This window comes from Suncus etruscus, chromosome 4 (assembly GCF_024139225.1).
Source record: "Suncus etruscus isolate mSunEtr1 chromosome 4, mSunEtr1.pri.cur, whole genome shotgun sequence".
NCBI lineage: Eukaryota > Metazoa > Chordata > Mammalia > Eulipotyphla > Soricidae > Suncus > Suncus etruscus.
In genome coordinates, this window is record NC_064851.1 from 3,365,010 (window position 1) to 3,466,132 (window position 101,123).

Sequence of the window (101,123 nt, forward strand, 5' to 3'; positions counted from 1 at the left end):
CACTACATATGGGTAGATCGGAATAATATCATACTCAGTGCCAGGAGGAGAGGGGCAGATGCAGAGTGAATATGTGGGATATAAAACACATACTGGCATCACTGGATGTGACCCCTCAACCCAAATAAATATGTAAATACATAAATAAGTAGAGTGCTGTAGACAATCAGTGTCAAGCTTATCCTGAATAGGATGGAAAGTAACATCTATGTAGCTGCAAACTGCATGATTTTTGTCTATTTTCACCATCTTTGTTTTTGGACCCTAACTTGGGCAGTGCGCAGGGGTTACTCCTGGTTCTGCATCTCTGAAGTCATTCCTGAAGGACTCTGGGGACCATTTAGGATGCCAAACAATAAACGGTCCAAACCAACAGAGCCTGAGGACTGTTCTACAGAACTGAGCTTGGGGGGAAAAAGAGGGAAAAAGGGGTGTCTAGGTTCGACATGTGGTATTGGAAGTCAGATGCATGAATCCTGTGACTCAGGTACTAAAATCAAATGGGGTTTTTTGTTTGTTTTTTGTTTTCAGCCACACCGGTGACACTCAGGGGTTACTCCTGGCAATGTACTCATAGCTCGCTCCTGGCTTGGGGGACCATATGGGATGCCAGGGGGTGGAACCTCGGTCCATTCTAGGCTAGCTTGCACAAGGAGGTCGCCCTGCGCTACTGCTCCAGCCCCAAATCAAATAGTTTTGAAAGTTTTCTTTTCATTGTACTTTATAACATATATGCTGCATGTGTTATTTTCATTTAAAACTCAAATGCATGGGCCTTGCACATGGTCAACCCAACCTACTTACCTCATGGGGAATGCGGAGAAGCAAGCGCCCAGAAAGAAGTCCCCCTCCAAAAAAAAATAAAATGCGGAGAGATGGCATGGAGTTAGGGCCTTTGCCTTGCATGCAGAAGGACGGTGGTTCGAATCCCAGATGGCATCCCTTAGGGTCCCTCCATGAAGCCTGCCAGGAGCGATTTCTGAGCGCAGAGCCAGGAGAACCCCTTGAGCGTTGCTGGGTGTCACTCAAAAACCAAAAAAATAAAAAATAAAAAAGTAAAAAAAAATACAACAGATATAATCTTGGGGGCCAGAGGGATTGCACAGTGGGGAGAGTGTTTGCTTTGCACCAACCAGCTAACCCAGGTTTGATCCTTGGCACCCATGTGTCCCCTAAGCACAGTCAGAAGTAACTCCTGAATGCAGAGCCAGAAGAAAGCCCTGAACAACATCATTGGGTATGGTCCCAAAACAATCAAAACAATAATAATAATAATAATAATAATAATAAATTACTGGGCCTAAGAGATAGCATGGAAGTAGGGCGTTTGCCTTGCATGCAGAAGGACGGGGGTTCGATCCCCGGCCTCCCATAGTGTCCCCCAAGCCTGCCAGGAGCGATTTCTGAGCGCAGAGCCAGGAGGAAGGAACCCCCTGAGCCCCCCAGGCCAACCACCCTGCGAGGGCCGCGGGAGGAGCCTGACGGGCGCGCGCCCCCTGGCGGCACCTTCCGGAGAGCGCTGGAGGTCCCTAGAGGGAGCGAGCTCGTCGCGAAGGAGCATGCGCAGCTCTCGCGAGCCGGTTGGCCGACCCCCCGCCAATCAGAGAGCGGCAAGCGGTCCTGCTCCCGCCCACCTCCGGATGTCGGGGTGTGGCTTTCCGCGTCAGCCAATAAGAAGAGAGCGGGCCCGGAAGGGGCGGGACCGGCCGGGAGGTGGCTTCGCGCAAGATGGCGGCGAGCGGCCTCCGGCGGGCTGCTGCGGGGACCGGCGCCGCGGTGAAGCCCATCTTTAGCCGGGACCTGAACGAGGCCAAGCGGAGGGTGCGCGAGCTCTACAGGGCCTGGTACCGGGAGGTGCCGAACACTGGTGAGAGACCGCGATCGGGGTCCCCCCACCCCAAGGTCGCAGCCGTCCGTTCGTCCGTCCCCGGCCGGGAGGTCATGACCTCCCCGCGCTGGGTCCTGATCGCTGCGATGGCGACCTTCGGGGTCGTTTGACAGCTCGCCCAACTATCCCGCGACCTCTTACTCGGATCCCTGGGGTTGGGGAGAACCGGGCTGGGCTGCGACGTGCCCGATTCACCGGCGAGACGGCGGAGGCACGTCCGAGGGGGAAACTGAGGCTCTCCCGAGACACACACACCCCCAGAACCAGCCCGTGGGGGATCTGGACCCCAAAGGCCACGCAGGGAACGTGCCTGAAGATAGTTGATTACCGACCCGGAGGGCCCGCCTAGGAGCTCGGTGGAGGCTTTGAGCCATCCTCGGGGTGTCTGTCCCCCATTCTCCAGAAAGGAACCAAAGGGAAGGAAGAAGGAAAGGCCTTTTCCAAGGCCATCCAGCCTGCATGCCAGGGGTGCTTTCTCCCAGCCTCTTCCGACTTCTCCTAGCCTTGTCACCTAAGCTGTCTGCTGCTTGTCCCCCCCACCCAGCCTTTGGGGGAGTGGATGGGTGACTTCAGCTGAAGGTTTCAATAGATGTTCATATTGTTTCCTTATCTTGGCATATACTTGGTGGAAAGGTTAGAGGACACACACACACACACACACACACACACACACACACAATTGTCACGGGCTGTACAGATGTCAGAGGTTTTGGGTATCAGCCAGCTGGGTGTTCTCAAGCTGAATCTGCATCGCTGTTCCTCTGAGCGTAGAACTTGTTTCTATAGCACCCTGCCCAAGTGAGAGGCAGGATTTGGAGCTGGTTGCATGGATTGGATTCCAGACCTTGCCCCACATAAGCTGTGTGTCCTTGAGCAAGTTATTTGGTCACATTGTGTCTCAGTTTCCTCATCTGTAAAATGAGATGGGTAATAATGGGACCTTCTTCAGAGACATTTAGTTAATATAACCCAAGTACTTGGGATCAGACCTGGCCCTGGGGCAGTTATTAAATGGTTGTTCATTCCTAGGACTTATAAGGTTTTTTCTGTCGGAGGCCTCTTCTGGGCCTAACCAGTTCATTAATGCCTAGAACTTAAATCCACAAGATATTGGAGGGGAGAAACCTAAGTGACTTAGCTCAGGGACTGCAAATTCAAGTGCCTTCAGGGAAATGGTGAATACTAAGTGTAGGGGAGTAAGTACAGAAAGGATAGGTGCAACATGTTTTGGGAGGGGAGGTATGCAGGTGACTTCCTGTGTATGCATATTCAGATGTTTGAAAGTAGGGTGTTGGCTTCATGCTTCTGGGTGTACCCTTTTTTTTGGGGGGGGGGGGGCTACACCAGGCCAGGGGTTAATTTTGGCTGTGTGTAAGGCAAGCACCCTCCCTGCTATGCTGTTGTTTCAGTCCTACAACTTTTGTGTGTGGGGGGGGGGGGGGGTTTGGGCCACATCCAGTGGTGCTCAGGCATTACTCCTGGCTCTGCACTCAGAAATCGCTCCTGGCAGAACTTGGGGGACATTATGGGATGCCGGGCAGGGATTGAACCTGGGTCCATTCTGGGTTGGCAGCTTGCAAGGCAAACCTCTACCGCTGTGCTATCACTTCAGTCCTGGTCCCACAACTCTTAATGGTTGCAGGAAGGAGCACAGGTGAGGAACAAGAGAAGAAAGTCCTGATGCAAGGGCTGGAGCAATGTAGTACAGTAGGTGGGGCATTTGCCTTGTATGTGGCTGACCCTCACACCACATATGGACCCCTGAGCACTTTCTAGTGTGGCCCCCAAACAAAAAATAGATACCTTAGGTTTGGGGTCTCATATTGGAAGGGATTTCAAGCAAGATTCATAACACTTCCTCTGTCCTGGGCAGTGGCAAGATGCTCCCTCTAGGATCCTTGTATTTTCACAGTGCTTCTCTACACCTCCTTTGGTTTGGTCTCTTCTGAAATTCCTAGTTTGTATGGGGTGGTAGGGAGGGGGAGCTGCCAGATCTTTAGAAGGAAACCCGACGTACTCAGCATTGCCATGGTGTGAACGGTCCCACTACCACTCATGTTCAGCTATCAAAGTCAGTGGTGAAGGCAGAGTAGGAAGCGTGGCTCTCTGCCTCTGGAGCACCTACACCAGCAAGCCACACAGGCTGGGGCCAAGCCCTGTGAGAGTGAGGACCCCTGATCCTGTGAGCACTTCCATCCTGAGCTGCAAAGCCAGTCTAGTTAGTAGTCTGCTTTCACTTTGTAGATAGATGTCACAACAATTAGCACTTTGGTCTCAAGCCCTATCCTCATCCAGCTGGAGACTGGTTTCCATGACCCCCTCAGGCAATGGGGTCCCCCTCTCTTCTTCTGTTCTATTCACCCCTCTAGCCCAATACCCAGCAAATCTACAAGATTGCCAGGGAATGGGAATACGAATGACTAAAACTTGATTTCCCAGGATGTCTGTGTGCCTGCCCTTAAGTCCTGGGCCTGAGTCAAGGCCCAGCTGTGGTTTGGTTTCACATTGGCGTTCAGAGATGGCTCCTGTCTCGTGAAAATCAACAGCAGAGGCTCCGTTGAAACATCTTTCCATCCCCTGAGTTAGGTTACTAACTTAACGGGGAATAAGTCTAGGAAGTCCTTAAGTTCATAGTCTGTGTGGCACACAAACCTAGACATCATTTTTCATGAGCTTCAACCCTGTCTTCTTTTGTTAATTGTTACATATACTACTATTAATAGGGCTAATATTTTAGAGCTTCACACCAGCTTGTCCTACCTCAGGATTGACACCAACAGTTCTGGCATTCAGGATGCGGTTCTATTCAGATCTCTCATTAATACGTGGGCAAAGATAAGGCTGGAGAGACTGTACAGTGGGTGGGTTCAATCCCTGGCATCCCATATAAATATTTTGGCACAAAGAGGTTAACATTCTCAGAGTCACAGAGCAGGGACTTAAACCAAGTGGTTTACATTCTCCAACTATCCTCTCCTTGTAGAAATGTATTGGTCTGGTTTCCCCAAAGACCCAAAGATCTGGGGCTGGAATGATAGAATAGCAGGTAGGGTGCTTGCCTTGCATCCAGCCGACCCAGGTTTGACCCCCCTCCCCCCCAGCATCCCATATGGTCCCCTGAGCCCGCCAAGAGCAACTCTTGCAGAGCCAGAAGTAACCCCTGAGCACCACCAGGTGTGGCCCCAAAACCAAAAAAAAAAGACCTAAAGCTCCTTGGGAGCACCTGTTGTGTCTTGTGCTTTACAAGCTCAAGCATCTGGCTTAGGTCCCGCTTGTATTGTGAATGAGAGGAATGACCTCCTGTCTCTTGAACAGAGAGGCGTTGATTGACTCTGCTTTCTAAATACCTGTCTACATCATGTTTCCTCTTAGTGCACTTATTCCAGCTGGACATCACGGTGAAACAGGGACGGGACAAAGTCCGAGAGATGTTTAAGAAGAACGCCCACGTCACAGACCCCAGGGTGGTTGACTTGCTAGTCATTAAGGTAACTGACCCACGGCAGCTGTCTCTCTTTCCTGATGAACAAATTGTCACCCAGGGTTTTCAAGAAAAAAAAATCCACCTGGGGCTTGCATTTTTTTTTTTTTTTTTTTTTTTTTTTGGTTTTTGGGCCACACCCGGTAACGCTCAGGGGTTACTCCTGGCTATGTGCTCAGAAGTTGCTCCTGGCTTGGGGGACCATATGGGACACGGGGGGGGGGGGGGGGGGGGGGGGGATCGAACCGCGGTCTGGTCAGTCCAAGGCTAGCGCAGGCAAGGCAGGCACCTTACCTTTAGCGCCACCGCCCGGCCCCTGGGGCTTGCATTTTAAAATTAAAACACAATAGGGGCCGGGGAGATAGCATGGAGGTAAGGCGTTGTTTGCCTTTCATGCAGAAGGTCTTTGGTTTGAATCCCAGCGTCCCATATGGTCCCCCGAGCCTGCCAGGATTGATATCAGAGCATGGAGCCAGGAGTAACCCCTGAGCGCTGCTGGGTATGACCCAAAAAAAAAAAAAATTAAAACACAATAGAACCAGAGAGATAATACAGCAGGTAAGGTGTTTGCTATGCATGCTACTGACCCTAGTTCAATCTCTGGCATCCCATATGGCTCTGCAAGCCCACTAAGCAAGTGATCCTTAAGCACAAAGTCAGGAGTAAATGCTGAGCTCTTCTGGGTGTGGCACAACAACTAAACCAAGAGAGCAGGACGCTTGGAATAACGTCCTGAGAGGTTACTGCTGCTAGTAGACAATTTAAGAGTTGCATGATGCAGGCGTATAGGCTGAATCCCACGGAATCAGGATCAAGTCCTAGACCTTTATGAGCCACATTAGCATCCACAGGTGTTTCTGCATGAACCAGTCAATAACAAGGAAGAACTGGTAAGCAGAAACATAAATGAATCAGTCAGGTGAGGCATTCTGGGGTTTGCCACTGGTTCAGAAGTCTCTCCTCTTAAGGCCAGTAACCTTAGGGAGTAATTGAAAGGCAGCAGATTATCATATAGTCCATCCCCCCCATATTTTATAGATATGGAAACTGATCTAATGACGAACGAGTATGTTCCTTGCCCGAGTGCCAGTGCAGATCCCAGACCGCTGACCTTGTTTTGTGTCCCTAACATTGACCTGCTCTGACTGAAGACCTGTTCCCTCCCTTGTGCAGGGCAAGATGGAACTGGAGGAAACAATTCAAGTGTGGAAGCAGAGGACACACATTATGCGGTTCTTCCATGAAACAGAAACGCCAAGGCCAAAGGATTTTCTGTCCAAGTTCTATATTGGCCACGACCCGTGAAGTCTCCTGGAAAGGTGCATGTTGCTATTTAAGTATTTTAGAAGACAAATAAACCCAGTTTGTTCTGGTCACTCTGGTAGTGGTGGATTGGTGACTCAAATGGGAAGCTCCCCTTCTGCACATTCTGGCATTTTTGCCAGAACAAGTGGGGTCTTCATATACACACCACCTGTTCTTCCCTGTAAATTAGATCCTCTCTTCTCAGAGCCTTACATGTGGGTAAACAGGAAGGATGAGGCCATCTGCTCAGAAACTGTCACGCTGGGTTGGAGCGAGGCTGACTTTGACTTTGCTAACTTCGCCGGCTTCCTGCAGCCTCCAGGATTGGATGGCTTGGTGTCACAGCACAGATCGTCAAAATTATCCAGCTCTTCTGTTGGGGAGGGCTCCGAGCAGTGCTGAGACCCGGAGCTGAGCTGACAAGCTGGTCCATTCCTTCCTGCTGGGAGGCCTTGCCCTTTATCTTGCAGCACACACCTGTCCTCCAAATGAACTCAAAGTCAGGCACCCTGCAGTGGAGACAGCTGTGTGCTGCACACACTGAGAATGCACACTCCTGATGTTTTTACAAACTGGGGGTAGCTGTAGTGACAGAATAAATCTTGAGCAAGGTTAAAGAACTTTTTAAATGGTGGTCTTTGCTTTCCTTCCGAGGATAATCTAGATGTTTTAGAAAGGTATTCAGAATCATCAGGTACCACATCCTGACAAATTCCAAATGCTTCAGTGCAATAACCCTTTTATACTGCCATCTTATTGAAGGGTCCCAGTTTGTGGGTTCTTTGATTTAGGGCACAGCCAGCAATTCCCAGGAGACCGTATTCAGTACTAGGGCCATCTTCATGAAGGCCTTAACTCTACTAATTCTCAGTCCGGAAGGGACCCTGTTTTAGAGTCATTCAAATAATGACCTTCTCGAGATTTAGTTATCAAAACTTATGAGTGGCCTGTAGTAACAAGTTGTTATTGCCACACTGTAAGGCTTATCGAGGGGAAAATGTTAAAAGTAATTTCCAAGGGCTGGAGAGATAGCAGTGTGGTAGGGAATTTGCATTGCACAACGACCCAGGACAACCCTGGGTTTGATTCCTGGCATCCCATATGGTCCCCTGTGGCTGCTAGGATCGATTCCTGAGTACAGAGCCAGGAGTAACCCCTGAGCACTGTCAGGTGTGGCCCCAAAACAAAAATGTAATTCCCAGGCCCCCATAATTATGGGTGTGGCTCCTTAGAGGCCTGGAGATCATAGAATAGAAATAAAAGTCCTCTTATGTTCCAATCACAAAAGGCAGCAGAACAAGGAGCTGGAACAAGAGAGAAATGGCAGTCATCACTCATCTCATCTCCCAGGGCGGGGATTTATTACATTTATTGATCATTTGAATGTGTTCAGTAGACAGCACAGCTCAGGGAACCCCATGGGCCCTGTGAATCTGGGGGGTGGTCACAGACCATGCTGTAGGCCTGTCACGCGATCTGAAAGCTGAGAGTGTCCAGCCTTTCTGCGATGGGGAAGGAGAGGCTGTGGGTGTGCATCAAGGTTCCTTCAGGACCTTAGGGCGTCTCGAGTCTCTTCCAGTGCCTGGTTCCATTCCCTGTCAGGAAAGCAGCAGTGAACTGGGTGACTAATCAGCTTCTGCAGCCTACAGCCATTCCAGAGAAATTCTACCACACACTCAGGAGAAAGGGTGTACTGAATACATTTCTTAATCATTTTCCAGAGACTTCCCTTTGCACCCTTTGCACCCTGTGCAAAGGCATAAAACCAATCCCAGTCAGTAGTAAGTTCATGGTCTAGTGGTGTCTGGGGTGGTTATATGCCCAAGCATTTAAGAATTAGGTATTAAGGGGCCGGCGAGGTGGCGCTAGAGGTAAGGTGTCTGCCTTGCAAGCGCTAGCCAAGGAAAGGACCACGGTTTGATCCCCCGGCGTCCCATATGGTCCCCCCAAGCCAGGGGCAATTTCTGAGCGCGTAGCCCCTGAGCATCAAATGGGTGTGGCCCAAAAAACAAAACAAAACAAAAAATTAGGTATTAAAAGAGAAGCAGATTGGTCAGTGCACAGAACTTAATGGTAAATGAGAGGAAACCATTAAAGAAAATGAAATATTAGTGAAAATAAGAGCAGTTAGAAATCGCTTTTCTGGCCAGATAGTGTGTTAAGGCTCATGCCTTGCATGTGAATGACCCAGATTTGATCCCCAGCTCAGAGTCTGCCCACAAATACCAATGGCACAGCCAGGGTGGACCCAGGGTAATAGCTGGCACCAAAGGGCTGAGCAGCAATACATCCTTGGGCCTTCTCACTCATCTGCCAGGAGGGACTTTTGGGCCTCCTGACCACTACTTATGAGGCCCATTAAAGTGTCTTTAAAACTTTAGGAGCCAGAGAGATAGCATAGTGGTAGGGTGTTTGCCTTACACACGGCTGACCTATTACAGACCCAGGTTTGATTCCCGGCATCCCCTATGGTCCCGAGCACTGCCAGATGTGATTCCAGAGTGCAGAACCAGGAGTAACCTCTGAGCATTACTGGTATGGTACCTCCCCCAAAAACACCAATTTAAAAAAAAAAGAGAGGGGGGGAGGCAAACAAAAAAAAAAAAAAAGAGAGAGACACACACGTGTTCTCTGAGTACATGTTGCCTTCATCTCCCCTGTTGAGTCGCGGACTTTCATACATTATGGTTGGGATGTGTAGTAGGGCTTTCTCTGCCTTTGGAGAAGCCCACACTCTTGAACCTGTTACTCTCTCCCTCTTTCTCACATCCTCAGAAACCCCAAATCTGTTTTTACTTAAAAAGGGGGTGAGGGGACTAGGAACAAGCGATCCAGTGCTTGAAGTTGGATAAGAGTGAGATCTGGGCATGTGTTGCCCCGGTACATGGTGACCGAAAACATGTCACCCACATCTTCCCTAGAAGTGCAGCTTTCATACTGGGCTGTGTACTACTCTCTCTGCCTTTGGAGAAGCCAACATTCTCTCTTGAGCATGCTCTCTTTCTTATTATCTCTGTCCCCTTCCTCAGTACCTCCAATTAAAATCTGTTTTTACTTTTAAAAAAAAGTGTCATCTGGAACTGGAGACAATCTATAGGAAAAGAAAACACTTGCTTTGCACATGGCCAACCTGGCTTCAATCTCTGGCATTGCACAGGGCCCTTCTGAGCCTCAACCGAAGTGATCTCTGAGTAGAGTCAGAGTAAACCTTGACCACTGCCAGGTGTGGCCCAAAAACAAAGCCATAAGGGAGGTCTATGTGAGTAATTCAAGAAAGAGGGGTTCGGGTTTCTTTTATTTATTTATTTATTTATTTATTTATTTATTTATTTATTTATTTGGTGTTTTGGGGCCACACTTGGCAGCACTCAGATTATTGCTGGCTCTATGCTCAGAAATCGCTCCTGATAGGCTCAGGGGACCATATTGGGATGCTGGGGATTGAGCCAGGGACAGTCCTGGCTTGGCTTTGTGCAAGGCAAATACTCTACTGCTGAGCTATAGATCTGGCTCTGGCCCCATGAGATTTGTCAGTGGGAGTGTCGTGTAGACAGTGGGTGTGACCAGATAGGTGGTGGCCACCTTGGAATGCCAGATTAATCAGAAGTGTCTTGTTGACTATATAAATGCATCAAGCAGCACTTATCAAGAGTACCGGAAGTCAGCACAAGGAAACTGAATAGACTGGCCCTGGGCAAAGAATTTGTGAGTCACTTCGAGTGAGGTTGTGGTCTGTGTACAGAGAACTTGTGCAGCGCTTAGAAATCAGAGCTGACTGCTGAGGACCGGCCACTTCCACATTTCAGTGTAAGTCTGCTGAAATGGGGCCCGGAGAGATAGCACGTCGGCATTTGCCTTGCAAGCAGCCGATCCAGGACCTAAGGTGGTTGGTTCGAATCCCGGTGTCCCATATGGTCCCCCATGACTGCCAGGAGCTATTTCTGAGCAGACAGCCAGGAGTAACCCCTGAGCGCTGGGTGTGGCCCAAAAACCAAAAAAAAAAAACAAACCAAAGTCTGCTGAAATGAAGTTGTTTGGGGTGTAAAGATGGGGGACATAAGGCTTAGTGAACTATCAATGAAAATTTGAGGGTGGAAAGAATGAGCATATGAATGAGCAAAATGGCATATGAAAAGGCCGGTATGTTTGTAAGTTGGTAAGATACTTTCCCTCCTCCAAGACAGAAAAGAAGCAAAAGAGAACATACTGGGGAGGTGATGGCACAAGGGCTGGAGCACATGCTTTGCATGTCAGAGCCCCAGTTTTGATCCCCATACACTGTAACCCACAACATCCTCTTCCCAAACAACATTATTTTTCAGGCAGTCAGTGAAACAGTTAAATCAAGGCTGCACTTCTGTTTCCTAAGCAAGTCGAACTGTGTCTTAGTTGATGGTGCCAAAGCAACAGTCCAGTTGGTAGGGCACTTGCCTTACACGCAGCCAAACTGAGTTAGATCCCAAATACCCCACATGGTCCCCTGAGCCTGCCAAGAGTGGTCCCTGTGCACAGAGCCAAGAGAAAGCCCTGAGTACCTCCAGATGTACTTCCTCCACCCCCAAATCAAAAAACTGCACCATAGGGGCCAGAGAGATAGCATGGAGGTAGAGCATTTGCCTTGCATGCAGAAAGATGGTGGTTCAAATCCCGGCACCCCATATGGTCCTCCGAGCCTGCCAGAAGCAATTTCAAAGTGAAGAGCCAGGAGTGCTGCTGGGTATGACCCCCCCCAAAAAAAGCAAATAAACAAAAAAAAAAACTGCACCACAGTTTTCAATGCCTCACTCCCCTCCATTCCACAGGGAAAAGGCAAAACATACCTGTTAATCATCGTCGTCATCATCCTCTGGAACAAAAATGTCGTGTTCCTCAAGTAGAGCAGCAAAGTTCTTACTAATGAGTGTCCCGACATAGAGAAAGGGGATCACGATGGAGAAAACACGGAGCAGGCCAAAGGACATCTGCAGAGGGCCAGAGAATGGCTGAGTCCACAGAACAAGTGTCAGGCTGACAAGAAGGCCTGGTGCTCTCACGGCCAGCCAGCTGTCAAGCCACATCATAAGGAATGATTTAAAACGTCTTGGAAATAAATTAGAAGAGGAAAAATGGTTTAAATGTCCTAATTAAGGTGGAAACTGGAAATTAAAATATAACGCTCTCTAGACCTCTCAAAATTGGGGTTAATTACTTGCAGGTACAAGATCTTCATTATAAACAGCTGGACTATGAAGGAATGAATGTTTTAGTGTTTTAATTAATAGCTTTCCTGATGCCCAAGAAATGTTAATGTATCACATTAAATTGTACATATAGGGGGCCGAAGCGATAGGGGCAGGATGCTTGTTTTGCATGAGGCCAATGTGGGATCAACCCAGATTCGATTCCCGGCATCCCATAGGTCCCCTGAGCATGCCAGGAGTGAGCGCAGAGCCCAGAGTAACCCCTGAGCACAGCAGGATGTGGCCCTAACCCCCTCTCCCCAAATTGTACAGATAGCTGTCTGTATGTACCAAAAAATAAAAATAAAAATGATGTCCTTAACACTGCCTATTTAGATGGACTGGAGAAGTTCTGTTAAATATCTCAATATTTTCTTTTTTGTTGGGGGGTTTGGGGCCACACCCAGCAGCGCTCACAGGTTCAGTGCTCAGAAATAGCTCCTGGCAGGCTCAGGGATGGGATGCCGGGTTTGTGCAAGGCAAACTCCCTACCGCGGTGCTATGGCTCCGGCCCCTCAATATTTTCTTGTACTTTCCAAGTTTTAGAAACTTTTCCAGCTGTACCTTTTATAAAACAGCATTTCCTTAACATAGACCCCTGCCTCTCTTGAAACCCTGAACTCACCTGCTCAGGGAAGCAGGACAGAATAGTTGGGAGTACAAAGGCTGTTTGCATTTTGCTGGGATTTACTCAAGCAAAGGATTCTGAGGGCACATGTTGACAGCATCCCAGGGTGGGCGGCTGTGCCAGCGGGAATGCAGGATTCTAGGACCCAACAGAGCCGCCAGGCAGACACAGGCTTCCTGTCTCTCCGCACACCCCACCCCATCCCATCCCTTCTGTAAAAGCAGTGATCACGTTAATTCTCTGCAAATCTCGCAGCAGTGAGAATCACATGAATTGAGCTGGTCAAAACGCATGGGGGTTGGAGAGCTGGTACAGCGGGGAAGAGCGCTTGCCGGCCGGGTTCGATCCGGACATACCATCGGGACATCCCTTAGGGTCCCCTACACCACCAGAAGTAATCCTTGAGCTTCTCCGGATGTGGCAATAAATAAATAAATAAATAAATAAATAAATAAAAGTGGGGAAGATAATAAAGTGCGTAAAGGTCGGGCCCTGCACGCGGCCGGCCAGGGTTCGATCCCTCGATTCCGACACCAGGGCTGAACCCCGAGCACCGCGCCAGGACTAGCCCCTGAGCTCCGATGTACCCCAAACAACAACAAAATGAAATGTCCCACAAATTCTGTTTACAAAGTCCTCCCCTGCCCTCCCATCCCTTCAACCTTCAACTAGGGGAGACTACGTGGTTGCATGTCTCGTCTCTACTGGACGCATAAAGCGTACATCAGAAGGTAAATATTTGCAGTTTAAATTGAATAAAACTGAATAAAAAAATTCTCTTATGTAAAAAAATAAACTGCCATTCTCCTCGGCTCTGCCCTTCATTCTGCCTCGAATGTCTGCGCCCAGCCAGCGCCGAGCTGGCAACGCGACTTTTCCTCCCACCTGTCAAAAGTGCGAGCATTAGCGCCAACATTCTGCCCAGGATTCCGGCTTCCGGTCGAAGGCAGACGTACGATTGGTCTTTGCTCCTGTCAATCAAAAGCCGCCAACACACTCCCCCCACGTGATTGGCTCTAACCCCCTTCGCCCCGCCCCCAGACAGACACTCACTTTCACCGGTTTGGGCAAAATGGCGCCGCTGCGAGTAACGATGACTGACCTCGACGGTACCAGGTTCCGACCCGAGCCGTCCAGGCCGGCGGGGGCATCGCCACCTTTTCTTAGGTTCTGCCCGCGCCGGAAAACGCCCCCGCAACGGATGGATGCCGACGCCAGCCACCGAGCCGCTCCGGACGCCATCTCGCAGCCCCGCCCCTAGCCCCGCGCCCCGGACCTTCCGCCCTGCCTCGGAGACGCCCTCGAAAGGAAGGCCACTCCAAGTCTCGCGAGACTTCAGGGAGGGATCCCACGAGATCTCCGGAGAGGCCCAGCCCTCGCACATGCGCCGTGCGACGTGACGTCACAAGAGCCCGCAGAGGCTGTGGGCCCCGCCTCCTCTCCTCGGGCCTGGTGGGCGGGGCAGCTCGCTGGAGCTTAGTGCTGTTGCTGTTTCTCAACCTTTTTGTGCAAAGGCATATTTTGCATGAAAAAATAAAATCACGAGGCACACCACCATAAGAAAATGTTAAAAAAAATAATTTGGGGCCGGAGAGATAGCATGGAGGCAAGGCGTTTGCCTTGCATGTGGGTCGAATCCCGGCATCCCATATGGTGCCCAGAGCCTGCCAAGAGCAATTTCTGAGCTTAGAGCCAGGAGGAACCCCTGAGCCCTGCTGGGTGTGACCCAAAAACCAAAAAAAAAAAAAAAAAAAAAATTAACTCTGTGCCTAGATTGACTATATATAAAGTTATTCTCTTGAGTAGGAATCCAATAAACATAAAGAAATTATTTTATAATTACTTTATTTTGAAATAATAAAAGTATTGGGAGCCGGAAAGATAGCATGGAAGTAGGACGTTTGCCTTGCATGTAGAAGGAAGGTGGTTCGAATTCTGGCATCCCATAGGGTCCCCCGCGCCTGCCAGGAGTGATTTTGAGTGTAGAACCAAGAGTAATGCCTGAGTGTTGCCCGGTGTGACCCAAAAAGAACCAAAATAATAATAATAAAGTATTTTATCATTGTTCATATTTCAGTTTACTCTACTCAGTACAACACCTGGGCCTGTTTGGCTGAACACAAAGCTGATATTCTGGCAGGAATCAAAGACACTTCTATAGCTCTTCATCAACAGCTCTCAGCCTCTCTCTGTCTTTAGTTTTTATAGTCCATAACATGCACTTCTGCTTACAAATAGACCAATCATGCCGAAGCCACATGTAATGGATGAAATTGGAATTTTTTTTCCCACGGCACAGGGGTTGAAAAACGCTGGCCTAGTGCTTAGCATTGTTTCCGCTCTGCAAAGGGCAGGTGGTTGAAATAAAAATTCACATTCATCGAACCTCAGACAGCTATATTATGCTATATTTTGTTTTGTTTTTTTCCCACCAGCTGTATTGTTTTTAAGCTTCTTAAGGTAGAACCCAAATTCATTCTGAACTTCCCCTTCTCCAACTTCAAATACTTAAGTTGAAATTTCGTATCAGGACAATGTCTGTGTATGTATATAAATAGAAAATGAGTCTAAAAAGAGAGGGTTGGGGAGTGTACTTTTTTTTTTTTGACTGAAACCCAGCTACAAAAATGTTTGTAACCATGGTGCTTAAAGGTGTTAATAAACAAATATAATAAAGAGATGGTTGGGACCATTATATTGTTTGTTGTTTTGGGGTCACACCCAGCTGTACTCAATGGTTTACTCCAGCTCTGTATTCATGGGTCACACACTCCTGGTGGGCTTAAGGGACCATCTGAGATGCCAGGGATTGAATCTGGGTCAGCTGCAGGGAAAGCAAAGGGACTTCCTTTCAAAGCCACTGTCTCAGTGACTGCTGGAATAAACTTCAAACAAGATGAATAATAAAGGTACTTTTTAATCGTATAAAAAATAACATTGTAAACAAGGTAACAAAAGCCTGTAGTGTCATACTATACGATGAGGTGCTGTGGGGTTGAAGACATCCCTCTTCCTGGGGAACAGGCAGCAAGAAACAACCCTGGACCAGGGCAGCATCTTAGCTTCCTGGACTTTAGGCTCCTAGTTACAGTCTTTGGAACTGGTTGAGCCTAGGTCAGATCATATAAGGCTCTCCACAAGACAGGGTAGATTATGAACATGGAGGGTGGGAAGGTCTATACCAGACAGAATCTTCATTCATCTGCTTCCACCATAACCCAGCTACTTTGCCTCCCAAAACATTCTGGAAAGAAAAAATTGTCCTTTTGCTGATAAGTAGGTAGCTAAGTGAGTTTTGGCACATACACAGCATGTGGCCTCATGGCTGGACTTTCCCCTGGGGTGATCAGGACCAGAAATACCTCTTTGGGGTACAGTGAGAAGTATGTATTACAGGGGATTCTGGGAATCCTGTGCCCAGAGTACCTACAAATGTCCAGGACTGGGAAGAAACCAAGTAATAAAGCTCATCTTGGGTTTTCTCCTTGGCAGCTCCAGCAGTTGGCTGCAGAGGGCAGAGTACAGGAAGATTTCAGCTGACAGATGCTACCAACCCCCTGGGTGATGGGGAGCGCTATGGGTTGATGGGAGCCAGGGAAGAGGGTGGAGGGCTCCCTGGCACTTTTGAGAGCAGAATAGCTGACTCCTCTGTCAGCTGAGGAGTCTCCTTCAAAGGGCCTCATCTCAAGAGCAAAATGGGTGGGCCCTACCACCCCATCTTCTCACTATTCAGGGATCTAGAGCCTCAGAAAATCTCATCTCTTAAGCCAAGGCTGTAGACAACCTCTGAGTATTTGAGTGCACCCATGTGGCTCCACACCTGGCAGATAGGAAAGAGTGCATAGTGGGCCCTGGACCCTACCAGCTTGCCCCATGGCAGGACCCACCCAGCAGCAACTGCTGAGCATCTGCTCTGGGCCTTAGGGAAGAAGGGACGGGACTTGGAAATAATGATTCTTCAGGCTTCTCCAGACTGGGCACCTAGAGAAAGTGGAAAAGCAATGGGGAAACACCCCCTTTCAAAACAGCAACTTGGGGACTGACTAAACATTAATCTGTAAAACCATGAGGCGGATGTGGGTACAGGATGTGGCAAGCAGGACAAACCTGGAGGGCTGGGCTCAGGTCCAGGTTCAGGACTTGTCCAGCTCCTTGCATTTAGCCTGCCTCTGCAGCCACTCACGCCTGAGCTCCAGGATCTCCTGGCCGTACCAATCATGCAGGGTAGAGAAGCAGGAGGTCTCAGGGGACACAGGGCTCTGCCCCTTGCTGAGGAGAAGGCTGGTAGGGCTCTGTTGCTCCCACTCAGCCGTGGACCGACCTACTGACCGGCTGCCCTCGTCCCCCACCAAACCCATAGTGCTGCAATCCCTGGAGAAGGAGTGGCCATTCTCTATGGCCACAGACCACCCCTCAGGAGTCTGGGGCCTGCAGCGGGAGCCAGCAGTCTTCCAAGGGGTGCGCTGGTGGCAGGCCAGTCTCTGGCGGGCATCTCGAAGTTGGTTCTCCAGCTCCCGGACCACCAGGCGCATGTAGCTAAAGCTGGCCCTGGACAGCACCTTCACCCAGGCTTCCTGGGCTGCCGGCCCATCTGCTGCCAGCACGTGTGGGCGTACCCCAGGAGCACTGAAGTGAATGGCAAAGGCAAACTCCTCGGGTACTGGTGCCTCAGCCAGCTCCACCGTGCAGCCCTCCAGCACCACCAGGCCCAGTGGGGTGCGACTCTCTCGACTCTCGAAGGAAAATAGCAGGTTGCCCTTGAGGACGAACCAGCACCTCCGGCCAGTGCTGTTGGAGGTGGAAGATGCCCCCGGTGCCCCCCAAGTGCGCAAGAAGCCCGTGTGGTCCGCTGGAGAGTCGCTGAGTGCATAGTGGATCACAGATCTCTCGTTCAGCTTCATGGCTCCCCTAAGAGCTGGGAGGCAGGAGAGGAGGTGAGGAGGGAGGAGGACCACTGGCACTGTCCAGTGCCCTCTAGTCTGTATCTCCCCCTTATAATGGGCTTTCCCAGAGGGGGCTGTTGAGAGAACCTGCCTTAAGGATGCAGAGAAAGGTCATAACTGTCAAGAGTAGGGATGTGGGGTTTGAAACCACTCCTCCCCCACCCCCCGCCCCAGAATGAGGGGTTGTTTGGGACACACTCAGTGGTACTCAGGGGCTACTCCTGGCTCTCTCTCTGTGCTCAGGAGTCACTCCTGACAGTGCTTGGGAGGACCATATACAGTGCTGGGGACTAAATCTAAGCCAGTCACATACAAGGCAAGTGCCTTAACCCTGTACTATGCCTTGGGCCTTGAGTTTCTTCTTGTTTGTTTTTGTTTTGGGGCCACACCCAGCACTGCTTAGAGGTTACTCCTGGCTTTGAGCTCAGAAATCACTCCTGGAAGGCTTGGGGTACCATATGGGATCCAGGGGATTGAATGTGGGTCCATCCCGAATTGACAGCATGCAAGGCACACCATTGTGCTATTACTCCAGCCACTTGAGTTTCTTTTTTTCTTTTTTTTTATTTTTACCCCCACCCCTCCAAGTTTCTTTTTTTAAATTCAAAGAGGTCCCAGGTTATTAGAGAGATAATACAGTAGGGTAATGAGTTTGCCTTGCAAGCAGCCAACTTGGATTTGATCACCAGAATCCTATAGGGTTCCCCAAGGCTGACAATCCCTGAGTGCAGAGCCAGAATTAACCCCTGAGCATCAGGTGTGAGAAAGAAAGAGAAAGAAAAGAAAAAAAAAAAAAAAGAAGGAAGTAAGGAAGGAAGGAAGGAAGGAAGGAAGGAAGGAAGGGAGGGAGGGAGGGAGGGAGGGAGAGAAAGAGGCCCCAGTGGGACTGAAATAGACCCAATCCCATACAAAAAAATCATGTGGGTTTAATTGGTGAACCCCTGTCCTGAGACCAAACCTCCTAGAGTTTGAGTGGCCCTTCAGGGCCACAGCTGGCCTGTCATCCACAGCTGACCTTTCATTTGTTAGTGACACAATTAATAACTAGTGAGAACCTGTAGCTTTCAGGGCAGATTGGGGGTGACGGCGGCAGTCCTGTCACCCCCCTCCATCTGTGAAGCTCCAAGGACAGAGAAAACTCCAAGAACTACCCCAGGTCACACAGCCAGGAAAAAGCAGAGATTGGTCTCCTGATTCCCTCAACCCTCAGGGACAAGTGTGAACAGAGACCTTCTTACCTGCAAAGCCCACTGGATCAGGGCTCGGAGACTTGGTCTGAATGTGCTGCTCAGCCTGGTGACAAACGCTTGGGCCACCTGCAAAATGATTCTCAGGCTCAGTCAAGCCCTCCCCAGCAATGAGGCCTCCTCAGCCCAAGGCCTATGAAAGGCCCTAGAGCTTTGGGGGCCCCCAGGATCTACTCAGGAGGCATTTAGGAGCCACTAGAGGCAGGGGCCTGGACTGTCACCTCAGCTCCCGGCTTCCCGCCTTTGCCTTTTGCTTCTACCACTCACACCGTTTTGTTTTGTTTTGTTTTGTTTTGTTTTGTTTTGTTTTGTTTTGGGGCCACACCTGGCAGTGCTCAGAAGTTACTCCTGGCATTGGAAGGGCAAACTCAGCTTGGTTTCTCTTGTGACCTGCCCCACCTCCACCACCACCCCAATATTCTGCAGGCGCAGGAGGTGTTAGTTTGGGGCCATCTGCTCAGGGGTTACTCCTGGCTCTGCACTCAAACCCGGGGGAAGCGACATCCTCATTGCAATCTCATCATTAGCCCAGGGAGTGTTTGTTTTAATAACACCAGGAGCTTCCAGCTGTGTAGACCCATGGGCTTAATGTAGATATGGAGACACACTGAACGAATTTGATCATAAATATAGGGGCCTGCGTTTTACGGGGGGTGTCCAGGAAGGAGTGGACAGTGGTGGAGAGAATGGGGGAAAATCACTGAGGCTTACACCAAGGGGCCTCAGTTCTGCTCAAAGGGGGAATTTGGAGCCCGTGGAGGGGACCCCATGCTCGCATTCCCTCCTGTCTCCCCATCTCCCAGGGGTACAAGCTTCTGCTCCAGATCTTCCCCCGATTCTTTAGCAGAAGGGCCTGCGGTCGGACCCGGGCGCGAAGCCCCCCGAGGTAGACCCCCGCTTCCAGCAGCCCTGAAGCCAGGGCCAACTGCGCCTCGGTTTCCCCAAGAACGCGACGAGGCTGCCACGTCCCCGTCAGCGGCCACGCCTTCAAGGACAGCCTCCTCCCTCTTGGAGCCGCCGGGTGCCTCTCACCTCCGCCTGGCCTGCGGGGTGGTCCGGGCCCCCCGCGATTACACTGCTGCCCAGGACCCCGAACCGAGAGCCCCCCGACCCTTCCCTTTCCGGACTCACCAGGCCTGGGGATCCACTGATCGTCCCCCTGGGATCCTCACGGATGGGAAACTGAGGCCGAAGAAAGCAGCCCACGTGGGCCCAGAGCTGGACGGGCAGCCTCAAACCCAGGGCCACCGGCTGAAGAACCCCTGCTTTCCTGATCACCCCCTCCTGTCCCCCGCTCCCCGCCCGGCCGCCCCGCCAGCCCACTTTTCCCGCAGAGCCAAATCCAGGGCGGCTCCGGGCGCCTCCTCTGGGCGGGCTCCTCGCCTGCCTGTGAGACCATCCGAGTTCCCAGCCATCCCCCAAAAAATCCCTATCCCCATCTCTGCCAGTATCTGTTTCTGCAGCTGCTCCTGCCAGGGCCTCCAAGTGATCCTTGGCCCCCCGGGTTCCTCCTGGTTTGGCTCCTGGAAGGAAGGTCCCATACTCTGCAGGGAACCCCAAATGCAACCGACCAGGAAACCCAGGAGCTCAGAATCAAATCTGGCTCGTCCTCTCCCACAAAACTTGCAGATTCTGCTCCCTAGAAAGCCCTTCAGTGGATCCCACTCCTCAACTTCAAGACCCCCAGGGCTCCTTTCTGGCCTCAAATGCCTCAAGCCAAGAGGAGGAACTTGATTCATCCTAGAGATCTATTTTCTCCAGGGCACAAACCATTAGTGAATATGTCCCTCAACTCCTGTTTCCTGCTTAAGCATCTGTTTTAAGTTTATTCAGTTTCTTCTGGAGGCTTCTCCAGGTGTTGAAGGCTGGAAGTAATAAATCAGGGGTTAGGGGACGGGGGTTTGCTTGATGGGAAGGGTCGGGTAGGTCTGGCTAAGAAGAGCACATGTGCAAAAACAACTGGAAGGAATTGGGCAAGAAAGTACAGGCAGACCTGGGTGGATTCCAGCACCATATACTAGGAGTGACCCCTCAACTAAGAGCCAGGAGTAAGCCCTGAGTACAGTTGGTTTTGGGTATGAGCCCCAAACCAACAGGATAACCAACCGAAGAAGACACAGGCCTGCCAAAACCTGGAGGAAGTGTTCATGCAGGGAGAAGAGGTGCAAAGGCCCTAAGGCCTGTAGAGTAGATAGAAAGTTGTTTAGCCTTGGGGGAATTTTGGACACAGAACAGGAAGCGATTGGGCCATGCAGTGATGGGGTGGCATTTATAAGCCCATTAAGAGCTCTGACTGCAGGAAGAACAGCATGGCAGACATCCATGGGGATGCCGCCTGGGCTAGGATTTCTCTATTTGCTGCAATTTCCCCAGTGAATGTATGTACGCCGTGTGTGTGTGTGTGTGTGTGTGTGTGTGTGTGTGTGTGTGTGTGTGTGTGTGTAGGGGGCACCGACAAGAAGTTTGAAAGCACTGTCATGTACTATGCAAACGGCAGCCCCTCCCCCCCTACAGATTGCTGTGGAATCCTGAATGACTAAATGGGGGTGCCAGAGTGAGGAGTCCATTCACCCTCCGAAGGGATCAGGTGACATTCCTTTGTACTGAGGAGCAAAGTCTACCCTTGGGACTCCTAGAGGTGGGGAGACCTGGCAGTTTCTATACTCTGGGGCATGAGAGGTGGCAGGGCTCAATTGGGGCCACGTATATGTTGAGGATCCCTAAAGGCCCATTGCACTGAAGGTTCAAAAACTTAGTTCTTAGAAGCTCCGTCAACATTTCCCAAAGGAAGACCTAAGCACAGAGGGAGGGTGTTTGCCTAGCAATAGGCTGACCCAGTTTTGATCTCCTGCATCCCATAGGGACCCCCCCACCAAACTTAGCATCACCAGGCGTGATCCCTGAGCTCAGAGCCAGAAATAACCCCTAAGCACGGCCGGGTGTGGGTCCCCCCCAAAAAAAAATCAAGGAAAGAATGGAGAGCAGAGAGGCAGCGGGAATGGGGAGACTGTTTGCTCCCCGTTTCCATCTCGGGGCACCCCATCACGCGCTCCAACGGTGGTGGTTCCAGGCTTACAACTATGGGGCCTGATGGCATCTGGGTTTTGGCTCATTTCTCCAAAATCCAAGGCCTCCGCCGAAGTTCACGTAGCGTTGGGGACCGAGCTTCCGCAGGGTGCCGGGCGTGGCCCCCCATCCTTAGGCAGGGAGCCCCGCAGAGAGGCCTGGCCACGGTGCCCCATCAGGGAGCAAAGAAAGCGCTTCGGTTACTTGCAGCTCACTCCCGTTGGGCGCGCGCCTGGGCCGAGCTGGGGTGGGCGGGGCTTAAAGGAGGCGTGGCGTGCTTTTGACAGGAGGATCCTGATAGGCCCGCGGGGTGGGAGGGGCGGGACTTTGCACAACCACGCCCCCGGAATGCAACTGTCCAACCGGGCCATTGCAGCGCACGGCGGCTGCCGGGCCTGGAACCAGTGGCGGGTCTGAGCGCGTCTGCGGGGTGAGTGTCGCGGTGGGGGTGGGGGGCCCTAGGGGACCCACGGCAAGGGGGTCCCCCGCGCATTGCAAAGCCAGGCCCGCTTGGCTGTCGGGAACCTGGCACCGGCCCCCTGCCTGGGCTCTCCCAGCTGCTCTCTCACTGCCTTTTTCAAGCCCTGGGGTGCTCGGTGAGTGGAGATCACCCTTGGGTGCTCAGGGTTCGCCATCGTGCAGAGAAAAGCGACCAAGAAGGATCTAGACTCCCTGCTGAACTAATATCATGCGGAAGTCTGGCCCTGGAAGCGATGACTGGGGCCAGAGGGGAGGCCCATGAGCTTCCTCGTGGGCTCCAGGCCCAGCCAAGAGCAGCAACAGGAGACTGGCAGGAGTGACACCCCCTACCACCCTACTTTTCTAACTGTTGTAGCTTCCAAAGGCCAGCATAGAAACGTGATCAAAGCCGAGAAGATCTGGTCAGGAGGCTCTGAGAGGCCCAGCCCAGAGCAATGCTGCTGAAGACAGGTACCTAAGGCGAGGCCGGGCGTGGGGCTCCTACAGGAAGCTGGTTCTCACTTCTCTCTCTCTCTCAATTTTTGGAGCTGGACACAAGGAGAAGTAGATGTTCCCTACCTAGAAATCAGTTCCTCTCCAAAAAAGGCCTCTCCCTTTCTTCCCGCTTACCCCACACCACCTCAAAGTGCAGGCACCCCATCTTAGGAGACACATAAAAACCCGCAGGAATTTCATCTCACAGGGAAGGAAACTGAGGTCCAAAGGGAAAGGACTCTCCCAGGAAAACTCTTCCGAGGTCTCCTGGGATGGGGTTGGGGGTCTGAGTCCCAGCAGGGACCCCCTGATGGAGACCCAAAGGCCTGTTACTGTGCAGGACTATGTTTTGTTCTGTGTGAATAGGATGGAGATGGGAATGCCATCCAGGCATTTGAACAATTCCATCCTAGATACGGTTTTGGTTTGTTTTTGTTTTTGTTTTTTGTTTTTTTTTTTGGCCACACACAGGTGATGTTCAAGGTTAACTGCTGGCTCTGTGGTGAGGGGTCATTTCTGGTGGTGCCTGGGAGACCATGTGGTGGTATGCTGGGGACGGAACCCCGGTCTGCTGCTTGCAAGGAAGTTATCCTCTCTTCCGTGCTATAGCTCTGCTGGTTTTTTGCAAGTTCTCACACTGCTGTGGCCACACCAACTGGAAACCCAGGCCCCTCACTTCCCTGTCCTAGGTTCCCCTAGTCCCCACCCTTACCCTCTACAGATATAGGAAGTAATTGGAAGACCAGACTCTTCCTCTAGGCCAGGAATCTGGTTCCTCATTATGGAAGACCTGTGAATGGGGGTGTGAGAGTCATAGAAACCCCTAATGGTCCTCCCTCACCCCATTCACAGTGCTCCTGCTGGTCCTGGGGGCCCAGGTGCAAATGCTGGAGAATGGGCTCTTGAGGGTGCCCCCCATGGGCTGGCTTTCCTGGGAGCGCTTCCGCTGCAACACAGACTGCAAAAACGACCCCAAGAACTGCATCAGGTGAGAACAGCCCTCACGGGCTTGCATTGGGGGTGGCAGGAAGTGGAGGGTCAAGCCAGAGCTTAATACATCAGGAAGGTTCTTGCACGTGGCAGACCCAGATTCCATCCCTAGTATAAAAAGAAAGAAGGAAGGAAAGAAGAAAGGAGGGAGGGAGGGAGGGAAGAAGGAAGGAAACTAAAAGGGGTCTGAGAGCACAGTGGTAAGGTGTTTGCTTTGCACGCAGCCGAACCAGGACGGATGGTGGTTCGAATCCCAGCATCCCATATGGTTCCCCAGGCCTGCCAGAAGGGACTTCTGATCACAGAGCCAGGAGTAACCCCTAAGCCCCACTGGGTGTGGCAAAAAAAAAAAAAAAAAAGAAAGAAAGAAAAAATTCAAGGTCCAAGGGTGACTTCCATGGGGTGGGCCTCCCAACCTGAAAAACATGCAGCCCCAAGGGACTTTGATACCTCATGAGTTATCTGCTTGGGGCCTACTAACCCTAAGGCACAGACTTTGTGCTGTAGATCTGTAAAGTAAAATTTAGGGAATTTGTGAGATCCCCAAGGCAACTTATTTCTACTTCACATAGTGATGGGTCTGAAGAAGCAGGTAGGGGGGAGGAGGATTAATAAATCAAGCCAGTCAGTAGAGAATCAAGGAGTAAATCTGCTTTTCATTTTGCGGTCTCTGCCTGAGCTCTCCAAGCCAAAATTACTCTTTATTAAACCTAGTACAAAATCCAGCCAGGAGGGCAGGGTGGAGTAAGAGCCCAGTGGACATTTGCATATCATTCAAAGGAAGAGGTTTACAAGAATGAGGAAAATAGGGGACCAATTGTTTCAGGCTAAATTCTGAGTTTCTTACCTTGGCCCAGTTCCTGAGTCATCTAAAGGTGGTCCTAGGCCTCCAGGCTAACCCCACACCCTCCTGCCTCTTAGTCAGCTTCTGGCCCATAATGAATCCATAAGGGCACCTTTTTTTCTGGGCTTTGCCTTCAGCTGACAGCCAGGCCTCAGATCATTATCATAATTTGGATTTACATTTGATCATCTAAGTTGTAGTAGAGCTTGCGGCCCAGGAAGTTGGGGATGGGGAAAGGGAGACAGGGTGAGGGCCTTGTCACCGACCTGAAGCCTCACTTCCCATGGCCAGTGAGCGGCTCTTCATGGAGATGGCTGACCGGCTGGCCCAGGATGGATGGCGGGATCTGGGCTACTTATACCTCAACATCGATGACTGCTGGATTGGAGGGCGAGATTCCAAGGGCCGCCTCATACCTGACAAAGAGCGTTTCCCTAATGGCATTGCTTTCCTGGCTGACTATGTGAGTCCTGCCTGAGCCCACTTCCATCCTTCTATCCCACTTGGGGGCCATTCACCCAGCCTGATGGATCACAGGGAAGGGTATCCGGAATGATTTTTGTTTGTTTCGGCCACATCCAGCAGTGCTCAGGTGATGCTCTTGGCTCTGTGCTCAGAAATCACTCCTGGGGCCAAAGTGGTAGCACAGCAATAGGGTGTTTGTCTTAAATGCGACTGACCCAGGACTGACGCGGGTTTGACCCTTGGTATCCCATATGGTTCCCTGAGCCAGGAGCGATAACCTCTGAGCACTGCTGGGGGAGACCTAAAACTAAAAAAAAAAAAAATCACTCATGGTGGGCTTGGGAACACTATGGGATGCTAGGTATTGAATCCTGGGCAAGCCATGTATCACTCCAGGCCCTGAACTTTTTTTTTTATCTTTTTGGGCCTAAGTACTTGGGTTAACTCTGGACACTGCATTCAAGAATCACTCTTGTCAGTGCTCAGGGTACATATGGGATAACAAGGATCAAACCCAGGTTGGCCACGTGCAAGACTCTGGATGAATTCATTAGCTTGGGTCCATGGAGGACCTGTGCTTTTGGGGTAAGGGACGCCTTCAAGGTATGCTTTTCTGTCCTTGTTTTTCTGACTTCCAAGTAGAGCTCAAGGGCCCCCAGGCCACTACTGACAATACTCTGCTCTGACTTGGTCCAGCAGTGCTAGTGCCATAGCAGTGTTCAGGTGACACTGGGCAGAAGTTGAACTGAGAACCTTTGCATACCAGCATAGCCAACCTCTGATCCATCTCCTTGCCTCATCAGGCAGCTCTTGAGCTGAAGCCAAGCTCTGGCCTCTTAATCTACCCAAGGTGGCAAAGGCTTTGGACGTAGGGCTGATGTTTGTGTTGAAGGAAGGGCAGGGCCATAGCCAAGGACCCTTTAGCTACTTGGGGGCCTTGGAGGGTCCTAATGGGGCCTAGTCACATGGGCCCTGCCTGTGCCTTCCACCTGTACAGGCTCACTCCCTGGGGCTGAAGCTGGGTATCTACGAGGACCTTGGGAATTTTACCTGCATGGGTTACCCAGGCACCACACTCGACAAGGTGGTCCTGGATGCTCAGACCTTCGCCGAGTGGAAGGTGGACATGCTGAAGCTGGACGGCTGCTACTCGACCTCCAGTGAACGGGACCAAGGTGCGTTCCAGAGCCTCTGGAGCTAGTGGGAAGCAGGGTGGTCATGGACCGCAGACCAGTGCCAGGAGGCAGGGCTGTGTGTACACCTTGAGTGGGTCATTTCCCAGCAGCTCCTCTCACCCAGGGGCCATAGGGGTCTCCAAGGCCCCCGTGAACATGGGTTGGAACACAGGAAATGCTTGCTGCAACCCTCTAGGGGTTTTTTATGGGGGGTATGACCCACATCTGGTGATCTTCAGAGGATAGTTCAGGGTATATGCTCAAGAGCAGGGGTGGCGAACAAGTTCGACACAAAGAGCCAAAATTTAAACTGTGAGTCAGAGAGCCACACCACGAAGTGACCTGCCAAAACAGACAAACACTCACACAATAGCATCTAATTTTAACAATACTATATTAAACACATATTGCATTTTGCCATTTTGAGTGAGGGTCAAAATCCTGCAGTGATGGTGAGGGTATGCTGCGTCCTCCACACTAAGAACTAACAGCCAGATGTGCCACAACACGTGACACATGGTGTCGTCCCCCCCACCCCACCCCCACTCACTGGCCGGTGCAGTTGTTTCCGAGGGATGGGAGACGGGACTACACACTTGGAGATCTCTCCTCAGAGGTCCCTCCTCAGAAGCAGCAGAACAAAATCCAAACTTGGCAAAGAGCCACAGTATACAAAATAATGATAAGAGGCAAAGAGCCACATTCATTTTGGCCGGGAGCCACATGCGGCTCGAAAGCTGCGTGATCGCCACCCCTGCTCAAGAGTCATTCCTGGTGGGACTCAAGTGGGGTTCCCGGAATCAATCCCAGGTCGTCCAAGTGCAAGAAAGACAAAGGACCTCCCTACTTGTGTTATCACTCCAGCCCCTGCAACTCTCCTTAGTGAGCTCCATTTTCTCATGTTTGAAGAAAGTTTGAACTGAGACCCCAGACTCCCTCCAGTCCCTCCTTGACTCTGAAATATGGAGATGGGTTGTACTTCTCTAGGATACCCCATGATGGCAGCTGCACTGAATGCCACAGGCCGCCCCATCGCCTTCTCCTGCAGTTGGCCAGCCTATGAGGGGGGCCTTCCCCCAAAGGTAAGCCTTGTGGTTTCCTTCCAGTGACACCCCATCTCTGGGGTAGTCTCCTTGCATCTTCTGCCTTCAGTGCTTTGTTATTTGGGGTCAGAGATGGGGGTGTTCAGCATCCCACACATAGCTAGCCCAGGGTTTGAGGTAACAGGTACCACATATATGCCTAGTGAACCCCATTATGCAGACCAGAGAGCCATGAGCAGAGAGTAGGGCTCCCAGAGATCATGGGGAGGAGTATAGTGGGAAGTGTAGTGGTGAGCCATTTGGGGAGACCTGGAGTAGAAAGAACCTCTTGGAGACCTTGTTCCTCCTGAGCACCCCTTATCCCTAAGCACCTGTGTGGGCCTGGGACCTGAGTGTGACCAGCCGACTCTGACTCTGACCCACAGGTGAACTACAAACAGGTAGCAGAAAACTGTAACCTCTGGCGCAACTACAACGACATCCAGGACTCATGGGCCAGCGTGTTGTCCATCCTGGACTGGTTTGTGGCCCACCAAGACATCCTGCAGCCTGTAGCAGGCCCTGGGCACTGGAACGACCCAGACATGGTAGGAGCAAGGGGACACTTTGTGTCATGTCACAGAGCTGTCCACTATTACCTGTGCTCCAGGGTGCTTAGTGCAGGGTCTGATATCAACTCAGTTAGGGCTGGCTTAGGCCCATGTTTCCAATTCAGTTTCCAGAGCTTCGTTGCCATCGAGATGTTGGGTGGCCTAAGTAGTAGCCCTATGGTTATCAGTCTATTCCCTAGCAGTACTACTGGGTTTCCACCACACTATCTCTCCAGCCCCTACCTCCGGTTCTCCCAAGGGCCAGGAGATGGCTTCGTTGCAGAGCGCATGCCTCTATGTGAGGTCTCAGGTTCTTTCTGTATCCCTGAGACATTGAGACAGTAGACTCCAACGGAAAGGGACTTGAGGTGGGCACAGGACAGTGTTGGCAGGACCAACCCATATATGGGCATGGCCTATCCCCCATTTCTTTTTCTTTTCCTTTTTTTTTTTTTTTTTTTTGGATTTTGGGTCACATCCGGCAGCACTTGGGTTACTCCTGGCTCTATGCTCAGAAATTGCTCTGGCAGGCTTGGGGGACCACATGGGATGCTGGGATTTGAACCATCGTCCTTCTGCATGCAAGGCAAACGCCTTACCTTCATGCTGTCTCTCTGGCCCAAAAGGGAGAGTGTTTATTTTTTTTGTCTTTTGTTTGTTTGTTTCTTTAGGGGTCACACCGGGCAGTGCTCAGGGGTTCCTCCTGGTTCTGCACTCAGAAGTGGCTCCTGGCAAGCTCGGGGGACCATAGGGGACGTGGGGATTCGAAACACAGTCTGTTTGGGTCCACTGCATACAAGACAGGTGCCTTACCCTTTAGACCATTTCCACTCTGTTTTCCCCCCATTTCCATCATTTCTCACTTGGCAACAAGTCAGTTCCCCTGCCCCAGCATAGGGTTCAAGGTCTCACCAACCTCTCCTCTGCTTGCAGCTGATCATTGGGAACTACGGCCTGAGCTTTGAGCAAGCACGCTCCCAGATGGCCTTGTGGACCATCCTGGCAGCCCCCCTCTTTATGTCCACGGACCTGCGCTCCATAAGCCCCCGGAACATTGACATTCTGCAGAATTCGCTCATGATAAAAATCAACCAGGACCCCTTAGGCATCCAGGGACGCAGGGTTATCAAGGTACCAGGGTGTGGGGTGGTTGGGAAGGGGTTGAGGGATCAAGCTTCTCTGAGGACAAGAGTGGAGGTGCAGGGGTGCAGAACTGCTGTTCTTCTCAGCTCCCTCTCGTTTGCATGTAGTCATCTGTCTCTGCTGGCTCCCTGGCTCTCCAGGGCCAAAACAGGCCAGCTCTTAGGGTTCAGGACTTGAGGAAGGGAGGCCACACAGAGACAGATCCTGTTGGGGACAGTATAGCTTACTGTGTGCTATCAGCCATTGGGGCCCCTTCTCTGCAGGGAGAGGCACCTTCCGTTTTGCCAGTGAGCACACTGTGTCTTGTACAATTTAAGGCGCTGTCATCCCCAGCCATGTAATGGTGAAAAAGATACAAACAAGACTTAGAGTCCTGCATGTTGCCACCAAAGCTGGCACTCTGGCAAACATATCCTTGCCCTCTAGAACTGGTGAGACCATCTGCCCCAGGGAATAATAGCCAGGCCCTGCAAAGGAGGAAAGAGAACCAAAACTCCCCTTTGGCCTATGCTGGCAGCTGCCCACAGCATTTCCCGCCCTGGTCCTGCACAGCCAGCCTGCACACTTCACCAAATGATCAGCCATTTTGTTTGTCGCTCATATTTGGAGGCACTCCTTGTGGAGTCAGGTTTGGGGCACATCGGCTGGGACAGACAAAGGAAGTAGAGCTAGAGAAGTAAGTTGGGGTGCACCAGCATGGCGGTAATCCCCACTCCAGGCTCCTGTGCGCTCTGAGCTAGGAAAGGGGGAATTCCCAGCACTCCAAACACTTGGGAAGGGGGAGGGCAGGACCTCAGCCCACGGCTGCCTTCCCATGCAGGACCGAAACCACATAGAAGTATACCTGCGGCCCCTGTCCAACCAAGCCTCGGCCATTGTGTTCTTCAGCCGCCGCACAGACCAGCCCTATAAGTACAGAAGCAACCTGGCACAGCTCAACCTTACTAGTGCCACCATGTATGAGGTGAGTGCGAGGGTCAGGGGGCCACTTGAGGCTGAAGGGCAGAAGGAGGCCCAGACTGCCCTGGCTGGCACCTTTCTCAGACCTTCCCATCCCGCCTCCCTGGGGCAGTGGCAGGAAGTAAAGGCCGGGCTTCTCCTCCTCTGAGTGGCCTCTTCTTGAACCACCTCACTCCCTCCACTGCAGGCCCAGGATGTCTACACCGGCGACACCATCAGCAATCTCAAGCAAACCACCAATTTCACGGTCACCATCAACCCTTCCGGGGTGGTCATGTGGTACCTGTACCCCCTCAGGAAGCGGCAACTATTCCAGCATTGAGGAGCTGGGAGTGTGACAAGACAGGCTGCAGAAGCACAACGGGCCCAGACCAGGCCACCACTTTGAGCACTGAGGGTCCAGTTGGTGGGGCGCTGTGCCACCCAGCCACCCAGGTCCAGCTCGGCGACGTGTAACCTCTGACCTTGGAACCAGTTGTTACACACACACACACACCCAAGTGTGGTGGAAATGCACCGTTTCCCATGGCCTCTTCCCTGTCTCGGTGACCCCAAAGATCCTGTGGCACCCCTGGTACAGTCTCCAGAGTCACTCCAGCACAGTGACAGAACCATGGGGACTCCAGAAGCCAATTCTCCGGCCATGATGATTAAGAAATGTCCTCACCACAGGGGAGATCAAGCCTGGGGGAGTCTGGGATCTGGGGCTGGCCTTAACCAGGTCACCAATAAAGACATACTTGGTCCTGTTGGGCAGCAGCTCTGGCTGCTAGTTTCCAGCCTCCCTGCCCTGAGAGATGGGGAAATTTCTCCACGGGCATTCCACTTGGCTGCCTACCCTGCTCTGCCAACAAAGCAGAAGGGGAGAGTTGAGTGGATGAGAGGAAAGGGGTAAGCAGGGAGAGGGAGAGAGGAAAGCCTGGAGCTCAGACCATTGTCCTTGCAAGCATCAGGCCTTCATCCAGGATGCTCTGGGCCTGTGTGGTTCAGGGCTGAACTGGGCTGCATCCCCGGGCACTGAGACCCATCTTGCCTTCACCTGTCATCCCTGCAGTGGGGTTCCTGCTCTCCCAGGCCAAGGGATGTTTGTTCAGGATCATGGCTTGACAGTTGGCCTGTTGGCAGGCCATAAAATGATCAAAACAGTGAGGAAGGGAAGGGAAGAAGACAGGGAAAAGCTTCCTGTTCTTACCAACTTAGGCCTGGTTTCTATGGACTATTTCACTTCAAGATGTCTATGGGGAATGCTGGACAGATAGTCCAGTGCGTAAGCCTCTTCTTGTGTCCGTAGAGCTAAACCAGGCTCACTCTTTAACATTACTTGTGATCCTCAGAGCTCCAAGAATGATCCCTGAATGTAAAGCCAGGAGTCAGCCCTGAGAAATGCTGGGTTTGGTACCCCCCAAAAAATACTTTACTTGGGGGGGGGGAGTGATTATGCCTGCATTGTGTATGCAGAGAGCCTCTCCCATCCAGCTACACACTCCCCAAATGATCAGACATTTTATTTATCTCTTATTGTTGGGGGCGCTCCTGGTGGTGCTCTGAGGCCTGGCTCACCCCTGGCAGTGCCTGTGGAGGGACTGAACCCAAGGCTGAGCATGTTTTGCATTTACTCTGTCGCTTATGCCACATCCCACCTCAAATGAGCTATATCATAAACACAAGGTGCTCCTGGGTTAAATTTCTCAGGGATCTGATTTGCAAAAGTATGGGGAAGGGCTGTGAATTCATGTCCAGAGCAACTGCCACAGGATGTGGGGCAATGAAAAAAAGTGAGAGGAAGGAGGGGGGGGGGGGAAGAAGGGAAAAATTATTGCTAGTGAATGGCCTCAATGTAAACTTTATATGCCTTAGTGGCAGGCGAAGAACTATAAAAGCTTCCTAGCCATGAAAAACTCCCTGGTTTGTTAAATCATACTCTGAGCCATAAGAGATGGCAGGGGCTTATTGGCGCCAGGTATATATTGGGGATGCCTAAAGGCCCATTGCAAGAACTTAGTTCCTAGAGTCTCCATGAATACTAACTAAATAAAGGAAGGCCCAAGCAGGGTGACAGCATAGAGGGAGAGTGCTTGCCATGCAAGAGGCAGACCCAGCTTTGATCTCCCGCATCCCCCAGCACCACCAGACGTGATCCTTGAGCGCAGTGCCTGGAGTAACCCCTGAGGACTGCCGGGTGTGGGCCCCCCAAAAAAAAATTTAACTTAGAAAAGAAGGCAGAGAGATGATGGGAGTGGGGAGGCTATTTGCTTCCTGCTTTCATCTCGGGGCGTCCCATCACGCGTTCCCACAGTTTGCAGCGCTTACGACTACGGGGACGACTAGCAAACCCTTCCTTAGGCAGGGAGCCCCTCAGAGGGGAAGGAAGGAGCCCCCATCTGGGAGCCCGGAGCTCGCTCCCGTCGGGCGCCAAAGCAGCCAGGGCTCGGAGTGGGCGTGGCTTATAGGGCGTGGCTAGGTTTTGCCAGGAGGGTTCTGATAGGTCGCGGTGGGGGCGGGGCATCTCTAGGCCACGCCCCGGGATCGCAAATGTCAAACTTGTCAACTCTGGCTCCCAGAGGCTGCCCTGGCTGGAAAGGTGGAGGTCTGTCTGGTGAGTGTCGAAAGGGTGTCGCTGAGTTTTGCAAAGCTAGGCCCGCTTGGCAGTCGGGAACCTGGCACGGGCCCACTGCCTGGGCTCTCCCAGCTGCTCGCTCGCTGCCTTTTTCAAGCCCTTGGGTGCTCCATGGGTTGGTCCACCCTTGGGTGCTCAGGGCTCGCCTCCTTGCAGAGAGAAGCAACCAAGAAGGGTCTAGACTCCCTGTTGAATTAATATCATGAAGAAGTCTGGCCCTGGAAGCGATGACTGGGCCAGATGGGAGGCCCCAGAGCGGCCTCATGGGCTCCAGGCCCAGCCAAGAGCCGCAGCAGACTGGCAGGAGTGACATTCCCTACTACCCTACTTTTCTAACTGTTGTAGCTTCCAAAGGCCAACAGAGAAACTTGATAAAAAGCCGAGAAGATCTGGTCAGGAGGTGCTGAGAGGCCAAGCCCAGAGCAATGCTGCTGAAGACAGGTACCTACAGCGAGGCCAAGTGGTGGGCTCTCTCTGTCTCTCTGTCTCTGTCTCTGTCTCTGTCTCTGTCTCTCTCTCTCTCTCTCTCTCTCTCTCTCTCTCTCTCTCTCTCTCTTTCTCTGTTTCTCTCTCTCAGCTAGACACAAGGAGAAATAGATGTTCCCTACCTAGGAATCATTTCCCCTCCAAAAGAGGCCTCTCCCTTTCTTCCGCCTTACCCTACACCCCCTCAAAGTGCTGACACCCCATCTTAGGAGATAAACACATAAAAACCCCGCAAGAATTTCATCTCGCAGAGAAGAAAACCGAGGCCCAAAGGGAAAGGACTCTCCCAGGAAAATCCTGCTGACCGCTGAAAACCTTCTGAGGTCTCCTGGAATGGGGATGGGGGTGGGTCTGAGTCCTAGCAGGGACCCCTGGATGGAGACCCAGAGGCCTGTTACTGTGCAGGACTATGTTTTGTTCTGTGTGAATAGGATGGGGACTGCAGTCCAGTAATTTGAAGAATTACTTCTTAGACGTGGGTTTGTTTGGGTTTTTTGTTTGTTTTTGGTTTGTATTTTTGCTTGTTTTCTTTGGCCACATCAAGTGATATTCAGGGTTAAGTTGGCTCTGTGCTCAGGGATCATTCCTGGCAGTGCTTGGGGAACCATGGAGGTAGGATTTGAGGGATCAAACCCAGGTGAGCCACTTGCAAGGCAAATGCCCTTCCTGCTGTTTTGTTGTTCAGCTGTGTTTTTCAAGTTCTCAAACTGCTGTGACCACACCACTAAGAACCAGCTCACTGCCCTCTTCCCACCCACACACTCCACTGAAACTAAAAGTACCTGGAAGAACCAGATTCTTTTTTTCTAGACCAAGAATCTGATTCCCAGTGTGGAAGTCAATGTCTGTGAATGGGGGTGGGAGAGCCATAGAAACCCCTCATGGTCCTCCCTCCACCCCCTTCACAGTGCTCTTGCTGGTCCTGGGAACCCAGGTGCAGATGCTGGAGAACGGGCTCCTGAGGGTGCCCCCCATGGGCTGGCTTTCCTGGGAGCGCTTCCGCTGCAACACAAACTGCAAAAACGACCCCAAGAACTGCATCAGGTGAGAACAGCCCTCACTCGGCCTGCATTGGGGGCTGCAAGAAGTGGAGGGTCAGAAAAGAGGGCAGCAGGCCACAGCCATAAGGAAGGTGCTTATGTTGCATATGGCAGACCTAGGTTTGATCCCAAGCATCCAAGGTTCTCTGACCTACCAGGAGTGATCCTTGAGTGCAGAGCCAGGAGTAAGACCTCAGCACTGCTGGGTGTGATTAAAAAAAAAAAAAGAAAAAGAAAAAAGTCAGGGTCCAAGGGTGACTTCTATTAGGGGATTGGCCCTCCATCCTGGAGAAAAATGCAGCCCCAAGAGACTTTGATACCCCTAGGACTTGCCTCCGGAGCTGCCTGCTTGGGACCTACAAACCCGAAGGCATGGGTTTTGTGTGGTAGACCTGAAAAATAAAATTTACGGGGTTTGGGAGATCACCCAGGCACCTTATTTCTTACCCACATGCAGTTGGGTCTGAAGAAGCAAGGGAACAGGGGAAAAATTAATAAACCAAGCTAGTCAGCAAGGAATCAGTCCCTCTTTTACCCCATGGTCTCTCTGCCTGAGCCCCCCAAACCAAAATCTATCTTTTATTTCTTTTTTTTTTTTTTTTTTTTTTTTTGTCCATACTCAGTGGTTCTCAGGGATTACTTCTGATTCTGAGCTCAGAAACTGCTCTTGGCAGGCTCAGGGGTCCATATAGGATGCCAGGGATTCAACTGGAGTTGCCTGCAAGGCAAACCCCCTACTGCTATGCTATTACTTTGACCCCAAACTCCTATTTATTTATTTATTTATTTATTTATTTATTTATTTTTGGTTCTTGGGCCATACTCGGTGATGCTCAGAAATGGCTCCTGGCTTGGGGGACCATATAGGTCCATCCTGGGTCAGCAGCTTGCATTGCAAGGCAAACTCCCTACCTCTGCACTATCCATCCAGCCCCTCCTCTTTATTTATTAAACCAAGTACAAAAACCTGGGGGAGGGCAAGGTGGATTAAGATATTAATATCCAGGGCCCGGAGAGATAGCACAGCGGCCTTTGTCTTGCAAGCAGCCGATCCAGGACCAAAGGTGGTTGGTTCGAATCCTGGTGTCCCATATGGTCGTCCCGTCCTGTCCGTCCCCCCCCTCCCCCCCCCTGTGCCTGCCAGGAGCTATTTCTGAGCAGACAGCCAGGAGTAACCCCTGAGCACCGCCGGGTGTGACCCAGAAAACCAAAAAAAAAAAAAAAAGATATTAAGATCCAGATGGGCTTTTGCATATCATTCAAAGGAAGAGGTTTACAGGAAAGAGGAAGAAGGGGAACGCCTTTGTTTCAGGTAAATAGCTAGGTTAATAGCTAGGGAAGTTAGTTTCTGAGTCATCTAAAGGTGGCCCCTAGGCCCTCCCAGGTTAACCCCACACCACTCCTGCCTCTTTGTCAGCTTCTGGCCCATAATGAATCCATAAGGACACCTTTTTTCGGGGCTTTGCCTTCAGCTGACAGCCAGGCCTCAGATCATTATCATAATTTGGATTTACATTTGATCATCTAAGATGTAGTAGAGCTTGAGACCCAGGAAATTGGGGATAGGGACAGGGAGACAGGGTGAGGACCTTGTCACTGACCTGAAGCCTCACTTCCCATGGCTAGCGAGCGGCTCTTCATGGAGATGGCTGACCGGCTGGCCCAGGATGGATGGCGGGACCTAGGCTACGTGTACCTCAACATCGATGACTGCTGGATCGGAGGGCGCGATTCCAAGGGCCGCCTCATACCTGACAAAGAGCGTTTCCCTAATGGCATTGCTTTCCTGGCTGACTATGTGAGCCCTGAGCCCACCTCCATCCTTCTATCCCACTAGAGAGATCCATCACCCAACCTGATGGATCACATTCTCAAGAGCTGGGGTGGGGATGTTTTTTGTTTGTTTCGGGCACACCCAGCAGTGCTCAGATGATACTACAGGCACTGTGCTCAGAAATCACACCTGGTGAGCTGGGGTGGGGTGGGGTGGGGTGGAGGTGGGACCTATAGGATGCCAGGTATCAAACCCAGGTCAGCTGTGTGCAAGGCAATTGCCCTCCCCGCTGTGCTATTACTCCAGCCCCTGAAGTTGTTTATCCTTTTGGGCCATACCCAGTGGTGCTTAGGGGTTAACTCCTGACTCTGCACTCAAAATCATTCTTGTTCGATCCCAAGGATCGAACCCAGATTGGCCACATGCAAGCTCTGGATGAATTCATTCACTTGGGTCCATGAAGGGCCTGTGCTTTTGGGGTAGGGGTCCCTTCAAGGTACACTTTTCTGTCCTTGTTTTTCTGGCTCCCAAGTAGAGCTCAGCAGTCCCCAGCCACTATTGACAATACTTAACTCTGACTTGGCCTAGTAGTGCTGGGGCCATGGCACCATCCTAATGGCAATGGGCAGAGTTGAACCAAGAGTCTTTGCATGCCAGGCATGCCCAACGTCTGATTCATCTTGAGCTGATAGCCGAGCCCTGGCCTTTCATTCTACCTAAGGTGGCAAAGGCATTGGACCTAGGGCTGATGTTTGTGTTAAAGGAAGGGTAAGGCCCTGGTTGGCAGAGGCAAGCAAGAACCTTTTAGGTACTGAGGGCTGTGGACGGTCTTAATGGAACCTAGTCACATGGGCCCTGCCTGTGCCTTCCACCCATACAGGCTCACTCCTTGGGCCTGAAGCTGGGTATCTACGAGGACCTGGGCAAGTTTACCTGCAGTGGTTACCCAGGCACAACGCTTGACAAGGTGGTTCTGGACGCTCAGACCTTCGCTGAGTGGAAGGTGGACATGCTGAAGCTGGATGGCTGCTACTCGACCTCCAAGCAACGGGTCCAGGGTGAGTCCCAGAGCCACCATGGCTGGTGGGCAACAGGGTGGCCATGGACTACATTCCAGAGCCAGTAGGCAGGACTGTTTGTATGCCCTGAGTGGGTCACTTTCCAGAAGCTCCTCTCATCCAGTGTCCATCGGGATCTCCAGGCCCCTATAAACAGGGGTTGGTACCCAGGAAATGCTAGCTGCAACCTTCTAGGGGTTTCTTTTTTTGGGTGTGACCCACATCTGGTGATTTTCAGAGTATACTCCTGGGTCTGTACTCAGGAATCACTCATGGTGGGCTCAAGAAAACATGGGGTTCCTGGAATCAATACCAGGTCGTCCATGTACAAGACAAAGGACCTCCCTGTGTAGTACTATTGCTCCAGCCCTGCAACCTTTCTTTTTGGGTTGAGACTTCAAACTTCCTCCAGTCCCTCTTTGACCTTGAAGTATTGGGGGGGTTGTACTTCTCTAGGATACCCCAAGATGGCAGCTGCACTGAATGCCACAGGCCGCCCCATCGCCTTCTCCTGTGTTTGGCCACTCTATGACCACGGCCTCCCCCCAAGGGTAAGCCTTGTGGTTTCCTTCTGATGCCACCCCAACCCTGGGGTGGCCTCCTTGCATCTTCTGCTGTCAATTCTTTTTTATTTGGGGTCAGAGATGGGGTGGTCAGCGCCCCAGACAGCTCAAGGTCCAAGGGTAACAGGTGCCACATATACACAATCTAGTGAAACCCATTCTGCAGCCCAGAGAGCCGAGAGCAGAGAGTGAGGCTCCTAGAGAGCATGGGGATGAGTGCAGTGGTAAGTGTGGTGGTGAGCCACTTGGGGAGACCCAGAGCCGAACCCCTTGGAGACCTTGTTCCTCCTGAGCACCCCTTATCCCCAAGCACCTGTTTGGTCCTGGGGCATGAGTGTGACTGACTCACTCCAAGTGGGCCTGCTCTGAACCACAGGTGGACTACAAACTTGTAGCAGACACCTGTAACCTCTGGCGCAACTACAAAGACATCCAGGACTCGTGGACCAGTGTGTTGTCCATCCTAGACTGGTTCGTGACCCACCAGGACATTCTGCAGCCTGTGGCAGGCCCTGGCCACTGGAATGACCCGGACATGGTAGGAGCGGGGACCACTGTGTGTCCTGTCACCCAGCTGTCTGCTATCACCTGTGTTCCGGGGAACTCAGCCCTGGGTCTGATATCAACTCAGTTAGGCCCGACTTGGGCCTGTATTTCCATTCAGTTTACAGAGCATCTTTGCCATCAACATGTTCGATGGCCTATTCAGCCCCATAGTTATCAGTCTATCCTCTAGCAGTATTACTGGGATTATTCATTTGTGTTTTGAGGGCCTGGGATGGTCTTCATAGCCTCATTCCATGGGGCTCCATCCATGCATGATCTCTGAACCTGAGAACTATGTTTTTCCTGGTACTGCACTCTGGGATCACTCCTGGTGGACTTGGCATCACATCGGATGCCCGGGATCAAACCCAGTCAGCCTCATGTAAGGCAGGCAGCCTACCCACCATACTGTCTCTCCAGCCCCCACCTCAGAGTCTCTTAAGGCCATGAGGTGGCTTAGCTGCAGAGCATGTGCCTGTGTGTGAGGTTCTTTCTGTATTCCTGAAACATCAGAGACTCCAATGGAAAGGGATCTGAGGTGGGCATGATGCTGGCAGGACCAGGCTCCATATTTGGACATAGCCCCTTGCCCCCATTTTCATCATTTCTCACTTGACAAGTCAGCCCGCCTGCCCCATAGAGGGCCCAAGCATCTCACAGACCTCTTCTCTGCCCACAGCTGATCATTGGGAACAAGGGCCTGAACTTTGAGCAAGCACGCTCCCAGATGGCCTTGTGGACCATCCTGGCAGCTCCCCTCCTAATGTCCACGGACCTACGTTCCATAAGCCCCCAGAATGTTGACATTCTGCAGAATTCGCTCATGATCAAAATCAACCAGGACCCCCTAGGCATCCAGGGACGCAGGGTTATCAAGGTACCAGGGTATGGGGTGGTTGGGAAGGGGTTGAGGGGTCAGGCTACTCTGAGGACAAGAGTGGAGGTGCAGGAGTGCAGAACTGTGGTTTTTCTCAGCTCTCTCCTGGTTGCAGGCTTTGCTGGTTCCCTAGCTCCCCAAAGCTGGAACAGGCCAGCCTTTAGAGTTCAGGACTTGAGGAAGGGAGGCCACAGAGAAGATACCTGTTGGGGACAGGTTAACCTACTGTGTGCTAGTGGCTTTTCTGGCCCCTTCTCTGGAGGGTTCCATTTTGCCAGTGAGCAAACTGTGACTTGTATAATCTAAGGCATTGTCACCCCCCCCACCATGTAATTGGTGGAAAGGTGCAAACAGGTCTTGGAGTTCAAAGCTGGCAGTCTGGCACACAGGTCCTTGCCCCTCTAGAACTGGTGAGACCTGCCCCAGAGGGTAGACTGGCCCTACAGAGGAGCTAAGAGAACCAACTTTCCTCTTTGATGCGTGCTGGCAGCTGACCCCAGCATTTCCCACCCTGATCCTGTGAGTTCAGCCAGCCTGCACACTCAATCAAATAATCAGCAACTTTATTATTACTTATTGTGGGGAGCACTCCTGGTGGAGTCAGGGTGGGGCACATCGACCAGTCATACAAGGGAGGTAGATTTAGAAAAGTAAGATGGGATGCACCAGGATGGCGGTAATCCCCACTCCAGGCAGCTGTGTTTTGGTGAACTAGGGAAGGGGGGTTCCTAGCATTCCAGGGAGAGCTGGAAAGGAGGAAGGTAGGACCCCAGCCCATGGCTGCCTCCCATGCAGGACCAAAACCACATTGAAGTGTTCTTGCGGCCCCTGGCCAATCAAGCTTTCGCCATTGTGTTCTTCAGCCGCCACACAATCAAGCCCTATCAGTACAGCAGTTCCCTGGCACAGCTGAACCTAACTGATGCCACCATGTATGAGGTGAGGGCCAGGAGGGCACTCAACCGAAGGTGAGAAGAAGGCCTGGGGCTGCCCTTGCTGTCACCTTCCTCAGGCCCTCCCAGCCCACCTCCCTGGGGCAGTGGTGGGAAGTCAGGCAACACTGAAGCCAGGCCATACAGGCTGGGACCAGGCTTCAGGCTTCTCCTCCTCTGAGGGGCTCTGTCACGACACTCCACTCCCTCAACTGCAGGCCCAGGATGTCTACACTGGCGACACCATCAGCAATCTCAAGCAGACCACCAACTTCACGGTCACCATCAATCCTTCTGGGGTGGTCATGTGGTACCTTTACCCCCTCAGGAAGCAGCAACTATTCCAGCATTGAGGAGCTGGGAGTGTGATAAGACAAGCTGCAGAAGCACAACGGGCCCAGACCAGGCCACCACTTTGAGCACTAAGGGTCCAGTTGATGGGACGCTCTGCTACCCAGCCTCCCAGGCCCAGCCCAGTGATCCACTGTAATCTTTTCCTTGGGACCAGATGTTGCCCACACACACACACACACACACACACACACACACACACACACACACACACACACACACACACACAGGTGTGGTGGAAATACACCATTTCCCATGGCCTCTTCCCTGTCTTGGTGACCCCACAGACCCTGTGGCACTCCTGGCACAGTTTCCTGATTCACTCAGCAATGTGACAAAGCCCTGCGAACTCCAGTAGCCAGTCCTTTGGTCATAGTGATTAAGCAATGTCCTCACTATAGGGGAGAAGCAGCCTGAGACAGTCTGGGACCTGGGGCTGGCCTCAACCAGGTCACCAATAAAGACATACTTGGGGGCCCGGAGAGATAGCACAGCAGCGTTTGCCTTGCAAACAGCCGATCCAGGACCAAAAGTGGTTGGTTCGAATCCCAGTGTCCCATATGGTCCCCCGTGCCTGCCAGAAGCTATTTCTGAGCAGACAGCCAGGAGTAACCCCTGAGCATCGCCCGGTGTGGCCCAAAAACCAAAAAAAAAAAGACATACTTGGTCAGTCTTCGTCTAACAGGGTAGTAGCTCTGGCTACTAGTTTTGTCCCAGAGAGACATCCACTGGGATGTCAACCCTGCTCAGCCAACAAAGCAGAAGGGGAGAGTTGAGTGGATAAGGGTTCGGGGGTAAGCAGGGAGAGAGAGAGCGGGAAGCCTGGAGCTTAGGCCATTGTCCTCGCAAGCTTCAGGCCTTCATCCAGGATGCTCTGAGCCTGTGTGGTTCAGGGCTGAGCTGGGCTGTGTCCCTGAACTCTGAGACCCATTTTCCCCTCACCTGTCATCCCTGGGCCTCTGCAGTGGGTTCCTTCTCTCCCAGGTCAAGGGGTATTTGGGCAGGATCATGGCTTGACTACCTGTGGGCAGGCCTTGTGGAATAAACCAGTAAAGCGACCAAAAGGTTGCAGGAAGGGGAGACAGAATGTTTCACATTCTTACCTACCTAGGCAGTTTCTATCGACTACTTCAAGATGTCTTTGGGGGATGCTGGACAGGTATCCGGTGGGTAAGTCTTTTTCCTGTGTCCGTACAGCTAAGGCAGGCTCACTCTTCAACATCACTTGTGGTCCCCAGAGCCCCTCCAAGAATGACCCCTAAATGCAGAGCCAGGAGTCAGTCCCAAGAACTGCTGGGTGTGGCACCCAGAAATTACTTTATTTGGAGGGAGTGCTTAGGCTCCCTTTGTGTATGCGGAGTGCCTCTCCCACCCAGCTGCACATTCCCCAAGTGACAGCCCCTTTATTTATATTTATCTTTTATTGTTGAGAGTGCTCCTGGTGGTGCTATGGACCCTGGGTCACCCCTGGCAGTGCCTGTGGAGATCATGTGGTACCAAGGACTGAACCCAAAAAAGGCTGAGCACATGCTTTGCATTTACTCTGTAGCGTATGCCACATCCCACCCCAAATGCGCTACATCATAAACACAAGGGGCTTCTGGGTTCAATTTCCCAGATGAAAGGGCATTTGAGTGGCAAAAGTTTGGGAAGGGCTTTTTGAAACCATGTCCAGAGTAAATGTCACAGGGTGTGGGGCAAGGAAAGAGGAAGGAGGGGGAAAGAGGAAACAAAAGAGAGGGAAAGGATTAAGGGAGGATTGTTGCCAGTGATCAGCCTACACACCTAGGAATGGCTTCAATATCAATTTTTTTAACAGCTTCCGAGCCATGGAAGACTGTCCTTGGGCTGTTAAACCATACTCTGAGGCTTAGAGGTGGCAGGGACTGGGTTGGGGCCGGGTATATGTTGGGGATGCCTAAAGGTCCATTCAATGAAGGTACAAGAACTTAGTTCCTAGAGGCTCCGTGAATACTTAATGAAAGAGGGCCTAAGAAGAGTGATAGCACAGAGGGAGGGTGTTTACCTAGCAATAGGCCGACCCAGCTTTGATCTGCATCCCATAGGGACCCCCCAAACCCAGCACCAACAGGCGTGATCCCTGAGCTCAGAGCTAGGAGTAACCCCTAAGCACCGCAGGGTGTGGGTCCCCCCAAAAAATTAAGGAAAGAATTAAGGCAGAGAGGTGACAGGACTGGGGAGGCTGTTTGCTCCCCGCTTCCATCTCGGGGCACCCCATCACGCGGTTCTAGGCTTACAATTATGGGGCCTGATGGCTTCGGGGCTTTGGCTCATTTCTCCTAATCAAAGGCCTCCGTCGGAATCCACGTCGCCGGTGTGCATCGAGCGTCCTCAGGGTGCCCCGTCCTTAGGCAGGGAGCCCCGCAATGGGGAAGGAAGGAGCCCCCACCTGGGACCCAGAGCTCGCTGCTGTCGGGCGCCAGCACAGGTAGGGCTCGGGTGGGCGTGGCTTAGAGGGCGTGGGTAGATCTGGGGGCGTGGTTTGATTTTGCCAGGAGGATTCTGATAGGTTCGTGGGTGGGCGTGGCGTTTCTAAGCCACGCCCCCAAACCACAAATGTCAAACTTGCCTATCCCAGCGCGTAGCAGGTGCCCAGGCTGGAACCAGTGGCGGGTCTGAGCGCGTCTACCCGGGTGAGTGTCGAGGTAGGGCGGGGGTCCCCGGGGACACACGGAAAGGGTTTCCCCGCGCTTGGCAAAGCCAGGCCTGCTTGGCAGTCGGGAACCTGGCACCGGCTCACTGCCTGGGCTGTCCCAGATGCTCGCTCTCTGCCTTTTTCAAGCCCTTGGGTGCTCGGTGGGTGGAGGATCACCCTTGGGTCCACTCGGGGTTCGCCATCGTGCAGAGAGAAGTGATCTAGACTCCTTGTTGAATTAATATCATGAAGAAGTCTGGCCCTGGAAGAGATGACTGGGCCAGAGGGGAGGCCCTGGAGGTGCCTCATGGGCTCCAGGACCAGCCAAGAGCAGCAACAGGAGACTGGCAGGAGTGACACCCCCCTACCACCCTACTTTTCTAACTGTTGTAGCTTCCAAAGGCCAACAGAGAAACTTGATAAAAAGCCGAGATGATCTGATCAAGAGGTGCTGAGAAGCCGAGCCCAGAGCAATGCTGCTGAAGACAGGTACCTACAGTGAGGCCTGGCCTGAGGCTCCTGCAGGAAGCTGGTTCTCATTTCTCTCTCTTATTTTTGGAGCTGGACACAACCTAGGAATCATTTTCCCTCTAAAAGAGGCCTCTCCCTTTCTCTTACCCACACCCCCTCAAAGTGTAGACACCCCATCTTAGGAGAGAGACATATAAAAAACCCACAGGGATTTTATCTCACAGGGAAGGAAACTGAGGCCCAAAGGGTAAGGACTGTCCCAGGAAAACCCTGCTGACCGCTGAAATCCTTCTGAGACCTCCTGGGAGGAGGGTGGGGGTGGGTCTGAGTACCAGCAGTGATCCCCAAATGGAGACCCAGAGGCCTAAATCTGTGCAGGACTATGTTTTGTTCCGTATGAATAGGATGGGAAGTGCTGTCCGGCCATTTGAAGAGTTCCTTTTTAGATGTGTGTGTGTGTGTGTGTGTGTGTGTGTGTGTGTTTTAGAACTCTTTATTTCTTTCTTTCTTTTATATTTATTTATTTTGGTTATGGGGCCACACCAGTGACAACCTGGGGTTACTCCTAGCTATGTGCTCAGAAGATGCTCCTGGCTTGGGGGATCATATGGGATGCCAGGGGATCAAACGGCGGTCAGTCCTAGGTCAGCCACATGTAAGGCAATGCCCTACCTCTGTGCCACCACTTTGGGCCCACCCCCCCCTTTTTTTTTTGGTTTGTTTTCTTTGGCCACACCAAAGATCCCTGGCTCTGTGCTCTGGGATCATTCCTGGTGGTGCTCGGGGGATCATGTGGAATGCCAGGGATCAAACCTGCTTGCAAAACAAATACCTTTTCTGTTGTTTTATCACTCTGCTATGTTTGCAAGTTCTCACACCACTGGGAACCCAGGCCCCCAGCTCACTGTCCTGTTCTCACCCACATACTCCACAGATACTAGAAGTAAGTGAAAGAGCCAGGAAATGGCTCTGGGCCATTTCTCTAGGCCAAGAAATGGTTCCCCACTGTGGACTGTGGAAGGCCATGATTCTGAATGGAGGTAGGAGAGCCATAGAAACCCCTCATGGTCCTCCCTCCACCCCCTTCACAGTGCTCTTGCTGGTCCTGGGGACCCAGGTACAGATGCTGAAGAATAGGCTTCTGAGAGTGCCCCCCCCCCATGGGCTGGCTGTCCTGGGAGCACTTCCGCTGCAAGATAGACTACAATATCAACTCCAAGAACTGCATCGGGTGAGAACAGCCCTCACTCGGCCTGCACTGGGGGCTGCAAGAAGTGGAGGGTCAGAAAAGAGGGCAGCAGGCCAGAGCCATAATACAGTGGGGAAGGCGCTTACATTGCACATGGCAGACCCAGATTTGATCCCCAGCATCCCATATGCTTCTCTGACCTGCCAGGAGTGATCCCTGAGTGCAGAGCCAGGAGTATTACCTGAGCACTGCTGAGAGTGATTAAAAAAGAAGAAGAAGAAAAGAAGTCAGGGTCCAAGGCTGACTTCCAAGGGGTGGAGTGGAGAACATGCAGCTCAGGGGACTTTGATAACTCAGGAGCTGCCTGTTTGGAGACTAGTAACCCTGAGGCAGAGGCTTTGTCTGATGTACCTGTAAAATAAAGTTTACAGATTTGTGAGATCTTCCCAGGCACCATATTTCTAACCCACATGCAGCTGTGTCTGAAGAGGCAGCGGAGGAAGGATTAATATACCAAGCTAGTCAGGAGAAAGCCAAAGAGTCAGTCCACTTTACATCATCTCATGGTCTCTCTTCCTGAGCACCCCCTATACCAAAATCTCCCTTTTTGGGCAGGGGATGCATCCCAGGTGGTGGTGCTCAGAGGTTACTTCTGCTGTGTGCTCAGAAATTGCACCTACCAGGCACAGGGGATCATATAGGATGCCAGGATAGAACAGGAGCCCTGTGCTAGGCAAACCCCCTACAGCTGTGCTATCACTCTGGCCCCCAAAGGCTGCTTTTTTTTTTTTTATCAAACCCAGTACTAAAGACAACCAGGCGGGGCAGAGTGGATTAAGATCCAGGTGGGCTTTTGCATATCATTCAAAGGAAGAGGTTTACAGGAAAAAGGAAGATAGGGGAACACCTTGTTCTAATTTCTGAGTGTCATCTTATAGTGGACCCAGTTCCTGAGTCATTTAAAGGTGGCCCCTAGGCCCTCCCAGGCTTACCCTACACCACTCCTGCCTCTTTGTCAGCTTCTGGCCCATAATAAATCTATAAGGTCACCTTTTTTTCTGGGCTTTGCCTTCAGCAGACAGCCAGGCCTCAGATCATTATAATTTGGATTCACTTTTGAACATCTGAGATGTCTCAGAGCTTGAGGCCCAGAAAGTTGGGGATGGGGAAAGGGAGACAGGGTGAGGGCCTTGTCACCAACCTGAAGCCTCACTTCCCATGGCCATCGAGTGGCTCTTCATGGAGATGGCTGACCGGCTGGCCCAGGATGGATGGCGGGATCTGGGCTACTCATACCTCAACATCGATGACTGCTGGATTGGAGGGCGAGATTCCAAGGGCCGCCTCATACCTGACAAAGAGCGTTTCCCTAATGGCATTGCTTTCCTGGCTGACTATGTGAGTCCTGCCTGAGCCCACTTCCATCCTTTTATCCCACTTGGGGGCCATTCACCCAGCCTGATGGATCACAGCCTCATGGGCATGAGGGGGAAATGATTTTTTGTTTTGTTTTGCTTTGGTTTAGGCACACCCAGCAGTGCTCAGGTAATACTCCTGGCTCTATGCTCAGAAATTAATCCTGGTGGGCCCGGGGGACCTGATGGGATGTGGATATTGAACATGGGTCAGCCATGTGCAAGGCAATTGCCCTCCCCACTGTGCTATCACTCCAGCTCCTGAACTTTTTTTTTTTTTTTTTATCTTTTTGGGCCATACCAGTGGTACTTAGGAGTTAACTCCTGATGCTGCACACAAGAACCACTCTTGTCAGTGCTCAGGGGACATATGAGATGCCAAAGATTGAACCCAGGTTGGCCACGTGCCATACTCTGGATGAATTCATTAGCTTGGGTCCATGGAGGGCCTGTGCTTTTGGGGTAGGGGACCCCTTCAAGGTACACTTTTCTGTCCTTGATTTTCTGGCTCCCAAGTAGAGCTCAGTGGGCCCATGGCTGCTACTGACAATACTCAGCTCTGACTTAGCCCAGCAGTGCTGGGGCCATGGCATCGTCCAGGTGGCAATGGGCAGAGTTGAACAGAAAGCCTCTGCATGCCAGGTATGCCCAACCTCTGATCCATCTCCCTGCCTCAGGAGGCAGCTCCTGAGCTGATAGCCAAATGCTGGCCTTTCCACTCAAGGTGGCAAAAGCACTGGACATAGGGATGATGTTTCTGTTGAAGGAAGGATATGGCCCTGGTTGGCAGAGGCAGCACTGCTATAGTCAAGGACCCTTGAGGTACTGGGGGCTGTGGAGGGTCTTAATGGAACCTAGTCACATGGGCCCTACCTGTGCCTTCCACCCATACAGGCTCACTCCTTGGGCCTGAAGCTGGGTATCTACGAGAACCTGAGCCTAATAGACTGCAGTGGTTACGCAGGCACCACGCTTGACACGGTGGTTCTGGACACTCAGACCTTCGCTGAGTGGAAGGTGGACATGCTAAAAATGGATGGCTGCTTCTCGACCTACAAGCAATGGGCCAAGGGTGGGTCCCAGAGCCACTGTGGCTGGTGGGCAGCAGGGTGGCCATGGACTGAAGACTAGTGCCAACTGGCAGGGATGTGTGTACACCCTGAGTGGGTCATCTCCCAGAAGTTTCACCCAGTGGCCATTGGGGGGGTGACCCATATCTGGTGATCTTCAGAGCATACTCCTGGGCCAGTGCTCAGGAATCACTTCTGGTGGTGCTCAAGTGGAGTTCCTGGAATCAATTCCAGGTCAGCCAAGTGCAAGGCAAGAGACCTCCCACTTTTGCTATAGCTTGGGCCCATGCAACCCTCATTTTGAGCCTCCTTTTCTTTTTTTTTTTTTTTTTTTGCATTTTGGGCCATACCTGGTAAAGCTCAGGGGTTACTCCTGGCTATGCACTCAGAAATCACTCCTGGCTTGGAGAACCATATGGGACACCGGGGATAGAACCCAGGTCCATCCTGGGTCAGCTGCGTGCAAGGCAAACGCCCTACCACTGCCCTATCACTTTGGCTCTGAGCCTCCATTTTCACATGTTTCAGGGAAGTGTGGACTGAAACCCCAGACTCCTTCCAGTCCCTCCTTGACTCTGAAATATGGAGATGGGTTGTACTTCTCTAGGATACCCCATGATGATGGCAGCTGCACTGAATGCCACAGGCCACCCCATCGCCTTCTGCTGTTGGCCAGCCTATGATGGGGGCCTTCCCCGAGGGTAAGCCTTGTGGTTTCTTTCCAATGTTGCCCCATCACCAGTGGCCTACGTGCATCTTCTATTGTCAGTGCTGTGGGCTTTGGGGTTAGAGATAGGGTGGTCAGCACCCGAGACAGATCTTAGCTAGCCCAGGGTCTGAGGGTAACAGGCACCACACATAAGCAACCTACTGAACCCCATTCTACAATGCCATGAGCAGAAAGTGGGGCTTCCAGAGCATGGGGGTAAATGCAGTGAAAAGTGTGGCATGAGGGGCCGGGCGGTGGCGCTGGAGGTAAGGTGCCTGCCTTGCCTGCGCTAGCCTAGGACGGACCTCGGTTACGGACCGCGGTTCGATCCCCCGGCGTCCCATATGGTCCCCCAAGAAGCCAGGAGCAACTTCTGAGCGCATAGCCAGGAGTAACCCCTGAGCGTCACAGGGTGTGGCCCAAAAACCAAAAAAAAAAAAGTGTGGCATGACCCACTGGGAGAGACTCAGAGCAGAACCTCTTACCATGACCTTGTTCCTCCTGAGTACCCCTATCTCAAGCACCCGTGTGGTCCTGGGGCCTGAGTGCCATGTGCCATGGTCTGGCTCTGACCCATAGGTGGACTACAAAAGAGTGGCTGACAGCTGTAACCTCTGGTGCAACTTCTTCAACATCAAGGACTTGTGGGTCAGCGTGTTGTTTGTCCTGGACTGGTTTGTGGCCCACCAGGACATCTTGCAGCCTGTGGCAGGTCCCGGGCACTGGAATGACCCAGATGTGGTAGGAGCAGTGGGCACTGTCTGTCATGTCACGGAGCTGTTCGCTACCACCTGTGTTCTGGAGCCCTGCATAGGGTCTGATATCAACTCAGTTAGGCCCAGCTTAGGCCTGTGTTTCCAATTTAATTCCCAGAGCTCTTTGCCGTCAAGACATTCAGTGGCGTAAGAATACCCATGGTTAACAGTCTGTCCTCTAGCAGGACTACGGGGTTTTTTAGTTGCTGTTTTGAGGGTCTGGGATCATCCTCAGGCCTCATCCATTGCCTCTGAAACCAAAGAACTGTGTTTGTCCTTCACTTCCAGCCCTCCCTGGTTTGGGGACACAGCTGGCTGTGCTCAGAGTTAACTCTTGGTTCTGCACTCTAGGATCACTCCTGGTAGACCTGGCACCATACGGGATGCTGGAGATCAAACCCAGCCAGCTTCATGTAAGGCAGGCACCCTCCCCACCATAATGTCCCTCCAGCCCCCACCTCCAATTCTCGAAAGGGCCAGGAGGTGGGTTAGCTGCAGAGCACGTGCCTGTATGTGAGGTTCTTTCTGTATCCCTGAAACATCAGAGACTCCAATGGAAAGGGATCTGAGGTGGGCACGATGCTGGCAGGACCAGGCTCCACATTTGGACATGGCCCCTTGCCCCCATTTCCATCATTTCTCACTTGACAAGTCAGTCCACCTGTCCCATAGTGGGCCCAAGCATCTCCAGACCTCTTCTCTGCCCACAGCTGATCATTGGGAACAAGGGCCTGAACTTTGAGCAAGCACGCTACCAGATGGCCTTGTGGACCATCTTGGCAGCCCCCCTCTTTATGTCCGTGGACCTGCGCTCCATAAGCCCCCAGAATGTTGACATTCTGCAGAATTCGCTCATGATCAAAATCAACCAGGACCCCCTAGGCATCCAGGGACGCAGGGTTATCAAGGTACCGGAGTGTGGGGAGGGGGAGATGGGGCTGGCAGATCAAGCTACTCTGAGGACAATTGTGGATGTGCAGGGGTGCAGAACTGCTGTTCTCAGTTCCCTCTCGTTTGCATGTGGTCATCAGGCTCTGCTGGCTCCCTGGCTCTCCAGGGCCAGAACAGGACAGCTCTTAGGGTTCAGGACTTGAGGAAGGGAGGCCACACAGACAGATCCTGTTGGGGACAGTGTAGCCTACTGTGTGCTGGCAGCTATTGGGGCCTCTTCTCTGGAGAGAGAGGCATGTTTCGTTTTGCCAGTGAGTAAACTGTGACTTGTACAGTCTAAGACACCCCCAGCCATGTAATTGGTGAAAAGGTGCAAACAGGACTTGGAATCCTGCATGTTGCCACCCAAAGCTGGCATTCTGGCACACAGGTCTTTGCCTCTCTAGAACTGGTGAGACCCGCCCTATGGGGTAGCCTAGCCCACCACAGGAGGGAAGAGAACCAAAGTTCCCCTTTGGCACTTGCCAGCAGCTGCAAGCTGCTTTTCCCACAGCTTTTCCCACCCTGTTGCTGTGAGCTCAGCTGGCTTGGGGTCTGGGGTACAGGCAGGGTTGGAGCAGATCAGCTGAGTCAGACCGGGAAATAGAGTTGAATAAAGTAAGTTGGCATGTGCCAAGGTGGGGGTAATCCTCACCCCAGGCTTCTGTGCAGTGGTAAGCTAGGGTAGGGGGGTTCCCAATACTCCAGGGAGAGCTGTGAAGAGAAAGGGTAGGACCCTAGCCGTCTCCCGTGCAGGCAGGAAACCACAAGGAAGTGTTCCTGCGGCCCCTGGCCAACCAAGCCTCGGCCATCATGTTCTTCAACTGCCACAGATACAAGTCTTATCAGTACAGCTTCTCCCTTGTGCAGCTGAACCTCACTGATGAGTATGAGGTGAGTGCAGGGGATTTGGGGGAGGCTTGGAGCAGGTGAGGAAGAGGTCGGGCTGTCCTTGCTGTCACCTTTCTCAGGCCCTCCCAGCTCAACTCCCTGCGGCAGTGGTGGGAAGTTGGGAATGCCCAGGTCAGGCCACACAGGCCAAAGCCAGGTTTCTCTTCCCCTCAGGGGCCACTGCTTATGCCACCCCACTCCCTCCACTGCAGGCCCAGGATGTCTATGCCGGCGACACCATCAGCAATCTCAAGCACACCACCAACTTCACGGTCACCATCAATCCTTCCGGGGTGGTCATGTGGTACCTGTACCCTCTCAGGAAGTGGCAACTATTCCAGCATTGAGGAGTTGGAGTGTATGACAGGTGGCAGAAGCACGAAGGATCCAGACCGAGCCATCACTTTGAGCACTGAGGGTCCAGTTGGCGAAGCGCTCTGCCACCCAGCCACCCAGGTCCAGCCGGGGATCCTGTCAGACCCTTTGTGAATCTCTGACCTTGGGACCAGATGTCACCCACACACATACCCCAAGCGTCCACTCTCCTGGAAATGCACCATTTTTTGTGACCTCTCTGTCTCAGTGACTCCAAAGACCCTGTGGCATCCCTGAAATTGTTTCCAAAGTCTCTCCAATAAAGTGACAGAGCCATGGGGACTCCAGTAGTCAGTCCTCTGGCCATGGTGATTAAGAAATGTCCTCATCACAGGGGAGATCAAGCCTGAGGGAGTCTGGGAACTGGAGCTGGCCTTAACCAGGTCACCAATAAAGACATACTCGGTCAGTCCTTGTCCTGTTTGGCAGCAGCTCTGGCTGCTGGTTTCCAGTCTCCCTGCCCTGAGAGATGGGGAAATTTCTCTCCATGGGCCTATTACTGGGGTGCCCATCCTGCCCTGCCAACAAAGCAGAAGGGGAGAGGTGAGTGGGTGAGGAAGAGGGGCTGAGCAGGGGGAGAGGGAAGCCTGGAGCTCAGGTCATTGTCCTCACAGGCTTCAGGCTTTCATCTAGGATGCTCTGGGCCTGTGTGGGTCAGGGCTGAACTGGGCTGTGTCCCCAGATGCTGAGACCCTTCTTCCTTTCACCTGCCATCTCCTGGGCCTCTGCAGTGGGGTTCCTGCTCTCTTGGGCCAAGGGGTGTTTGCGCCCTCATGGCTTGACTGTGTGCAGGCCTAGTGGAATAACCCAATAAAAAAAAAATCAAAACAGTGGGGAAAGGAAGGGAAAGGAAGGAGACAGGGCAAAGCCTTCGTGTTCTTACCAACTAGGCCAGGTTTCCATGGACTACTTTACTTCAAGACGTCTTTGGGGGATGCTGGACAGGTAGCCCTGTGGGTAAGTCTTTTTTCTGTGTCCGTACAACTAAGCCAGGCTCACTCTTCAACATCACTTCTGATCCCCTGAGCTCCTCCAAGAAAGATCCCTGAATGCAGAGTCAGGAGTCAGCCCTGAGAACTGCTGGGTGTGGCACCCAGAAAGTACTTTATTTGGGGGGAGTGTTTAGGCCCCCTGTGTGTATGCAAAGTGCCTCTCCCACCTATCTGCACATTCCCCCAAATGATCAGCCATTTTATTTATCTCTTATTGTTGGGGCACTCCTGGTGATGCTCTGGGGCCCCGGGTCACCCCTGGCAGTGCCAGTGGAGGCCATGTGGTACCAGGGACTAAAGTCAAGGCTGAGCACATGCTTTGCACGTGCTCTATCACTTATGCCGCGTCCCACCCCAAATGAGCTACATCATAAACGCAAGATGTTTCTGGGTTAAATTTCTTAGGTGGAAGGGGATCTGAATGGGAAAAGTTTGGGAAGGGCTGTTTGAAACCAAGCCCAGAGCAACTGCCACAGGATGTGGGGCAAGGAAAAGGAGGAAGTGCAAGGAAGGAGGGAGAAAGGAAGAAAAGAAGAGAAGGATTATTGCCAGTGATCAGCCTACACACCTAGGAATGGCCTCAATATAAACTTTTATGGTTTAGTGGGCAGGCTAAGAACCATAAATGCTTCTGAGCCAGGGAAAACTGCCCCTGGGCTGTAAAAGCTGCCTCCTTCCATGCCGGAGGGCCTGCCCTTTGCCTCCATGTCTCCTTGCCCTTTGTGAGGAGGTCAGCTTCAGCAAATGCCTAGGAAATTTATGTGCCACAAAATTTAGCTTTTCATGGAGCAGACCCGAGTTTAAATCTAGGGACCACATATGGTCCCCAACACTACGAGGAGTAATCCCTGAGCACAGAGCCAGAAATAGACCCTGGGAACTGTGGGTATGGTCCCCCAAACTCTCCTCAACTGAAAGAGAACAGATTCCTTCTATAATCTGGGTGAAGCTATTATGTAATATATATATATATCCCAGACACCTAAGAATGTCAATTCCTGGAGTCAGAGCTATAGCTCAGTGGTAGGGCGTATGTATGCCTTGCATATGGCTGACCTGGACGGATGCAGGTTTGATTCCCATCATCCCATATGGTCCCCTGAGCTTGGCAGGAGCAATTTCTGAGCACAGAGCCAGGAATTACCCCTGAGCACTGCAGGGTGTGCCCCCCACCAAAAATGCCAATTCCTGAGAAACAGGAAGGAGAGTTGTTTCCGAGGGTTTGGGGAATTGGTCAGTGGCTAGAGTATCATTTTTGCCAAATAAAAAGGTTATTTGGGGGATCAGAGAGATAGCACAACTGGTAGGGCATTTGCCTTGTACACAGCCAACCCAGGACAATGGTGGTTCGAATCCTGGCATCCCATATGGTCCCCCAAGCCTGCCAGGAGTGGTTTCTGAGTGCAGAGCCAGGAGTAACCCCTGATCGCCACTGGATGTGATCCCCCCACTCCTCCAAAAAAGGTTATTTTGGTTCATTGCATAATGATGTGATAAAGTTAGGGAGTTAGAGTGATAGTACTGCAGGTAGTGTGCATGCTGTAGGCTCAGGTTTGATCCCTAATATCCGTAAGGTCCCCTGAGCCCTGACAGGAGTGATACCTGAGTGAAGAACTAGGAGTAACCCCTGAGCACTGCTGGGTATGACCCCCCAAACCAAAATTAAGTTAACATGACTGAAGGGTATGCTTAAAAATAATAAGGCTGGGGCCAAGAAGATAGTACAGCAATAGGGCATTTGCCTTGAATGCGGCCAACCCAGGACAAACCCTGTTTCATTTCCGGCATCTCATATGGTCCCCCTAAGAGAGATTTCTGAGTGCAGAGCCAGGAGCATTGCCAGGTATGACCCAAAAACCCTTTCAACACTAGCTGAGTTCTGGACCCGTCTTGCCAGAAGCAGTATTGGTGAGTAAAGTCACAAAATCCATGGTTCTGGGTAGGAGATATAAAACCTGATGATGCCTCCGTGATCAGTTCAACCAGGTGACAGTTTTCTCTGAAATTTGACATTTGTTTGTTTGTTTTGGATCACACCTGACAGTGCTCAAGGATTACTCCTGGCTCTGCACTCAGAAATGGCTCCTGGCAGACTCAGGGGACCATATGGTCTGCCAGGAATAGAACTCTGGTCCGTCCTGGGTTGGCCATGTGCAAGGCAAATGCCCTACCACTGTGCTATCACTCTGGTCCCTGAAATTTGACTTTTTTTTTTTTTTTTTTTGGTTTTTGGGTCACACCCAGCAGCACTCAGGGGTTACTCCTGCTCTATGCTCAGAAATTGTCCCTGGCAGGCTCAGGGGACCATATGGGATGCCGGGATTCAGACCTCCGTCCTTCTGCATGGAAGGCAAACACCTTACCTCTATGCTATCTTGCCAGCCCCGAAATTTGACATTTTATTATCTAATCCTAACACTTTGTAAAATAAATCCCATGAGTTGTGAGAGCACCCAAGGCACCATATTTCTAACCCTCACGCAGACGAATCAGAAGAATCCGGGTAGTGGTGAAAGATTAATAAACCAAGCCAATCAAGAGAGAGCCATGAGTCAGTCTGTGCCACACAGTGTCTCTGAGCACATTAAGTCAAAACTGAATTTTATTAAATCAATACCAATCCACCAGGAGGGGAAGGCTAAGAGGGAGAGATAAAAGTGCCTATCAAGGTGGGCTTTTACATATCAGAGGAAGAGGTTTAAGGAAAGAGGAAGTTGGGGGGAATGTCTTTGTTTTGGGTTAATAGCTAGGTGTCATCTTACAAACACTTCATCAGACAAAACTGGTTCTGCTGCTAATGGCCGGAACTCAGTGGTAGTTTGTGCTTGTGCATGCACTACACCAGGAAACATGGATGTCTACTCACACAACAGTAGCTGACTGGACATTCACTTGCCTCTTCTGAGGCCGGTGATGAGATAGAACCTCAGCTCTCCCAGAGGACCTTTCAGGTTTGGAGAGAACTGAGCACACAGTCTCAATAGAACTGATGCAGCACTTCACCGAGTCCAAAATCAGCTCAGCAACCGCAGAAACCCTCAAAGGTGGGAAAAGCTTAGAAGAACTAATTCTGGGCTGTCGGGTTGGGCAGAGATGCAGCTCAGTGTTGAACACCTGCCTTGCATGTGTATTTTGCTTGTTTATTTGTTTATTTTATTTTGGGGCCATATCCGATGGCACTCAGGGATTAATCTTGGCTCTGTGCTCAGAAACCACTCCTGGCAGGGTTGGGGGACCGTATGGGATGCTAGGAATGGAACCCAGGTCTGTACTTGGTTGACTGCCTGCAAGGCAAACTCCCTTCTGCTGTGCTAGCTCTCCAGCCCCTGCCTTGTGTGTGTGAGGCCCTGGGGTTCATTCTGTGCACCACATACCCATATCCCCTACACACATCGCCTACACACACACACACACACACACACACACACACACACATACACACACACACACACACACACACACACAAGCAATTGGAAGATTAGCAGTTTTCTATTCCATTACAGTTCTCTAGTCCAGCATTTTTCAACCACTGTGTGCCATGGGATAGATTCCAATTTCATCCTTTTTTTTTTTTTGGTTTTTGGGCCACACCCGGCGGTGCTCAGGGGTTACTCCTGGCTGTCTGCTCAGAAATAGCTCCTGGCAGGCACGGGGGACCATATGGGACACCAGGATTCGAACCAACCACCTTTGGTCCTGGATCGGCTGCTTGCAAGGCAAACGCCGCTGTGCTATCTCTCTGGGCCCCCTATTTCATCCTTAACATGCGGCTTCAGGTCACAAATAGACCAATCACTATAAAATATACTCTATTATTTCATAATAAAGTAATTATAAAATAATTTCTTTGTGTTTATTTGATTCCTATTCAAGAAAATTATTTTATATAAAGTCAATATAGTCACAGAGTTAAAATTTTTTTAACATTTTCTAATGTTGGGGTGCCTCGTGATTTTTTTCATGAAAAAACTGTGCCTTTGCACAAAAAGGTTGAAAAATACTGCTCTAGTCCATCTAATCAGAAGTTAACTATTTCTGAAATCTGAGCGTGGGGATAAATGCGCACCCCTTCTCAAAGACCATCCCTTTGGAGGGTAGAACCACCGCTGGGCCTGACTCACATACCTGTCTCCTTATCAAGGCATCACGTTAGCTTTATGAATTTTCAGTTTACTGAGAACAAGCCTGAAGCATGGCAGGAGGAGCTGCTAGCAGCCTTGGATCTCACAGGCCTTCACTGCGGCGGCCTCTCTCTTCCCACAGTGCCTCTTCCGGAAGGCCGAGCTCTGGTGGGGGCTCATCTTGTGGGAGTGGGGGCCCATACTGTGGGGGCAGGGGCCCATATTGTGGTGGTGGTGGTGGGGGCCCATATGGTGGTGCTGATGGGGGCCCATATGGTGGTGCTGATGGGGGCCCATACTGGGGGGGTGGGGACCCATACTGTAGGAGTGGGGGCCCATATTGTGGAGGTGGAGGCCCATGTTGTGGGGGCAGAGGCCCATGTTGGGGTAGGGGTGGGGGTCCATATTGTGAGGGTGGGAGTGGGGGCCCATAGGGTGGAGGTGGGGGCCCAGAGCCTGAGGGTCCGGGTCCATATCCTGGTTGTGGGCCCGATTGTGTGGTTCCATAGGCATAAACTGGATATTCTGAGAAGAAAAAAAATTTTTTTCTCACTTATTTATGTAAATGGTAACTAAGAACAAGTAAACAGGAAGAAGAGACAAAATAATGCTGAAGTATTCACACAGAGTAACCTTAAAGTGGGTTTCTTCAGGGCCAGAGTGATAGCACAGTGGTATGGCATTTGCCTTGCACACGGACAACCCGGGACAGATCTGGATTCAATCCTCAGCATTCCATATGGTCCACCGAGCCTGCCAGGAGCGATTTCTTTTTTTTTTTTTTTTTTTGGGGGGGGGGGGTTCTTGGGCCACACTTGGCAGTGCTCAGGGTTTACTCCTGGCTATCTGCTCAGAAGTAGCTCCTGGCAGGCACAGGGGACCATATGGGACACCGGGATTCAAACCAACCACTTTTGGTCCTGGATTGGCTGCTTGCAAGGCAAATGCCACTGTGCTATCTCTCCAGGTCCAGGAGCGATTTCTGAGCACAGAGCCAGGAGTAATCCCTGAGCACCATCAGGTGTACGGGTTAGCCCCCCCCCAAAAAAAAGTGGGTTCCTTCAGCCACCACTATCTGAGGTTTTATCATGTCTTGTTGTGGAGAGATTCAAAGTATTGTGAAAACAACACAGTAGTTATATTTGTATTTTTGTTGTTGGTGGTGGTGTTGTTTTTGGTTTTTGGGCCACACCAACCTATCACACTCAGGGGTTACTCCGGTTATGCGGTCAGAAATCGCTCCTGGCTTGGGGGACCATATGGAATGCCGGGGATTGAACTGAGGTCCATCCTGGGTCAGCTGCGTGCAAGGCAAATGCTCTACTGCCCTACCAGCTCCAGTAGTTATATTTGTGCATATATATATTTGGGGGGGCCACACCCAGCAGTGCTCAATGGTTATTCCTGGCTCTGTGCTCAGGAATTACTCCTGGCAGGTTCAGGAGACCATATGAAATGCCAGGGATCGAACCCAGTCGGCTGTGTGCAAGGCAAATGCTCTACCTGCTATGTTATCACTCCAACCCCACAGAAAGACATTTTTTATTGTTTTGGGGCTATACCCAGAATGCTCAGGAGTTACCACTGGCTCAGCACTCAGGAATTCCTCTTGGTAGAAATCAAATCCAAGTTGGCTGTGTGCAAGGCAAGTGCCCCTTTCTGCTGTGCCAATGCTCCAGCCCTAGATACAAAATCTTTACCTCTTAAAATTTGTTTTCATTATGAAAACGAAATACAACCTCCAAAAGATGGAATCAACCCAAATGCCCATCAATGGATGTTTAGATAAAAAAAAAAGTTGTGTTCTGCACACTTAATGCAATACCGCTCAGCTGTTATAAAAAGATGAATGACTTGGATGTAATCTGAGGTGGTTATGTCAAGTGAAACAAGTCTGGAAGCGAAAGACAGTGGCTAGTTTGACTCCATATATAGAATACAAATAACCAAAGCAAGTCAACTGGCAAACACAACAAAAATAAACCCCAGACTCTGAAAAATATAGTGATTACTTATTTAGAAAAAAATTTTATTGACTTGTCATTGTTTTACAATGCTATCAAATTTCAGGGATATACCTTGATATCTCTAAGTTCCACCACCAATGTTCTAGTGCCACCTCGTTATTCCAACAACACTTCTGGGGGCCAGAGAGAGGGCTCAAAGGGCTGAGCACAGACTGCGCATGCAGGATGCCTGGGTTCAATTCCTGTATTGCATGGCCCCAAGGACCACCGTCAGTGACCGACCCCCAAGCACAAGACTGAATTTAATCCCTTGAGCACTGCAGGTGTAACTCAAACTTTCCTCCTCCAAAGAAAACACACACACACCACCACCACCAACAACAAAACAAACGATCCCTCTATCCTTTGTTCCCTCCACATCTCTTCTACAATTTGGGGGTGTGGGAGGACTACACCTTGAGGTGCTTAGGCACTACTCCTGGATCTGCACTCAGAAGAAAATTTATTGCCAGTATAAATGTTTACATTGCAGATAGATAACTGTCTATTCACCAGAGTCAAGGCAGAGAGAGAACTGAACTGTGCAGTAGTTTTGCTGTGACACAGGAAGTGAGCTCACTTGCTGGTGTGTGCTTTGCATGCAGCAGAGATCTGATCCCAAACTGCAGGCCCTGCCCTTCCCCTGCAAGCTCTGAGGTAGGAGACGTCCCTGAGCACCACTAAGTGTGACCTAAAATACAACCAAATAAGCATAAAGCAAAGAGAAAATAAGAAAATAATTCCATTTGCAATAACCTAAAAATAGTATCTATGGGGAGTTTCAGTACAGCAGACAGAGGGCTTGCCTTGCACATAGCAGACCCAGGTTCAACTCCTGGCACCCCATCTGATCCCTTGAGCTTTGTGAGTAATTCTTGAGTGCAGTGCCAGGAGTAACAGCTGAGCAACGCTGGAAATAACCCAAAAATAAACAAATGGTACTTCGGAATAGGTATAACCACCAAGGTAAAAGACTTCAGCACTGGAAATTATGAAATAATAATAAACCATTTAAGGGCCTGGATGACTAGAAAGAATTTTCGTGTTCGTGGATTAGAAAACAATAATATGGGGCTGGAGAGATAGCATGGAGGTAAGGCATTTGCCTTTCATGCAAGAGGTCATCGGTTCGAATCCCAGCGTCCCATATGGTCCCCCGTGCCTGCCAGGAGCAATTTCTGAGCATGGAGCCAGGAGTAACCCCTGAGCACTGCCGGGTGTGACCCAAAAACCACAAAAAAAAAAAAAAAAGAAAAAAAAAAAAAAGAAAACAATAATATGGGCCCGGAGAGATAGCACAGCGGCGTTTGCCTTGCAAGCAGCCGATCCAGGACCAAAGGTGGTTGGTTCGAATCCCGGTGTCCCATAGGGTCCCCCGTGCCTGCCAGGAGCTGTTTCTAAGCAGACAGCCAGGAGTAACCCCTAAGCACCGCCAGGTGTGGCCCAAAAACCAAAAAAAAAAAAAAAAAAAAAGTAAACAATAATATGTTAAAATAGGAATCTTAAGGGCTGGAGAGATAGTGCAGTGGCTAGGGCACTTTCCTTTTATGCTGACAACCTGGGTTCTATCTCTGACATCCCATATGATCCCCCAAAATCTCTAGGAGTAATTCTTGACTGCAGAGCCAGGAGTTACCCCTGAGCATTATTGAGTTGGCCCCCAAACAAAAAAAAGCAGCAATCCTTCTTGTTAAAAAAAAATTTTTTTTTTGTCACACCTAGCAGTGCTCAGTACTCCTGGCTCTGTGCTCAGAGCCCTGGCAGACATGGGGGACCATATGGGATGCTGGAATTCGAACCACTGTCGGTCCTGGGTCAGCCGCTTGCAAGGCAAGTGTCCTACCACTGTGCTATCTCTCTAGCCCCTTCTTGTTGAAAATTAACGCAGCATCATTGCATTTAAGTTTACTACTTCTGCTCCCCCATCCAAATTGGAAATAAAATTGATTTTTCCTCTTCTGGGGGAAACCTGCCCACCACACACACACACAAACCTGCAGAAGCCGGGGCCTGGGAGCATGCTACATTCCCCTGCTCGGTGATCACATAAATTCCTGGAAGGCCAACCCAGTAATTGACAGTTCTCAGTGGGGCGCCTCTGGAAGCTGAGAAGACAAATTCGACACCAATGTGAGTCTTGAATTATTTCCTGTCAGAGTTCTGGCTGCTATCAAAAAGCTAGTCACAGAGAAGGCATTGGCCCCTGACATGCATCTCATCTCATAGGATGTGAGTCAATACTTTGGCACAGCCCTTGTCCTGATTGATCCACATCCTACTTGAGGACTGGCTGCATCTCATTTACTCGGCTTCAGAACCAAGTCAAACTTAAATTACCCGCAGGTATTCAGGAAAAAGCTCCGCAGGAGAATCCTCTCACGCTGTCAGGACACACCCACGAGAGACCAATGCTAACCCCGCATGAAGCTGAGGAAAGCACCTGCTCCTCTTTCTCCCCCTTCATGCCTCTTTCCAGGAGCTTGTGGTGACATTAGGTGACTAATAATCCCGGATCATCACCTCATCTCAAAATCTTTCAACTAGTTGCAAAGAATAATCAGTAATTATGGGCAACAATTAAACTGATTGAGATGAGAGTCTGCAAGAATTCTCGTTGGTTGATTGGCTTTTACTGAAACACTAATATCTGCTGTCTGAAAGCTTTGACATGACAGGGGGACCTTTGTTTCAGTAACAAGCATTATTGTTTCAAGGAGATCTCTATGAATCAATCAAATGTCCTTCTCACTTCTTATCCCCCTTTTTTTTTGGGTCACACCCGACAGTCAGGGGTTCCTCCTGGCTCTACGCTCAGAAATGGCTCCTGGCAGGCTCAGGGAACCATATGGGATGCCGAGATTCGAACCAATGACCTTCTGCATGAAAGGCAAACACCCTACCTCCATGCTGTCTCTCCGGCCCCTTCTTATTCCCTTTTAATGTCTTATTTTTTTGTTTTTGTTTTTGTTTTTGGCCACACCCGTTTGTTACTCAGGGGTTACTCCTGGCTAGCGCTCAGAAATTGCCCCTGGCTTGAGGGTACCATAAGGGACGCCAGGGGATAGAACTGCAGTCCTTCCTTGGCTAGCACTTGCAAGGCAGACACCTTACCTCTAGCGCCACCTCGCTGGCCCCTTAATGTCTTATTTTTAACTGTCCCTTTAAAATGCTTCCCAAAGGGCCAGAGTGGTGGCACAAGCGGTAGGGTGTCTGCCTTGCAAGCACTAACCTAGGACAGACCAAAGTTCCATCCCCTGCATCCCATATGATCCCCTAAGCCAGGAGTGATTTCTGAGCACATAGCCAGGAGTAACCCCTGAGCGTCACTGGATGTGGCCCAAAAAAACATAAAAAAGCTCCCAAGAGGCCGGAGAGATAGGTGGAGGTAGGGCGTTTGCCTTGCACGCAGAAGGATGGTGGTTCGAATCCCGGCATCCCATATGATCCCCTGAGCCTGCCAGGAAAGATTTCTGAGCGTGGAGCCAGGAGGAACCCCTGAGCGCTGCCGGGGCGTGACCCAAAAAACAAACAAACAAAAAGCTTCCCAAATGTAATTCTTTTTTTTTTTCTGGTTTTGGGGCTACACCCAGCGGTGCTCAGGGGTTACTCCTGGCTGTCTGCTCAGAAACAGCTCCCGGCAGGCATGGGGGACCCTATGGGACACAGGGATTCGAACCAACCACCTTTGGTCCTGGATCGCTGCTTGCAAGGCAAACGCCGCTGTGCTATCTCTCCAGGCCCAAGTGTAATTCTTTTATTCACCTGCATGTCTGTTTCTTTCTTACACGGTTCTCACTGGACTTAGTTTACCAAAGGCGGTGCCATGTACATGGTGCTCTCAGCTGTGTTCCCAAGTCATCTGCCTAGTGTTTAGCACAACAGTCACTGGCTCTAATACTAATAATTAAACTGAAAACTCCACTTTGTAGAGGGGAAGGAACTGTTTCTTGATCCCTTCAAGCATCAGGTCACAAAGTATAATGCTCACTTCATTCTGAAGGTCTCAGCAAATAGGAAAGCCTATTTCACAAGTCCTAAATCTCACTGGGGAAGCTCCATGCTCTGCCATGATCAACCTCAGACCAGATTCATTTTTCCACATGACTGTCCCACTCCCGGGACTCTCCAAAATGCAAATTATTATTATTGTTCTATTCCATATTTGGCAGTGCTTAGAGGGACCCCATGGTGCTGCGGGTGTGTGAAATCTATAGCACCTCCTACTCCTCCCTGTGGGAATGGTGTTGAATAATCTTTGCCTTCCTGTCACCTAGTGTGGTATTTGGCATGCAGTAGGAAAACTCAGAAAATACCTGCTGAGCACATGTGACAATATCAACTGCCTGACCACGAGGAGCAGAAAACATCTGGAAGGGCTTAGAGTTCCTGCTCTGTACCCCAGATCTCAAAAGGACAGAGTACTTGCTATCTTTATTTGGGGGGGGGGGGGCATATCCAAGCAGTGCTCTGGGCTTACTCCTGGCTCTGTGCTCAATGATCATCGGTACTGGTGGTGCTTAGGGGACCGTATGACAGTGTCAATCAGAACAGGGCCAGCACATGCAAGACGAGTGCCCAAACCCATCCCATCTCTGCAGCTTCATGCAGCCTGCTACCTGCATCATCACTCACCAGCAGAGGAAGCTTTCATCAGCCACTGGGCAAATTCGATGGCACCTCCTTTTTTGAAGGATAACTTAAATGTAGCTTGGCCTTCCCAGCCACCTGGAGGAAGAACAGGCATGCACAGAGACACTGGTAGAGCAGGCCCTGAAGGCCCCACTCCCCAAAGAGGCAGGATAGCTTTTGCAGGAATGAGAACGGGGGCCCACGCTGAATGGCGAGGCTTTGGGAAGATGCGGGGTGACAGACACTTACGGAGGGGAGACTTACCATCTGGAGCAGCGTGAATATCTCCCTGGATGTAGTTGGGGGAAAAGACTGGCTGTTCCACGGTGCAGTTTTCTATCAGATGGAACGGCATCATGAAGGAGTGCAAGGGGTCATTGATGGAGTGTGAAGTCACGAAGATCACCTACGAGAGAAATGGAACATTGGGGCAGCTCTGCAGCGTGGCCAGGGCTTGAGGGGTCAGAGGGTGACTCCAAGGCCCAGGCTCCCATTTTCTTCCATGGCTCCTCAACATGGAAAAAAATCCCAGGGTGCCCATGTTGAAACCCGCTTTGAAAGTCCACATCTGGGGCCCGAGTGATAACACTGCCGTAGCGTGTTTGCCTTGTACGCAGCCGACCTGGGATGGACCAAGGTTTGATTCCTGGCATCCCAAATGGTGCCCCGAACCTGCCAGGAGCGATTTCTGAGTGTAGAGCCAGGAGTACCCCGCCCCCCAAGGCCCAAAAAACAAAAATGAAAGTCCACACTTACATTCTCCCCCTATTTAGGGCCGAGACATAGTACAGCAGGGAGAGTGCTTGTGTCAGCAGGTGGCTGACCTGAGTTCAATCCCTCGGCCTCCCACAGGGTCCCCCAGCTCCCAGCAGGAGTGCTCCCTGAGCACAGCCAGGAGTAAGCCCTGAGCAGCGCCAAGTATGGCCCAAGCAAACACACAAACAAATCCCCCCTCCCCTGCTTCAAGAAAAACAAATGTAGAATTCATGGATCAAAGCAGAAATTACCCTGAATGAAGTGAGATATAATGTGCCCTTCTTTGTACCATTAAAGAACATGACTCCCTCGGGATGCCTCGGGAAGGAGAGGAACACATCGCTGGTCTGCCGCAGGAGACTGCAGAGAAGAAAGGGCGAGAGCAAGCGGTGAGAAGCCAGGAACAAGGACGCACATCGAGCTCCCAGCACACAAGGCCTCCAGCCTGGGATCAGGACTCGCCAAGCAGTAGCCACTGCTGCTGTTACTGCCACCTCCGAGGCCTCCACTGGACTGAAATCAACTTTCTCTCGCACGAGTCATTTATTCTTTGCATTAAATTCTTTTTTATTTATTTATTTATTTGGTTTTGGGGTCACAAAAACCAGGGTTATTCCTTGCTCTGCACTCAGAAATCACTCCTGGCAGGCACGGGGGACTCTATGAGATGCCGGGATTCAAACCACTGTCTGTCCTGTGGTGGCGTCATGAAAGGCAAAAGCCCTAACGATGTGCTATCTCTCAGGCCCCTTATATTTATTTATTGGTTTCCAGGCCACACCCTGCGGCATTTAGGGGTTCTATGATCAGAAATCACTCCTGGCAGACTCAGGAGATTATAGGGGATGCTAGCGATCAAACCTGATCAGTCTGGGTTGGCCACATGCAAAGCAAATGCCCTACCACAGTGCTATCACTCTGGCCCCTGTCATTAAATTATTTCTTTTTTTTCTTCCATTAGCAAATATACTTTTATTTCTTGCAAACCTATATTTTGGGGGGGGCCCATACCCAGCAGTGCTCAGGGGTTACTCCTGGCTGTCTGCTCAGAAATAGCTCCTGGCAGGCACGGGGGACCATATGGGACACCGGGATTCGAACCAACCACCTTAGGTCCTGGATCGGCTGCTTGCAAGGCAAACGCCGCTATGCTATCTCTCCGGGCCTGCAAACCTATTTTTATTCCTAAAATTTATTCTTTCCCCTTCTCTCTCTCCCCAGTCAGTCCTTCCCTTTGTCATTCCCCAAAGCCCAAGTCCTCACTCAACCATGGTACATGCTCTACCACAGACCCAGGCCATGCTTATGTGGGGATTCAACCTGGGTCTGCCATGTGCAAAGTAAGCACCTTAACCCCTGTATTCTCTCCCCAGCCACCCATGATTAGTTTCATGAGCAATTTTTCTTACTTATTTTGTATGAAATTTAATTATTTAACAAATTGCTTTTTTTTCCAGTAGGAGGCACTGTGACTCTAGTTTAAGAAATTTGTTTTTCTGGGAATTACGTGAGGACGAAGATGGCCAAGGTAGGTGGACCAGGAGCTCTTTTCAGTGACCACTCTGAGCGGGAGGAGCATCCTGGAAGTAAAGTCCTTCTGTGGCTGTACCTGCTCTCTCTGTGCTCAACCTCTGGGGCCCCACACACAGGCTTACAGGTTTTGAAAGAGGAAGAGGCCTCAGCCTAGCATCCTATGCCTGCTACAAACTCTGGATTTGAACGTCTGCTTGCAGCAGTGACAGGAGTACAGCATGAATCTGCTTAGAGGCTCCCTAGACTTGAAGGAGGATGGAGGAGGTTTCCACTATCCCCTGTCTGCAGAAATTACTAGACCACTGATAATAGCACCAGCCTTGGACCCTTTTCTCTTCTACAAAAGAATTTACTGGGCTCCTGGAGCACTGCAGGGCCCAGCATCCTGGCATTTCCCCTGCTTGCTCTGAAAATGGCATGGCCATGATGCTTTCTTCTGGGCCTCAGCTCTAAATCAGGTTTCTATACCAAAGACCATCAGAGCTTATGGCTGAAGGCAGATCATTGTGAAATTATTTCAGAGCCTTTGAAAGAGGAAGGAATTCGAGCCCGGAGAGATAGCACAGCGGCGTTTGCCTTGCAAGCAGCCGATCCAGGACCAAAGGTGGTTGGGTCGAATCCCGGTGTCCCATATGGTCCCCCGTGCCTGCCAGGAGCTATTTCTGAGCAGACAGCCAGGAGTAAACCCTGAGCAATGCCGGAGTGTGCCCAAAAACCAAAAAAAAAAAAAAAAAAGAAAGAGGAAAGAATTCAATTCTAGCTGCCATGCTATGCTAAAACGTCTGCGTTTCACATCAGCCTGCTTGGTCAAGTATCACCAGGAGTTGACCCTGGAATCCCCTGATCAGTACTTGGAGAGCCCCCCTCCCCAAATAGTAATACTTCTTCTAGGTTCTAGAAAGTAGTCACAAGTTTAGTTGGTCGCATGGGCTTTTCCCCAGTGAAAGAGCTCCCTGGAGCTTGAGAGGCTTCAGTGCCAGCAAGATTCCCCCCCTTCCCCATGGGAGACATGCTTCATGCTACACAGCTTCCTAGTCTAGCGGGAGCTGTAGCTGGGAATCCTGGTGTGGATCCTGTCGTGCTGGAGTGGGAACCCGAGCCACATCCCTGGCCTTGTGGTTTTGAGCCCTAACCTCCCTCTCCCTAGTATGACATTATGGCCTTCTGCCCTTAATCTTGGAAATGCAGGTGCTCTAGGGGTCCTCAAACTTTTAAAACAGGGGGCCAGTCACTGTCCTTCAAACTGTTGGGAGGGCCAGATTATAGTAAAAACAAAATTATGAACAAATTTCTATGCACACTGCATATATCTTATTTAGAAGTGAAGAAACAAAAATGGGAATAAATAAAATATGTGGCCCACGGGCTGTAGTTTTAAGACCCCTGCTCTAGACCCATTCAGGCAAACCCTAGTGAATAGCAAATGCCTGCCCACTTGGGATGCCCAGTTTCTGGTTTGTGTTTCTTTTTTTTTGTTTGTTTGTTTTTGTTTTGTTTTTGGGTCACACCCGGCAGTGCTCAGGGGTTACTCCTGGCTGTCTGCTCAGAAATAGCTCCTGGCAGGGCACGGGGGGGACCATATGGGACACCGGGATTCGACCCAACCACCTTTGGTCCTGGATCGGCTGCTTGCAAGGCAAACACCGCTGTGCTATCTCTCCGGGCCCTCTGGTTGTGTTTCAAGGGAAATTTCCCTGAGACAATCTATTCTGCCCTGTTTTAAGGAATCGTTCTTTCTCTTATTATGATGCATATTTTTTCCTCCAACATCCTGTATTTTTTACCACTGTTTCCCTAGTGAACGGTGGTACTACTATTAACTGTATCATTGAAGAAAAAATCAATATAGATAATAATGCAAAAATAAATATATAATGTAAATAAACAAAAAAGGAATAAATCACCAAAAAAAAGGCAATAAAAAAGTCAGATCAAGGGCAAAGAGAGTAGAGTCCAAAAGGTAAAACCAGTATTTGCTGACCAAGATTTGAATCCCAGAGCAGCACATAGTCTCCTGAACAATTTCAGAATTTTTTTCCAGAATAACCCCCAAGTGAGCACAGTGCCAGGAGCCAGCTATGAGCCACCGACAAGTATGATCCAAGACTCTCCCCTCCAAAAATATTACTGAAAGGAGAAAACTTGTTTTGAAATAATTACATATAGCTGTATACAGAAGTTAAAATCAGAATTTATTTTGTTTTTATTGTGGAGGGGCACACCTGGCAGAATTCAAGGGCTTACTCCTAGCCTCCCTCTATCCTCAGGAAACCATATGGGGTACCAGAGATTAAAGTCAGAATATCTGTGTGCAAGGCAAATGCTTTATCTACTATATTATCTCTCTGGCCCCAGGTGTAGTGGAAGCCTCATGCCTCAATCCCAAGGAATTGGGAATGCTGGTCTGGAATCAATGCTGACACAGGAAATAATCCACACCAGGTTAAGGAGATAAAACAGGTTCAGGAACTTCCACCACAAGCTATCTGCAAGCAGGCAAAAGACACCAGCTGGCAGACACATAGCTGTGGGCCCAAACAGAAGAAGTCTCTCTGACCCAAGGTTGTTTTTGTTTGTTTGGTTTTTGGGCCACACCTGGCAGCACACAGGGGGTTCCTCCTGGTTCTGCACTCAGAAATCACTCTTGGCAGGCTGAGGGACCATATGGGATACTGGGGATCCAAACCCAGGGTCAGCCATGTACAAGGCAAGCACCATATCTCCCCGATCCCAGGATTGATTGCCAGGTGTGGCCCAAAAAAACAAACAAAGGCACCAGCTGGCAGCCAGCATAGCTGTGGGTCCAAACCCTGCCTTGAACCCCATATGGTTCCTTGAGTCCCATCAGGAGTGATCAATGAGCACAGAGCCAGGAGTAAACCTTGAGCATTATTGAGTGTGGCCCGCAAACAAACAAACAAATGAAAGACAGTATTTCAAGCCAGGGATGTAGATTCGTGGTAGAAAAGAATAAGTGAGGGGTTGGAGAGATAGCACAGCTGTAAGGTGTTTGCCATGCATGCAGAAGGTGGTTCGAATCCCGACATCCCATATGGTCCCCCAAACCTGCCGGGAGCAATTTCTGAGCATAGAGCCAGGAGTAGCCCCTGAGCACTGCCGGCTATGACCCAAAAAACAAAACAAAACAAAACAAAACAAAAAAAGTGAAAGGGGAGAACAGGGAAGGGAGTGTTCTGAAGGCAGAGGTGAGATACGACAATTACCCACCACTGAAGGTAAACAGGATCCAGTAAGCATAGACCTGGCATTAGTGATAGGATGCCATGGAAAGCAGAATCCCAGAGATCAGCTTCTCCGCATGGACCCATCCAACACAGCAGAGGAGAGTGGTGGGAGGAACAGCTGGAGAAAGCTGCAAGGGCTTTGGGCTAGAGCAGGGAGACATCATTCAGCAGGCAGGCAAGGACTGGGAGCTGCCGCTGACTCAGCAGGCCACTCACATGATGAAGGGGGTGGCAGTCTAGGAGAGGGAACCGCTTAAGACTGACTAAAAGAGTGCCTATGTGAGGAAATCAGAACTAGGACTGCAGTGGCAGAGTCTGAAGTAAAACGGATTTTTAAAGGAATGTGACCATCTGAAGCCCAGTGGTAGAGAGGGCCTGCCTAGAAGGCTTAAGGCCCTGAGTTCAATCCCAGCACAGTCCCATATGCCGAGAGTAATCCTTTGGTGACATTGCACCCAAGTATGTGACTTCCAACCAGTACCCCAAGTGTGTGTGACCTGTCACTAGAAAAATGACAACAAAGGAAAAGAAATGAGAAAGAATATATTTAGAAAAAGGTCTTAAAATTTTAAAAACAAGATTGGAAATATTGATTGCTGGGCCCGGAGAGATAGGACAGTGGCATTTGCCTTGCAAGCAGCCGATCCAGGACCAAAGGTGGTTGGTTCGAATCCCGGTGTCCCATATGGTCCCCCGTGCCTGCCAGGAACTATTTCTGAGCAGACAGCCAGGAGTAACCCCTGAGCAATGCCGGGTGTGGCCCAAAAATCAAAAAAAAAAAGAAAGAAAGAAAGGAAGAAAGAAAGAAGAAACAGAGAAAGAAAGAACGAAAGAAAAAGAAAGAACGAAAGAAAAAGAAAGGAGAAAGAGTAAGAAACAAAGAAAGATAATAAAGAAAGAAAAAGAAAGAAAGAGAGAGAGAGAGAGAGAGAGAGAGAGAGAGAGAGAAGAAAGAAAGAAAGAAAGAAGAAAGAAAGAAAGAAAGAAAGAAGAAAAGAAAGAAAGAAAGAAGAAGAAAGAAAGAAAGAAAGAAGAAAGAAAGAAAGAAAGAAAGAAAGAAAGAAAGAAAGAAAGAGAAAGAAAGAAAGAAAGAAAGAAAGAAAGAAAGAAAGAAAGAAAGAAAGAAAGAAAGAAAGAAAGAAAGAAAAGAAAGAAAGAAAGAAAGAAAAAGAAGAAAAAGAAAATATTGATTGCTACCAACAACAGTGAAAAAAGGATCCTCAAAAGTCAATCTGGGGGCAGGAGTAATAATATAGAGAGGAGGGCACTTACCTTATAAACTACCTGGGGTTCAATCCCTGGCACCCTATATGGTCCCCAAAGCCCACTCAGAGTGACCCCAGAGCCCAAAGTCCTTGATCACAGCCAGGTGTGACCCAAAAACAAACAAATGAAAATAACCAAAACCACCTAACACAAAGAGAACTACCACTTTACTATCCTAAAGTCCCACTTTTTGGTATATAGTGAAAGAAAATAAAAATAAAATAATGAAGAGCTCTAATTCCCTTTCATTTACAAGTTTTATGATTTTTTTTTTTTTTTGGTTTTTGGGTCACATCGGTGGTGCTCAGGGATTACTCCTGGCTCTGTGCTCAAGGAAATCATTCCTGGCAAGCTCGGGGGACTATATGGGGTACACACATATATACATATATAAAACAGATAGGGCCGGTGAGGTGGCGCTAGAGGTTAGGTGTCTGCCTTGAAACTACTAGCCAAGGAAGGACCACAGTTGGATCCCCCAGTGTCCCATATGGTCTCCCAAGCCAGGGGCCAATTTCTGAGCGCTTAGCCAGGAGTAACCCCTGAGCATCAAATGGGTGTGGCCCCCCCCCAAAAAAAAGAAAAGAAAAAAATATACACAATAAAATTCATTACTGCATTGTACTGATTTGATGCAATCTTTCTAGGGATACATCAAAAAAAGAAAAAAAAAGAAAAAGAAAAGGGAAATTCATTACCTAGTCAATTCACTACTTAGTCAGGAAAAGGAAGATAAACCTGTTGTGATAACAGACACCTGGCGTTGCTCAGGGGTTACTCCTGGCTGTCTGCTCAGAAATAGCTCCTGGCAGGCACAGGGGACCATATGGGATACCGGGATTAGAACCAACCACCTTTGGTCCTGGATCGGCTGCTTGCAAGGCAAACGCCGCTGTGCTATCTCTCCAGGCCCAACAGACACATCTTGAGGACACCATGAGTGGTGAGATGCTAGAGAAAGACAAATGCTATATGGTATCGTTTATATGTAAAATCTTCAAACTTATAGGATCCAGGATTGAAGAAAAGTAAAAAAAGAAAGGCTATTTATGAAAAGTCCCAGTAAAGATGGTAAATTCTTAATGATGAGAGACTAGAAGCTTCTCATCTCAGTGGAAACAAGGTAAGGATGCTCACCCTCACCACTTCCAATCAACAGAGTACTGGAGATCTTAAAAATAGGTGAGAAATTGGGGCCGGGTAGGTGGCGCTGGAGGTAAGGTGTCTGCCTTGCAAGCGCTAGCCAAGGAAGGACCACGGTTCGATCCCCCGGCGTCCCATATGGTCCCCCCAAGCCAGGGGCGATTTCTGAGCACATAGCCAGGAGTAACCCCTGAGCATCAAACGGGTGTGGCCCAAAAACCAAAAAAAAAAAAAAATAGGTGAGAAAAAGAAATAAAAGGCATTCACATAGGAAAGGAAGATTTAAAATAACTGTTCACAGCTAATATAATTTTATATGTATCCCTGAGACCTGCCACAAGTTATCCCTGAGTGCAGAGCCAGGAGGAGTAAGCCCTGAGCACAGCTGGTGTGGCCCAAAAACAACTGCAAAAAGAAAACCCAATTTACACACAGGGACAAGGAGCAGCTGGCCTATGGCCCTACAGAGGGCCAGAAACAATTGAGGGACAACACCAGGACATGGCATCCTGCAATCCCACAGATGGTACAAGGGCAGGACAAGACCAAGATGGAATCCAGACTGGGCATGGTAATGGAGGGGCAGGATAAGTGGCATTGTACACTGGTGAAAGAGAGGCCTGGACATTGGGGCAGGACCCAGATCTATCTACTTAATCTATACAATAAACTATAACTGCTTAAGCATTTGAGCTTTTTCCCTGTTTTGTTTTGTTGTTGTTGTTGGGTTGATTTCTTTTGTTGTTTTGAGTTTTTTGGGGGGGTTATTCATTTGTTTATTTTTTGTCATACCCAGTAAGAGGTTGGGGATCAAAATCACGTCAGGCATATGCAAGCAAGCACCTTAGCCTCTGTACTATCATCTCATGGACCCCAATAATATGAGTTTTATTCATTTTTTATTTATTTTTAGCTATTTTGGGCCACAACCAGTAGGGCTTAGGAGTTATTCCTGGCAGTGCTGAGGGGCCATATGGGATGCCAAGGATCAAACTACATGCAAGGCAAATGCTTTACCCCTGTGCTATTGCTCTGGGCCATTGTTATTTATTTTCCATTTAGTTTTTGTTTGTTTTGTTTTGTTTGTTTTTCAGCCACACCCAGTGATGCTCAGGGGTTACTCCTGTCCATACACTCAGAAATCGCCCCTGGCTTGGGACGCCATATGGGACACAGGGGGGATTGAACCGAGGTTCGTCCTTGGATGTCTTACCGCTTGTGCCACCACTCTGGCCCCTTCATTTAGTTTTATAGGCTAATATTTCATACAATATTCAAGAACTCCAAAGCTCAGGAAAAAATCCATTTCCATGATAATATTCTATCAGCCCTCCTTATCTCCTAGATTTATGGGGAGGTTTTGGGGCCACACCCCCTGCAGTGCTCACAGGTTATTCCTGGCTCTGTGCTCAAGAGTGATTTCTGATAGTGCTTAATATGTGATGCAGCCAGGCTCACAGCATCCACAGTTTTGTGTAAGGCCTTACCTACCTCTCGTACTATCTCTCCACACACACCCTTAAATTCTTTCTAAATTTTCTGCAGTGAATGTATATAGTATTAGCTGCCCACATCTTAGACTTGTCTAGTAAAAAATAAAAGAAAGAAAGAAAGCCAATGTTTTTTTTTTTTTTTTTTTTTTTTTTGTTTTTTTTTTGTTTTTGGGTCACACCCAACGTTGCTCAGGGGTTACTTCTGGCTGTCTGCTCAGAAATAGCTCCTGGCAGGCACGGGGGACCATATGGGACACCGGGATTCGAACCAACCACCTTTGGTCCTGGATCGGTGCTTGCAAGGCAAACGCCGCTGTGCTATCTCTCCGGCCAGAAAGCCAATGTTTTGTTTCCCCTTCTCACCAGTAGCATCTGGTCTATTCATTTATGGATTCATTATGCTAAGATCAGAGAGAGAAAAAAAAAAACCTCTTCTAAGGCACTGCTAAGCTGTGATGAATTGTCCTCAAGTGTGTCTTACAAATAAGGAAGAAGTCAAAATAAAGCCATTATTCTCTCTCTCCTGCTATTCCTCCAAAGTAGTTCCTAGTCATTAATTCAGAATACAGACATGATCTTCTTTGATGAGGAAAACCTAGATATAGTCATGGCCTGTGTGAGGAACAGCTGGAGTTCAGGAGTTAAATAATGAGTGGGGCCCAAAGTTCAAACCCCAAAGTTCCCTCAATGTACAGACCATAGGACCTTGAGCACATTTTTTTCTTTGTTTCCATTTCCTGTGAAACTGGGGGCTTCACTACAGAGAGAGCAGTCCCAAGCATAAGGCTCTGAGAATAATGCTTGGCTATGTAATTATTCAAGAATGCATCCCTTAAAGATAAAATTACTGTAAATTCAGTGTTCCCACGATCATTGTTTTACACACTTTGTTCCCTGTCTCCAACACACACACACACACACACACACACACACACACACACACACACACACACACTTGCAGAGTAAAGCATAGAAACACAAGGCCGAGGGTCCGAATGACAATTGAACCCATCACCCAGTTAGAAGAGACTTCACTGCCCAGACCCTCAGGTCAATGAGCTCCTGTCCAGTGTGCAGGTCTGGGCAGACAGAGATTAAACAGAGCAGTGGAGCAGAGAGGGTGCACAGGCCTGTCAAGAAAATATTCCACTTTGACCCCCCAAATATAGTAGTGATAAGGAAAGAAATTGAGTGGAAGAGAAGAACTACAAATATGAAAGGATGGGGACCAGGGACCAAGCGGTCTCAGGTACTTGGTAGTGTTAAAAAAAAAGGGGGGGCAGGCCGGAGAGATAGCATGGAGGCAAGGTGTTTGCCTTTCATGCAGGAGGTCATCGGTTCGAATCCCGGCGTCCCATTTGGTCCCCGGTGCCTGCCAGGAGCAATTTCTGAGCATGGAGCCAGGAATAACCCCTGAGCACTGCCAGTGTGACCCCATAAAAAAAAAAAAAAAAAAAAAAGGACAGAATTAATATCCAAGCCAACGCAACAATGAAATCAAGAGACTCAAACTAACAATCTAAACTTAAAATGGGCCTGTAGGGCCCGGAGAGATAGCACAGCGGCATTTGCCTTGCAAGCAGCCAATCCAGGACCAAAGGTTGGTTCGAATCCTGCCAGGAGCTATTTCTGAGCAGACAGCCAGGAGTAACCCCTGAGCACCGCCGGGTGTGGCCCAAAAACCAAAAAAAAAAAAAAAAATGGGCCTGTTATACTGGTAGATTGGGGGGCAAAGGGATCGTATGGGATGTACTTGGGGAAGGTTGGTGGAGGGAAGTGGACACTGGTGGTGGGATTGCCCCAATTCATTATATATCTGAAGCCCAAGTAGGAAGGCCTTTGTAAATCACAATGGTATTGATAAACTTAAAATTAAAAAAAATATTCCAGGAAAAGAAGCAGAGAACCAGGACCTGGGCATCAGCATTTGCTGCTATCTATGAGCCTCTTTCAGGAAAGACCCCCAGGGCTACTCTGCTCAAACTGGGTGGCTAGGAGCAAGGCATGGGGTGCTAGACATATGCTAGAAAGGTGTCTGGGAGCAGAAACAGAGGAGGCCACACCACATCCAGGAGAAGTCAAACCAGAGAAGGAGGACTTCGAGGCCTGAAGGTAGGTACCCCGCAAATCCAAAAGCTCCATGTGGGGCATCCTTCTTCCCCTACAGCTTAGTTTCATAGGCCCCAATTTTTTCTATGAGAAGGAGGGCAAGGAAAGAAGTCTTTGTGGAAGTCTGAGGGGCGGCCTTTCGAGACCCTTCCAGAAGGTTCCATTCCAAGACTGTATGCTCAGGTTGGTAGCACCCACATATTCCAGAACGGCAACGTGGCTCTGCCCTGTGCCAGCTTGCTCCCACCTCAATGAGGGGAATGCCGTATGCCTCACACTTGTTTCTACAATGCAAGGAGTCATGTTTTGTCTTTTTTTTTTTTTTTTTTGCGGTTTTTGGGTCATACCCAGCGGTGCTCAGGGTTTATTCCTGGCTCCATGCTCAGAAATTGTTCCTGGCAGGCATGGGGGACCATATGGGACACCGGGATTCGAACCGATGACCTTCTGCATGAAAGGCAAACGCCTTCCCTCCATGCTATCTCTCCGGCCCCATGTTTTGTCTTTAAGACAAGCAAGACAACCACAAGTTCCTGCTCCGGCCATGGCAAGCAGGAGCCCCCTGGGGAAGTAGTGTGCATGTGCTAGGTTGTGGGTGGGGGGGGTAGGACCAGAAAAGGCGGAAAGGCCTCTAATTGGCTTAGCTTCTTCGAGCCACCAGCTGGACCCTATTCACCCCAGCCCCCCTGTTTTAACAAGGCCCCAATAGTCCCCACAGACACCTGTCACCGTAAGGGATGTCAGCGGTCAGGCGGTTCTCGGTGTGACTCTGATTCACAGCCAGCTTGCCTAGGGCATCTCCTGCAGCCTCTCAGATGGCAAAGGGCAGGCTGGCACATGATGGGCGTGTCTTGTGCCCTGTGGGCAGGGCTCTGGGGAAGTGGATTATGACTCAAGGGCCTAGCTGGGCACAATGTGGCTGATGACAGAAGAGGCTGCAGTTAAGAGGGTGAGAGGACCTGATTACCAAGGGCCGAGTGGGAGGCAGCCTCCATCCCACCGACCCCCCAACAGCCCTTCCTTCAACATCTCGTGGCTGCCCATTGCCTGCAGGGATGGACTTGAATCCATCTTGCCCAGAATCAAAGTGTATATACAGGGTTTATCCTGGCTCCTAGCATGTATGATTCATTCTTTATTTATTTGGGGTGCGAGGGTTGGGCCACACCCGGCGGTGCTCAGGGGTTACTCCAGGCTCTGAGCTCAGAAATTGCTCCTGGTAGACTTGGGGGACCATATAGGATGCCGAGGATTGAACCTGAGTCAGTCCCACATCAGCTACGTGCAAGGCAAAAGCTGTGCTATCACTCCAGCCTGCATGTAATGTTCTTCGCCTCTTTGTTTGGTTTCAGGTCACTTCTATGGTGCTCCTGGCTCCCAGGGGTCTCAAACTCATTGCCCGCGGGTTGTTTGTGGGCCTCCGTACATTTTGTGGCCCTGCCCTCAAGGAATCTTTTTTGTTTTGTTTTGTTTTAGCTGTTTGGGTCACACCCCCCAATGTTCAAGGCTTACTACTGACTTTGCACTCAAGGATCACCCCGACTTTGCCTCCTTTGGCCTCCAGGTAAATTGAGTTTGAGACCCCTGCTACGCCCAGGGATCACTCCTGATGATGCTCAGAAATAAGACCTGGGTCAGCCATGTACCAGGAAAGCACTTACCTGCTGTCCTATTTCTCTGGTCCCTGTCTCTTCTAAGATAAGTCCAAGTAGTTGCATCAGACAGTGCCTCAAATCAGAACCCATTTCTATGAGGTTGCATCCTTGAAGGAAAATCTCAAGTCCGCAGCATGGATCGGTACCAGCTCTAAGATGGAGAGAGCTGTGTCATCCATCTTACCTGCCCTACTTCCTCCAAATATCTTTGCTGAGGACCCACTGGGATACAGGACACTGAAACTACTTTGAAAACCAGAATATGGCAACTATTCCTTTTAAAATTCACAAATAGGAGCCAGGATGTGGCTCAGGGGTGTTCTCAGCATGCGTGAGGCCCTGGGTTTTATCTGTAATACAGCATGGCCACCCAGCACTGCCTGTATAGCCCCCGCAACAATAAAATTAATTTCACAAATAGAATCAGAGGATGTACCATTTTATAATTACCACTAATTAAAAAGTCACCAAATAAATGGCCACATCTACAATAGTAAGATGCCCCCTGATTACGTGTGTGTGTGTGTGTGTGTGTGTGTGTGTGTGTGTGTGTGTGTGTGTGTGTTTATAAGAGGTATTTTGATTTGGGCATTATACCCAGCTGTGCTCAATTCTTTTTTTCGTTTTGTTTTTGGGTCACACCCGGCAGTGCTTAGGGGTTACTCCTGACTCTGTGCTCAGAAATCGTTCCTGGCAGGCACCGGGGACCATATGGGATATCAGGATTAGAACCACCATCTGTCCTGAATCAGCTGCTTGCAAGGCAAATGCCCTACTGCTGTGCTATCTCTCTGGCCCTCAATTCTTTTTTTTTTTGGGTGGGGGGTCACACTTGGCAGTGCTCAGGGGTTATTCCTGGCTCCAGGCTCAGAAATTGCTCCTGGCAGGCACGGGGGACCATATGGGACACCGGGATTTGAACAGATGACCTCCTGCATAAAAGGCAAATGCCTTACCTCCATGCTATCTCTCCGGCCCCTGGCCCTCAATTCTTACTTCTTTTTCTTTTTTTTTTTTTTTTTTTTGGGTCACACCCGGCAGTGCTCAGGGGTTATTTCTGGCTCCAGGCTCAGAAATTGCTCCTGGCAGGCACAGGGGACCATATGGGGCACCGGGATTCGAACCGATGACCTCCTGCATGAAAGGCAAACGCCTTACCTCCATGCTATCTCTCCGGCCCCATCAATTCTTACTTCTAACTCTGCACTCAGGAATCTCTCCTGGAGGGTCAGGGGGACCATACGTGGTGCCAAAGACCACAATTGAGTCTGCCCTATGTAAGGCAAGTGCCCTACCCACCATACTATTGCTCTGGCCTGTGATCAATGATTTTAAGTATAAGACTTGCCTGGAGAGATGGTACAGGAGGCACTTGTCCTGACTACACCCACTTCTACTGACCCTGGTTTGACCCCACCCATGAGCATCATCTGGGGTCACTTCTGACATGGAAGTTGGAATAATAGTCCCTGAACACCACCTGGTATGGCCCAAAACCCACCCCACCAACCCCCAGAAAAAATAAGTAGCAAGACAACTGGAAAAAAAGATAAGTATAAGACAACTGGAACAGGTCTGGAGCGATAGCACAGCGGTAGGGTGTTTGCCTTGCACACAGCCAACCCAGGACAGATCCAGGTTCTATTCCCGGCATCCCAAATGGTCCCCCAACCCTGCCAGGGGCAACTTCTGAGCACAGATCCAGAAGTAATCTCTGAGTATCGGTGGGTGTGCCCCCACCCCAAAAAAAGACAACTGGAATAAATGTGTATTGTAGGCATGGCATGAAGTGGTCAGACTGAAGTCAAGTTTCCATCCTGTGCCCATGACCAGAATATAAAGCTCTGGACAAGGCAAGCATGTTCCGGCTCCACTCTCCAAGTCTGTATGAAGACCATAGAGTCAAGGAACCCTTAGGTCCCATTAGGAGTGATTTTCTGACATACAAATCTCCCTGTGCTCCATCTCAGTGTGGTATTACTCGTAATTCCAGCTCGTATTTCACTTGATTGAATGAAGTACCTGGTCTCCCTCCAGTCTTGACTCTCATCATTCCTTAGTTCCTTGCTCTCATCCTATAGAAAATCCAGAGGCCAGTGATAGGCGGGGTGCTTGCCTTGCATGAGGGTAGATCTCTGGCACCCTGAGCCCTGCTAGAAGTAGTGATTCTTGAGCATAGATCAGGAGTATGTCCTCAAACAGAAAAACAATAGTTCTAAACTAATTGCTTATTGTTGAATTAATTAATAAAGAAGGCCCTTTGGATGGGCTTGGATGGATGGAGGGGCCTTTCTCTGCCGTTTCAGGCCACGTGGCTTCAATCCCCTTTAGCTGGTGAGTCTACCGGTTCAGGATGGCCATTATATCATTTTTTTGTTTTGTTTTGTTTTTTTGCTTTTTGGGCCACATCCAGCAGCACTCAGGGGTTACTCCTGGCTCTGCACTCAGAAATCACTCTGGGCAGGCTCGAGGGACCAGATGGGATGCCGAGGATGGAACCCAGGTTGGCCATGTGCAAGGCAAATGCATGACCCACTATGCTATTATTTTGGGTTTTATTTTATCTTGTTTTTTTTTTTTTTGTTTTTTTTTTGTTTGTTTTTTGTTTTTGATTTTTGGGTCATGTCTGGTGGCAACTCAGGGGCTTCTCCTGGCTCTGCACTCAGAAATTGCTCCTGGCAGGCTCAGGGGACCATATGGGATGCCGGGATTTAAACCAACATCCATTCTGGATTTGGCTGCATGCAAGCAAAAGCCCTACCACTGTGCTATCTCTTCAGCCCCCTGGCTATTATTTTTAAATTAAGAAAAATAGCAGGAAGGTAAGAGGCATGTTATATAAAAGGAATATGAAAGAGATCAAATATTAGATTTAAGAAAGACAAACTCGAGGCTAGTGCGATAGCACAATGGCAGGGCATTTGCCTTGCATGGCTGACCAGAGACAGACCTCGGTTCTATTTCCCACATCCCATATGGTCCCCCAGGCCTGCCAGGAGCAATTTCTGAGCTCAGAGCCAGGAGTAATCCCTGAGCACTGCCGGCTGTGGCTCAAAACCTAAAAATAAATAAATAAAATGTAGAATTTAAAAAGAGAGAAACTGGCATGTATGATTTACTTTCTTTAGGGAAGTTGTTTTTTGGGGGGGGTTCTCCTCCTGATTCAGTGTTCAGGGGGCCACTCCAGCTGGTTCAGGGGACTGAACCAAGACTCTCCCTGCCCCCATGCAAACTTGCACACTCTTTTGTTTTGGTTTTTGGGTCACACCGACAGCATTCAGGGGTTACTCCTGGCTCTATGCTCAGGAATCGCTCCTGGCAGGCGTGGGGGACCATATGGAATGCCAGAATTCGAATCACCGTCCTTCTGCATGCAAGGCAAACGCCCTACTTCTATGCTATCTCTCCAGGCCCACACACTCCTCTTGATCTGTCTCCGTGATTCCTGCAGCTATGACTGATTCCCTGGAAAAGCTCCTGTCTCACCCTTCACACAGGGCTAGATAAAACAGGCCGCAAAGACACAAGCCAGGCACTGATTCAAACAGCAACGTTTAGTTCTACAACACAGAAAATCGAGCAACATTTACACAACCAATTTGAATGTTTGTTGGCTTGTTTTCAGTTGGGAGCTGAATCCTTGTGTCACCAAAAAGATGGGCTGGGACTGGTCCCGTTCAAGAAACGGGTCCTTCTTGCATCCCCTAGGCTTGGGCCTTTTGCTCCGACAGGACTTGGCGGCAGGTCAGTGGCCCACAGGTCACCAGCCTTTGAGCAAGTTGTGTCCAGGTGGAGATGGGGGCGTGTTGGGCGGGGGTGTTCCATAGAGACATAGTGTGGGAGGGGCAGTGGCAGCCAACATTCGCAAACATTCATGCATCGGAGGGAGGGCTCTGCCCTCTGTGGGGTGCTTTCCACTGGCCCACGGTGACTACCTGCAGGCTGCTAACTCATGACTCACATGAACGGGGTGGAAGGGAAAGTTTTATTGGGGAGGGGGTGGCTGGGAAGAGCTCCCTCTTATTGCTACGTGGTCAGAAGGATGTTTTCTTCCTTAAATTCACATCTATGGGCTTCTGGAAATTTCTGTATGTGTGTTTAGTTCCCCCCCCCCCCTTTTTTTTTTGAAGTCTGAGGATAAGGAAGTGAGTTCCAGAAATGTCTCTTCAGGGAAATCACTCTTCCCAAGTGGCTAGTTGGTGAATAAGAAAGGATAGGAAACTACTCTGGGCCAGCCAAACATGGTGAGGTGGATTTATAAACAAAAAACCAAATAAACAAAATAAAAAAGCCATCCTAACCCTTGCTCCCCTTCTGGGATGATTCATCCTGACAACGCTTTTAGGGAAACACAGGAGACACCCTTGTCCCACACTGGGGTTCACACAGCTGCTGTCCACAAATCTAACAAGAAGCAAGGTTGCCTTCTTGGCCCCCCGAAGGGACCCAAGAGCAGCGCATGCAGAGGAGCAGGGAAGGGGCCACGCGTGCCATTCCTGGCGGGTGGTCACAGGTAGCTGGCAGGGGGTTGGCAAGGGCAGAAGCAGCGCTTGGTGAGTCCTTTCACCCCACAGACAGGCTGGGACAGGCAGGCAGACACAGACGATGGAGGAGGGCAGTGCGGCGAGAACTCCATTCTGCAAGGGGGGGAGGCAGCAAGCTCTCCCTCCTGCTCAGGGTTGCCCCTGTCAGCGCCACAAAGGCCACATGGCCCCGCAGCTCTAAGGGCCACGAGGAGTGGAGGAAGAAGCGGTGCTTGGAAGGGCCTTCACTCAGCTGTGGGGCAGGGGGCGGCTGGCCCCGGTGGAAGGACATTGCTCAGGAGACCTTCTCCCTGCAGGGGGAGTTGAGAACGGTTGAGGGTGTGGAGGCCAACAGCTGGCCACAGACATAAGACAGCTGTGCCAGGGTCTTAGGGGAACCTAGAGCCAATGTCCTGCTCGGCTCACCAGCACCTGGCCCCCCCACCCCCACCCAAGATCTTTCCTGGAGTCAGGGAGGGGCAATTGGGTGTCTGGCCCTTTTCCCCCATCTCTACACTGAACTGCTGGTGGGAGAAGGTGGGCAGAGCCCCCCACTTCTGTGTAAATGGAGTGACTCCAGGCTCGGGCCCTAGATGCCTGTGAGGGAAAGAAACTGGGTTTGGGGGGTTAAGAGCCTCAACAGAGATGAGACTGGGGGTCTGGGGTCACCGGCCATCTGATCACCCACCTCCTTCTCCTGGCCCACTGACCTTGGTCTTAAGTCTTTGTCTTTTCCTAGCACCTGATGAGTGATAAGTGACTATAACGCTGGGATTTCTAGAGGTCTAAAGCACCTAGGAGTAGACCAGGGCGAGAACTGAAGGTGGGGATGAGGCGATTGTAAACGGTCTCATTTGGTGTTTTCCTTTTGCCTAAGGCTAAGTGGTCTTTTTTCGGGTGGGGGGCGCCCAAATTTCAGCGACTTGATGGGCTAAAGGAGGAGTCTGTGAACAAAGCCCGGAGGGTCGCTTGAGGGAATGTGCCTTAATAAATAGAGGGCAGGAGGGAGCAGCTCCTTAATAAATAGAGGGCAGGATGGTGGGCGCTCAGGAGATGCACAGAGACAGACAGGAATGCGGCAACTAGCACAAAAGTGAGGAGAGAGCAGAGCGACACGCAGACAGCAGGGGAAGGAAATAAAGGGAAACCAGCTTTGCAGAGGAGGAACCACTGAAGAAAGATTCTGTCTGGAAGTTGGACCACGGGCAAGGCCAACGCTTAGAGCAACTCTGAGCTTTTTGCTTCCAGTTCTTCTAGAACTGAAGGCCTGTGAAGGCTGACTAGACTGCATCTCGACTGCCAGCACAACTACAGGGTTTTTGTGGGTACAGACATTGTCCCCCACAGTCCCCCTGCCACCTGCTCCTCCAGACTCTCTTTGGACTGGCGGTCTCAGTCATTTTGGGTTTGGTTTTGTTTTGGGGTCATATCCAGTAGTTTTCAGGGCTTACTCCCGGCAGGTTCAGGGGACCCTATGGGATGCCAGGTATCTAACTTGAGTCAGCTACGTGGAAGGCAAACGGTCTCCCCACTGTGCTATCACTAAGGCCCTTACTCTCAGTCAGTTTTGTAAGTCAATGAAGCGATGAAGTGTTAGCCTTAAATACAGGCAGGAAGCTGATGCTGATTAGTCCTGAAGGAGGCGAAGAAAAGGGCAAGAAAGGGGTGCAGAGGCAAGGAAGGCGAGGAGGGGGTGGACAGCATCGGTGACAGTGACAGCGACACAAACCAAGGGTGGAGCTCCCTTCCCTACTGGCCCGCACTAGCCGACCCTCTGCAGTCCTGGGAGCTTCAGACCGTCTCTGGGTCCTCAGCCCACGAGGCTCCCCGGGAAGGAGAGGTAAGTGCTTAATGCTCAAATTTTGTCCTCGGAGAATCTGGGTCCCTCTAGGGGGCAGGCTCAAAGATAAGAAAGTTCCCTCAGGTTCCCTGGCTCCTGTCTTCTTTTAAAAGAAAACATCCCACCTCCAGGCCTCTGGAGAGGGGCCGCCACTCTGTTCTGGGACACAGGGAAAGAAGATAGATAATGGACAGCCATGGAGAACCCAATTGACATAGGACTTTCCAGGGAAGGCCGTGAGCAGACCTTAGCCCTGAGTTCACATGCACACAAAGACACACACACGCACACACACGCACGCACACACACACACACACACACACACACACACACAGTGCTCCACAAACAGCACACAGGCCCGTGGGAGAGAAGAGAGAGAAAGGAGGTGGTGTGTAGGATGCTGTGTGAGGGGATGTGTGATGGGACAGAGTGGCGTCAGGGGTTACTGTCGCGGCTGGCCTCCGTGTCTGTGCTCACCGGAGGGAGGCCTCCGTTGTCATTGAGCCGCTTAGCCCGGTAGGTCTCGTAGTGGATGTTGTGCGTCACTTCCTTGAGGTCCTGCAGGTGGGTCCTGAAGGATAAGGAAGGGGTAGGGTGGGGAACAGGGATATAATTAGCCTCCAGAGGTGAAGAGGGACCCCGTGTCTTCCAGGCCCCAGTGCCCTGATAGCTGGGACCCATCCCCAGAGCCAACAGCCCTTCCTCAGCCCTTACAGCCTTGAGACAGGAGCCAGAGGGGCCAGAGCGATGGTACAGTAGGAGGGTTTGCATGTGGCCGACCCTGATTCAATCCCTGGCATCCCATATGGTTCCTCAAACCCGACAGGATTCCCGAGTGCAGAGCCAGGAGAAACCCCTGAGGATCTGAGGATAGTTGGGTGTAGTCTCCAAACCAAAAAACAATAAACAAAAAAAGTGGACTGGAAGTTCTACTAGACATAGAACCCTGGATCCCAAGTCCACCTGCTGGCCAGAGGGAGCTTACCGGATGACGAAGTCACGAAGAAGGGCAAACTCACAGTGGTTGAGGTTCTCCACTGTGAACAAAATCAAAGGAAGTGACTTCAAACAGGTGGTGACCCCCCAAAGGAACCCCCAGTCCCCACCCCAGCCTGGTTGGGTAAACCACCCCCAGTGATGTTAGACCTTCTTTTCATGCACTCAACTATAACCAGGGACACAATTGTACTAAGCGTCCATTATTCATTCATTTATTTATTTATCTTAGTTTATGGGGCATATCCGAGAAATGCTCATCAGTTACTCCTGGCTCTGCATTCAGGAATTACTCCTGAAGGCCTCAGAGGACCATATGGGATGCCGGGGATCAGAATTGAACTCAGGTGGCCACATGTAAGGCAAACGCCCATCCATGTGCTGCATTTCTGATTTTTTTTTTTTTTTTTTTGGTTTCTCAGGCCACACCCGGTGACGTTCAAGGGTTACTCTTGGCTATGTGTTCAGAAATCGCTCATGGCTTGGGGGACCATATGGGATACTGGGGGATCAAACCGCAGTCTGTTCTAGGTTAGCGTGTGCAAGGCAAATGCCATACCACTTGTGCCACCACTCCAGCCCCTACATTTCTGAATTTTATGTCATGCAGAAAATAAGCTATCTCTTGTACTACCCAAGAGGTAGGACAGTAGGCAGGACACTTGCCTTACACACAGCCAACCCAGGTTCAATCCTTGGCATCCCATATGGTCCCCGAACAGTGCCAGGAGTAATTTCTGAGTATAGAGCCAGGAATCACCCCTGAGCACTGCTGAGTATGAACCCAAAACAAGCAAAAATGAGAAAGAGAGAGAGAGGGAGAGGGAGGGGGAGAGAGAGAGAGAGAGAGAGAGAGAGAGAGAGAGAGAGAGAGAAAGAGAAAGAGAGAGAGAGAGAGAAATACAATGGGACTGGCTTGATTTTAAAAGTCAAAATCACTGAGTCTGCCAGGAATAGGCAGGTCGTCCCCTGCCCAGTCCCTCTGGGTTTGGTTATAAGTACAAATTTGAGTCTAAAATTCAAATAGCATCACTGACAAGAGGCATGATATTGGGCAGGACCCTTAATCTAAGATTCAAGTGCCTCAGCTGAGGTCACCTCCAATGGAGACATGTGCCATAAAGCCACTCAAGCCATTATTTGCTTTGTTTTGGAGTTTTGGGTCACACCTGGTGGTGCTCAGGTGTTACTCCTGGCTTTGCACTCAGAAGTCACCCCTGGCAGGCTTGGGGGACCACATGGGATACTAAGGAGCAAACCCAGGTTCACCACGTGCAAGGCAAACACTGTCTCCCCTGTGCTGTCGCTCTGGCGACATTTTTTTTTAAATACTCAGAATCCTTCAAATCTGCCAAGACCACTCACTTGGCACCAAATGAAGGAGGCCAACGCTGGCCGGATGCTGGCCTGTCCAAGCACATGCATTTGTGGGGGAGATTTTCCTAGCACCCTAAAGCCAGTCCTTAGCAGCTGCTGAGTCAGGTCTTGGAGTGTACAGAGCTTCCTGCCAGGGGTCTCTGCTTCTCCCATTAGACTGTGAGCTCCTGACAGCAGCCTGCCTGCCTGCCGGCTGCATTTTATTTCTAACTTCCTGGACTTCAAGCCGCTAAATACCTAAGCGGCTGTTCATAGCCATTCTTGCAGATCCGATTACCTTCAATGATCCCCCAGGGGGTTTTCCTGCCCAGGACGCGCTTGCCGTTGACCTGGTATTCCTTGTCACTTCCCACCACCGCGAAGGGCATGCTCTCCTGCTGGGGGGCAGAGACACCAGTCAGACTCATGTCTGTGGTCAGGGCAACAATCTTCTGACAAACCTTCAGGAAGCCGTAGTCCCAGACCGACCCTCCCAGGCACTTGAACACGTTGGTTTGGTGTGATTGGAAAGACTGTTAAGAAAAATCTGTGCTGGGGCCAGAGCGATAGCCTAGTAGGGCATTTGCCTTGCAAGCAGCCGATCCAGGATGGACCTCGGTTTGATCCCCAGCATCCCATAAGGTCCCCCGAGCCAGGAGCGACTTCTGAGCACATAGCCAGGAGTAACCCTAGGATCACGGGGTGTGGCTCCCCCCAAAAAATCTGTGTGGTGGATACCCCTGGAAACTGCTGCTTCTTGCAGAGCCCCAAAGTCAGTCCAAAGACCTGCTTCTGGTGGGCACAAGCATCCGTGCCTCCCACCCAATCTGTATTTTCCTCTCTGATCTATTTGCCTGATATATATGAGGGGTTTTTCCCTCTCCAATTTTTATATCCTTTTCTTCATTATTTGTGGGGGGGAAAGGGAAATTGGGCCACATCTGGCAGTGCTCAGGACTTACTCCTGGCTCTGTGCTCAGGAGACCATAGGCAGTGTTGGGGATGGAAATGGGGGTGGCCATGAGCAAGGCAAGGGCCTTCACCCCTGTCCTGTTTTCTCAAGCCCCGGTACAGTGTCTTACAGCAGAGGCACCAGGCCACCAGCCATGTAGATGCAGCGGAGCATTTGGAAAGGCTGGATAGAAAGGCGCTGCTTTTACCAAAAAAAAATAAGGTGTGTTTCGACTCAAAGAACAGATCTGGCCTCCACACAAAAATAGTGTTCAGTGACAAAGATATGTCGGTTCTGTGTGATTGTGTGTGTGTGTGTGTGTGTGTGTGTGTGTTTGACCACACCCGGCAGTGCTCAGGGGTCACTCCTGGCTCTCTCCTCAGAAATCGCTCCTGGCAGGTATAGGAGACCATAAGGGATGCCGGGATTCCAACCGCCTTTGATCCTGAGTTGGCTGCTTGCAAGGCAAACGCCCTACCACTGTGCTATCTCTCCGGCCCCCATCTGTGTGATTTTAATCTACATCTTGAATTAGATGAAAAGAAGTTTTAAATGATAACCTCATATAATGATTTCTTCACTCCGATTTTTTCCATGATCTGACCAGCTAGCTACCTGTCACTGTGAACACATTAATAACATGCTAGTGCTGGTGCTACAATTTGTATCAAACCATAGCCAAGTGTGAGCTACTGGTGGCACATGCCAGAATCAACATATGACCCTCATTTGATGTGGAGGAGACAGATCGAAATAGGGAGGACATGGGTTCCAGGTTATGGTAGATTCAGTAGAAAAGACCGGACTAGAAATTGAGCTTCTGATGCTAATTCACACTGTGTGTGTGTGTGTGTGTGTGTGTGTGTGTGTGTGTGTGTGTGTGAGAGAGAGAGAGAGAGAGAGAGAGAGAGAGAGAAAGAGAGAGAGAGAGACAGAGACAGAGACAGAGACAGAGACAGAGACAGGGAAAGAGCTAGTTCAATTTTCCAGCCAGGGGATATAGAGCGAGGCACTTCTCCTGCATGGAGCCAACTGGATTCAATCACTGGCATCCCATATGGTCCCCTGAGCACTGTAAGGAATGATTCCTGAGTGTAAAGCCAGAAGTAACCCCTGAGTATTGTCAGAAGTGGCCTCAAAATAAAAATCAATAAAAAGCTTATGAGGGTTGAGCACATGCTTTGTATGTGGGAGGTCCAGGGTTTAATTTACAGCTCCACATGGTCCCCCAAGTACTGCAGGGAGTGACCCCAAGCCCAGAGAAGGGAGCAGACTCTGCACACTTCTGGATCACCTGGAGTGAGTAGATACAAGTGTTAGGGCTATTTCTGGAAGCTCGGTTCTGTGGTAGTTCTTATTTTTTTCCACTTTCTTGGGGAGCGAGGAGATATGCACAGAGTGGCAAGGAGCCCATAAGCAGCACCAGGTGTGGTTCCAAAAGGATAACAAAAATGTCTCCAAGACATACACCATATCTGACCTCTGCATTTTACAAGGGGGAAACTGAGGCCAAATTCTGACAGTGCTATGGATCCAGCCAGGTACTTTTTCTCCCTGGTACCCATCTACCTGCATTTGCCTTGCAGGGGAAGAAGAGGCTTTAATGTGACCTGGGTGCAGGGGCTGGTAGGCCCAGGCTTCCCCCTTTCCTGGATTCCTCCAGACATAGGGACAGGGATGGGGGAAGGCAAGAAGTAGATGAAGGGCAAAGGGTGTCCCCAATGCTTCTCCCAGGATGACCAGGAGACCTAAGAGGGTGCAGTGAACCGAGACTCACACCCACCCGGATTTTGTCATTCTCCGTCTTGTCCTCCAGATCCTCATCGAATTCCTTCTGCGGGTAGAACTCAATGCCATGCACTTCGAGTTCCTTGCGGACCTGGAGGCAGAGAGGAGGGAGGTGGGCAAGAGCCAGAGCCCAGGGAGGAAGGGTGGGAGAGGGAGAGGTGTGTGTGCTGATCTGGGCCCCCCAACACCCTGACGATGGTGGTGAAGACAACCAGAGCCCCCTGCCTAGAAACAAACAGCATCAGTCCATAACCCTATCAGCAGAACTCGTGCTGCTCTGCCCCCATCCCATCCCATCCCACCCCCATCCTGGCTCTGCCTCATCTCCTTTAACAGGAGTAGGCATTGGTCCCCCATTCACCACACCCCGCTACCCTGCAGTCTAGTCTCTCTTCCTGGGGTCTCTTCTGGAGGAGGAACTCCCAGCATTTTGCATAGGGATAACCCCCATAATGCTCTGCCCAGCTGTACAGTCAGTCTGGCAGTTCCAGGCTTCATCTGGCCATGCCTGACGGACCAAATGGTTCTGGGGATCGATCAATGGGACCCTTGGGCCTGGCAGGCTTGTGACTCTAAATTTCTCAAAGGCAGGAGCTGCCTGTCTACTTACTTCTCTTGCATCTCCTCTCCCTGATGGTTCCCACCCAGGTAGATTTTCTAGAACATTCCACTGAGGACAAGCAATGGCTGACTAGCACCCAAACAGGACAGTCTCCCGATAAGAAACCAAAATCAGCAGATGTGGGGGGCGGGAGGAGACCTCAGTCCCCCAATGCCCTTTCAGGGTTGAACGATGAGCAAGGAGAGGAGACAGGGGTGTGCGCGGAATGGGTAGGGGGCCTCACCCTCTGCTTGAACTCTGACTTCTCCTCCACGGTCATGGTGTCTGCCTTGGCAATGACCGGGATGACGTTGACAACTTTGCTGAGGTGCTTCATGAATTCCAAATCCAGTGGCCGCAAGCTGGGAGCAGCAGAGGGCAGGGGCTGTCAGCAGCACCCCACAACAAATGCCTCCTCTCCTTCCACACATGCACCTGTTCTCTTTGCCCTAAAGCAGGGTCTCAAACTGGAGGCCCGCAGGCCATTTGCGGCCCTCCGTACAACATTTTGTGGCCCTCGGCCAGCCTTCAAATATCGCAGTATTCACGATTATTCACTTACCGAATAATCGCAATAAAAATCGCATTAGTGGGGCCAGAGAGATAGCATGGAGGTAAGGCGTTTTGCCTTTCATGCAGGAGGTCATTGGTTCGAATCCCGGTGCCCCATATGGTCCTCTGTGCCTGCCAGGAGCAATTTCTTAGCCTGGAGCCAGGAATAACCCCTGAGCACTGCCGGGTGTGACCCAAAAACCACCACCACAACAAAAATCGCATTAGTAAGAAAAAATCGTATTAAACATTCGCATACCCTGAGCAGTTCCATTTGGGTATGCAAATGTTTAATGCGATTTTTTGCTATTTTTTTTTTTTTTTTTGGTTTTTGGGTCACACCCGTTTGACGCTCAGGGGTTACTCCTGGCTATGCGCTCAGAAATCGCCCCTGGCTTGGGGGGACCATATGGGACACCGGGGGATCTAACCGAGGTCCATCTGCTTGCAAGGCAGACACCTTACCTCTAGCGCCACCTTCCCAGCCCGCTATTTTTTTCTTACTAATACGATTTTTTATTGCAAATATTCGGTAAGCGAATAATCGCAAATACTTTGTGCCTAGCACAGACGTCATTTCCGCTGCTCCTGCCCACTATCCCTTTTTGTGTGTGTGTGTGTGAAATCCCTTATGCGGCCCTGCCTCACCCCGACTTTGCCTCCTGCAGCCCCCAGGTAAATTGAGTTTGAGACCCCTGCCCTAAAGGCTCCCCCTGCAGTCTGGCTCCAATCCCCACTCTGATGTGCCCTCACCACTCCTCCCAAGACCTCGTTTCCAACTTGGGGATTGTTCTGTCCTATAACCACTGCAGCCCACAACCTGCCAAGGGGCAGCACCACTGGATGGGCTGTTCACCCCTCTAGGCATCCTGGGGGTCTGCTCCTTCCTAAGGCTCTTCTGGGACCTCCAATCTAGCTAGGCCCAAGTCAGTGGGAGGGATGAAGTGACACTTTCTGGGGCCAGAGTGATAGCACAGCAGGGAGGGGTGTTTGCTTTGCATGCTGCTGACCCAGGATGTACCCGGGTTCAATCCCCAGCATCCCATATGGTCCCCCGAGTCTGCCAGGAGCAATGTCTGAGCACAGAGCCAGGAGTAACCCCTGAGCACTGCCAGGTGTGGCTCCAAAACAAAACAAAATAAAGTGACTCTTTTTTTTTTCCTTTGGTTTTTGGGTCACACCTGGCAGTGCTTAGGGGTTGATCCTGGCTCTATGCTCAGAAATCGCCCCTGGCAGGCACGGGGGACCATATGGGATGCTGGGATTCGAACCACCATCCTTCTGCATGAAAGGCAAACGACCTACCTCCATGCTATCTCTCCAGCCCTTAAAGTGACTCTTTCTATTGAATATCTGGGCCCCTCTATCAAGCCCTACTGGGTACCTGGTTCCTCTAGCGCTGGGGGACTTTGCTTATTAAATGTCTCAAAAACTGTGCCCTGCTCAACACCCAGATGACTCAGCCACAGCCTGCTTGCAGGGCAGATCGCTCCGCATCTAATGGTGTGCTGAAACTAGAGGACGCTCCACATCAGCTTGACTTCGATGAAAGAAATGCACAGAATCCAGACTCTCTAAATATAGGAACCTGATACCAGCAACAGCTAAATTGTGAAAAAGTTTCACCGGGACCACGGAGAATGACTCTGGTTGGACAGACAGGTATGCCTGGAGCCCAGAGTCGGTCTTATGCCAATAAATTTTGGGGGTGAGGACTTCTTGTAATCAGGCCAAGGATTTTTTTCCTTTTTCCCCATATTTTTCTGGGCCTATGCATACAACGGCGATTGCCACTGTCACACCTTTACTATTTTTTTTAACCCTTATCCTTTAAGAAAAAAAAATTACTGAACTTAAAAACAAATAACTAGGGGCCGGGCGGTGGCGCTAGAGGTAAGGTGCCTGCCTTGCCTGTGCTAGCTTTGGATGGACCGCGGTTCGATCCCCCGGCGTCCCATATGGTCCCCCAAGCCAGGAGCGACTTCTGAGCGCATAGCCAGGTGTAACCCCTGAGCGTCACCGGGTGTGACCCAAAAACCAAAACAAACAAACAAACAAAAATAACTGTAGTAGAATGCCTGTTTCGAATACAGACAGGGAATGGGAAGGGGGGAGGAGGGCATTGGGAGGGGGAAATGTTGCACTGGTGAAGGGGGGTGTTCTGTTTGTGACTGTAACCCAACTATAATCATGGTACTTAAATAAAAAATATATTTTAAAAAACTGAACCCCAGCCAAGCATCCCTGAACCCCCATAACACCAGCTCCTGGCAACAGCCTGTTTCTCGCACTAGGATCCCCAAGTGCCCAGTTGCCCCTCTGGCTATCCACAGCATCTCCCCTTAAACTCCAGCCCCTTCCAAATGGTCTGCCCCTCACCCCCAAAAGCCTCGTGCCAGGCAGGCATAGACTGAATGGATGCAGGTTCTGGTGCACGCTGAGCACTTTTCTCAGAGCACGGTTGTGCCTTGGTGCTAGGACTGGTCCCAGGTAGCCTGACCTGGGCCCATCTTGGCCTCTATAGCTGAATCCAGGTTTCAGCTGGTCCCTGCAGATGGGCCCCCAGGACGCCCCTCACCCCTCGCAGCTCCTGGGGGTACGCACGAGTGTCCAGTGGGGGAGATGAAGTAGAGACAGCAGTGCACACGCGTGTCGGGGATGCGCTTCTTCCTCGCGATGTTCACCTCCTCCTTCAAGAACTTCTCATACTGCTCGTTGATGTATTTCTCAATGGGCTCCCAACTGGGGCGGAAGGAAGGAGAGTGTGGCGGGCTGGGCCTCCAGCCCCCAGCTCCATGACACCCCAAAACCTTCTTCCTGACACCACCCCACTCTGCCCATTCTTCTCTGGCTCAGTTTTTTTCTAAGTAAAACAGGAAGGACAATGGGTGCTGGGAAGGACCCCAAAGAGCTGGCCAGGGCAGCCGATGGCTGGTGGCCGCAGATTTCAACAACTGTCCTTCCTGCATCCAGGCGGACATCACAAACAGGAGGCGGCTGTTCATCTCCCCTAGTCTGTGTGTGGGTGCCCTGGCTCCCTCACAAAAACACACAGAGTTCATCCGTGTCTGGGGGCATGCTTTGATCTAGAACTTCTCATACATGTTCCGTGAAGCAAACTTCACTATTGCCCCTTCCCTCTCTGTGGATACAGGTGATGCTTTGCTGCCTCCTCTGGGCTCTGGGAACCCTATAGGATGCCAGGGATTGAACCCAGATCAGCTGTGTGCAAGGCAAACTTCCTTCTTGCTGAGCTATAGCTTTAGTCCCTCCCTCTGCCCTTTGTCCTGCATCTAGCCCATAGCCTCTGTCCCTGCCATGGCCTTCAGAGAGCCAGGACTGGCCTTTATCCATGGCCCAAAGTTCTTGTTCTGGATGCATGGGCCCCCCTGAATCCCTCCACTGGCTAACCTCTCAGAACTGTCCCCTCCAGCCCCACACTGAGCCCCCGGAAGGCCTTTCCCCTCCCTTCCTGGGCCCTCCTTCTAGCAAGGCTCCCCATTTAGTCTAGAGTGTAGGTGCGGGACAAAAATGATTCTGTCCTGGCTCCCCACCATACCAGTTTTCGTTGTTGATTTGGTCCCCAAATCCTGGGGTGTCGATGACCGTCAGCTTCATTTTAACACCGCCTTCCTCTATCACTGGTTGGGGACAGAAAGGACCAGGGGTGTGTGTGTCATTCATCTTGCCAGCCAGGAATCCCCAGAGCCACCCTCCTTTAGCCCCATTTTCAAGAAAAACAACTTTAGCACCTTACAGAGCTCCAATCCTTCCTGATTTCTAGGTATTCAACCAGGTCTCAACAACCCCTCTCAACTCTTTTCCCTGTGTTATTTTTTGTTTTGTTTCGTTTTGTTTTGGGGGCCACACCCTATGGTGTTTAGGGGTTATTCCTGGCTCTGCGCTCAGGAATCACTCACTCCTGGCAGGATTGAGGGACCATATGGGACGCAGGGAATTGAACCCAGGTCAGCTGCATGTAAGGCAAATGCCCTCCCCACTGTGTTCACCCCATCTCAGTCCCACCCTGCCCTACCTGCCCACCCAGCTCAGACCCTCTGGTCCCCTCAGTCTCTCCCTGTCTACACTCGCAGTCTGAGGAACAGGCCACCTAGACTTGAGGTATCAATTCCCTTCTGTCCTTTCCCCACACTGGAAAACACCACACTCCATGTGACCCCGTATGCCCGGCCCATACTCCTGTCCAGCCTCACCGTGCCCTACGACTTTGATCTCCACCGTCTTGGGGATCTTCTCATCCCGGTTCCAGCTGGAGGCCTTGCGGCTCACTTGGGATTTGAAGAGCGTGTTCACCAACGTTGACTTGCCCAGCCCGCTCTGACCTGCACCAGACAGGGGTGAGGGGGAGCTTTCTTGGGGAGTGAAAAGGCCTGAGGTCCCACAGGGGTCCAGCTCCCAAGCCTCACACTCCTGCCCCAAACCACAGAGAGAATTCTGGAGCCACATGTCTCCCTCAGAGGCAGAAGCAGATGGCTTCTCTCTTCCCAAGGTCTGGGCAACCCCAATCTGTCCTGTGGGGGTTTTCAGGAGAAAGAATTCCCCACTGCCCTCCCAGCTCAGTCCTCTGGGGTGTTAGCTCAGTGTGTGTTTTCCATCTTCAAACACAGAACAAAGGGAAGAACAGTCCTGTGATCTGCTTCTGCCTCTAGCCCTTTCCCATCGAGTCAGAATTGGCCTGGTGTGGGGCCAGAGCAATAGCACAGCAGTAAGGCATTTGCCTTGCACACAGAAGACTTGGGACAGATGGTGGTTCAAATCCCGGCATCCCATATGGTCCCCTGCATCTGCCAGGAGCGATTTCTGAGCAGAGAGCCAGGAGTAACCCCTAAGTAACCATGCTGCTAGGTATGGCCCAAAAACCAAAATAATAATAATTGGCCTCGATGGTGGTACCCAGGCATCCCGCTGCTGACAGCTGACCCCCACCCCCACTGGAGTGGACCTAAAGAAGGGAGGGGAAGGCAGGCTAGGCTGGTCCCCACCACCTCACTTCACCGGCTGTCACTGTTCCCACTGCCAGCTCTGCTGAAGCTGGCATTTAAGAGGTTCCACAGCTAAAAAAGGAATGACTGGGGGGGGTGGGGGGAAACCACTGGTCTCCAGCCTTCACCTATAAACCAGTCCATAAGCCAAGCTTGCAAAGGAGATATCCACAGCACCCCAAACATGTAGGAAGAGCTGAGAAGAACTGCTCATTACCATAGACAAAATAGGCGTGCTGTCCCCAGGGGAGGTCAAAAAGATGGTGGCCAGTAGTAGCCAAAAGTGTGACAGTGGAATCGTTCCTGTTCATTCACTTAAAGGAGGTAAGGTCCCTGCAGGCTGCTGCATCCCTTGTTTTTGTTTTGGTTTTTGGTTTTTAGGCCACACCCGTTTGACGCTCAGGGGTTACTCCTGGCTATGTGCTCAGAAATCACCCCTGGCTTGGGGGGACCATATGGGACACCGGGGGATCGAACCTCGGTCCATCCGCTTGCAAGGCAGACACCTAACCTGTAGCGCCACCTTCCCGGCCCCAGCATCCCTTGTTTTAGGGGTAGGCACTAGGCCAAATGTGAGGACCTGGAGGGTCACCTTCCCTCCCAGGAGCTGGGTCAGGAGGAGACACCCTAACCGGAGAAGCTGGAAGGGATTCTAGATTATGGAAGAGCCTGTGCAAAGGCTCAGAGGCAGGAAAGAGCACAGCAAATCCAGCAACACATTCCTTGTAAGGGAGGCGTCGATTGCTACCCAGGAAGTAGCTGGTTTGAGTGGAGAGGGAGGACCAGGCCAGTTTACACTTCGGCAGGGCTGAGCATCATTAAGGACCTGAAGTGTGGTTGGCAGGAATTACTCTGAGGCTAGAAAATGGGGTACAAGGGCAAAAGGTGGATGTTCTAGAGCAGTGGTCGCAACCTTTTTTTTTTCAACTGAGCCAAATCTTGCCAAAACCACGACTGAAATTTATTTTGAGAGCCACACAGGGCGCGCACTGACTGAGGCTAGGAGCAGAGTCCTGAGTCCTGGAGCGGCCACCCGGCACACAGAAGATCCAAATTAAAAGTGGAAAGAGCCACATGTGGCTCGAGAGCCGCAGGTTGCCGACCACTGTTCTAGAGGAAAGAGACAGAACTGGGAGAACCAGGACCACTCAGTCCCTGTTCTTGACATAAGAAGTTTGTGTCTCAGGGCCAGAGAGGTGGGTCAATGAGTTAGGAGTGAAAAGTCGAGGCTCACCTCCATCACATGGTCCCCCCAGTATTGCCAGGAGCAATCCCGAGCATCTGCTGGGCATAGGCCAAAGAGAAAGTCAGTCCCCCAAACAATAGAGAAGAGGGCCAGGAGGGCCCATTCACAAAGAGCAGGGAGTGTAGTGAGGGCAGAGAAGGGACCACAATGACAGTAAGAGTTGGCAATGTTCCTCTGGACAAGAACTGGGTGCTGAAAGGAGGAAAAGTGATATGCAGGACACCCCTTCAGGAACAATATTACAAACCACAGTGCCTAAATAGGGAGGGAGAGAGGGAGAGGGGTGGGTGAGAGAGAGAGAGAAAGAGAGAGAGAGAAAAGAAAAATGTCTACCAGAGAGGCAGGCAGGGGGAGGGCAGGAGGGAAACTGGGGACATTGGTGGCAGGACATGTGCCCTGGTGAAGGGTCTTAGATATCATATAACTGAAACTCAATCAACAACTTTGTAACTGTATCTCATGGTGACTCAATTTAAGAAAGTGTTTAAAAAAAAAAAAAGAACAAAAAGAAAGGCATAATTGAAACTAAAGCCTGGAGAAGTAGGACTGCAGGGTAAGCAGGCTGCAGAGACAGCCGATGCTCCCAGATGGTCCATGCTCTGGTGTCTCGGGGCAGACATGCTCTTGGGCCTGGTGGGAGAGGATGGAACCAGAAGGACAGGAGGGAGGGGCTGGAGAGATAGCACAGCAGTAGGGTGTTTGCCTTGCACGTAGCCGACCCAAGATGGACCTGGGCTCAATTCCCCACGTCCCATATGGTCCCCCTAGCCTGCCAGGGGCAATTTCTGAGCACAGTGCCAGGAGTAACCAACTCTTGAGTGCCACTTGGGGTGTGCCCCCCCCAAAAAAATGACAGGTGAGAAGTAAAGCTGATGAGAGTCAAGAGCTAAGGATGGATGAGTTCAGGGAGCATGCAGGGGGAAAGAGACCCAATCCTGGGGGCCGGGCGGTGGCGCTGGAGGTAAGGTGCCTGCCTTGCCTGCGCTAGCCTAGGACGAACCGAGGTTCGATCCCCGGCGTCCCATATGGTCCCCCAAGCCAGGAGCGACTTCTGAGCGCATAGCCAGGAGTAACCCCTGAGCGTCACCGGGTGTGGCCCAAAAACCAAAAAAAAAAAAAAAAAAAGAGACCCAATCCTGGCTCAGCAACCAAGGGAGCGTTTCTAGGCCTAAGGTCTTCCTGCTGTTACGTTCTTCGATGCAGGAACATTTCAGAGTGACCAAAGCCCTAACCTAAAGCCTCAAAAAAAGACCAGACCCCCTTTACTCGCTCATAAAGGTGAGAAAGGGCCCTAATAATGCTCCCAGACCACAGCCTTAAAAGCAGGTAGTGGGCTGGGGCTAGAGAGATAGCATGGAGGTAGGGCATTTGCCTTGTATGCAGAAGGACGGTGGTTTGAATCTCGGCATCCCATAGGGTCCCCCGAGCCTGCCAGGAGTGATTTCTTTTTTTTTTTTTTTTTCAGGAGTGATTTCTAAGCATAGAGCCAGGAGCAACCCCTAACCCAAAAACAAACAAACAACAACAACAAAAAAAAAAAGCAGGCAGTGGGAAAGGTGTCCTGGGGGTGCCCGCTGGTCTGGGGCCAGGCTGATTGTCTTTTCCCTGGAATAGTGAGCGCTGTAGGGGCTCAGGCCTGAGTGATCTCCCCGCCCAGGGCAGCTGCTGGGCTCCTGGGTGCCGCCTCCCTGAGCCCCCATACCCACGACCATGACGTTGAAGTCGAAGCCGGTCTTCATGGTCTTCTTGCGCATCTGCTCTATGATGGAGTCGATGCCCACGTAGCCCAGCAGGCTGGAGTTGATGCTCACGGGCTTCATGGGCACAGCGGGCCTTGGCCTTGGCTCAGGAACCAGCTCTGACATGGCTGCGTCCGTCCTGGCCTCTGGGAGCCCTGCAAGCCAAAAGGAGGGATTGGGAGAGCTGCAGACGGCACTTGGGAGCCACAGTGTTGGGACTGGAGAGGTCCCTTACTTTGCCAAGGAAGGGGGAGCTGAGAGGAGACACAGTGCAGACCAGAGGGTGAGAAACTTGAACACACACACCTGTGGCCCCCCAGCACCAGGTCTGCGGGTCTGACTTGGAGCTTCCCTGCCGCCCAGCAGAGCACTGTGACATTTGGTTGAAAGTGAGGAGGGGAACAGTTCTGGGCACACAGTATGACAATGTCCAGGGGCAGCCCTGACTTTGTCAGAGGCTAGAAGGGCCCCCCCAATTGCGACAAGCAAAGTACCTGTATCCTGAGTGTAGAATCAATTAAATTAATAAAAGTCCTTGATGGCGGTGGATGATGGTGGATGGATGGCGAGGCCTTTCTCGGCCAGTCCAGGCTTTCCCCTCTTGGCCAAACCCAGAGTCCCACCTCCCAGGCAAAGCCAAAGACCTTTCAAGAAGCTCTGTCTGCTGTCTAGGACCCCTTGGTGATACCCTCCTGGCTTTGTCCTTTAGGTACAAATAGTGCCACACCCCACTTTTGAGAGGAAGAAATCAGCAACCAACCTGCCTCAGTGTCCCCTCTCCTTACTGTCTTTTGCAGAGCCCCAGCCACTGCCTTATGGTTTTAATCTTGAAAAGGTCACCCCTTGAGGCAAACAAGGAGAGGAAGAAGTGCAGGGATTGGGGGACAAGGAGCAAAGGGGTGAGCACATGGTCCAGGTGGAAGCCAATGGATTCGATCCCTGATGCCAGCGATAGCCCCTTCTCCACATGGCCAGAAAGAACCCCAAAAGGAAGAGGAGAAACAAAGATGGTGCCATACTGGGGGAAAGAAGGGAAAAGGAAATGGAGGCATATGTCCAATCCTCAGGATATGGCTGGTCAGGGCAGACCCAAGAGTGTCCCCCCTTGGACCACTGCCCCTTCAGAGGCCTCAAGAGAGGGTCCCCTTCATTTCCCAGAAAATGGGGAGGGGAATGTGAGGAGGTGGGAGCCTGGCCCTGCTTTCTGCTGGGAGACTCCCCTCCCTGCTGTGAGCCTGCTTCATCCTCTGTGTAGTCAAGGTCACTCCCAAGGCTGTGAGCAGGACAGGAGAGATGGAATGAGGGTGGGGTGACTCCTGTACCCGCCACAGTCCCAGACCCATGGGCAAGGACCTGTTTCCGGGTCACGGTTCCTCCAGAGGAGGAGCGGGTTGTGTGCGCACGCGCTGGGGAGAGAGGGTGACCCAGATGCTCCTGTCCTCCATTTTCCAGGGAGCCTTTGGGCACGGCTGTCCTGGACTCCTGTGGGTTCTGGGCTCCTGCAGGGTCTCAGGCTCCCGGGGGAGGGGGGCATGGGGTAGCAGGTGGATAAGAGGAAGAAGAAGCCAGAGCGTCTTTCACCCGCACCCCCAAAGCCAGCTGGGAGTTTGATTCTGGGTCTTCTATTACTTTCCCAATGGAAAATGTTTCTCCTGGTTTCCTCCAGGCAGGGGCTCCCTCCTGCTTCCCAGGAAGCTGCAAAAATGCAGGCTCAGCCCTGCAAACAGCTGACTCGGGCCTGCTCCCCCGCACCCCACACAATTGCACAGCTGCTCCCACAGCTGGCCCTCCTCTCTCCGTCTTAGAACCGTGTACTCTCTGCAGCGGACCGACAAGCAGGTCCATCCGCAGGAATCCCGCCCTGCTCCACCACCTGGAAAATTGACTCCATTTCTTTATGGGGCAACTGGAAGGCTTTTCGTTTGTTTGTGTTGGTTTGGTGCCACACTGGGGGGCACTCAGGAGTTACTCCTGGTTCTGTGCTCAGAAATTACCCTTATTCCTCGCAGGCTTAGGCGGCCATATGGGATGCCAGGAATCGAATCTACGTTGGCCGCTTGCAAGGCAAGCCCTACCCTCAGTGCTGTCACTCTGGCCCTTGCTTTTGTTTTGCGGCCACATTTGAATTCAGGACTTATTCAGGTATCACTCCTAGAGGTGCTCAGGGGGCTTCTAGAAGTGGGGTGCTGGGGACTGAACCCAGGTTGGCTGTGTGCAAGGCAAATGCCTTTTCTGCTATCCTATTGACCTGGCCCCCAAGTCTTCTTTTAAGGGTGAATCTTCCAAAAAGAAAAAAAGGCTGAGATGATAGTACAGCAGAGTGCACTGGCCTTGCACACAGCAAACCTGGGTTTGATCCCTGGCATCCCATGTGGTCCCACACACTCCACCAGGAGTAATTCCTGTGCGCAGAGCCAGGAGTAACCCTTGAGCACCACCAAGTGTGGCCCAAATCCCATAAAAACCCTATCATGGGCGAGTTCTGTACCAGGTGCTTGGTACACATGTCTGGAGTGCATGAGACCCTGAGTTCCATCTGACACTACCTGGCCCCCAGAGCAAGCACCTTCCAGATGTGCACAGCTGGGCCTGAGCAGCACCACCACCTTCCAGGCTCACACCATCGCACCACCCACCCCTGCAGCCAGGCTGGAACCCCCAGGCTCCCTGAGAAATGCTTGACCAGCCTCCAGAAACAGGATGAATCAAGTCTTCACTATGACTATGACCCGCTCTGCCTGTCTGTCATCAGCAGCCACTCACAGGAGACCCGGACAGCCCCCAGAGAGCCCTTGTCCCCGTGCAGGACCTGGAAGTGGGCAGAGCAGCAAACACCTTCCTGTACCCCGTCTGTACACTGGCTGGAAACAGCCCAGCCCATCACCTGCCAACTGGCCACGAGAAGAGCAGTCTCCTCCCTCCCCACTACGGAACACCCCCGTCTGGGAGCCAGAGTGATAGCACAGCAGGGAAGGTGTTTGCCTTGCACACAGCCCACCTGGGATTTGATCCCCACATCCTATATCCTATATCCCCTGAGCACCACCAGGAGTGATTCTTGAGTGCAGAGCCAGATGTAATCTCTGAGCACCGGTGGATGTGGCCCAAAAACCAAAAGAAAAAAGAAAAAAAAGAAAGGCCCTTCTATTGGGGATTCCCCCCCTTGGATCCTCCTCTTACTCATTCAAAATCTCTTCCTTCCTCCTCCATCTTCCTCCCTGCCATCTCAGCCAGGCCACCCCATCTGCAGTACAGTGTCCTCCCCTCAAACCTCAGCTTGGGGTCAAGGACCCTGGAGACCAGACACGTTTGAGCCCCCAGTGCAGGTTGTCTGCTGAGGTCCCCGACAAATACAGAGACCTCCGGCCGCCGCTCTGACCTACGATCCTGCAGCCTTGGCAGGACAAGCACCCGGGGCTGACACCCTGGCTGGGTGACCTCTGTGAGCCTGGGTTTGCTCTCAGGAGCTGTGGATTACCCAAAGGGACAGGCAGGGAACAGGTGTTTCCACCTCAGTGGGCCAGGGGCGTGTCTCCTGCAATCTCTGAGCCTCCAGGTGAAAGCGCAGCCAGCCAGGAACTCATCGAAGAAGGACTGAATGGGTGACGGAATGATTGAATGAGGGCATGGGGCATGAATGAATGAATGGATGGATTGATGAGCCCCTTTTCTCTTCCCTCTGAGCCTCCGACTTCCAGCCTGCAGTGACTCTGGTGGGGGCTCAGTCAGGAAGGGGATTCTACAAACGGTCCTGCTCCCAGACAGAGTCCCCCCCACCAGCCCTCTCACCCCCAGTCTGTCAGTGCTCCTGAAGAGGCCCTGATCTGTGGGCACAACCTCCCAGGAGCCCCAGCAGAGGCCTTGCCGCCTGGCTCAGTTGTACTGTGGTTCCCACGGATACAAGATTCTCCCACACCTTCCCCTCCCCAAGCCCCACCTCAAACAAGGGGCCTGGTTTTAAGGGCTGACCCCTGGCTTAGCCGTCTTTGTCTGCTAGGAGGACCCCACCTCTCCTTGGGGAGGTAACAGTGGATGGGGGGTGGGGGAATGTCTGCTCTGCAAAGCACCTGTCTTGGGGTGGAGTGGGGGGCTTGAGGGTAGGCGCTTTCTCTAGGCCCTGCCCCAGACGCGGGGGCCCAGAGTCCCCCCTACACACAACACACACAGACAATTCACACACACCCGCTGTGTGCCCGGCACCTAGAAACCGGATCACAAAAGCCCCCTGGGTGCTTTCCCATTGCCTGGAGCCCAAGGCTTGGGGACAGACCGGGTCCCCCCAATCCCCGCTCGCCCTTTCCCAGCCCTCGGAGTCCAAGGAGCTCCCTTGGAGACCACCAGCCTGCCAGCCAGCCATTCGGTGCCAGTCTCCATGGGGTTGGAAAAGGGGCTCCAGCACGGCGGCCCCGGGTACCACCAACCCGCCTGTGCGTGCCCGGGGATGGGTGGGTGGGTGGGTGGGCGCGTGTGCCCAACTTGTGTCCCTTCCCATGGGAGCACCCCGGGGGTGGCCCCGGGCCCGGTCCAGCCGCCCTACCTTTGGACATGAATCCTCCTTTGTCTGTCTGTCTCCGCGCCTCCGGGAGATGCTCAGGGCGCGGGGCTGCCAGGCTGAGCGCGGCGCGGGCTCCCCGCTAGGCCGATCGCGGGGGCCCCTGCCACCGGGCCGACCCCCGAGCCGCGAGCCCCGAGCCCCCCGAGCGCCCCGAGCCCCCACGCCGCCCTGCGCCCCCGCGCCCCCGCGCCCCCCGCGCCCGCCCCGGCCCCGGCCCGGCTCGCCCGCGCCGCTGCGCCCCAGCCCCGCCGCCGCCGCCGCCGCCGCTGCCCCTGCCCCGCGCCACGTGATCGCGTGCCCGCTCCGCCCCGCACAACCCGCACGCGGGACCGGGGCACCCACGCACGCACGCGCGCGCGCCCCGAAGCCGGGCCCCGC

At 51.2% G+C, this 101,123-nt stretch overlaps 8 protein-coding genes across 12 annotated transcripts; 4 read left to right on the forward strand and 4 right to left on the reverse strand.

Annotated features, from left to right (window-relative positions):
• Positions 1-1,702: 1,702 nt before the first annotated feature.
• Positions 1,703-6,745, forward strand: NDUFA6 (NADH:ubiquinone oxidoreductase subunit A6). The gene is made up of 3 exons (XM_049771734.1): positions 1,703-1,867; positions 5,261-5,376; positions 6,543-6,745. The coding sequence occupies exons 1-3, from the start codon at positions 1,729-1,731 to the stop codon at positions 6,672-6,674; spliced, it is 387 nt and encodes a 128-aa protein (XP_049627691.1). The 5' UTR covers positions 1,703-1,728; the 3' UTR covers positions 6,675-6,745.
• Positions 6,746-8,008: 1,263 nt separating this feature from the next.
• On the reverse strand, positions 8,009-13,854 carry SMDT1 (single-pass membrane protein with aspartate rich tail 1). Its single transcript, XM_049771741.1, has 3 exons — positions 13,575-13,854; positions 11,495-11,635; positions 8,009-8,269 (listed from the first exon to the last, which is right to left on the reverse strand). The coding sequence occupies exons 1-2, from the start codon at positions 13,761-13,763 to the stop codon at positions 11,498-11,500; spliced, it is 327 nt and encodes a 108-aa protein (XP_049627698.1). The 5' UTR covers positions 13,764-13,854; the 3' UTR covers positions 8,009-8,269; positions 11,495-11,497.
• Positions 13,855-16,617: 2,763 nt separating this feature from the next.
• PHETA2 (PH domain containing endocytic trafficking adaptor 2) lies at positions 16,618-17,422 on the reverse strand. The gene has a single exon (XM_049771696.1). It carries the CDS (start codon positions 17,420-17,422, stop codon positions 16,655-16,657), a length of 768 nt encoding a protein of 255 aa, XP_049627653.1. The 3' UTR covers positions 16,618-16,654.
• Positions 17,423-22,140: 4,718 nt separating this feature from the next.
• LOC126006265 (alpha-N-acetylgalactosaminidase-like) lies at positions 22,141-30,687 on the forward strand. Its single transcript, XM_049771641.1, has 10 exons — positions 22,141-22,219; positions 22,613-22,707; positions 23,584-23,719; positions 24,857-25,028; positions 26,028-26,205; positions 27,193-27,287; positions 27,674-27,835; positions 28,772-28,969; positions 29,802-29,945; positions 30,129-30,687. The coding sequence occupies exons 2-10, from the start codon at positions 22,692-22,694 to the stop codon at positions 30,261-30,263; spliced, it is 1,236 nt and encodes a 411-aa protein (XP_049627598.1). The 5' UTR covers positions 22,141-22,219; positions 22,613-22,691; the 3' UTR covers positions 30,264-30,687.
• Positions 30,688-32,785: 2,098 nt separating this feature from the next.
• LOC126006909 (alpha-N-acetylgalactosaminidase-like) lies at positions 32,786-40,301 on the forward strand. The gene is made up of 9 exons (XM_049772450.1): positions 32,786-32,858; positions 33,953-34,088; positions 35,711-35,882; positions 36,739-36,916; positions 37,373-37,467; positions 37,856-38,017; positions 38,705-38,902; positions 39,698-39,841; positions 40,053-40,301. Exons 1-9 carry the CDS (start codon positions 32,786-32,788, stop codon positions 40,185-40,187), a joined length of 1,293 nt encoding a protein of 430 aa, XP_049628407.1. The 3' UTR covers positions 40,188-40,301.
• A 3,013-nt stretch (positions 40,302-43,314) lies between these two features.
• Positions 43,315-50,618, forward strand: LOC126006910 (alpha-N-acetylgalactosaminidase-like). The gene is given in 11 exon segments (XM_049772451.1): positions 43,315-43,330; positions 44,404-44,462; positions 44,464-44,543; positions 45,728-45,899; positions 46,811-46,988; positions 47,594-47,687; positions 47,811-47,820; positions 48,275-48,436; positions 49,161-49,358; positions 50,137-50,274; positions 50,484-50,618. Coding segments are annotated over 11 exon segments (1,242 nt in total).
• A 5,228-nt stretch (positions 50,619-55,846) lies between these two features.
• On the reverse strand, positions 55,847-79,474 carry WBP2NL (WBP2 N-terminal like). The gene is made up of 7 exons (XM_049772452.1): positions 79,359-79,474; positions 63,402-63,510; positions 62,659-62,800; positions 62,398-62,490; positions 59,760-59,870; positions 56,080-56,236; positions 55,847-55,961 (listed from the first exon to the last, which is right to left on the reverse strand). Exons 1-7 carry the CDS (start codon positions 79,472-79,474, stop codon positions 55,847-55,849), a joined length of 843 nt encoding a protein of 280 aa, XP_049628409.1.
• Positions 79,130-100,870, reverse strand: SEPTIN3 (septin 3). Of its 5 annotated transcripts, none has more exons than XM_049771668.1 (11): positions 100,728-100,870; positions 96,154-96,345; positions 92,417-92,545; positions 91,762-91,843; positions 90,807-90,944; positions 87,895-88,012; positions 87,045-87,140; positions 84,608-84,704; positions 82,943-82,994; positions 82,435-82,528; positions 79,130-80,428 (listed from the first exon to the last, which is right to left on the reverse strand). In XM_049771668.1, the coding sequence occupies exons 1-11, from the start codon at positions 100,735-100,737 to the stop codon at positions 80,363-80,365; spliced, it is 1,074 nt and encodes a 357-aa protein (XP_049627625.1). In that variant the 5' UTR covers positions 100,738-100,870; the 3' UTR covers positions 79,130-80,362. The 5 variants fall into 5 exon arrangements, with proteins under 5 accessions (XP_049627625.1, XP_049627621.1, XP_049627624.1 ...); XM_049771664.1 differs by having other exon boundaries at positions 84,608-84,707; XM_049771667.1 differs by lacking the exon at positions 92,417-92,545 and having other exon boundaries at positions 84,608-84,707.
• Positions 100,871-101,123: the final 253 nt, after the last annotated feature.

Bases quoted from the DNA above. Each gene is read 5' to 3' on its own strand.
- NDUFA6 (XM_049771734.1), top strand. From the start codon at position 1,729: ATGGCGGCGAGCGGCCTCCGGCGGGCTGCTGCGGGGACCGGCGCCGCG. The intron at 1,868-5,260 runs GTGAGAGACCGC...GTTTCCTCTTAG, and splicing joins CCGGGAGGTGCCGAACACTG to TGCACTTATTCCAGCTGGAC. The intron at 5,377-6,542 runs GTAACTGACCCA...TCCCTTGTGCAG, and splicing joins TTGACTTGCTAGTCATTAAG to GGCAAGATGGAACTGGAGGA.
- SMDT1 (XM_049771741.1), bottom strand. From the start codon at position 13,763: ATGGCGTCCGGAGCGGCTCGGTGGCTGGCGTCGGCATCCATCCGTTGC. The intron at 11,636-13,574 runs GTGAGTGTCTGT...GGCCCTCTGCAG, and splicing joins TTTTGCCCAAACCGGTGAAA to ATGTCCTTTGGCCTGCTCCG.
- PHETA2 (XM_049771696.1), bottom strand. From the start codon at position 17,422: ATGAAGCTGAACGAGAGATCTGTGATCCACTATGCACTCAGCGACTCT.
- LOC126006265 (XM_049771641.1), top strand. The intron at 26,206-27,192 runs GTGCGTTCCAGA...GTACTTCTCTAG, and splicing joins CTCCAGTGAACGGGACCAAG to GATACCCCATGATGGCAGCT. The intron at 28,970-29,801 runs GTACCAGGGTGT...CTTCCCATGCAG, and splicing joins AGGGACGCAGGGTTATCAAG to GACCGAAACCACATAGAAGT.
- LOC126006909 (XM_049772450.1), top strand. From the start codon at position 32,786: ATGACTGGGCCAGATGGGAGGCCCCAGAGCGGCCTCATGGGCTCCAGG. The intron at 35,883-36,738 runs GTGAGCCCTGAG...CCACCCATACAG, and splicing joins TTGCTTTCCTGGCTGACTAT to GCTCACTCCTTGGGCCTGAA. The intron at 38,018-38,704 runs GTAGGAGCGGGG...CTCTGCCCACAG, and splicing joins ACTGGAATGACCCGGACATG to CTGATCATTGGGAACAAGGG.
- WBP2NL (XM_049772452.1), bottom strand. From the start codon at position 79,474: ATGCATGAATGTTTGCGAATGTTGGCTGCCACTGCCCCTCCCACACTA. The intron at 62,801-63,401 runs GTAATTTCTGCT...TTTCTCTCGTAG, and splicing joins TATATCTCACTTCATTCAGG to GTGATCTTCGTGACTTCACA. The intron at 56,237-59,759 runs GTTTGTGTGTGT...GCCCACAACCAG, and splicing joins CCAGGCCCCGGCTTCTGCAG to GATATGGACCCGGACCCTCA.
- SEPTIN3 (XM_049771664.1), bottom strand. The intron at 84,708-87,044 runs GTGGGTGTGAGT...TCTGCCCCCCAG, and splicing joins CGGAGAATGACAAAATCCGG to CAGGAGAGCATGCCCTTCGC. The intron at 82,529-82,942 runs GTAAGCTCCCTC...CTTATCCTTCAG, and splicing joins CTTCGTGACTTCGTCATCCG to GACCCACCTGCAGGACCTCA.